The 121,896-nt window shown below is 44.7% G+C and overlaps 1 protein-coding gene across 1 annotated transcript; it reads left to right on the top strand.

The window, feature by feature from the left end:
- The first annotated feature begins 14,443 nt into the window (after window positions 1-14,443).
- LOC146831110 (carbonic anhydrase 13-like) lies at window positions 14,444-113,436 on the top strand. Its single transcript, XM_085605340.1, has 7 exons — window positions 14,444-14,821; window positions 41,855-42,052; window positions 72,543-72,661; window positions 91,275-91,367; window positions 101,955-102,017; window positions 109,971-110,126; window positions 112,914-113,436. The coding sequence occupies exons 1-7, from the start codon at window positions 14,788-14,790 to the stop codon at window positions 113,031-113,033; spliced, it is 783 nt and encodes a 260-aa protein (XP_085461466.1). The 5' UTR covers window positions 14,444-14,787; the 3' UTR covers window positions 113,034-113,436.
- The last annotated feature ends 8,460 nt before the right edge of the window (window positions 113,437-121,896 follow it).

Below are 121,896 nucleotides of genomic sequence, written 5' to 3'. Positions count from 1 at the left end.
ATGTTAATAAAAAGAATTATTTAAAAAAAACAGTACAAAAGCAATGAATTGGACATTTACATTCTGCAGCAGCTGATTTCAATACACAATGACAATTTCCATCTCCGTTCTAGTCCTCTTAAAAACGGCGAATTCATATTTCGCCATAGATAAGTATGAAAAGAGCAGAATTTGTCTAGTAAAAATGTTTTTCTGTAAAACTGGAAGCATTGTATGATAAAAAAGAAATATTTGGGAGTAACTAACAAACGTTTTGTGTGTGCACTTGCTCATCACAAAATGATGTAAAGCCTTGCCTCGATTTTCTTACAAATTAATATATATTTGATTATAATGTTGAAATCTGACCTTGTGTGTATGTGCGCATATATAATTGTATATTTATATTTAGAGGTAGACATATCATACCCGCATGCATACAAAGTCAGTTTCAAACATTTGAAGCCAACAATTCTGCTTTGCAATGGAAGATGCTTGGACAAATTAATGTATGTGGAAAGGTGCAGTGTGTGATTGTGTTTTTTCTGTGTTACCTCCTAGCACATTCAGAAGCTGTGGTGAGCGGCACAAGGCGCTGGGAAGGACAAACAGAGCTGGGGCAGCAGCCCCATCTGGCTCCCCACTAGATACAGCACTGAGTTAAGGCTTCGGATTCGAATAAACGATACCTGCCTCAGATAATGCATATTTTTGGGGCTACAACATCATCTTTTCAAAGATTGACTTTGTAGTATCTTGTGAGTTAGAGATGATGGGACCCTCTTGGTTCCTGACAGGCTCAGTTGAACAGTGACGAAAGTGCATGGGTGTGAGTGATGGAATGCATGATGTAGAATGTTCAGTCAATGGTTACAAACTGAGGACCAAAGGCGTGTACTGCCAAGCTCCATGTGTGGCATAATCATCTGCATGTACCCAGGCTGGGGAGGACACTACAACTGGTGACAAGATAAGGGATTACTTAAACCCCGTGACTTGGAGAACCGAGAGTTCTCTCCCGCAGAGTTTGCTGTGCTTCAGCAAACTACTCGTGAGCGCCACGTGTGCTTCAGTCAAAGTGGAAATCAACAGTTGGCGTATGTGGAGTTAAAGCACCCACTCCAGCCAGTGCCAGGCCTGTGAAGAAAGTGATGGCCTTACAGAAAGTTTGTTTGTCGTTGGCTAGAAATTTACTGTTAAAGTCGAGGCAAGAGGTGCTACACCACAATGTGACACAGAGCAGTCATTCATACAGTACGTCAACACTAAAGGCAGTGACAACCAGGAACGGAAAGTGCAACGATTGGTGACAGCCAGGTGCAGGAGTTCACTGTGAGCAGAAGCAGGTGAACGCAAAGAAACGCTAAAGGCAGTCAAAACCCACTACAATGCAAAGAGGTGAGAAGGGTGAAAGAAACAAAGCTGGTGCTCACTGCTAAAGAAGAAGAGAGCATGTTACAACAAGAGAGTGATTGCGATGACCCAAATGTCAACTCGTGTCTAGTGCATGACAAAGATGTACAAGTGGGCAGTAGACACTGCCAGAACAATCTCCACTCTTGGTAGAAGAAAGTTACACAGGTTATGATACTGCTGCATTCCTAAAACCACAGCTTCCCTTCGATACTCCCAAAAAACGATATAATGGCGACATGGGCTGCCTGGATTGAAACTTTTAATGATTTCATTGATGCGCTCGAAGAAGCAAATGACAAAAAGATCATTAAATATCTCAAGAATATGACAGGTGATGGAGTAGAAGAAGTGAGAAAGAAAATGCCACAAGATGATGAAGTGACGGACCATCTAATCAAAAAGACGTTAAGCACCAAGTTCAATCCAATGTCGCATGTCGACTATGAAAGGCACATCTTCAGCAGGAAAAGCATAGAGCTGGTTGAAATGATTGAGTTTGTAGAAAGACTTGATTTGCTCATAAAGCATTGCAAGTAAAAATTAGTTCAATGATGAAGAGGATAGATGGGTGCCTTTCTGATTCCTTCAGGCGACGAATGCTGAAAGAGACACTCAGCTTGGAGCGAGTATTCATGGCTCCCAGAGTGAAAGAAAGAGCTGGCAGAAAAGCAGCTAACATGGAGACCGGATTGGCACAAAGTGAATCAGCACTGAGTGTGAAAAGTATGTCAAAACACAAGGCTGAAGGCTTTAAACTAATGTTGCAATGGAAAAAGAAGTTGTGTTTATGATGTGGAATTCCCTTTCCACATGAGGGTGGATGTGCCGCCATTGGAGAGATATGTAAAGGCTGCGGGAAAGAGATCCATTTTGTAACAGTTTGCAAAGTGAGGGAAAGATCAAGTGTGTCACATCGAAAAAACAAAATGAAAGCAAGATCAAGTGCATCATGTCGACAAAACAAAATTGATGCCAAAATGTTCCATGTGCGACGTTCTGCACACACCCACAAGGCCATACGGCAATATCAGTTGAGGAAAGTAGAAACTGAATGATGTTGATTTTCATCAAATTCTTCCTCTAAGAGTTCATCACCGTAATTGTCAAGTGACAGTAAAGAAGATGGGTGTGTGGTGTCAATGTTCACTGCTGGACGATGTGCTCATGTAGATTAGCTTCTTGCAAGGAATAGTGCCAATTGAAGCTAGGCCAACAAGTGATAGTGCAAAATTCATTTGCACACTGTTCCAAGATCACACTGAAAGTGAAGAGGTGCTCCATATATTTAATCATAGACAGCGGCACATCAATAAACATTATGCCAATAGAAAAGTGCAATAAACTGTCTTCAGTGCACCATTTAATTCTGTCAAAAAACAAAGTGTACATGTGGCCTGCTTCAATGCCACTGCAAATCCAAGGTTCATTCATAGCAACTGCGAAGCATAACAATACGAAAGTACAAGCACTAATTCATGTCTTGCCAGACACTTCATTGAGCGCATTTGCTAAGTTTCAGCACTGCTGCTGATATAGGGCTGATTTCTGTAAACTACATTGTCAATGCCTATCATGAGACAGGGAATCAGTTTCCATCTTTGTTTCACAGACTAGGAATACTTAAAACCATGTAAGTGAAACTTCACATAAATGATGATATCCATCCTGTTGCTTAACAACATCGTCAAATTGCATTCCATTTACAAGAGGCAGTTTAGAAAGAACTTGATATCCTATTAAATAAAGCACAACATAAGTGAGCGATCCACTGGTCCATAGCCACGGGTATCACCCGTAGTGGCAGTGCCAAAAAAGCAGAGTGGTAGAGCCATGTGCATATGCGTTGATATGTGCCAAGCAAAGAAGACGATCGAATGTGAATGACATCCAGGTCCGCACATTGTTGACACATTTATGTGGCTGAATGGAGCCAAAGTCTTTTCCCGCCTTGATTTGAACAAAGCGCAACAACAGCTCGGACTGGAAGAGAACTGCAGGAACCTTTTTGACTCATGTTGGTTTGTTTCGATATGAAAGGCTACGTTTTGGAGTGTAACCCACTGCTGAACTTTTTCAGGATGTCATTCATTGCATAATACAGCCAGTCACAAATGCTTTAAATTACAGTTAGTACATACTAGTTTTTGGACTCACATGAAAGGAACATGCTAAAGCGCTAACACAAGTCTGTTGTATACTTGCCGATGCAGGTCTCACTTAAAATGCAGCAAAGTGTGAGTTTCATCAAAGTAAGCTAAAGTTCTTTGGTCATATCTTTTCTGTTGGGTAATGACTCCAGAGTCAAATAAAATACAGGCCTTGTCATTCACTTCTACCCCCTCAAGGTGTAACTATGCTGACATCCTTCCTTGGTATGGCCAGTTACTGCTCAAGGTACAAACGTAACTTTGCCACTGTAAGTGCCTCTTTGGAAAACTTAACAAAATGAAATGTCCTGTTTCAATGGTCAAGTGAATGTGAACACAGCTTTAAGAAAATCAAGCATGCAATTAAGAATGCAACTGAAATGGCCTACTTTGATCCAAAATTGCAGATGGAGGCTGTTGTTGATGCAAGCCCTGTGGGGTTGGGTGCTATCATTGCCCAGCACACTGGACATCCCAATGGCCCAAGACACATTGTGGCTTATGCTAGCCAAAGTTTTTCAATGACAGAAAGTGCATATTCACAACCTGAAAAAGAAAGTCTAGCTGTAGTGTGGGCGTGTGAGAATTTTCCTGTGTTCCTGTATGGAAAGCATTCCACAGTTGTCACTGGCCATGAAGTATTGCTTACCACTTGTGGCAATCCTAAAGCCAAGATGCCCCTTCGCATTGAGAGGTGGGGGTCATGATTGTATGAGTATGATTACACGATTGTGCTTCGTCCAGAAAAAGATCAAAACCCTGCTGACTATTTCTCACGTGTGCCAATACAGTGTCAAGGCACTACTTCTAAAGGAGGCTGATGCTAATGTGAACTTCATTGTGAAGTCCAGTTCCCCTGCTGCCATATCAGCAGAACAAATCATTGCCTCCACGAATACTGACAGGGATTTGCTAATACTTAAAGACATTATTACACACCAATTGTGGTGGACACATACTCAACCTCTTCATGATGACCATGAATAGCAGAAATTCAAAAATGTGCAAGAAGAACTTTCAGTAACCCCAAAAGGTATCATCTTACGAGAGTCAGGAATTGTCATAACAGAAAGTCTGAGACAACAAGTTATTGAGCTGGCCATTGATTTCTTTGGATGCCTTGTCAATGGACATCATCTACTAGTAATTGTTGATGAATATTCCTATTTACCCTGGTGGAAGATCTGTTGTCAATTACTCATGAAAGAGGCATTGAGAGACTAGAAAGTATTTTTGCAGTATGGGGTGTTCTTTCAATTTTGAAACCGACACTGGCCTGTCTTTCAATAGTTGAGAATGTAAAGACTTTCTCACTCAATTAAATGTCAAACATCAGAAAAGCACACCTTGCTGGCGACAAGCAAATGGTGTGGTCGAGAGATTTAGGAGTACCCTCAAGAAGACTGTTCAATGTGCTGAGCTTGAAAAGCTTGGACTAAAATCAATTCTTCAGTCTGTGCTTCATGCATACAGGTCAGCTCTAGACCTCTCGTCTTCTTTTGATATGGTCAAACATAACAGCCTCCTAGACTTACTGGTACAGAGGATGGGGCTATCAGGGCCCATACTCAAATGGTTTGCCTCGTTTCTCCACAACAGAGCTCAAAGGATCAAGGTTAATCAGTCCCTGTCCAATCCTGCACTCGTCACACTGGGTATCCCACAGGGGCCTTCGCTATCACCCACTCTCTTCAAACTATTCATGGAACCTCTAACTAAAATTCTAAAATCCTCCAATGCCCACTACCACATGTATGCTGATGACACTCATCTTACTCATCTATACTTTAAAAAAGAAGTGAACATGTTATTGTTTAACAATTCTTTACTCTTGAATCCATAGGACCACAATCCCTTGTTAGACGAGGCATTCTTAGTGTGGTTTTCCCCTGTCTTTTTGTCTCTGCCTCCTATATTTTAGATGTGTGCTGGCTATCACTTTTGCTGGTCTAAATGCTTTGGGCACTTTGCCACTGCTGATCAGTGACAAAGTTCAAGGGCTCCCTATGTAAATTGTGCATATGGATTGGTGTTTCCATGACTAGCTTGTTTGACTTACTACTCTCGTACTGTGCACTGTACGTGCACAGGGCCTGTAAGTCAAATGCTGCTAGTGGGCCTGAAGCACTGCTTGTGCTACTGACACAAGCAGCCTTCCAAAGGGTTCTCAGGCTTGCCATCGTAGTGTCTGCGCTCAGTTTTTACTGCAATGTAGACCTGGCAAGTGCACCCTCTTGCCAGGCCCGAACCTTCTGTTTTATTACATGTGAGTCATCCCTAAGGTAGGCTCAAGGTGCCCCTGTGGGTAGGGTGCAGTGTATGTGAAAGGTAGGACATGCATTGGTGTGTGCAGAATGTCCTGATAGTGAAATGCAGGGTAATTCATTTTCACTATTGAAAGGCTATCTGTCCCATAGGATAGAATGGGAGTTTATTTATAGCATCTTATAAATATAACTTCCCATTGGGACACAATAGAAAGTTGGAGTTTGGTTTGACTGAACTCAGAATACAAAAATGCATCTTTTAGTAAAGATGATTTTTATATTGTGTTTTTGAAAATACCACCTTTTAGAAAGTGGATTTTTCTTGCTTAGCGATCCTGTGTGCCTCTGCTGGCTTGTGGATTTACTGTCTGGCTTTTGAGTCACAAGGGCTGTGTGGTGCATTCTCTTCAGACAGCCACTGAGGGGGTTGAAGTGTGTCCTGCCTTTCCTGGATGAGTCAGGGCTGGGCTGAATAGACCTGGGCTGCATTTACAGTGGGGGGAGGAGATTTCCTTCCACCTGAATGAAGCGTGATGCATCTGCACCCGTTTCTGACGCAACACCGTCGTGCGTGAAGAATTCCCACGCATCGCTATCATGCTGCTGAAGAAACCGATGCAGTGCCTGCCCTTGGATGGAGAAATTGCTGCACACCGATTCTCGTGCACTGATCTCCGAAATCCAAGATCACCACACTGAGTCCAATGCCGGCCCTGCTGTGCGACAGCAAGAAATGAAACATCGTGGGACCGCGGCTGGAGAGATCAACGCAGCGTCACTGCTGCCGCCGCATTGAGAACCAGTGCATCCCCGAATCCCCATGCATCTCACTGGGGTGCCAACTCTACAGCACTTCCAGAGCCGCAGTAAAAAACTGATGCCCCACCTCCTGTCCAGTAAGGAACTGACGCATCACCTACCCTGCTTGGCAGTAAGAAACCAATGCATCACCTCCCCTGGAGCAAGGAACCGACGCATCACCTTCCCTGTGTGTAAGAAACTGATGCATCACCTTCCCTGAGGCTATTTTTGTTTATGATTTTCACGTATTTCAAGGTACTTTGTGTTGAAAGAAGTGCTGCATCTATAGTTTGCTATGGACAGAACAGTTTTTACCTTTCAGAAATCATATCTTGGTAACTGTATGTTGTATTTTTGTCGTTTTGGTCTTGTTTGGTTTAGATAAAGATTACTTATTTTTCACAACTGGTGTGGTGTCCATTTGTAGTGTTTTACTGTATTAATCTATGTGTGCACAAATGCTTTACGCACTGTCTCTGAGATAAGCCTGTCTACTTGTGCCAAGCTACAAAGGGGGTGAGCAGGGGTTGTCTAAGGGTGTAACTCACTCACCCTGAATAGAAACAAGGGTACCTACTTGGACAAAGGTGCAAACCATTGCCAATGAGAGACCCCCCATTTCTAACATTGGTGGTCAGTGGTGAAGATTAGGACTTGCATTTTTGCCTAACATACAGTGATTAGTGTACTCTACCAGTATAGTGCAGACCATTATGCAACCACATACCACCTGGTGAATTTTTTCTTTTTGGACTTTTTTGCAACTTGTGAACTGCCACTTTTCACCATGACTAAACCAGCATCAATTGAATCTGTGGATATTGAGTTTGAAGAGGATTTATTTATTTATTTATAAAGTTTTATATAGCGCGAACGTGACCCACGAGGGTATCAGAGCGCTTTACAGTATTCAGTATAAAAACATAAGAAAAGAGAAGGAAAAAAAAGATGAGGTAGTATACAAGCATTTGATATTTTTCTTTACGTACAGAAGGGGTGTATAGTATACGAATAACATAGATGACCCGTCTCCAGTGGGACATTGATTGCCCTACATACAGTTATTGAGCATTAGGTGGTTGTGATAATAAACATGCATTTGATATTCTCCTTCAATCCTCCATAGGTATGAGGGCTATGGATAATATAGGAGACCCGTGGCCAACAGAGCTTTACACTGACTATAGATAATGAGCATCAAGTGGATGTGGTAATAAACATACATACAATATTCTCCTTCATTCCACCGAAGGTAGGCAGTGACATGAGGATCGAATAGGTGACTCGATGTCAGCATAAAAATGAGTCTTTGGACGTGAATTTGTTCATTAGTAGTATTTTTGCTTCTTTCTTGAATGCTGTGAAGGAAGAGATTCCACGTACCACTGGAGGTAAGGAGTTCCAAATCTTTGGATCAATCCTTGAGAATGCTCTGCAGCCAGTTCTCTTCTTATGGAAGGATTGTGGTTTCAGAAGTAAAGTACTCACACTTCGTAGTTTTCTGCATCCTCCCGACATTTCTAGCTTTAGCGCTAAGTAACTGGGTGTATTGTTCTGTAGTTATGAGGGTATCAGAGCGCTTTACAGTATACAGTATAAAAACATAAGAAAAGAGAAAAAAAAGAGGAGGTAGTATACAAGCATTTGATATTTGTATAAGGTGGAACCCTACACTGTGCCACAATTTAAATCCAATTGCAAGAAATTCAAAATCTCAGTGAGAGGCCTCACCAGAAAGGATGACTACCAAAAGGTTTTGAGGGCCTGGTTGGAATCACGGAAGGCCAGTGGGCATGCTGAGGAGCCAATGGTGAAGGCAGAGAATTTAGATAGGCGGCAGGATGGGTATATTGGTTCTGCCTGGAGGAAGGGTGCTATCCAGGGAGGGCAGCAGTGTGTCTTCAAAGTGGCTGTCTCTGCCTCCAGAGGAGCTGGATGACAGAGAGGGAAGCACAGTACATGAGATGGAGCTAAAGAAGCTCTGGTTGGGGAAAGAGAGTGACATGGAGGATAAGAAATTGGAGTTAAAGAGGCAGAAACGTGCCATGGAGGAAAGGAGGATGCTCTTAGAGCATGAGAGAAATCTGAAGGAGCTGGACATAAAAGCCAAGAGTGTGGAGTCCAGTTCCAATGGTGGCAGCTTGTCTCCAGTGCATGTGGAAGGGAGGGTGGACATTCCTATGGAAGTGATCAAAGATTTTGGGAGAAGTACTGACATTGGTCAGTGGTTCAAGAGGTATGAGGTAGCAATTAGGTCCCACAGAGTCCCTGAAAGAGTCTGGAAAGTGGGTTTGTGGAGCCTCTTCATGGCAGAAGGGAGGGATTCGTTGCTAGCCTTACCAGAGGAGGATACAATGATGCATGCTCCTATGAAGGAGGCCATAATCAGAACATATGGCTTGACCCCAGAACTGCATTGGCAGAAGTTCATCTCCTGTAAGAAACTTGAGTCACAAACCTGGTGTGAGTATGTTGCTTTCTTTTACAGACCACTGGATGGTTGGGTGAAGGGTAGCCAGGTGACTGATTTTCAGGAGCTCTATGATTTGATGGCTTGGGAGCACTTGTCTTCTAATAGTTTTCCAGAGCTACACCAGCACTTGATTGACAGTAAACTGACTGACCCCAGGAAGCTTGCTCTGGAGGTCGTACCGCTGGGTCAGCTCCACGGTCCACAAGGGGTATGTATGACACTCACCCAAAGGTGAGCAGGGTCACCAGCAGAAGAATGGGAGGACTAGGGTAAACAAAAGGAGTTCCAAAAAGGGCCCCAAAATAATTCCCAAGGGAAAGGTTCCCAGTCCCCCGGTGGTAAGAAGCCATGGATCTCTGCAGGGAAGGGTCCCCACAAGTGTTATGCTTGTGATCAGGTGGGTCACTTCATTTTTGAGCCTAAGTGTCCCAAAGCCACCACTGCACCCACTGGTGTGCCGCCCCATGGGTTGACTAGTTGACCACCTGCCCGCAAACACTAAGAGATACGGGCAGTGTGTGACCATTAATGGCCATACGGTGCAGGGTCTGAGAGACACTGGAGCCATTGTGACAGCTGTCAGTTGGCTAGTGTCTGAAGAGCAGGTGGTCCCCAACATACTTCACTTAGTAGTTGAAGCTGACAACTCAGAGTGCCTCTGCAAAGTGCCACAGGTTTCCTTTGAGTGGGGGGTCTCAGATACCTTGAAAATAGTTGTGAGACCAGCAATGCCTGTTGACTGTCTGCTCTGTAACAACCTGGAGAATTCCCCTTGGGAGAAGGGGGAACACAGATCTTATCTGGAGATGTTGGGTCTACCTGAGTAGGCGTGTGTGACTAGTCGGCCAATGGCATACGTTAAGGGCAATCAAGAGGACCTGGAGCCTGAGAAAGTGGTCCAGGTGCCTGCCAGAAAGAGAAGAGGCAGGGGGCGCGGGAAACCAGTCCCTGTAGTTTCCACAGTCCAGGAGGAAGCAGACATTGTGAGAGATGCCATGGAGCCTACAGGGGTGCAAGTGGCCGAACTGGGGAGCTGCCAGTCCTGACCCACTGGGAGCAGGAAGGGGCCCCTCCAGGGAGGAATTCTGCAAGGAGCAGCAAGAATGCCCTTCTCTTGTCGGTTTGTGGCAGCAGGCTGCAAACCAGGCAGGAAGTGATCAGTCCGGGTCACATTGGATTTACTGGGAGAATTATCTCTTGTATAGTGAGCCTAAAGTTGCTCTGCCTGAGTGAGCCCATGTGCTGGTGGTACCCCAGCCCTTCAGAGCCTTCCTACTGGGTCTGGTTCATAATGTGCCTTTGGCAGGGCATTTGGGACAGGACAAGACCTTTGAAAGCGTTGTCACCCACTTCTACTGGCCTCAAATGCGCAAGACCTCAGACATGCATTAGAGGTCTTGCCTGACTTGCCAGGCAAGTGGTAAGAGTGGGATTAAGTGCAAGGCCCCTTTACAAACTTTTCCTATAGTCAGCACCCTCTTTGAGAGGGTGGGTATTGACATAGTGGGGCCACTGGACCCCAAGACAGCCACGGGCAACAGGTTCATCCTGGTTTTGGTGGACCATGCCACCCGATACCCTGAGGCTACTCCTCTCTTGACCACAATTGTCCCCAAGGTGGGCCGGGCATTGATGGGGACCTTTTCCTGTGTGGGGTTCCTCAGAGAGGTTTTAGCCGACCAGGGTACAAACTTCATATCCAAGTATATGAAGTCTTTGTAGCAGGAGTATGGTGTTACCTATAAGTTCACCATTCTTTACCACCCAAAAGGTAATGGGCTGGTTGAGAGACCCTAAAAGGCCTGATGGGTCTTTCAGAACCCATGAGGCATAAGTGGGACATCCTCTTACCATGCCTGCTGTTTACATACAGAGAGGTACCACAGAAGTCCTTAAGATTCAGTCCCTTTGAATTCCTGTATGGGCACCCTGTAAGAGGACCTCTGAGTCTGGTCAAAGAAGACTGGGAGAAAGCTCCCAGGAAACCTCCCCAGTATGTATTTAGCTACATGCAGGTATTCAGGAACCAGACTAAGTGCTTCAGGCAACTCGCTCAGGTGAATCTGACAGCCAGCAAGGAGGAGATGAAATGCTGGTTTGATCAGAATGCCACTTTGATTGAGTTTCACCCTAGACTAAAAGTGTGGGTTATGGCCCCAGTGGAGCCCTGTGCTCTCCAGGACAAGTGGACTGGGCCCTTTGAGGTGATGGAGCACACGAGTGAAGTCACCTATCTGCTGGACTTGCAGTCTTCAAGGAATCCTTTGTGGGTCCTGCATGTGCACCGCCTCAAGCCTCACTTGGGGCCATATGTAGGTAGCCCAATACCGGTCGGTAACGGCCGATTTTCGGTAAATATACCGTTACCGACCGGTATTTAGGCTTTTGAGATGTAGGGGGATCATTTCTGTATTCGGTAATTTACCGAATCGGTAAAATTACCGAATCGGTAATTTTACCGATTCGGTAAATACCGAATACAGAAATGAGATTTAAGGGGAGTGTGTGGTGGGTATGGGGATTCGTTATTTACCACCAACTGAAAGTTGGTGGTAAATGACGAATGTCTCTGTTAATGCATTATTTGGCCCTTAGATGTGTGCAATGTGGCAGACACACATGCCCTCAGGGCATGTATGTGTGCCACATGTGCACACATGCAGGAATCAGGGGTGCAACAGGGTGTCAATGTGACACCCTGCCACCCTTGATTGAGCTCCCCCCATTACCGATTCGGTAGTTACCGATTCGGTAATGGTAACTGGCTTCCCATTGATTCCTATGGGCCTCCTGGCCCATAGGAATCAATGAGATACAGGTTACCATTACCGAATCGGTAAATACCGATTCTAAAATACCGACACTTACCGAATCGGTTTTTTTTAACCTACATTACATTTACCGATTCATAAATACCGAATTGGTAAAATTTGGTATTTAAGAATCGGTAAATGTAATTTACCTACATAAGGCCCTTGGAGAGGTCTGAAGTTGGAATGCTCCTAGCGACAGATGATGAAATGGAAGAGGAGACTCAGCCTCTCCCTGAGCTCCTGTCTGGTAAGGAACATGATGGGTCAGTGGACGGTGTAAACCTCTTCTCTGCCCTGACCCCTGAACAGCAGAGGGACTACCGCCAGCTGTTGGGGCAGTTTGCCGCTCTGTTCTCCCTAACCCCAGGTGTCACTCAGTGGTTTGTCCATGATTTGGACACTGGTGACAGTCCTCCTGTTAAACACAAAATGTACAGGTTGACTGACATGGTCAAAGCTAGCATCAAGGAGTATGTCTCCAAGATGTTGGCATTAGGGGTGATTGAGCCCTCAAACAGCCCTTGGGCCAGCCCAGTGGTCTTTGTCCCAAATGCTGCTGCGCCCGGTGCCACGCCAGAACTCCGGTGCTGTGTGGACTACGGAGTGCTCAATTCCGTCACCAGGACAGACGCACACTACATCCCCAGAGCTGATGAGTTCACAGATCAGTTGGGAGCTGCCAAGTACCTTAGTACGTTTGACTTAATGTTGGGGTACTGGCAGATTGCCTTACTGACGGGACCAAGGAAAGATCTGCATTTTCAACCCCAGAGGGGCACTACCAGTTCCGGGTGATAACTTTTGGGTTAAAGAATGCCTCTGCCACCTTTCAGAGGTTGATCAACCAGGTGTTGGCTGGACTGGAGGATTTCAGTGTTGCCTACCGGGATGACATTGCAGTGTTCAGTGCCACTTGGGAGGAACATCTGCAACACCTCTGGGAAGTGTTGGAGGCCCTGTAGAGGGCAGGCTTCACAATCAAGGCCAGCAAGTGCCAGATTGGGCAGGGATCAGTGGTGTCCTTAGAGCACCAGGTAGGAAGCAGCCAGGTGGCACCCCTACTGCCTAAGATTGACACCATTCTGGCTTGGGAACCCCCCAAGACCCAGACAGAGGTAAGAGTCTTCTTAGGCCTCACCGGTTATTACAGGAGGCTCGTCAAGGGGTATGGTACCATTGTTGCCCCCTTGAATGAGATGAATTCCAGGAAGTGGCCCAGGAAAGTGAACAGGACTGGCACCTGTCAGAAAGCTTTTGATGCCCTGAAATCTGCCATGTTCTCGGCGCCCGTTTAAGCCACCCAACTTCCCAAAAGAATTTGTGGTGCAGACAGATGCTTCAGAGCATGGTGTGGGGATTGTTCCACATGACCATTTGATCTGATCCTCATGGGTCACTTTCATGCTATATGACATTTTTATAAATAGAAAAAATCTCCCCATTCTACCACGGGTGAGAGCCCTACCATCTTAATGTTTGAGAGAGCCATGGGAACCAAATTGCCACAATGGACCACAGAGAGATCTATTGACATTAATAAACTTCCAAACACTGATTCATCACACAGATGCAAAAAGAAGACCTACGCGGATAGATGCCAATGTGCTTAAAACACTGTCTTCAACAGAGGAGACCAAGTAATTGTCAGGCAGAAACAGAAGCGCAAGTCTGATGGTCTTTTTGATGCTGACCCACTGCGGGCTGTGATTAGTAAAGGACACACTGTGACTGCTCACCATCCTGGAAAGTGCATTACTCGAGATTCTTTGTATTTCAAGCACCTGCATAAACCTTCGCCAGAGACTTATCCACCTGAAAATCCAGAGAGTCCAATGACTGTTCTGATGTCTCTGTCACCAGTGCCAGTCATTGACCCTTCTCTGGTATCTCCTCAGCCTCACATGACCAGATCTGGGCGATTGATTTGAGCACCAAAATGACATATGGAAGAGTTGTAATGTATATATGTATTATTGGAACTTTTTATTTAACAAAGGGGGAGATGCAGTGTCTTATGAATGAGAGATGATGAGACCCTTTGGTTCCTGACGGAATCCGTAGAACAGTGACGTCAGTGCGTGGGTGTGGAATTCATGATGTAGAATGTCAGTCAATGGTTACACGCTGAGGAATAAAGACGAGTAAAACCAAGCTTGTGTGTGACGTGATCATTTGCATGTACCCAGGCTGGGGAGGACCCTACAGCCTTCTCACCATTCCCCTTTGGAAAGCAATGAGAGTTCGGTGTTTTAAGAAAACGGAACAACTAACCAAAATGAGCGGTATGACCCACTGAGAAGTAAGAAAGAAGAGTTTTAACTTTGCTCTACTACACTCCCTGCAAGTATCTGTACAACCTCAACCTGCATTACAGAATCCTGCAATCACTTTCACAAACAGAACAGCAGCACTTGAACTACTTAACCGGCTGTGAGCAGGCATTTCACAATTGCAATGGCTATTACAGCACCCCAACGTTTAAAGTTCACTTTTCCACACAAGGGAGCCACATTGCCTTATATATATGTATATGTTCCCTCAAACCTCGACTCGTGAGCGCACACCTAGACCACGGATGCGCGAGGAGCTGCTTGTCAGTGCAGACGAGGCCAGATCCTGGCTGCGCGCTGGGTGAAGGACTGAGGGCTAATGCGGGGAAGTGCTGCTGTCGAACGTGGGAGTGGACTGTCGGATGTGCTGGTCGCCGTCACTGACGAAAGAGCATTATCCGATATCTCTCCGCCCCCGGGTTCTGGGATCCAAGTCCACCTGCTGGTGAGGTAAAGGCGTTGGTGAGAGGGAGATGAGGGAATAAACAACTCTGTTGCCCTCTCAAGGACTGGCCGACTGAAAAGAATCGGAGGGAGGCAGCAGCGCGAGGCAGGAAAGTAATGGCGCTTTCGTGGGGCTACGCCGAGCACAACGGTATGTCACCGCGGAAGTTACCCGGGCTCTTTGGATGGGGTGCAGAGGGTCCCATCTAAGCCAGCTAACCTCCTGTGCCCCTCATCCAGTGCTCTGGAATGCACCCCGTGCCTTCTCTACAGTCACAATCACCCGAGTTGGCATGTCAGAGATTTTTTGCTTTGGTGAATAGTTGAATTCTCCTTCTGAATTCTGAATTATTGCTCGTGAGCCATCTGACACTAGTAAGAAAGACGAGACTAGCGGCCTAGCCCCCGACAGTTCAGCAGCTGCAGCGGTAGATGGGTCTTCGCTTAAAAATCCGATAGAGTGCCGTTTCTATTGCGACACTGAACACACAGAATACATGTCTGGTGTCTGCTTACCTGCACTAAGTAATAAACGTATTGCATAGAAGGTGGCAGGAGTACCGAAGAAATAAGCAAAGTATTGCTAGATTTACTAGTTGTTTTTTCGAGAATGTTGGACTTTTTTTCTCAATTGCATCAAAATTAGCCTCAATGCATTTGGCAGACAGTGGCTCGTCATGGGTGCCCTGAGCTCAAATGCTAGTTTGGAAATGGGACCCGGATGTCACGGATTGGTTGTTATAAACATGTAGCATTGGGGTGCAGTGGGCCCTTCACACCCCGGGATCCCATTGCCACTACACCTGCTGCCCTAGTGACACCTACGCCCTTGGTGGCAGAAAGGCTCATCTGGTAAAGGGGACCCAGAGTGCAATAGTGGGAAAAAGCTGCATTCCCCTGAATGCATCACAGTAGTTGTCATCGCCATGAGACATGCAGACTGACAGTCCACATTGCTGTTCGCTGACTGAAGACGCTGTCACCCTGCCTCCTACCCAACATGACCCTCACTTTACTCACCCTCTCACAGATTCTTTGTCGACTCTCACAGATCAGGATAACATCACTGCCATGTTGACAGTCATAATAGACTACGTTTGTCATTTATTTGGGACAACAGTGGAAATTTACTGTAAAATCTCAGATTTTAAATCGTTTTAAAACACATGAGCAGCATATTTCTGGTGTTGCTGCCTTGCTCAGCACACCAGTTATGGGCCCTCTAAAATATTGCAAAAACACGTCTGAGAATAATTGTGCTCATTCAAAGGTAATGCACATCATATTTAACACAGTGCACAGAACATCACTGGCGGTATTACACTTTTCTTTTTTGAAGGAAAGATATAGTTTGCTTCTTTCCCAAAGCGTAATGCTAAATATGCTTTTGTATGAAGATAGGTCTGTGGGCCGAGCAGAATCTCCTTTCTCTCTCTGCAGCTTATCTTCCAGGTAGGGAGAATGGGTGTTACCCTCGTCCATAGCCATGTGTGTCTCTCCTCTTCTTTTTCTGCAGATTGTCTCCATGTTTGGCCTTCCTTGGCTACATCTCTTTGCCTTGGAGGAGACAGCCTATCTTCCGCTGTTCTGCAGCCTTATTTCCTCAAGGTTGGCCTGGGTGATCAATGCCTTCTCCATCCCATGGTCTCAGGGGCTCCTGTTTGCTTTCCCTCCTTTTTCCTTGATTCCTCGGGTCCTCAGGAAGGTCCGGATGGATCAAGTGGCGCTGCTTCTGGTGATGCCAGAATGGTCTCGGAGGCCCTGTTTTTCTGTCCTTCAGGGTTTTACGATATGTCCCCATTGGCAGTTTCCTCTGTCCCCATCTCCTCTGCTTGCCCCCCTTCTCAGCGAGTCCTCTCTTCTTCGCCTCCGGATAGAGGTTTGGGTCTTGACAGGTTCAATTTGTTGGATCAGGGATGTTCGTTGGAGGTGTCTCAGAGTATTCAGTTGTCTCATGGGCTTTTGACACTGAAGTCTTATGTGCGGCATTGGAAGAACTTTGAATCCTGGTGTAGTAAGCGGGGTTTGTCTTCTTCCTGTGATCCTTCTCGGTCTTTGGATTGTTTGCTGGATGGTTTTATGTTGGTTCTTGCTGTCTCCACTCTCCATGCTCAATGGGCTGCCATTTTTGCCATCTGGGGTTCTGCAGTGGCCTCTGTCTCCCCTTTGGTGTCTTGACTTTTGCAGAGTTTTTTGCTTCAGCGGCCTGTCTCCTGTACTCTGGTTGCCACTTGGGATCTTCCTTTGGTGCTTCAGGTGTTGACTGGTCCCCCGTTTGGGCCCCTACTTTCTGTTGACCTTAAGTTCCTTTCTGCAAAGGTTCTTTTTTTGGTGGGCATTTCTTCGGGTGGGGGGTTGATTAGATTGGGGCTTTGCTGACTTCCCCCCTTTTTTGCATTTTTGTTCAGACAAGGTGATCTTGCGGACTAGTCCGTTTAAGTCTTGTATGCCTTCCACTGTCAGGAGGATATTGTTTTTCATGTGTTCTTTCCTGTTCCTTCCTCCCCTGAGGAGGAGGTTCAGCATTCCCTTGATGTGTTGCAGGCTCCTTGCATCTATCTGGACTATTCTCTTTTTGTCGCCTACGGGATGTCTGGCATAGGTTTGAAGCCTCCTCTGTCCACTTTGAGTCGGTGGTTGAAGTGTGCAGTGGTCCTGTCCCATGAGACTGTGCACTGTCCTCTTCCTTCTTCTGTCCAGGGGCCTTCTTGTGGGGTTTCCTCCTCCTGGGCCATGTTTAAGGGTGCCTCCTTGTGTGATATTTGTAATGCTGCTACTTGGGCCTCTTCCCATACTTTTGTGTCCCACTACTGCCTTCAGTTGGGGATGGTTGCATCTGCTACTTTTGGCTCTCATATTTTGTCTACTGTACATGATTTGTGATCTGTACTGTACCGGTTTCAATTAAATTTGACCTGTTGGTTCTGCTGCATCCATCTGGGCTTTGTGTTTTTGTGTTTGTGCTCACTTTTTCGCTTGTGTATGGGCTCATTTGCTACCACTCTCTACACAACTCTAGCACCTACATTAGGGCTGGTCATTCAGTATATTCTGCAGATGGAAAAGTCCACTGTTAGTCCATTACTAGAACTTGATGATTTTCAAACTAATGCAATACAACCAAACATTGATTTTTATAAAGCTTTAATAATCAGTACTATGGTGTCTGCAATATTGTAATAATCCACAGCTCACTAAAGATTTAAATCACAACTTTTATTTTCAACCTAGCATACATCTCTCAATCCTATGCGTCATTTGCTATCCCTCTCTACACAACTTGGGCACTTATATTAGGAGGTAAATAAGAAGATCCGATTGCCAGCCAAGTGACAGCGTACCCTTCTAACTGCTTTAGGCTCTCATGTTTTGTCTGCTGTACATTATTTGTGATCTGTACTGTTCCTGTTTCAATTAAATTTGACCTGTTGATTCTGCTGCATCCTTCTTGTCTTTGTGTTTTTGATCACCTTTTCGTTTGGGTATGGGCTCACTTGTAAGGAATGGAACAGGAAGATGGGTGAGGAGGCAATGCCCAGTTACTGACTGTAATCTTCATTACTCCGAGTCCTGCTCTTCCCGTTCCATTCCTGGGCTCGTCCCTCCTTCCCTGTTTTCTTTTATTTCAGGTGATTGTTTGTTTTTCTTTGTCTTGGGTTTCTTTGGTATTCTCAGGATGTTGTTGTGTCGTACTTCACACTTTATGCATGCCGGACAGGGTAGGCAGCGCCATATTAGGGGAAGTTGCTATGACAAAAGGTTTCTGCAGGGCAGACAAGCTGCTCACTTGTAAGGAACAGAATGGAAAGACCACAAATCAGAGTGATGAAGATTACCAGTGAGTAACCTGGCAATTCTCTACATCATCTCACATTTAAGTCTTATCTAATATGTGCAATGTGTACTGAATTCAGTCTCTTGTTTTTTATCTGCAGCAGACAGCACAAGTACAGCACTTACACACACACACACACACACACACACACACACACACACACACACACACGCACGCACGCACGCACGCACGCACGCACGCACGCACACACACACACACACACACACACACACACACACACACACACACACACCGCCCCACCAAACAGCTGCCACCAGACGCCAGGCAGTGCAGACTGTGGGTGTTTACATGGACTGGAAGGGTCAAATACACACCTGTCAATTCTGATGCATGATGACTTTTGCCTTTATGGACGACTGCACCTGCACTTCATGCCATCTGCAGAGATCCAACCAGGGCTGGCCACCTTTTAAAAAAAAAACGATTCTTTGACAAAGATCACTAGCAAATAAACAATACATTATCAATTTGAATGCATGCCATAAGAAGTTCTGTTCTTAAAATACTTTTTGTTCTCAACCTCAAAACATCTTGTCTTCATTCAGGGCTAGAGCTATATTCAGTCCATTGTAGGCAGGTGCATACTTGTTGCCAATGCACATTGCCACAAGATGCTGTCAAATTGCAAAAAAGGACCCAAAAAGCTATGTAGTTAGTGTAAAGTTGGTAACCAAATGAGACTATATCATTAGAAAGTTGTCTCTTGTAATAGAAGAGTGTGATATTTGAAATTCTAAATGTTAAATGTTACTGTATGTGTTTTTTTCAAATTTGTTTTAGTTGTATGATTTACAAAGCACAAGGAGTGATTATACCAAGCAAAACAACTGTTAGCCTGTTTTTGTATTATTAGTAGCTAGGCTCTGTACACTATTGCATTATTAGAAATGCATGAATTAATGATCATGCATTTCATAATGCTTCAAATGCAAATTACAGATGTTTTTCTAAGCCACTGGCAATGCAGCGGAAATACTAACAAGCTCAAGTGACAAACTATGGGATGGAATCCGAGCCTGCAGACAGATGGAGAGTGCGATCACTGTTTATTCTAATTGTTACTGCTATTGTCATGTGGCTCTTCTATAGCGTACAATTGGCTATCAATCAATCAAACAGGATTTATAAAGTGCAGCAAGGGTATCCAGGCACTGAGGGCCTTGCTGCTTCAAGCATGTTCAGTTGAACAGCCAAATCTTGAGTCCTTTCCAGAATTCTAGAAGGGAGAATGAGGTCTGGAGGGGAAGGGGGAGGTCATTCCGGGAATTTGCCACGAGGTAGTAGAAGGAGCGTCTTCCACTGTTGCTTCGGTGGACACAATAGGTGTGTGTGCGAGGGAGAGGGAGGTGAAACGCTGAAGTTTGGAGAGTTGGTGGAAGTTCAGGCAGGAATTGATGTAAGCTGGTCCCTGGTTGTGTAGGGCTTTGTAGGTGTGGATGTGCATCTTCAACTGGCACCTCTTCTGATCTATCAACATCTCTTCTGATCTCTCAGCTATCGGCAAATATATGGCATTGCATCTCATTCCAAATGTTTCTAGGGTCCTTGGCAGGCATTGTTGCATGCACAGTGCAAAAGTAATCGGTAAGGTATTGAAAATCTTCATTTATTCTCTAAATTGTGAATATTCTGATCCTGAGACATAGGACATCTACTCTTTTTTCTGACCGTTGACCATATTAAGGGCCCTAAACCATTCAATGAAGAGTCTTGAAATGTAGCACAAACTCCAGAGCAATCTAATGCCTATCTAGAATAAGAGCCAACATTTGCAGAGTGACCATGATGGAAATCCCAAAGGGGTATTAAGTCTGGACACCATCTTGGGATGTAAAACAGGGAAAAAACTGTTTTATTTTTAGAATAGTGCACATGTTTTTTGCTGAACAAACAATAAAGGTCCCACTCCATGGCCCATAATTACTAACACTTTTGTGCTGAGTTTGAATCATAAAAGTGGCACAAAGTTTCGCAAAATGTTGTATTGGGCTTTACTTTATAGCACAAATCTTGTTTTGCATTGAAAAGTAGCCCTAAGGTAACTCAAAGTAGCAGTATGCTCTGTTTTGTACTACTTTGCATGAAGGAGCTGTTCCATGGGTGGTGCATGTGTGTTTCCATCAACCACCCATGAATTTTGATGCAAAGTATTATCCACAAAGAAAGGTAGATATGGCTTTGTACCAAAAACATACACTAAAAATGTACACCTCCTTGAGGCAGGTGTGACATTGGAGAAACGTTTTTTTTTCTCCAAACGTGTCCCACTTTCCATGTGTGGTGTACTACTCTACCCTAGTATTTTGTATTTGAAGGGTACCCCTCCAGTACAAAACCTGTGCTAAACATCAGGCAACACCCACAAGGGAGTGTGCCTTTTGAAACATGGCCTAAAGTGCATGGGCTGGGGAGCGAGGAACTGTAGAATATTTTAGTAGATATGGCACTGTTCTGCTCTCTCCCTTTGATGCAGCTAGTGGCTTTGGTTTCTGTGCTGCATCAGATGTAGGTAAATATGCCCCCATACGTTTTACAGGTCACGGCACTCTTTTTACTGGTACACACATTTTACAGAACACAGCTCATTTCTCACATCCATCTACACTCCATGGGTGCTGCACAATTTTTACAGTTCATTGCACACTGCTTTGGTGGACAATAGCACCTTTTCTGGGTTTTTACCTGCCCACTCTTTGACCCACAGTGTACAGTCCTCTTCTCTCCTATAATACATACTTGTTCACATTTCATGGATTGTAAGTTTGTTCTCCTTGTCACTAAGAAATACCAGGCGTGTCCAGGGCTCTTGCAGGTCTCTCGTAATAGTTTAACCTGTGAGTGTACGAAGTCATGGAAAGGATTCACTGATAGGAACTCCTGAATTCAAGGATGAGATCTGTGTACAGCTGCACTCAAATGGCGGCTGTGCCATTTTAGCCCAACCATTTAAAAATTGGTATCCCATAGTCTGCGCTAAGAGTTGAAAATACTTCAGTCTGCCTGCCTCATATAGATCACCCATCATCCCCTGCCATAGGTGCCTCAGAGTAACAAGCACAGATGCTACCCAGCAGTCAATGTCCTTGTCGGTACCACAGGGCATGAACATTCTTATCCAGTTTCCTGCAAATATATTGGATCCAGCAGTATCTAAACACTTTAAGCAGTCACATGAGCTTCCTCATCTTTCCAGGAGTTTGAATCAGGACCTGTCGCCAACCAACTTAGCTCAGCAGAGGGTAATTCCATAAACCACCTGGTGACCTATTGCAGCTGTGCCAAAATATGATAGAGCTCACAGCCGGGGACTTCCAATCCTCTCTCGAAGCCAAGAAGCTATACTTTGTGCTCTGCTACTCCACGCTTGTCCTTTTTCCAAATTACCAGAAATAACAACAGATCTATCTCTTTAAAGTTCTTCATGGGCAGGTATTTGGACAAAATATTGACTTCTAAATATCAGGAGACAGAAATATCAGGAAAAAATAATATTGTGATACAGGAATATGCCAAGAATATCATTATAATAATAATAATAATTATAATAATAATTATAATAATAAGAATATACTTGCCAAGAATATCATTTTTTCAGGTAAGTAATATCATTGTTAAGAATGTTGTTGTTGTTAATATTGTTTAAAATAATATGGGGCCTCATTAGGATGTTGGCCAGACTGCCACCGACAGGCCGTTGGTGGCGGTCTGACCGACATCCAGCAGAACGGTCTGACCACCGCATTACGATGCAGTCGGTCAGACTACATAGGTTAGAGAGACCAGTTAACACTTCCAATGTCCTCACGGAGCCCGTCGGCCCGTCAGTCAGCTTGTATTCCCTACAATAGGGGCGGTGCCTGCTCAAGCATCAACATAAGGATTATAATGACCCTTTCCGACAGCCTTTCCATGGTGGTCCGACCATCATGCAAAGGCTGTCAAAAAGGAACTTTGGAGGATCCTAGCAAGGCCCCCATCCCATGTGGGTTTCTGCTATGAGGCCTGGGGGCACCTGTGGTGCCCCCCAAACATTCATGCCTTGTGTGCCAGGCACCACATGGTGCCTGGTACACGGTGCATGGATGTTTCAAAACATCCCTTTTTCCATTGCGGCTGGTGCTGAGGCCCTTTTTGGGCCACAGCACAAGCCAAAATGCAAAAACCCTTGATTCCGACCGCCTACACAGTGGTCACATCATAATTTGGTGGGTGGGACCGCCGCCTACAAGTCGATTGGTCGCAATCCTGCTGAGATGGCAGTCGGACGCTTGTCCGGCCGCCATAGTACTCGGGTCCATAGTTATAAAGAATATGTTTTTTTAATAATTTTAATGTGTTTTAGTTCATATATTAATTTTGTGTTACTATTCTTTGTATAATTGTTATTATTTTTTTAATATAGTTTGCAATTTTAAGTGGTTTAGAATTTTCTATTTAATTGCTAATAGTAATTTAGAGTGTCGTAGCAGGTTGTTGGATTTGTAGGGGGATAGGGTGGGAAGTTAATTAAGTAATAATGAATGAATTAATAATTTTTAAGTAAGTATGTGATTGATTTTAATTGTGTATATTATGTAATACTGATGTATTTTACTGATATTTTGGGTGCAGGTTGTTACCTTTGTTGGGGTATTGGGTGGGAAATGAATTAGGTAATAATTAATTAACAACTAACTTATAATTTATTATTAATTATTGAATTGTTTATTAACTATGCAAATTGTGTAAGTAGTTATAGTTTAGGTACAGGCTGCTGGGTTTGTAGGAGTGTAGGGTGGGAAGTTAAAGAAGAAATATAATAATTAACAATGAGTTTTTAATTAATTATTAATTATTATAAATTATATACATTATGTGATACTCATTTGTTTTAGTTATATTTTAGATGCAGATTGCTAGGTTTGTAGGGGTATAGTGCGGGAAGTTAATTAAGCAATAATTGCCAAATAATATTTGTTAATATATCATTAAATATTTAATTAATTAATAACCATGTAAGTTGTGCAATAATTACATATTTTAGTTATATTTTAGGTGTTGGATGCTGGGTTTGTAGGGTTATAGGGTGGAAAGTTAATTAAATAATAATTAATTGTTAATTAATTATGTAATTGGTTATCCATTATGTAAATTGTGTCATATTTTTTTTAGTTATATTTTAGGTGTGGATTTCTAGGTTTGTAGGAGTAGAGGGTGGAAAGTTAATTAAGTAATAATTAAATAACCTTTATTTTTTTAATTAAAAATTATGTATTATATTGTTTATACATTTTCTAAAATATGTTTTTTGTTAAGTGAAATTTATATTTTGAGTTTTATATTTTTACTAAATTATTAGTTATTCAAATAAAAATCTGTTTGAAGTGAAGTAGTTTACCTTCTGTTGCTTAGAGTGGAGTGGGAATAGTAAATGTAACTACTCTATAGCCAACGCATTCCCTACTGTTTCACAGAGTGGAGTCGGAATAGTAAATCTTATGCCACTGAAGTCCAACACTTTCCCTTCTGTTAAACAGACTGGAGTGGGAATAGTTAATTTAACCTCTTCAAAGTCCATCGCTTCCCCTACTGTTACACTGACTGGAGTAGGAATAGTAAATCTTGACACTCAGAAAGTCCAACGTTTTTCCTACTGTTGCACAGATTGGAGTGGGAATAGTAAATCTTACCCCTCTATTAAGTCCAATGTTTTCCCTACTGTTACACACATTGGAGTGGGAATAGTAAAATTAACCCTTCCAAAGTCCTACGCTATTCCTAGTGTTGCACAGACTGGAGTGGCAATAGTAAACATAACCTCTCTCCGAAGTCCAACGCTTTCCCTACTGTTGTGCTGTTTGGAGTTGGAATAATATATTTAACTCCTCGGCAGTCGTACACTTTCTCTACTGTTGCATAAACTGGAGTGGGAATAGTATATCTATTATTGCCAGTCTCCAATAATTTTCCTAATATTGGTAAAATATATTTTTATTAATATTTGTTTATAATTTTATAGTATTTTCTTATATTTTTATTTCTTTTACAATTTGTATAATATTTGTTGTAAATGCCTTTTTAAATTCTTTTTAAATTTTATTTGTTTGGACATTTATTGAAAGATATTTCTCCTTGTTGTGCCTGGGCGTATGCTTTTGGCGCTGCCTCAGATTTACGATTCCTCATAAATCTGGGGCAGTATCAAATAGCCATGGATATTACCGGGAACGCCCCCAGGAACACCCATTGCATGCCCCTCTAACGCAGAAAACTGCGTTAAAGGGAACGATATTTATCAGGCAGTATAAAGCCAAACAAAGTGGCTTAGTGCTGCCTGATAAAGATAGTGCAGGCTCCTGCACTATGGAGCGTCACAAAAAGTGACGTTCTGGTGGCGCAAGGGGCCTCATAAGTGAGGCCTCTAACTTTTTGGGCAATATAACTATATTCAATATTACCACCTTGCCCATAATCATTGTGGGGAGTGTTTTCCAGAAAGTGCTGCAGCTTCTAAGAGACCTGGTGGCATATTTATCATAGGCTTTGTGTCGCCCTGCGCACACAAGGTATATAGTAATGCAGAATGGAGCAAAACCTACAATGCTATTCATGAAGCTACACACACCTGAGCATGTATCGACATCACGTACCACAAGCAGGACACTCCAACACAGAGATAAAAGACAGAAACACAGCACATTCACACACCAATCACTCACCACCATCCCCACAACATCCACTGACATTCACATAAGAACCACACCCACAGTCCCTGCCACATCCACTCCCAAAGACACACACGAACACACTGCAGCCACCAGACCACCAGCACACACACCAGACAATAGACAGCCAGAGACAACACCTACAACACCATCCTCTTCAACAACAGAGAGCACACACCCCGATCCAACAGCCACAACATCAGACACTGCATGCATGACTAAGCCACACACATATTCACCAGCCAAACAGACAGATATTCAGAGACATGGCCATACAAAACACGCATCCACATGTGCCACCTCGCATTCCTCTACCTCCTACACCCAACCCAACCCCTCACCTCATCTACTCTAAAATCACCCAGGACTCTTACCATGATTGCCCTTGACTTCTTCCCTCCCACAGATGCCACTCCCCATCACAAACCAAAGAGGGTTGGTTTCCCAACAATACCCTACCCTACTAATATCAACAACAAAAAGACTTGTCCTGCAACCTACTGCTACAACCACTGCACCACAAGGGGGTAAGGGTAGGAAATCCACCGGCACAGATCCCAAAGTACCTCCTCCCAAAAGAAAAAGGACAGATTCACAACCCCACCCCAAGTCAGCAAAGCAGCAGAACAAATTGTCCACATATGGCTGCACCCCTTCTATACCCCCCAGTACTCCTAGGGGGTACAGGATCCCATGGATAGTGCACCCCAGCCCTCCCAGTCCCAAAGCCGGACCTCCCACAGCCCAAACCAGTCCTCCCAATCCCGAACAAGGCCCTCCCACAGCCCAGATCAGCCCTCCCAAATCTGAGCCAGCCCCTCCCACATCTCAAACCAGCCCGTCCTAATCTGGAGCTCAGTTCTCCCAACAAGTTTCCCAATGGTTGTTAGCTGCATTAGTTGTTGAAGACCCTACTCTGACTTACTTTATTTACTTTTCGTGATGCTGGAGTTCTGACCTGCCAACAGTGGGGATGGACTGTTTTCAGTGTGTTTGTTGTACCATCTGCAGTTGCATAAGGTGTGATTGGTGTGGTGCATATTTGTGTCTTATTCACACCTTCGGTGAGTGTAACATATGTAAGATGAGTTGGGGATATTATTAGCATCTGCTTTGGCGACCACCGGGACTGACGACGGGCATACCCAGAGACACTTCATAACCTTCTATGCAACTCACTGTTTTCTTAAGTGGCCTTTAGACCACCGAGGCTTTGCAGTGGGTAGATTCTACCTGGGAGGGTCTGTGAAAGGGGTGTGCCTTATGTAATTGTGACTGTGTCTTATGACACCTTTGAGGTGCATCTGATATACATTTGAAAGCTTATTTCATTGGTACAAGACATCTGATACAAGTGACCTCACACATGGGCCATTCCAGGAATCTTAGCATTACGATGCGTTGTGAGTTGCATAGGAACAATGCACAACACATATGGCTTTGTTGTGTATTATGGAAGTGCTTATGTTCAGAGCTAATGAGACTGTGAGTGTGTTACGATGAGTCTCTTGGGAGTGACATTACAGGAACTGCAGGGTGGTACTGATGCTTATGTCAGTTGTGTAGTTGTGAATCCAAATGGTGGCTAGAATGGAGACCCCTATGGATATCCATCTAACCAAAAACAAATTCATTTTACTGGTGCGCGACACTGGCATGACTCCACCCTGTGACAGGCTTGAAGCCCCCTCATGTGCAGCTTCACTACATAAATATATTGTCAAGGTGTCCCTGAGTGATGACTGGGACATACATTAGTCACACAACCAAAAACATGCAGACATGAGTGGGGTCCTGCTTTTTGAGGGTGCCTATCGATTTGCTATGGGATCTCATTGGAGGGATTGGTATGTCACCTACCGGGTCTTGTGCCCACAAAATTTCTGTTTTTCTTTGTCATTGAGCAGGTACAGCAGTGGCAGGACTTATAATGCAGGATCCATGTCGACACAGGAAGTATGCAGCTGTGTGGAGGTGATTTTTGCCTATCTGTGCCTCCTTCTCTGCTAGCTCAGGCGATGTGGTTGGACCGCCTCGGCTGCCTTGTCGGAAACACGCATTTTAGTTGGGTGGGCTGTTCAAACACTGTTCTGCTCTCTGATTAGTTCCAATGTGGCTTTCCAACGCCTCTGCGGTCGGAATTTTTGGTTGGAGTCGGCGGGACCGCAGCAGTAGGATTTCAGTGCATTCACATGCATCGTAATACATTGATCGATGCGACTGCTTCTAACGTGGCCGCGGCAGTCCGACCTACGGGACATCGGAAGTAGGTCTGACCGGCATCGTAATCAGCCCCATAGTGATTCAAATCATTGACTAGTTGTTTTAAGTGCTTTTCATCTTATAAAAAACGTATTGTGAGGTAATAATGTGCTCCACAGGATTTTAGCCTCAAAATATTAGTGCTGGGAGACCCCTCATGCAAATTGGTTTTGGCCCATATATGTTTTGATCATTTTCATGTCATTGCAGCAGTTATCCCCTCACTGGTCATTTTTAAGGGCAGCACGAACATGCATACCTCTGCTTTTTGGAGTCCTTGCTTTGTGCAATATCCATGTTGTGTGTCTTGGGTTACATTTAACCCAAATTTTATGAAAACAACTAATTTTATAAAACTGTATAGCTTTCAATGTAGAAATTATCTGATCAGTCTGCATCTGCAAAACCAATTATTGTCACCATACAACACAATTGCCCAATTTGGCCAATCTTCTTATATTTTAGCTTAGTTATTTTAGGTCTTACAGTGCAATTTCGTCGACTTATTCCAGAGAGGGAGAAATGTAGCTCTGCCCCAAATAACATAGAGACACTGCTTGCGGGAATGTGCAGTTATTGTTCTTCTTTTCAGCTTTATCCATATTTCTTATCAATCATTATTTAAAAAAACTCAGGAAAGGTCTTTGTTATAAATGTTGGCTTCCCCTATGGCAGTCCTTATATTTTTTGTTGCCCAACCAAATGGTCCAACATTTTCTCATATGCCATAGTTACTCTGTCACAATGTTTTTACAAAATATATTATAGTAACATTATAGTTTGGTAATTTTAAGCCTGAAGGTCATGCTTTTGAGCTCACTGTTGAGGTCCTAAGATGATCTATTGAATTGAAGGGGGGATCCATGGTCACTCTAACTGGGGATTTAAGTCCTCAGTTGACGAGGGATTCAGGCAGGGGTAGTTGTCTCACTAGACTATTGTTTTTTATATGAATGTATACATATAACATATAGAGGGGCTTTGGGCCAGCAAGCTATATTTATTGGTCTGTTAACTTGTCATTCACAGTTTGCTTCCATCCACCACAGCATACAGCCTGGGTGCAATGGGTTAGTCCATTTCTTTCCAATGGCTCTCTTTATTTAGTATTTTTTGTGGTGTAATTCTTTATTGAAAAACGCACCATTGATGCATAGATACAATGCAGTTCAAGGCAAAGGGCAGCGTACAATAGGAGGAGAAGAAAAAGAGAGCGGGAGAGGCAGGTAGTGAGGGGGAGGGAGGGGAATCGCACATTGTATGCAATACAGATGGTAACTTCAAAATTGTGAATACTGACCGACGAGGAGCAACAAGCCTAGTTGTCCCATTGGGAACAGTACTGTGTGAAAACACCCATCAAGAGAGGATGTAAGTACCCAAGATGGGGAGGGAGAAGGCAAGTGGAGAGCGATGGAAACATGACAAGGACGAGCAATAAGGAGCAAAGAAAACATCCCACGTCAGTGACAAGAAGTGGTCATCAAGAGAGGGGTGGTGCCCAACCGCAAGACAGGGCGGTGCCCATGGCATGGCTAGGCACGTCCAACGGATGGGGGGGTAGAGGAAGGGGGAGACAATAAAGGAAATGAAGACAAAAGTAAAGGAGAAGAAGAAAAGAAAATGAGAAAAAGTAAAAGAAGCGAGAAAAGAAAAGAAAAGAAAAAAAAGAAATGAAAAGAAAAGAAAAGAAAGGGAAAAGGAGGCTCTCTTTACTTTGAGCAACTGCACAAAGCGTTTGCACTTGATTCACATCCACCTAAAAAATAGTACTTTTCTTTTCAGTAGCAAAGGTTTTTCAATTTATTTTTATATTACGTTTAAATACGAGCTATTTATTTTGGCTGCAGTTTGGTGTCCAGTTAGATGGTGATTCATTATCTGTCATTTTTTTAAAGTTGCTGTTACAAAGTCTTTAAGTGACATTGTAACATTATAGCTGTCTAAGATTTGTGTCCGTGGTTAGGTGGGGATTTATTCTTTTCTCCTTCACAACTAGTAATAATAAAATGCCGAAGGAAACTGAAAGACTTGGGGGCATATTACCAAGAACACACGATAAATATCGCAAATCACGCTTAGCGCGTTTTTCATTATCGCTGAATTACATCGCCGTGTTAGCGGCGTATTGGCAACGCTTTGCTAACAGGCAATGTACAATCCAGCGATAGACTCCGATAATCATCATTAGCGTGTGAAATCCAGCAATGATTTCACAGCACTAATGAAAAGCTTGTTAATAGGGGAGTGTGGAATTAACCAGACAATCCAACTCCCATACAAAACATGGTTAAGTCAAGTTTTTACCAGGCGTAAGAATCCGGCAATAACCGCAGTTACCGTGGCTTTTTTTATCATTCTGCGGTTTCGGGGCCGCTTTGTAAATACCGCAATGTCATGTTTGCGACTTTTTTCATGTTTTTCGTAGGAATGCCTATTGTGCATCTCATTAGCGATGTATATCGCTAACATAAGAAGCGTTACATAAACGGCAGCTAACATGCGCTAATGCATGTTAGCGACGCCTTGATGATTGCGCAATAGGAAAATTGCCGATTTTCCGACGATAAGTGCCGGAAATGTGGCGATATAACTGTTGATAATATGCCCCTAGGTATTTACAATATCACTAGTAAAACCACCTCAACAGTATTTTTTTATTTAAAAGTTTAATTGCAAGCATATGGCAGTATGTGTTGCATCTTTTAAATGTTTGTGGAGCATGTTTTTAATAAAAAGATATTATTTTTAAATACTGCACCAGCTTCCAGAGGCCAGACCTATTGGCTTTGCCAAAGCATGTTCTTTCTGCCGTGCGTTTTTCCTCAAATGGACTTTAGCTAAGTTCATTGGGTACGTTTCAATTCTTTGGTGACAAATAGATTCGCTCTGTGCAAACTAGAAGAAAGAGGAGAGTTTTGCAGCATTGAAAGTCTGAGCTTTGACTGAAATGATCTTCCCAGCTTTGTAGCCAACGCATAGTATACAGTGGCCCGTTAAAGCCTGTATTTTTAACACATTTGTGCTGCGGCAAAAGCCTGTGACCCAGCTATGGGCGATGTTTGCTGGGAGCATGACTGCACGTTGCTATTTTTTTCAGTACTAGGTCCATGCCTAGGATCCTAGAAGGAACACTGGCCATGTATGCTGCTAAAAGAAGAGTTTGACACTTAAAAAACTGAACTATAAATGTTTCTTCCATGGTCGGTTATCGTTAAAGGTAGCAATAGATGTTTGTAGTGATTTGGACTGGCATAGTGTGCTGTGATTTTGGATTGGCATAGTGTGCTGTGATTCTGCACTGGCATAGTGTGCTGTGATTTTGGATTGGCATAGTGTGCTGTGATTTTGGATTGTCATAGTGTGCTGTGATTCTGCACTGGCATAGTGTGCTGTGGTTTAGATTGGCATAGTGTGCTGTGATACTGCACTGGCATAGTGTGCTGTGATTTTGGATTGGCATAGTGTGCTGTGATTTTGGATTGTCATAGTGTGCTGTCATTCTGCACTGGCATAGTGTGCTGTGATTTTGGATTGGCATAGTGTGCTGTGATTTTGGATTGTCATAGGGTGCCGCTGCGTGAGGCTTTCTTGCCGGCGCTTTTCCTTTCCTGTCCTGCCTGCAGTGGGGAACCTGTGCTGCCCGTGGACTGAGGGCGTACTTCTGGGGGTCGAAAACGGGAAGAAAAGCCAACCTGTTCCCCGCCACCCTCCGTGTACCTGGAAGAACACGGACTACCACTCCCAGCAGCCCAGCGCTAATCGGTGAGCCAGGAGCACCTGTGGCCAGTTAGCCTCGCAGTACATCACAACTTGCCGCACCCGCTGGCGCGGGTGCCGCTGCGTGAGGCTTTCTTGCCGGCGCTTTTCCTTTCCTGTCCTGCCTGCAGTGGGGAACCTGTGCTGCCCGTGGACTGAGGGCGTACTTCTGGGGGTCGAAAACGGGAAGAAAAGCCAACCTGTTCCCCGCCACCCTCCGTGTACCTGGAAGAACACGGACTACCACTCCCAGCAGCCCAGCGCTAATCGGTGAGCCAGGAGCACCTGTGGCCAGTTAGCCCCTCCTCCTCCTAATAATAAACTCCCAACACTGTGCGCGACGCGGGACGCGCGCGGGCAGCGCCGGGAGAAGCCCGGGACAAGGGCGGGCCCTCTGAGGCCCTCAGAGGCACGAGGAGGACGGGACGGGGCCACCTCCTTTTATTCACCTATTCGTTACAACTTGAAGGTACTGTTTATTGGTCCACTGGCCATTCCTCATTTGGGAACTGTGGGTACTGCTATCATTTCCGGGACTATCTGCCTTATAACTATAATGTTTGCTATGTGTCATTGATACTTGTATCTGTAGTCCTGCGTAACAACCCAAACCGCAGAACAGGGGTTATTATTTGTCAGCATGGCCCCAAGAGGCACCCGCAGCAAAACTGCTGCCGCTGTGACTGGCCCCATTGACCTTTTTATTTCTAAGGCCAATGATGCCATCAACCAGGGCATAAACCTACTAGAACGCAGGGTATCACAAGACTTGGCGCATGCCAAACGTTCTTCGCTTGGCCTCATTGCTACCGCCACTACACCTGCACAAATTATGCCTAATAACATCAGACCCCTACTTGATGTTTGTGCTGACATACACACCATTCCTAGCGAGGTTAACCTCTCAGCCTCAATTCCCCTGTTAGACACAGATACCGACACTAGCACAGACCTGGAAAAAACGCCTGACTTACTAATTAACCCCTCTCCCAAAGTACAATCTGCTGATAACACCAGGCATGCTAGAGGTAGGCGTGAGGGGGCAGTTCAAAAACTGAAGTTACACGTACCCAAGCCCCGGGTAACTACGATCAGGAAATATGGCCGGGCACAAAGGAAACCTGGGAAAAATACCAACTTTGTCCCTGACAATAATCATAACGCGACTAAGGTTACGGTAATACCCCAGAGGGATGATAGTGAAACTGTTCAGCAGGGCAGAACAACGAACACTAACGGAAATATAGACAAGGCATATGACCCCCTGTTGGAAAGACTGGGGGATTTATTAAGCATTTATCTATCCCCAATCGAAAATAGGCTTGCTCGATTAGAAAAACAGCTAGATTAATTGAGCAACCCTCTTAAGATTTTCCTAAAGGGAGGTCCTGCAACCAGTACAAAAAAAAAAAAATAGTAACCCCACCAATATAGTAGGCCCCAAAACAATTATCTTACAAGTACCCCCAGTCGCCCCAAATAATGCAGATAAAGTTGTACCTGTTGCGCTGGCCAATGGCCCAATTACTAAACAAAAAACAGCAACATCACACACTAATAGCAAATCCACAGATAAAAGAAAGGATCCTGGCATCAATACCACCGCGAATACCACACTCTCAACTGCGAGCACCACAGGTCACCCTTCAATTTCTACAAGCAATCCTATCTTGACCCAACCCATCCCAAAACCGCCCAGACAAGTTCCGGCCCGCATCAATCTTCCTCCGGAATGCGGTGCATATGTATTAGTGTTAGTAAACGTTACTAAACTAAGAGAGGATCAGGATGAAAATCCCATATCACTCAAAAATAAAACCCTGCACTGGCTAATTACTAACTGCAATTACCCGATTGATGGTGCAAGGGAGATTATTAACACACAGCGGGTGGGTTGGATTGGACCCCTTAGGAAAAAATTTGAGGGCGACTGTGTCATTATTAGTTTTAGAAAACCACATTGGGCAGAGAAAACACTAGCCAACGCCCCTTTACCATCGCCATGGGAATTTAACACCACGCTCCTTCCCTTAGGATATTTTTATCGACACCTGATACCTCCAGAACAAGCCACGGTTAACCCTCCCAACAATTTCCCCATTAACTCATACCAAGAGATGAATTTTGGTGCAAGGGTCAAATCACCCTTTTTTGCCCAAAACCAGAACCTAAATGCCGCCTTTTCCAACAACCCCAATTGGCATCCACAACCTCTAATGCCAATTCTTACCCCCAACCATCCACAACATTTTCAAGCCCCAACCATGCGTCAGAGCAATCACAGGGATAGGTCTTACCCAATCCCTAACCCATTCCAGTTTGCACAGACGACACAAGTCAGGCCAATGTACAATATCCCAACTTTCAATCGGTTCGACTATCTATCATCATTAGACGAACAGGATTGACTGAGCATACCCCTTAATAATGAATCATGCAAGAATGCAAAAGCCTGTAACCAAGAGGATGCCACAATCATAAATTCACTTGCATCACTCCATGCTAAAACAGTAGTTCCAGAAATCATATTGTCGGATAGCACTCCGGCCATTTCAAACGAATCAACTATCTATGATAATGGGAATACTAGGTGCACATTTATTAACCAGGGGTTCAAACACGGCCTATCAATCCTAAGCTGGAATGTCGCAGGTTTAGAATCCAAGCTCTCTGACCCTGCCTGGACCGAACTAATTAAGGACATAGACATACTCATGTTCCAAGAGACTTGGGCTGTTGATAACCTGTATATCGAAGGCTACCACTGTTTCAGCCTGACATCTCTAAAACCTAGTTTTGGCCGAGCGGTGGGTGGACTCTTTACGGGGATTAGAATTTTGGCAGGCGGTACAATTAATGTTTTGAAGTTAGATAACCTTGCTAATTCCAACATTCAAATTTTGGAATATAAATTGAAATCAAAGACCACAATTTATTTAATCAATTTTTACAATAATGATTTTAATGGTGTACCGAACAAAAATTTTGTTGCTTTATCTAAGGTTTTAAATATAATTGATTGTTCCATGTCAGTAGATATTAAGACTAGTATTCTGATCGGGGGAGATTTTAATGTGAAACTTATAGATAACTATGGATCCACTAACTTTGATCACTGTAATGACCGCAGGGGTTTGGAACTGATTAGCATACTCTCTGATTTTAATCTTGTTGATGTAATGAGTGTAGGGTATGATATGAATTTTCCCTATGCCCCTACGTTTAAGGGCAGGGATAACGGTTCAATTATCGATTACATTTTTGCATCACCTGTGTTAACGGACTGTTTAATCAAATCTTCTGTGGTGCAAACGTCCTTCAGCGATCATAATCCTTTGTTTGCTATTTTTAACCTCGCACCCAGTCCGATTTTTATGAATTTAAATGGAGCTAGGGATATCACACCCTCAATTGATGGCCTTCGCCTTAAATGGAGAGGAATTGATTGTGGGGCCATTATAGATACGATTCAGGAGGCATATCCGGATCTATTGAAATGTCTCTCCTCCCCCAGTACAAATAATGGAGAACTGATTACTGATTTTGAAGCTTTATGCACCAATATAAAAACTCTCCTGTCAGTCCCACTCTCTACTGACCATAAAGAGCCACGGTGGTTTGATACATCTTGCTCCGTGGCCAATAGAGAGTTAAGAAAGGCCCTCTCTGCCAATCCCAGGTGTAAGGACGCTGTTCGAGCCGCCAGGAAAAACTATAAAGATAAAAACATCGAAAAGGAAGGCAAATTTGCTCTCCGATCACTGGGATAAGCTGGTTATCAGCGCCAATCTGGGTGGCAGCGGCCCATTTTGGACGGCAGTTAGGAGAACGAGGGAAATGGGCAAAGAGCTTACTAAAATTAGTTGCAACATAACCAGTACAGCCTGGGAGACCCATTTTTCTAATATTTATGCTGCCCCCTCTGATGAGCAACCTCTCCCTAACCTGAACCAAACAGCAGGCTTAGAGATTTCGGACTTAGAAGTCAGGAAAGCTATCAAAGAGAGCCTAGGCAACAAGGCGCCCGGGCCAGACGGCCTCCCTATAGATATCCTTAAATTTAACGTTGATCTTTGGACACCAATACTTTTAAATATTTTTAATAGTCTTCCACATGTAGCCATGCCTGCCACCTGGGCTACTAGTATTATTGTCCCCATTTACAAAAAGGGAGACAGATCTGATCCAGTAAACTATCGTCCCATCTCCCTCCTGGACAATACTTTAAAAATACTAGGACGAATAATTTATAATAGGGTACTGGTATGGGCGTCTGATTCTGACTTTTTAGACCCCTGCCAGATGGGGTTTAGGAGTGGGGTAGGAACAGTCGAGCAATGCCTAAACTTAAAATTGATAATAGATAAATACTGCATTGCTCGCTCATCCCCCGTTTACCTAGCTTTTATGGATCTTTCATCCGCATTCGATCTTGTGAATAGATCCAAGCTATGGTTATCTCTCCTGTCAAATGGTCTCGATGCCACTCTTGTTAGATTTTTAGCCTATCTCCATACTGACTTGAAAGCTCGGGTACGTATTGGTATGGGCGGAGAGGTATCGGGAGCCATTAAGATAGGGAGGGGGGTGAGACAGGGGTGCGTTTTAGCACCCCTGCTGTTTATCATTTATATTAATGGCCTGTCCAACTGTTTAAAGAAAGCTACCCCCGATGTCCCAATCATTTTAGGAAATCCCTTGCCCGTACTTTTATATGCAGACGACGCTGTCCTTTTGGCACGTACACCAAACGCCTTACGTCTGCTTGTACATAGTTTTGTAAATTTTATGGAGGGACTGGATTTGAAAGTTAATTTTAAAAAGTCTTTTATTATGCCTTGTGGGCCGGGCAAAAGGAAACTCGGCACTATTCAAATTGGAACAGATAAACTCGAATCTGTCCATAAGTTCCCTTATCTGGGGTTGGTTTTCGCTGCGAACGGCTCCTGGAGTGGGCATGTGGCCCACGCCACGAGCAAGTTCTCGAAAGCCAACAACTCCGTCCTGAGTCTCCCACGCCCTAAGAAAATCGGCGCCACTAAAGCTATTGTTCAAATTTTTAAATTACAGTGTTCCCCTGTTGCTACGTATGGAGCCGAAGTTTGGGGATCGGCCAGCAGCATTGGTATTCAAAGAGAGGAAAACCGTTTTTGCAGGAAACTGCTGGGAGCACCAATTTCCTCTTCCAATTTCATCTGTCATAACGAACTTAACCTCCCATTCATAAACGACTTTATTAAAGCAAGACCAGCACTCTTCTGGATCAGAATCTGGAGGAATGAGGCTGCTGCCCTTACGCAAAACATCATTAGGGACTGCCTCAATAGTGATAATGGCATACAGATCCCCTGGTTTAAAGAAGTTTTTAAAATATTTAATGAAATTGGAAGAGGTATTTTGTTTACTGAGCCAACGGCTATTGAACCAAAGGATAAACATGAGGTTCAAAAGGCACTCTATGCACTTTATCGTAATGAACGGCTTGGAATTGAACTACAGAAATCAGGGGTCAAAAAATACATTGGTAATGGTCTTTGTATGCAAATCATGCCACCCTACCTATCACTGCCTATGTCAAATTGGGAACGATCTTTACTGTTTCGTCTAAGGGCAGGAACTGTTAAATTTCTGCTCTCTTTTCCTCTGGGGTATCAACACCATACTGTCCTTACCCCCTGCCCCTGTGACGGTACAAGCACTCAAGATGATTTGCACTTTCTGTTTTTCTGTAAATATTATGTGAGATATACCAAATGGCTTTTAACCCCATATTTTAGAAAGCTCAGACCTCTTACACTTCAGGAATCCTACATGCTGCTGCTCACCCTGGACAATGATGAACTGACATTTCGCACTAGCACTTTTCTAAGACTAGCCATACGTGCACGCAAGACTATGGAAAGTCCTTGTGATCAGATTTAGTCAAAAAATACTACTGCTAAAACCTTATAAGTTAATGGAATTTACTGTCTAACCTCTGTATGAATTGCTTTGTTACTATGAAATGTAAATTATTTAACTGTTTTGTATTATGTGTATGTATATGTTCTTTGATGTGTCGGTACTTTTATGAATTTTAACAAATTCGAATAAAGGTCTTTTGAAACTTGAAACTTGAAACTGTCATTCTGCACTGGCATAGTGTGCTGTGATTTTGGATTGGCATAGTGTGCTTAGTCATGATCCAGTGTTGAGGGCATGAACGCATTATGGGAATTGTAGTTGCTCATTTCTCATTGACGCTTCCTCCAGAGCCTATGCCTGTTTATTTCTACCCATCTGTGCGTGGGTACTGAGAAAGAGACTGCGGATCACCAACTGCCCCAGTCCATTGTGGGCCACTGTACAGTGGCGCAGGGAGCACATGGCGTGCCCCCCCACACACCTCCATGAACGGTATGTCATCCACCACATGGTGCATGGCACCCAGTGCATGGATGTGCACAATGTGCTCATTTACACTGAGGCTTGTGCTGCTGCCCTTTTCCTGAGCCGCAGCACAGGCTGCCATGCAAATGAGCACTTTCCAACAACCAGCCCGGTGGTCACATTGAAATGAGGCGGTCTCCTGTCTGCCGCAATAGCGGTCAGCAGTCTGACCTACCACTTTCCTAATTGGACCGTAAGTTACTGTTTGAAGAAAGAAAGTATCTGACAACCTATCAATAACAAATCACAAACACACAATTCAAACGGATAACTAACTAACAGGTGATGTAGAGCATCTCATAGGTATTGTCTGGTGTATTGTCACTAATTGCATCACCACTGGGTCCTCCTCAAAACATGTCTAAGTGTAAAATCAAGGCCATGGCCTGTGTAGTCAATGCATGCTGGCCACAGGGACCAGTGCTGAGAATGGCTACTGGTTTAGTTTGACCAGAGAGGGAGGATGGCTACTGGTTTAATTTGACCAGAGAGGGAGGATGGCCACTAGTTTAGTTTGACCAGAGAGGGAGGATGGTGATAGAGGGATAGCGAGGCTTGTTTCTATTTGTAGACACCCCAGAGATAGACCAATATACACTAACCTACGCATTCAAACAAAATCAGTTTTTGGTGAAATATAAGTAAATAATTCCACTTCAAATTTAGAAAAGAATTGTAAATGGAAAATCATTTTAGAGCACAGTTTACAGGGCACTCTCACATTGGGGTAAACATTAGGGGCACACATATTAAGCATGCATGAATAAAAACGCTAGGAGCAAAAACTGGTTTAGAAAAAAGCTGGTGTTACCACAGGGCCATCAAAGAGGATGGCGGTGCTGGCACGAAGGAAGAAGGCTGGTAGATGCCTTTGTTGCACTGGGGAAGGTTTAGGTTGGAGAAGAGCTGTAACACAGGCCCCTGCATCCCATGGAAGGTAGGGGGGCACCTTTCAGGGGGCCTCCAAGCAGTCTAATGCCTATGAATTTCTTTGAGTTGTGGAGTTTGAGGGGCCCACATGAGATTCTGCTGGTCCCATTATCTTGCACTACGTCACCGCATTGGAGATGTCTCAACAGCAGCAAAAAAGTAATTTTAGTAATGTTGTAGACAAGGATTTGGTCGTCCAAAAATTGTGCCTCCACAAGCAATAGAACCGTAGCGCGGAGGATACGAGTGATACAGGTTTTCAATCTCTGACTTGAACCTTATCCACAGATCTTTAACAAAACATGCCTTATACCTCGACTGTACTTTGATTTGTTTACTTTTACAGTCTCAATTCCGTGGATAATGTTTGCCAAGTGATAGCATGTCAAGTGGACTAATTCCTGTGCACTGTTGGACGGCGAAGGTGTGGTGTGTTCAAGGGTTGATATTACTCATGGTTGGGGTGTCATTACACAAAGTATACCTGCCTGATGCACACTGGGCAGGTCGGCCTATCCCAGGTGCATAGTGAATTGGGAAATCTATGGGGCATATTCACAAGAGTTTATAGCCACAGGAACATCACTTTTTATGATGTTTCTGTGGCAATAAACCCTTCGCCTTATTTAAAAGGCGGCATTAAGCCATTTAACGTGGCTTAACGCCTCCTTCTGAATAAGGTCCCCTTTCACGCAGCACTTAGTCTGAAAGAGGTGGGCAATGGGTGTTGTTGTGGGCATTCCACTGTAACATTTATTGCTTTTTGATGCTACCCCCTATTTACAAAGGTGGCGTAAATATGGGGCAACGTCAAAATTAGGACCATAAAAAACCCGGTCTCAACATGGCGAAATTAGGATAAATGGTTAATTTCTCCGCGTTTTTGCTGTTTCTGTGTGTGCTGCACTGTGCAAATCGCTGTGAATGATTGTTTATGTGCAGGAAGGTGTCCCTTCCTGCACATTAACAATCATTAAAAAATTATGATTAGCAACTTCTATGTGTGCTGTACAATGCAGCACACATATGAGTTACAATTAGTGATTGTTTACGTGCAGCAAGGGACACCTTCTTACACATAAGCAATAATTCCCTGCAACCAGACACCCTTGCACTATGGTGCAAGGATGCCTGCGTTGGCGATAGCTGAATTTAGCGCCAGCGCTAAGGGAAATGCATGGGTGCCATGTCATTGTAAATATGGCTCATCCCTGCGCTTTCAGAATAGCGGAGCACGGCGTTAGCAATTTTAGCTTACCGCTGCACTCCGCCATTTCTTGTAACTATGCCCCTAAGATTCTATTACTGAGAGATCCATGAAAATGTGTGAAGCTGTACACATGTGTTAGTGTATACATCAGCCGTCAATGAAAGGTTGTTTCTGTAAACCCAGTTATGCTTCTGTTCAGTAAACATTATGGGACCCAATCTACAAAGTGTGTGTAAATTTGCCCACATAATTGTACTCTGCTGTTGTATTACTTTTTCGTACTCACAAAACTCAGCAGTGACATAGCTGAAAAGCTGTGGCAAATGGAGGAAGGCAATTCCCTTGCAATTGCACCTTGTTTCTTTTTCATTTTTTCTGCACGGTTATTACATTTTTCCTCTTTAGAGAGATCGCCTCCCCTCCCCCTCATGAAGTTTAAAGGCGACCTGATCCCTTTCCCACAGTAAAAGAGGCCCTTTGTTGGAACACATTTTTAACCATTTTAATGGCGGGAAAGGTTGGAGATGAGTTTGGAAATGCCCACAAATTCATAAGTTTTTGGGCATTCACAAATTTTCAAAGCATACCCCGTCTGGACCTGCCCACACCTCTGGGTTTGTTAATATGTAATTGTACGCAGATGTGTTAGTAATTTCCGCAGTGGTAAATGCATTTGTGCCTGTTTTAGGTATTGGCTGCAGAATGCTTTAGCTGTTAGTAGAAGTCCTATTGTTTCTATTGTACTCAAAATAGGGCTTCAGGACAGCCCCCTGCTTATGATTGAATGTGTTTCCTATGTATGTCACTTGTGTGGTTCTAATTGTATACTTTTCTTCCCTTTTGTGTTGCCTGGGAGCATCTTGCACTCACAGTGTTCTGATTGGAATCGGTGTGCCCTTCCCTGCACACTCAAGGGGGATTGTGTTAATTGTACTTTAACCACTTCATCGCAGTGCAGGTGTCTCCTTGCTCTCTTCCCCTGTTTTCCAGTCTCCTACCCGGACCCGGGTACTCTTCATTCTCACTGTCCTGCTTCCATATTCTCCCCATACCGTTTCCCATGTTGAATGTACATATTTTTTTAACGAGGATTTGACTTATATTTCTTTTATCCTGTTTTACCTCACCACTGCCAAGCTTTGGAACTCGATGCCCCTCAAACTAAAATGTATAAACAACCTACTTACCTTTCGTAATGCTCTTAAAACATGGTTGTTTAGTAATTAGTACAGCATTCATATCTTTTTTCTTTACCGTCCGCACTTGATGTCTGGTTAATTCACTTTCCCTTCACCGAATTAAGAGTCACAGTGCCTAGACACCCTAGGGTAGTAGTGCGCTTTAGAAATTACAATTTCATTTCATTCTAACATAGCCCTCCTCCATGCCGCATGCGCTTGTATCACGATGCATGCTGGCTCATGCATTATGATGCATGTGTATATATCAGCAGCCATCTTGACCAAGCTGAGAACTATTGACTTTGTCAGTGCTTGTTTAAATAGCTAAAAGATGTAAGAAGAGCCATTTTCAGCTGTAAATGTTTGTTTAGAGCTGAAAATGGCCCATTGTTGTGTAATTAATTAATACTATTATTATTCTAGTAGGGGAGAGGATGTAGCATTACGGCTAGAGCGGTCGACCTCGAAGCTGGGGAACCGGGTTCAAGTCTCGGCAACGACGCTCAACATCCTGTGATTCTGGGCAAATCACTTTAATCTCCCCGTGCCTAACAGCAAAAATGAATGTGTCCTTCTGAAACTGGTGCTCATGTAAAGCGCTCTGATACACGATGCTCGGGTCTGGTTCGCGCTATATAATACTCTTTAAAATACAAATTTTTTTAAAGGACCGGTATACATATAATTGTGATGGCTAGGAAAATATGTTTAGGCGATTTCTATGCGCGGATGTCTTTTATTCTTATTGCTCACTTTAAGATTGTAAACCCTACTTCGGCAATGCTCTGAGTTATTATTTATATTGCTTGAAATGTAATAACCTATGCTCTAAGAAACGTTTTTCTTGCCACAGGGCCCAGCCACTGGCACACGTTGTACCCTGTGGCCGATGGAGATTACCAGTCCCCTGTTGACATCAGAACGAAAGAAGCCACATATGATGCCACGCTCAAGCCCTTAACCATCCACTATGAGCGAGCCAGTGCCCGAAAGCTCCACAACAATGGTCTGTCCTTCAATGTGGAATTTGATGACTCACAAGACAAGTCAGGTGAGTACAGTTCACATATTCATTACTTCAGCAGGTAGTTCTAAAACCAGACCAAATAAGGGAGGTGACGTGAGGGAAACACTCCTACTCCGGGTTTAACTGACTTTAGTGATTCACATGATAATGACACTCATTCTCTGACCAGGTTCTCTGCCAGATTTGAACATTGGAATGTTGGGAGCTCCATTGAAGGCAAAGGAGTGCTCCGGGTTTCTAATAGCTGGTAGAAGCCCGAAGCATCTACGTTCCAATGTTTGTTCACAGCTATTGCTGTGAACAAAAGCCTCATGGAGCATGAGGGGATTTCAACCCCCTCGGGCTCCGTGAGGCCTTTGTTTTACAAATGAGAACATTCTGCTCTCTAGGGGCAGAATATTCTAATAGCCTTAGAGCCCTCTGTAGTGGGTTCCACCAGTCATTAAAGGCCCGCTCCATTGTTAAAGGCACTCGCCTTCGGCTCAGGCCTTTAAAGCTGGAGCAGATCTTTAATGGCCGGTAGAGCCCACTACCTCGGACTCTAACGCTATATTAGCAACTACAGAAATATCGTGCTACATGAAAATCATAGCAAAAAAACTGACAACCAAGATATCATGGAGATCAGTATGTATTGGTAAGTATAGATTTACTACTCTTAAATCCACGTCTAAGTATCTTGAATATATTTATCTTCAAGGTATATAAGTGTCGAGCTATGTATAGTAAAACTATACTCACCTATGCATACTTACGCTGTAGATATTTTGGTCATTAACGTTTTTGCTACAATGTTTTCTGTAGCACTATATTTAAAGCTTCTTATTCGGGTACCAACTCCCCGGATGAGGAATGTGTACAGGCCCGGTCTTGGAAATGCACATGATTGTTTTTGATACCATGCTGTTACGGTTACAGGAAGAATGAGAAAGGTTGTCCATTGTCTCTCTGCTATTGGACAGTATCGCTAGACAAAAACAAAACAGACCAGCAGGTATCAAGGACATTGGTACCCGGTGAACCACTGATCTCAATTGCCAAGTAACACTGCTCCTGGTGCAAAATCCTAAAGAGATGCTGCAACAAACATGTTATTTGCCCAGGTAGAATGCCTGGAAAGTTGCACCAGGCCCAGATTTCCAGGCATACTGCTGGGAATGTCATGTGACATAGTCCGTGGGCTCCCATTTCCCCAATGCGTTATTCTATGATGGCATTCTGTGAAATGCAGCCTGATGTGCAGATGCACAGTTTAAACTTTTTTCCCTTCATGGGTAAAACATATTTCCTCAAGAAGAAACCCCTTCTCATTCCCTCCAAGTTAGAGTGGACTCATTCCCCACTTCGACCCTGGAAGGGAAGCTGCTCCAGTCCGGGAAACAACCGTTACAACGCATGCATTGCAACGCATGCTTTTACCCCACAAGCCATTACAACGAAAATGGCTTGCTGTAGGGTGTTTAAGGTGTTGGATTTAACTCCAACACCTTCTCTACGGTTGCACAGACTGGAGTTGGAATAGTAAATTATACTATTCCAAACTCCAGTGCACCCCGCCAGCAAGTCGGGGTAAAAAATTGCGTTGCAACGGCATGCGGGGTAAAAGCATCCTTTCCTGGAGTAATGCTAGCGGTTATTAGGGTGGAAAAGGTTAGTTCGGAGTTTGGGAATACCCACAAAGGTCAGATTGGTTTTGTGAATAGCCACAAAGGACAGATCAGACTTAGTGAATGGCCACAAAGGTCAGATCTGAGTTTTGGAATGCCCGCAAAGGTCATACCAGAGTTTGTGAAGGGCCACAAAGGTCAGATCTGAGTTTGTGAATGGCCACAAAGGTCAGATCAGAGTTTGGGAATTATTGCGAAGGTCAGATCGGAGTTTGGGAATACCCACAAAGGTCAGATCGGAGTTTGTGAATGGCCACAAAGGTCAGATTGGAGTTTGTGAATGGCAACAAAGGTCAGACTGGAGTTTGTGAATAGCCACAAAGGTCAGATTGGAGTTTGCAAATGCCCGCAAAGGTCAGATCAGAGTTTAGGAATGGCCACCAAGGTGAGATGGAAGTTTGGGAATGCCTGCAAAGGTCAGATTGGAGTTTGTGAATGGCCACAAAGGTCAGATCGGAGTTTGGGAATGGCCACAAAGGTCAGGTGGAAGTTTGGGAATGCCTGCAAAGGTCAGATTGGAGTTTGTGAATGGCATCAAAGGTCAGGTGGAAGTTTGGGAATGCCTGCAAAGGTCAGATTGGAGTTTGTGAATGGCATCAAAGGTCAGATGGAAGTTTGGGAATGCCTGCAAAGGTCAGATTGGAGTTTGTGAATGGCCACATATACATTCACAAGTTTGTGGAGGATCTTAGACTTGCAAGGCAAACCCCTCCTTTATGACTGCATATGACAAAGCCTGCCTAGGATTCCACGTGTTATGGGAACAGATTTTTTGTTTGTTTTGGAGTCACGTTTATATTATCCTATTATTGATTCATGGAGCCTCGTTGGACAAAACGTGTCTTGCTAAATCTGTTTTGAAGTGGCTGTGAAGAAATTTAAGGCAAATCTGCTTTGGACTAGCTATCAAGAAACGTAATCTCCTTTGAATTCGCTGCCAAGCAACACGTCTTCAGTTAAGAAGAAGATTATTTTCACACCTATTTGTTTGTAATTGAAGTGTGACGTGATTTGCAGTTGTATACTGTTCTTTAGGAAATGTGCAAAGGGTTCCCGTAAAGGTAGCTTTGGGGTCACTGCAGTGTGCACCTGGGACTACAGGGTGTGCATAACATTTACACTGCCCTCCTGTTTACATTCAATATCTATGTGCTTGAACTGGGTTATTACTCTGCTATTACTCATTCCGTGGTGTGTGTCTGCTATTCCCTGTCAGGGAACTTTGCACTAATGCAAGACACATGCAGGAATTACATCACCACGCATTTACACCATTCCTTCACATCATCGGTTTTTGCGCGACAACAAAATACCAAACCTAATTAGTGCTATTAGCATTTGCTGGGCCACATAGCTTAACACATGCTGCTGACCATAGGTGCTAAATCTAGGGTCATGTGATACATATCATTCCCACATTAAAGTATTACCCCTGGATTCAGCACAGGACTCTGAATGACCCTGCGGCTGTCGCCTGAATCATATTAAAGATGAGCGCTGCGCGTGGAGGGAAAGAACAGAGTGCCGCGGGCAATGTCAACTTCCCAAGGCAATGTTTCCTTTATACATCAGACGTGCACTGGCTTGTACTCCAGAATTCAGTCGCTTATTTATATACCTGGTCTTTGGTAGCCTGATATTTTGTGAGTATGCATATATGTATGCCTGTAGGGATACCTATATAGCACAAACCGACCTGGGGAGAAACAGAGCTCTGGAGAGCAGACAAGAGAACTGGGATGCAAATTAGGGTCTTTTACAGTGAGGCAGGTAATCATTTAGGGCAGTAGTGGTTAGTGTGTTGGCTAGGTATGTTGGAGGGCTGTTCCTTATAGGAGATCTTCAAGATGATGCAGGCCTGTCAGGGTGATCTATGTAGTTCCCTCAGTGTAGGGGTTTTGTGGCCGAGCTTCTTCGGGCCCTAAATAAAACATAATTCAGTGAGTATGATGCCTTTCAGGCGGGCAGGTGTGGGCCACTGAGTAGAGTATTGCCAACTACAGGTTGTAAAGTGCCAGGCTTGCACTGCTGTTCTGAAGTTCATTCCTTTAAGGCAAAGTCAGGCCAAGGATGAATCCAGGTGCTTGTGCAGTGGGTGCCAACCTGAGGTGAATTCATCTAGTTTCATGCAAGAGAGCCACGTTTGAATATGCAGCTGTTTTTGTGGGACTACCGAACAGAAGTCATTCTATCTAGTTCATAATGAGCTTCAGGTCGGTGCCTGACATCTTTATTATTATTATTATTAACATTTGTATTGCGCAGCGAATCATCCCCAAGGGGATCTCTCGGCGCCCGGGTAGCAGACAACATGTAAAAAGTACTCATTAAAACATCCAGGTCTTAAGCAATTTCTTAAACTGTGCCAGATTGGAGCAGGCTTGAATATCATCTGGTAGTCTGTTCCAGTGGGCAGGGGCTAGATGAGAAAAGGCACGACCGCCCATCTTAGCTTTCCTAATTCTTCGAGTGCAGAGCAGATTTCGACTGCTCGATCTCAATTGACACACGGGAATGTATGGTTCTAATTTCTTCATTAGATAGGCGGGACCCATCCCGAGAAGTGATTTGGACACATCTAGCTCTGGGTTAACTCCAGGCAGGTTTTGAGTCACTGAATGTTGTGAGCTGAAGAGATTCTAAGGTAGAGTTGTGTGTCTTCGGTGTATTGATGGGCTGAATGTTGTAGTCAGTAAGTATGTATCCAACGGGAATCATGTAGAGGTTGAATGTGGTTGAGAAATGGGTGGATCACTGGGGTACTCCACAGGTGATGGAGTACTTATGGGATCTCGAGGTTCCCATTTGGAAGAGCTGCGGATGGTTGGCGTTGTGGGAGTGCAGGACTGCATCAGAGAACCCTAAGTATTTTTTTCACAGTGTATATGATTTCTTGATAGTCATCTGCGCCGAAAGCTTCAGTGAGGTCAAGCATGAGGCAGAATCAATTTTCATCATTGATGAGGAGGACGTTGTTCAATACATGCTGAGTAGCAGTCTCCAAACTGCTGTTTTTTAGAAAAGAGCATAAAACCTGGTTATTCTGCAACTAAAGGGTCGTTGGAAGATGGATGGAGACCATTAGCGCCGAGCCACTCGCTTTGAGTAGTGGTGCGCTCTATAAATGCCTTCATTCATTCATTCATCTGAAAAAGGATCGGTAGTGGTGCAGAATTTCGTTCTTGTTGATGTGATCCTGTAGTTGGGTGGCAGCTGCTTTCTCTCTGCTCTTTCTACTGAAATGCAGGTTGGTCAGATGGCGGTAGTTGGTGAGATCCTGTGTGTATAGGATACGGTTTCTTCAGTAGAGGGAACATTTGTCCTGTTTTGATGTCATCCAGATAGAAAACCCAGGGGCGCTAGACAACTGGCATGTTTTTTCAGTGTTCTTTTGCCATACTCTGACACTACTCACAGACCAGAATTTAAACACCCAAGTAGCATCGGGAGATCTTCATGCTGGAAGGAGAAAAACAAATATCCCTGCCTCACCACTGCCTAAGAACTCAGGAGTATAACAGGGACTCCTTACAGTGCAATAACCATGTTGACTTTATCTGTCGTTTAGATCGAACGATGCAACGTAATCGAGGTGTTCTTATAACATGCAGTGGGTATTTTATACCTGTGACCTCATGCCGTTTTTCCCCAAACGCAAACCCTTCAAACGACAATAGGGATTTAATAAAGCGAGCATCGCATATCAACAATCCCACTAACAACCTGATCCTAAAAAGCTGCGTCACTTGTTAGAAGTGGGACTGAGTTAAACGCACCATCGTGCTTATTTAATAGTTGTGGCTGAGCGATTAGAGATTCTTGCAAGAGACGATGTAGAGAAGAAGCTCAGAATCTTCTATGGTAGGAAGCCGCGGGAGAGCGCGCGCATCCCACCCGGAGCTGGGACACAGCACAGCCAGCACGTGCACAGTGCTGCCGCGTGACAGGTGACAGATGGCCCCTCGATGCCGCGAGCCGATGTAATCTACAGTTCTGCAGGAATCATTTTCATGAACGACTTTCACTAATCCAGCCGCAGGCTCTAGCTGTTGTTCCTGGTTAGGGGCGATGCTTTGTTACATGCACGAGTAAACACAGCAAAAATCAACTTTCGAAGTGAAATTATTTGGAATATTTTTTTCAATTTCGATTTCGAGTACGATTGAATAAGACGTTATTTTACCTGTAGCATGCCTTCCCGTTGTGTTAAGCCTAAATTGATAGACTGTGCCAACATGATTGAGTCATGTGTGTCGCGACGATCTGCCCATGTTTTGTCAAAATGCAACATCTCAGTCAGAATTAGATTGAAGTCTGGCCAAATTCCATTGCAAAGCCTGTCCAGGTGCGACGTCAGTGCGTCTGACTATAATTCTGCCTTCACTGGTCTGTGCTATGACAGTACCCTGGCACTGAATTTACAGTGAGCAGTACATCTTTGAGCTGAGGCTGGACGCTGGCACTACAGTCCTCTCTACCTGTGACCATAGAGGTTCCAACTTTTATTTCCCATATCTCGTATTAACTCGAAATAGCTTTTCAAAGTTAGGACAGCGGTACAGGCAGACATGAGTCCGATACTAGTGACAGTCACATTGTGCCATGCTCTTCCTGTGCCAGCCGTAAATGGACAGTGGCCTGGCATTGACCCGGCCATGCTTGTGCCATACACTCTCTATAACTCAACATCAGTCTGGCCATGGTTCCAAGCTCTCGATGGAATCTGACATGGGCTTGGCTGTGGTTTGATAATGATGTGATACTGCGATGGGAAGTTTGGGATTTTAGCTCGATCCAGGTGAAGCCTAATCATGGCATTCACATTTTCTGCCTGTGGCCTGCCGAGAAGTGATGGTGACAGTAGAGTTGTAAGACTGTGATTTTGTGAAAGGATAAGGTGTGCCTTCAGCCAGCGTATCTTGTCTTTTCTCAGCTCGTAATACCTTCGGTCTTTGTTTGATTGCTTGTCCTCGGTGTTATCTCGGTAGTTATACATTCTAGAGAACTTTGCCCTGTGCGTGTCGGTTCCTGCACCTTGTACACCTATGGGCAGGTTCCAACTGCAGCCGCACTTGCTGTTCTGTCCTTCCTCAGCGCCATCAGGGCTTCCACCACCGCCAACAGTTCATGTGCATCCCTCCACTGCACACTCTCTCACTATCAGCACCGGCACATCATCAAACATTACACCGTGGCGTGGAGCCGAATTCGTAAAAGGCATCGTAAAACATATATTACTGTTTGCATAGGGGCTCTTTTTTTCGATGAAACAATATATTTTTTTTCTAAAAAACTCGAATTTATCTTTAAATTGGCTATCATTTTTGAATATTTTACTTTAGTTCTTTTGTCTCGACAGATACAACCACATTCAAAATAGTAACACTCATTTGCAATGCAAAAGGTCTCGCATTTGCGAGAGTTTAATGTATTGGCATTGCAAATGACAATGCATTTTATTTATGTTTTAAAAACCAACACATAAATAAAATGTATTGTCATTTACAATGCCAATAGCTCAAACTCTCGCAAATACGAGACCTATTGCATTGCAAATGCGTGTTGTTACTGGGTGCCGGTTTTGCAGCGGTGCTGCTGTATCGGACCCCATTACCAAAAGCAGCAGGATGGCTGGTCCATCAGCATTGCCAAGGATGCTTTGGGTTCCCAGTCCAGCCCTGGCCGCCAGGGTGTATAAGAGAACCTTAATTGCCATAGGTTGTCTGCCTGAGGCACACACGGCACACGCCCGCTAGGTAGTGCTGCAATCAGGTGGTGTCGGGCAGAGTGGAGGATTTGATCTCTGCCAGAGGATCAGATGGTTAGCGAACATTTCGGGCGCTGCTCAGGAACTGCCACGCAACCCGCTTGTAAATGCTCCTGCTTATTCCCAGGGCAATACAGCACGTCAGCCTTCAGCGCACTGGCACCCAGCGGGCAGGTAAGCTTGAATTCCAGGATCTGGGACGTTCGTAATGGAGGGGCGCGGTGCAGTGCATCCCACCCGCACCCCCCCCCCCCCCCAAAGTAAGTCTCTCCACTATGACCTATATCAGTGGTCAACTCCAGGGAGATGTTCCTAGCAGGCCCGCATGTGCTTCAGGTGGCATAATGCTTCACTCACTGATGGGCCAGCGTGGTCCAGGAGACAAGCAGTTTCCACTAAGATTCTGCGCAGCCAGGGGGGGGATCTCACAGCATATCACCAGTGGAGGGGAGGATTACGCGGGGCCTCAACCTCTGTTACCATTGGTGGGGGGAGTGGGGCTTCATGGCGATGTTGGGAAAACAATTCAGCCACGGTAGGAGGAAAAAGGCACCTCAGAGGTGCCAACGTTCTATTCTGCCCCGTACACACATCTACAGCAAGTGTGCACAGTGTCCTGTGGGTTCCCCAGGGAACAGTAACCTGATGCAGTATCTTGTGTCTGCGGAAAAAACCCTGCAGGCTAGCGATCATCGCCGGCCGGCTGCCTGTGCAGAAGGAAGGGTCTCCAAGGACCAGGGAAAGAGGCCAGTTCCTACAGAGCCCGGGCCACACGATAAGCCACACTAGAGCAACCCTGGCCCTTCAACGCCGGCCTCTGAGTGTCAATAATGTCGACAGCAGATGTGGCAGCTCAGTGAGGTGCATACGGCAATGAGGGTTATTGGGCGGGCAAAGTGCATATGGGCTGCACTACAGTAAGCCAAACAAGCATTTGTAATGCAATAGGACTCACATTTACGTGAGACCTATTGCATTGCAAACGGGAGTGCGGGCGGGCAGGGGCCGGGGGGTGAAAAGGCATGAACAACGGGAGTGCGGGTGGGGCGAGAAGGCACGGTCTGCAGGAGGGGGCAGAAGGCACAGGAAGAAATTAGTGCTCACAATCTAAATAACACATTCCATGCAACAGTCGAAGTAAAATGGCAAGAAGCCATGGAAGGATACAAATGATGACATGGTCATCATAAGGAGGGACTAACAAGTCTATAAACCAATCGCAAGGCAGCATTTAGAAAGGACAAAGACACAAACCAATGAAAAAGATGGGCGAGGTGGTGGGCGTGGCTTCTCCCCCGTACTCAACTACCACAGATCAACCCCAGAGCAGCTCAGGACTCAACCTAAAAAGAATAGGAATGGAAAACAAGGGAGAGGGATAAAGTAATAGAAGGAAGGGATATCAAGTCAAAACTGTGCCATCAGGCTGCGATATACCATCATCATTCGGTGAAAATTCTGAACTGACCGACAGCAGGAACAAATAGGGTCATTACTGCAAGTAGCACTTTTCAAACTCAAACACAAGTCCAGAATGGTTGCTTGGTGACTGTTAGACCTGGCATCATTGGCATGAGTCTCTCCTCCATTTTTTTTCTGTTTGCCTCCTCTGTTTACGATGTTTTTGCTGGATTATTGCTTTGGGCACTGTGCCACTGCTGATCAGTGCCACAGTGCAAGTGCTCCCTATGTTAAATTGTTACATTGATTGGTGTTACCATGATTGGCTTGGTTGACTTACTGTTCAGACCCTAGTCTAGGGCACTGCGGGTGCCAAGGGCGTGTAAGTTAACTGCTGCTGGTGGGCTTGCAGCACTGGTTGTGCCACCCACGGAAGCAGCGTGTAAAATGTGTCTCAGGCCTGCCACCGCAGCGCCTGCGTGCAGTCCCTGACTGCCATATCGACTTGGTAAGGAAACCTACTTACCAGTCTCTAAACCTTCACTTTGCCACATTTCAGACACCTCTATGGTAGGCCCTAGGGCAGGGTGCATTGTTGGTAAAAGGTAGGTCATGCCCTGATGTGTGTGGCATGACCTAATAGTGAATTACAGCCATTTTCGTTTTTCACTATTGAAGGGCTACCTGCCTCCAATAGGCCAGACTGGGCAGACTGATTATTAACTCCATTATAATCTATCTGACTCAGGGAGCATGGTAGCAAGTCGAGTTTAGTATCCCTGAACTCAGAATTTAATAACACACCCTTTAGGATGGATGGTTTTTAAATTCTATGTTTGAAAATAGCACTTTTAGAAAGTGGCTATTTTCTTGTCCAACTATCTACCGGTCTCTGCTGGTTTGGCGTGTGTGTCAGGGGCTGGGTGGCTCCAGAGGTCTGAGTGAGTCAGTGTGGGGTGAATGGGGCGTTTACACGTAGAGTGAGGGAAGAGTAGCCTGCCCTGCCTGACACAATACTGGCTCCGCCTCCTGCTGGGCGACTGATAGCCCTGCTCCTGCCAGTGACAATACTGGCTCCGCCTCCTGCTGGGCGGCTGAGGACTCTGCCCTGCTCAGTGAATAGGCCAGGTGCCTCTGCCTGGCAACACCCACAACAAACCTGAGATGGTGGGAATCTCCCTGCTTGGACAAAGGGAACAAAGGGAAAAAGGGGTATAAGAGACGGACCCCTGAACCAAGAACTCAGATCACTTCTGACAAGGAAACCTGTACCAAGGACAAGAAGCCTGCTGATCTAAGGACTTGCCTCCCCTTTCTGCCAGAGTGCTGTTTTGCTGTGGAGGAACCTGAAAGCTGCTTCTTTATTTTTGCCAAGGAACAAGGAGAGAGGAACTTGGTGTGTACTCTCTGAACACTTGCTAGAAAATCTCCAAGGACTGGAAGAGTGCCAGTCTCCTGTTGAAGTCACAGGGCCAAAGGACTTCACCATCTACTGAATTGCTGAATTGCTGGAAAGTGTTGTTTCCAGTACACAAGGGAAAATCTGCAGTCTCGACGCCAGCAGCAACGCCAGTGAGCAGTGGGTATCGGCCCCGGCTCCAAGTGACCCCGTCTCGACGCCGGTATCGACGCCAGTGAGGAGTGAGTATCGGCTCTACCTCCAAGCGACCCCGTCCCGACGCCGCTGCTGATCGCATCGACTCGACGCCCTTCTCGACGCCGTGAGCGCTGCTCCGGCCCGACATCCCTCGACGCCGCTGCGGATTGGCCCGACTCCGAGGCACGATCGACGCCGACCTCGACGCCGACATCTCGACGCCGTGGATCATCGTTTTCTTCGTTTCTCAAGGTACTGTACTTGTGGGGTCTGTTGCGACTCCAGGCTTGACGTAGCGCTCCTCGCGGTCGACGCCGAACCTTGGGAATCTTGTAGACTCGACGTCGTGTGACTCCTGTGGGGGTTACATTGTTGCCGAAGAACTGTGCTCAGAAGAATACTTTGCTAAAGAACTATTTGCCAAGAAGAAACCTTATTTGAACTATTATTTTTCCTTCCAAAGAGTATTTATTAAGACTGTGGTATATTTTTGTCGTTATTTGGTCTTGTGCTAAGCCTTATATAAAAATACTATTTTTATAATAACTTCTGTGTCGTGTCCATCTGTAGTGTATTCACTTTATTACTGTATGTGGTCATAAATGCTTAACACACTGCCTCTGAGATAAGCCTGTCTGCTCTGCCAAGCTACCAAGGGGGTAGCAGGGGTTATCTGAGTGTGTAATCCCCTTTCCCTGACTAGAGTTGGTTGGTCCCTATTTGTCAGAAGTGTATACCTCTGCCAACTAGAGACCGCCGGTTCTAACATTGGTGGTCAGCGGTGAGGATTGAACTTTGCATTTGTGACTCATGTGCAGTGATTAGTGTACGCTACATAGTGAAAGCAGACCATAACGGAGCCACAATCTGTTTTTGGTAGGATATTCTATTTTTGTTCTCCGCTTCCCTGGAGCTTATTTTTCTTAAACACTGCCAGTTTTGACCATGGAGAATGCCGGAGCTGCTACACCTGTGGAGAATGTTGTGGGGGAATTCGATAAGGAGAAGATAGATTCCTACACGCTAAAAGATCTGAAAGGATTTTGCAAACAGTTTAAAGTTCCTACCACAGGTGTCTCAAAGAAAGAGGGCTTCCTCAAAGCGCTGAAGGCCTGGTTAGAGGCCAGAAATCCCTCTGATCCGGTGGTGGTACCGGAAGAGGAAGAAGAAGAGGAAGAGGAAGAGCCCACAGGTGGGCCAGTATCATCTCCAGGCAGTAGTGCGTCCTCTAGGAGCCTTTCCCCCGAAGAATTAGAAGACAGGGAGAAGGAGAGGGGGTACAAGTTAGAAATGGCAAAACTTAAATTAGGAGGGCAGTTGGAATTAGAGAATGCGAGAAGCAAGAGAGAAGCTGAAATGGAGAGCAAAAGATTAGATTTTGAGAGAGAGAAATTAGCGTTTGAACGTGAGAAGATGGTGAGGGAGATGGAGCTTAAAGCTAAGAGTTTAGAGTTGAATCCCTCTGGTGGCAGCACTCCATCTGTGCCTGCAGAAAGTCGGTTTTATTTCCCTAAAGATGTGATCAAGGATTACAGTAAGAATGAAGATATTAGCCAATGGTTTAAAGCGTATGAGTTAGCATTGTTGGCCCACCGGGTCCCTGAGAAGGATTGGGGAACGGGGTTGTGGAGCCGCTTTACAAACGAGGGGAGAGATACCTTGTTGAGCCTTCCTGCTGAGGATAGGATGTCTTATACTCATATGAAAGATGCTTTAATGCTGAGATATGGCTTAACTCCAGAAAAGTACAGACAAACCTTTAGAGAATGTAAGAAGTTGCCTGGTACTACGTGGGTTGAATATGTGTCTTTTTTCTGCAGAACCATGGATGGTTGGATAAAGGGTAGCAAGGTTGATAGTTATGATGCTCTTTATGATTTGTTTGCTTGGGAGCACTTGTCTAATAACTGTTTTCCAGAGCTACGCCAGCACCTTGTTGATAGCAAGCTATCTAACCCTAGAAAACTTGCTGAGGAGGCGGACCGCTGGGTCAGTACCAGGGTCCACAAGGGTCCAGTGGGAGACTCAGCCAAAGGTGGGCAGGGTCCCCAGCAGAAGAGTGGGGGGGACAGGGGTAAACAGAGGGAGTTTCAGAAAGGGCCCCAAAGTAGTCCCCAAGGGAACCAAGGGAAGGGTTCCCAGCCTCCCCCTGTAAAGAAGCCAGAGGCCCCGACAGGTAAACCTGTTCACAGGGGCCCCATGACCTGCTATGCCTGTAAGCAGGTGGGACACCGTTATTATGATCCCCAGTGTCCCATGAAGGATTCGAATGCACCGCCGCGTGCACCCCCTCGTCAGGTAGCGAGTGTAGCCCTGGGAGGGGATGAGATGGGTGCCCCCGGTGGGTGGGGTCCCGCAGAAATGTCCCTGGTCTCTTTAGGAGACGTGGAAATGGTCCCTCCAACCCCTCTGCCTAGTAACACTAGGAAATATAGGCAGTGGGTGACCATTAATGGCCATAGGGTGGAAGCTCTCAGAGACACCGGAGCGAGTGTGACAGCTGTCAAGTGTCACTTGGTGTCCAGAGAGCAGGTGGTCCCTCATGCATTCTACCCCGTTGTAGCTGCTGACAACTCACAGAGTCAGTGTGAGGTAGCTCAAGTTCCCTTTGAGTGGGGGGGGGTCTCAGGTACTCTTCAGGTTGCTGTGAGGCCCGCCATGCCTGTTGATTGTCTCTTGGGCAATGATTTGGAGGACTCCCCTTGGGCTAAGGTGGAGAGAAAATCGCATCTGGAAATGTTGGGTCTGCCTGAGTGGGTGTGTGCGACCACCCGGTCCATGTCAGTCAGTAAGGGTGTTGATGGGGCCCTGGAGCCTGAAAGTATGGCCCAGGTCCCAACCGTGAAGAGAAGAGGCAGGGGGCGCGGGAAACCGTCCCCCATCGTTCCCGCGGTCCAGGAGGGAGCAGACCCTGAGGGGGATGCCCTGGAACCGACAGGAGAACAAGTGGCCGAACTGGGAGACCTGCCCGAGCTGACCCATTGGCAGCAGGATGGTGGTCCCTCCAGGGAGGAATTTTGTGCTGAACAGAAAGTGTGCCCTTCTCTTGTGGGTATGAGGCAGCAGGCCTCAGCCCAAACGACAGGTGATCAGTCAGGATCACATTGGGTCTACTGGGAGAACGACCTCCTGTATAGCGAGCCTAAGGCTGCTGAGCCTGGGTCAGCCCGTGTGCTGGTGGTACCCCAGCGCTTCAGAGCCTTCCTACTGGGGTTGGCTCATGACGTTCCGTTAGCTGGACATCTGGGGCAGGACAAGACCTATGACAGGCTTGTCACCCATTTTTATTGGCCTCAGATGAGAAGGGATTCAGATATCCATTGTAGGACCTGTCAAACTTGCCAGGCAAGTGGGAAAAGTGGGCGGAAGCAGAAGGCTCCCCTCCAACCTTTTCCCGTCGTCAGTACCCCCTTTGAGCGAGTGGGAATTGACATTGTGGGGCCCCTGGACCCCAAGACAGCCATGGGCAACAGGTTTATCCTGGTCTTGGTGGACCATGCCACCCGGTACCCGGAAGCCATCCCTCTCCGAACAGTGACGGCCCCCGTGGTGGGACGGGCACTGATGGGTGTTTTCTCCCGCATGGGGTTCCCCAGAGAGGTGGTGTCAGACCGGGGCACCAACTTCATTTCGAATTATATGAAGTCTCTGTGGAAGGAGTGTGGGGTAACCTACAAGTTTACCACTCCTTACCACCCTCAAGGTAATGGGCTGGTTGAGAGATTCAACCGGACCCTAAAAGGCATGATCATGGGTCTTGAAGAACCAATGAGGCGTAAGTGGGACGTCCTCTTGCCATGCCTGCTGTTTGCTTACCGTGAGGTGCCACAGAAGTCTCTAGGGTTCAGCCCCTTTGAGCTTTTGTATGGTCACCCGGTAAGAGGACCTTTGAGTCTGGTCAAAGAAGGCTGGGAGCAATCTCCCAGGAAACCTCCCCAGGATGTATATAGTTACATGCTGGCCTTTAGGAACCAGACTCGGCGCTTCAGAGATCTTGCTCAGGCAAATCTGGAGGCCAGCCAGGAAGAGATGAAGCGGTGGTACGATCAGAATGCCACTCTGGTTGAGCTTCAACCTGGTCAGAAAGTTTGGGTCATGGCCCCTGTGGAACCTTGTGCGCTCAAGGACAGGTGGACTGGACCATTTGAGGTTGTGGAGAAAAAGAGCGATGTCACCTACTTGGTGGACTTGAAGTCTCCCAGGAACCCCTTAAGGGTCCTGCATGTCAACCGGTTAAAGCCCCACTTAGAAAGGTCCGAAGTGGGCATGCTCCTTGCCACAGATGCTGGGATGGAGGAGGAGAGCGAGCCTCTTCCTGACCTCCTGTGTGCAAAAGAAAAAGATGGGTCAGTGGATGGTGTTGTCCTCTCTGACACACTGACCCCTGAGCAGCAGCAAGATTGTCGCCATCTGTTGGTACAATTCCCTGATCTGTTCTCCTTAATCCCTGGTGTCACTCAGTGGTGTGTCCATGATGTGGACACTGGGGACAGCACTCCTGTGAGGCACAAGGCCTACAGGGTGACTGAAAAGGTCAGAGCATATATCAAGGAGGAGGTCTCCAAGATGTTTGCCTTAGGGGTGGTTGAGTCCTCTAGCAGTCCTTGGGCCAGCCCAGTGGTCTTGGTCCCAAAGGCTGCAGCGCCCGGTGCTTCACCAGAACTTCGGTTCTGTGTGGATTACCGAGGACTCAATTCGGTCACCAAGACTGACGCGCACCCCATCCCCAGAGCTGATGAGCTCATCGATCGGTTGGGGGCTGCCCGGTACCTTAGTACGTTTGATCTAACGTCTGGGTACTGGCAGATCGCCTTGACTGATGGGGCAAAAGAGAGGTCTGCATTCTCCACACCAGATGGGCACTACCAGTTCCGTGTGATGCCCTTTGGGATGAAGAATGCCCCTGCCACATTCCAGAGGTTGGTTAACCAGGTACTGGCCGGGCTGGAAGATTTCAGCGCCGCCTACCTGGACGATATAGCAGTGTTCAGCGCCAGCTGGGAGGAACACTTGCGCCACCTCCAGGAAGTGTTGTTGGCCCTGCGCAGAGCAGGCCTCACAATCAAGGCTAGTAAGTGCCAGATTGGGCAGGGTTCAGTGGTGTACTTGGGGCACCAAGTAGGGAGCGGCAAGGTGGCCCCCCTGCAACCCAAGATAGATACCATCCTGGCTTGGGAACCGCCCAAAACCCAGACTCAGGTGAGAGCCTTCTTGGGTCTCACGGGTTACTACAGGAGGTTTGTCAAGGGGTATGGCAACATTGTGCACCCCTTGACCTCGCTGACTTCCAGGAAGCAGCCGAGACTTGTGATCTGGACTGACGCCTGTCAGAACGCCTTTGACACCCTGAAAACTGCAATGTGTACAGCACCGGTCCTCCAGGCACCCGACTTTTCAAAAGAATTCATTGTCCAGACAGACGCTTCAGAGCATGGTGTGGGGGCTGTTCTAGCACAGATGAATGAGGAGGGCCGAGACTTACCTGTAGCCTTCATCAGCCGGAGGTTACTTCCCAGGGAACAAAGGTGGAGTGCGATAGAGCGTGAGGCATTTGCTGTGGTCTGGGCGCTGAAGAAGCTAAGACCCTACCTGTTTGGGACTCACTTCCGGGTTCAGACAGACCACAGGCCCCTCAGATGGTTAATGCAGATGAGGGGTGAGAACCCAAAGCTGTTGAGGTGGTCCATTTCCCTACAGGGGATGGACTTTACGGTGGAACACCGCCCTGGTACAGATCACGCCAATGCTGATGGTCTGTCCAGATTTTTCCGCCTTAGTGATGAGGACTCCCTGGGTGAAGGGTAGTTCTCCCCACATTTCAGCTGGAGGGGACACGTGTTAGACCTGGCATCATTGGCATGAGTCTCTCCTCCATTTTTTTTCTGTTTGCCTCCTCTGTTTACGATGTTTTTGCTGGATTATTGCTTTGGGCACTGTGCCACTGCTGATCAGTGCCACAGTGCAAGTGCTCCCTATGTTAAATTGTTACATTGATTGGTGTTACCATGATTGGCTTGGTTGACTTACTGTTCAGACCCTAGTCTAGGGCACTGCGGGTGCCAAGGGCGTGTAAGTTAACTGCTGCTGGTGGGCTTGCAGCACTGGTTGTGCCACCCACGGAAGCAGCGTGTAAAATGTGTCTCAGGCCTGCCACCGCAGCGCCTGCGTGCAGTCCCTGACTGCCATATCGACTTGGTAAGGAAACCTACTTACCAGTCTCTAAACCTTCACTTTGCCACATTTCAGACACCTCTATGGTAGGCCCTAGGGCAGGGTGCATTGTTGGTAAAAGGTAGGTCATGCCCTGATGTGTGTGGTATGACCTAATAGTGAATTACAGCCATTTTCGTTTTTCACTATTGAAGGGCTACCTGCCTCCAATAGGCCAGACTGGGCAGACTGATTATTAACTCCATTATAATCTATCTGACTCAGGGAGCATGGTAGCAAGTCGAGTTTAGTATCCCTGAACTCAGAATTTAATAACACACCCTTTAGGATGGATGGTTTTTAAATTCTATGTTTGAAAATAGCACTTTTAGAAAGTGGCTATTTTCTTGTCCAACTATCTACCGGTCTCTGCTGGTTTGGCGTGTGTGTCAGGGGCTGGGTGGCTCCAGAGGTCTGAGTGAGTCAGTGTGGGGTGAATGGGGCGTTTACACGTAGAGTGAGGGAAGAGTAGCCTGCCCTGCCTGACACAATACTGGCTCCGCCTCCTGCTGGGCGACTGATAGCCCTGCTCCTGCCAGTGACAATACTGGCTCCGCCTCCTGCTGGGCGGCTGAGGACTCTGCCCTGCTCAGTGAATAGGCCAGGTGCCTCTGCCTGGCAACACCCACAACAAACCTGAGATGGTGGGAATCTCCCTGCTTGGACAAAGGGAACAAAGGGAAAAAGGGGTATAAGAGACGGACCCCTGAACCAAGAACTCAGATCACTTCTGACAAGGAAACCTGTACCAAGGACAAGAAGCCTGCTGATCTAAGGACTTGCCTCCCCTTTCTGCCAGAGTGCTGTTTTGCTGTGGAGGAACCTGAAAGCTGCTTCTTTATTTTTGCCAAGGAACAAGGAGAGAGGAACTTGGTGTGTACTCTCTGAACACTTGCTAGAAAATCTCCAAGGACTGGAAGAGTGCCAGTCTCCTGTTGAAGTCACAGGGCCAAAGGACTTCACCATCTACTGAATTGCTGAATTGCTGGAAAGTGTTGTTTCCAGTACACAAGGGAAAATCTGCAGTCTCGACGCCAGCAGCAACGCCAGTGAGCAGTGGGTATCGGCCCCGGCTCCAAGTGACCCCGTCTCGACGCCGGTATCGACGCCAGTGAGGAGTGAGTATCGGCTCTACCTCCAAGCGACCCCGTCCCGACGCCGCTGCTGATCGCATCGACTCGACGCCCTTCTCGACGCCGTGAGCGCTGCTCCGGCCCGACATCCCTCGACGCCGCTGCGGATTGGCCCGACTCCGAGGCACGATCGACGCCGACCTCGACGCCGACATCTCGACGCCGTGGATCATCGTTTTCTTCGTTTCTCAAGGTACTGTACTTGTGGGGTCTGTTGCGACTCCAGGCTTGACGTAGCGCTCCTCGCGGTCGACGCCGAACCTTGGGAATCTTGTAGACTCGACGTCGTGTGACTCCTGTGGGGGTTACATTGTTGCCGAAGAACTGTGCTCAGAAGAATACTTTGCTAAAGAACTATTTGCCAAGAAGAAACCTTATTTGAACTATTATTTTTCCTTCCAAAGAGTATTTATTAAGACTGTGGTATATTTTTGTCGTTATTTGGTCTTGTGCTAAGCCTTATATAAAAATACTATTTTTATAATAACTTCTGTGTCGTGTCCATCTGTAGTGTATTCACTTTATTACTGTATGTGGTCATAAATGCTTAACACACTGCCTCTGAGATAAGCCTGTCTGCTCTGCCAAGCTACCAAGGGGGTAGCAGGGGTTATCTGAGTGTGTAATCCCCTTTCCCTGACTAGAGTTGGTTGGTCCCTATTTGTCAGAAGTGTATACCTCTGCCAACTAGAGACCGCCGGTTCTAACAGTGACCTCAGTCACGGTTCACTTTTTTTAATGCCTTTTTATGTATCATTCAGCGCTCTGCAATCAGCGACATTTCTGCTGGTTTATATTTCTCATCTCTTATCATACTCATTTGGATTTTCTCAGCTAGCATCCATTCATCCGGGTCATCATGCCCAAGGTTGTACATGTGACCCCTTTCCTGTGGCCCTTTCCTGTACCTAATGAATTGTGATTATCTTTTGGCAAGAAGGCGATCCAAACTCACTACATGGCATTTCACCCGTTTCCTCTTTGAGGAATGAAACCCAGTATGAATCCCCATAGGTCCATTCTATTAATATTGCTCACTGCCAACTGCAGATGTGGCGCTGCTTTGTTAAAAAACTCTTGCTTGCTTCATCCCACATGACAGACTATATGTCCGAAATCTACTGCATGCTCACTACTTCTGGGGCAGCACCCTGTGCCCGTGTGGTATATCTGGTTTAGGATTTTGAGGCCAAGTTGAGTTCTATGTATATATTTAAAGTGAATAAGTTAGAAACCGAAGTTCCTAACAGCTTTTTGAGTATGTTAACATCTAATTCCACTCCCCGTCTTCAAACTGGATGCAACAGTCCCTCTTCCATTTTAGTTTGGTTGCTAGGGTTTGATTGGGCTTAATTCTATATATCTGGCTCAGGGAGGACTCCTCTTATCCCTGTGATACAATTTCTTTTAATGTGTCAGATCCTGGTTTACAGTTAAATCCTTACCCTAGAGAATCTGACATGTAGGAGAAAGTGACCTCGGCACACCACGTGTCGCGCCCTTGCTTCATCAAAAGTGCACAGCTCGTCCTTCTCATTGATGTCTCCCATTAGGATGTAACACTGCTATATCCTAGCAGCACCCCTGATCTCAGTGCTTAGTTTGCAAAACTCTTCCAGATACCATTGGGGTGCCAACTGCAAGAAAGGTGTTAGTTTTGTATGAATTTAGATGTTCGTTCCCATATGTGGGACCAGTTGCTTAACTTAAAATATTGTGGCCTCCCTTGCAGAGTGTGATGAGCGCCCCCATATCTTCACTATGTCACAGATATTTATTGGCCTAGGGCTGAATGGGGGCTCCCTAAAGGAATGGGGGCCCCTAAAAAATTGAGGGCCTCCCTACATCACAGTGACTTCAGGGACCTCAATTACTCCCCTGTGTGTGACATAAAACTCGCAAGTTCTGATATTCCCCTTGTTGCCTCGATTGGGCAAAACATTTTTATCTGAGGTGCTTGTTATCATGGCAGCCCCGCAAAAAAATACTTTCTCTGTTTGATGTGTCAGGAAGTTGTAATTGCAGCACAAAATAGTAGCATTCCAAGACTGGTACAGTCAATCCACCCCTCTCAGAGGGCAATTTCAACGTGCCCAGCTTAATCTTCGGGCAAGTATTGCCCAAAGAAGCAACATAAGCAAGCTATCTATTTCCTGAGCAACCTTTCTGAGCTGGAGAGGCTCTTCAAATTTAGAAAAGCGTGGTAGAAGCACCATCTTTATTAATATCATCCTGCCTGGAATGGAGAGGGGCAGCTTCAAACAGAAATGTATAGCCTCTGCAATGGCAGTGACTCAGAAAGGTCAACAACTATTTTTTGGTTAGGAGGTGGTCTAGTGCCTTCCTTTGTTCATGACTCAGTCCCAGCAGGTCCGCCCTGCAAAATACGATTCATAGCAACATAGGGTCAGTGGGCTCACAAGGTGAGCAAAGTGCTTGCAGGTAGTCTCTAAAGACTGAATTGATCTACCAGCATTGTTTCTTTATTATCAGAGTAGGATGCCTTTGGAGGTTTGTTTTTAAAAACTATGCTAACATGTTTCCTGACCTGTTGCCTTCTTTATAGCATTTCTGCCTGACAAATTTGTCTTCAGGTCTGCTGTAGGTTCTATGCGTTGAAGTATAAACTGAGTAGGCCTGATCTTGGGGTGATAGACTCCCCATAAATCATAGAGGCCTAGCTTGGCCACAGTTTTATGCAGTTGCCTGAACTAGGGGTCCATGAAGCCCTTCTGTGGTGGGCAGCTATGAAAAGCCCATCCCATTGTTGTATTGAAATCTCAAGCTCAGATCATGGGGAGGTCTACCCATGGGGCAGTGTTATCTATCAACCCAGAGAAATGGCTGCATTGGCATGTTTGTGGAATACTCCTTTGTTAGGTATAATTTCCATCAATATAACAGCCCAGGAACCAACATGCATCTACCTTCAGTTCCTGGACCCATGACATGTTTTTAAATGAGACCCTATTCTCTGTGTCCCAGCTCCCCTGCAGTATGTATAATATGAGCAATAGCATAGTTCACCTTTCCACTTTTTTGCAAATTTTGCGTCATCAAAGGTTTTGAGGTGAGTCCATAAGAGAAACGCTATATCCACCCTATCGGTGGGGATGGTAATGCTGAAAGTGTTATAACGGATTGTTTGGTGGTGTTCAGAGCTGTACATTCTTGAAAGAACTGTGTTATGCGTATTATGCGTGGGTTTAAGATGATTTTATGTAAATGATATTGTGACATTTATGCGCGTGAAGACATAAAATTTCCGTTTCCTTAATGGTTCAGCATAGTGAGTATGAAGAAAAAGATTGCTGGACTGGTGACTTTCTTAGAGTTTTAGTGTCCTAGTGAATGTGAAAAGGAGGACAACTGGTAAGGTTATCAGAGCTGCTTTATTATTACCAGTGGCTCCAGGCAGCAACTGCGCCCTGGAAACTCAGCCCTGTTCATTCTACTCGTCCCCATAATTCCACCGCAACATTCCAACTATGACATGGGCCACACACCAATAGCTAAACTCAACATATTCCCCCTCCCTACAAAAGGATCAACTATACTATAGAAATACAATAAAAAGGGTGAAGATTTCTACATTTGGACTTTGTCTCTGAAATGGAAGTCGAAAATCTCCAGAGAGTCGAGTCAGAGAGCTATGGCCGAAGACAGTTTTATGAGGTCAGATATCTCTTTGGCAAATGACTGTTGAAAAGTATTTGCTGCTGTGGAGAAGAACGTAGAGGGAGAAGCCCCAAAGTCATTCCAACCGAAGATGTACCTTAGGCATATAGGCGTGCAAGTTAGCCCCGGTATCCTTCTGTTTCTCAGAGCACTTTCTGACCAAATTATTTTTTAAGTCTTCAGATTTGCGATTTGTCCATCTGGGCACCACAATTAAGGGTCCAAGACTGATGGGACAACACTTGGGGGTTCAGGGCTCACTCACTCTGGGTCAAGGTGCAGGCTCAAGAAGGTGGGAGTCTTTTGTGTCCTTGTGGCGCAGAACATGAGGTCAGCAAACTAACCCATAGAGTCACTCTGGTTGTTCTGGGTTCAGGTGAAAATGCAGGGCTGAACACCTGAGATATAATAACTAATCCTTGGAGACACTCTGGTAGTTCTGGGTTCAGGTACAAATGCTGGGATCAACACCTGGGATGGAATATGAGGGTTCAAGGCAGGCTCCAGGCAGCAAAGCAGCTCTTCCAGGTACAGCAGCAGCCTTGTAGAGGGTACTGCAGGTCACTGCAGTAGGCAGTCCATAAGAGACCTTCCGCAGGTCCAGTCATGAACTAAAGAGTGGGTCTGAGGGACCAACATTTTTACCCTTGTGCCCTTCTTCTGGATGGTGGGAGAAGCTTCTGGAAAGGTTCTTTGAAGTACATGGATTTTCCTTGACTCCCCTACCCTGGTTCTTAGCTGACTGCAGTGACAATATGGGGTTGTTAGGTCCTTTGTGTGAAGGCAGAGTGTAGTGTACCCTATTCAGTTGCAAGTGGGGATTGGCTCAGCTTTGCCCCTACATACATGGCTCATTCAGGAACACCTAAACCCTCTATTGTGTGACTGTCTGGGAGTAATTCCCAAAGTCTAACTGTCAGCCAAGCACAGTCATGTGACCCGAGACAGACTGCATGCGCAAAGGGCTAAGGGCAGGAAAACCTCAACTTTCTAAAAGTGGGATTTTCAAAATTGTAATGAAAAATCCAACTTTACCATTAAAGAGGGCTTATCATCACAATTTTATAGATACCAAACATGAGATAGCCACCTACTCTCAATTGGTAATTATAACCTATTAAATGTAATAAGGACTCTCTAGTGTTATCCTATGGTCGGGGGTAGGCCTCTCAGTAGTGAAAAAAAACCATTTAGGAGTTTGTCACTACCAGGACATGTAAAACTTAAAGGTACATGTCCAACCTTTTAATTACACACCACCCTTCTCTATGGGCTACCTCGGCTTACCTTAGGAGTGACTTATATGTAAGAAAAGGGGAGCTTAAGGCTTGGCAGGGGGGTTATTTTGTCAAGTCGAATTGGCAGTTTGACATTGCATTCTCAGGCTGCAATGGCAGGCATGGGAAATGTTTTAAGGTGCTACTTAAGTGGGTGGCACTTAAAGTCCGGCAGGCCCACTAGTAGCATTTCAATTACAGGCTCTGGGTATATAGTATACCACTATACAAGGGACTTACAAGGAAATTAAATATGCCAATTCAGCATAAGCCAATTAAACCATGTTTAAGAGAGTGAGCACAAGCACATTAGCACTGGTTTAAAGTCTTAAGGGCAACAAAGCCAAATTTTAGCAGATAAATGGATGCAAGTATGCAAAAAGTTTGGGGGAAGGCCACCCTAAGGCTGGCAGGTCTAACAGCTCCTATACCAGGCTGTATTAATATATTCACATCAGTGTTCTTCAAAATACTGCACCTGCTGCATACCACACCCCCTCTACTCTTCTGCTGAATGAGAGTTGCTCATTTGCAACATTTCTTCTTTTATATGCTTAGATTTTTAAAAATCCTTATGACTTCTGTGATGTAACACTGATGGCAGCACATCCCTCTGAAAATTGTTCCTTCCAGAACCATCGGTTGGAAGTGTTGTCAGGCACCAGTGCCTGAGGACACAGATCTTTGCCACCATAAAGACCGTCGATATCCATCTCTCCAAATAAATGGTACTGTTGTTCACCTCTAGAACATCATGTAAGATGACAAGTTTGGCCAAAGCAATATGAGGAACAGTGCTAGTATTTCTTAATGTGTTCATATCTGTCCAGTAGTAGGATCATTTCATATAGGACCACAGTATATGGAGGTTCCTGGCACCTCCAGCAATTGTCATGAGGAAGTATGCGTACCAGTACCAGTCATGCAAAATTTTAAATTAGGGAATATTTAATTGTCCCTCTCTTAGGTTGCTATCATGATTATCAAGGAAATCCAACAGTCTTTATTGGTATATTTAACACCTAAGCAGGTCTGCCAATGCCGCTAATATTACGAGAATATAGTCAGTCAATGATTATCTGGCAGTAGTTGGAGATGGCACCACAGGAGCTGCCCCACATAACCAAGTACTTCATAATAGGCGACTCTGAGAGGGCCACTGAACCAGCACTGAGTACACTGCAAAGCAATGGTGTACTGGCTTTAGGTTAAAGTCTCTACATAGGGCTTCAAAGGTTTTCATCACATTGGTGGTGGTATCATAAACCTCCTCTTTCACCATAATCCCTCTCTAAGCCCATTGTGGATTGTAGAAAGTTTCATGGACTATCTTAAGAACCGTGTTAGACCAGAGTGGTGCTCCATGGTAAAGCTGACCATTTTTGCTCTGGCTTCTAAGTGCATATCTCTAGACTGTCCACATTGCCGTCATCCTGGGAAGGTACACAATTAATGGGAGAGGTTAAGCACAATGTAGTGTACCTAGGCATGGTGTCGTGTGCACCAGAGATGTTTCTATAGAGACCTTGAAGGACTGCACCATGGCAGGGAACATAGAGCATCCTAGCTGCAAGAGGTGGTGAGCAAGGTAGTTGACATACATATCCAGTAGACGAAGACCCCCCCACTCTTGTGCCTGCATGAGGTTTTGCAAGTTTAAGCCTAGACTTTCTGCCCGCCCAGATAAACGCTTTAACACACCTGTTAGAAATTGGGTTTCTGGTTGGCAGAGGCATGCACCCAGTCCAAGCAGGCATCACAATCCTAGTCAGGGCAAGTCACAACCACACCCTGAATTAACCTGTGCTCACCCTTGGTAACTTGCTACATAGCAGTCAGGCTTACCTTAAGAGACAATCTGTAAAGTATTTGTGCAACACTTCAAACAGTAACACAGTGAAAACATCACAAAATACTCCACACCAGGTTAGAAACAAAACAAGACCAAAACAACAAAAGTCAAATATTTAGAACATGAGATATAATTTAGAATTAATTAAAGAATAAACAGTAAAATAGTGATTATTTGTGATATCTGGTCACGCTGGACTGGGACAAAGTCAAAAGTTCTGAACAAAAGTACCTTAATCCTGGTTGTGTTGATAAAGATGCAGGGTGCATGCGAGCGATGCGTGAGTGTTCCCCACTCATAAGAGGTGATGCATCAATTTTTGCAACTCAGCAGCGGCGATGCATCGGTTCCCAGATGTGAGAATTCCGAAGGCAATGTGGAGGGTTTCTCCACGCAGTAGACGTAACGTTTCGATCTTCTCCAAGCAGAAGTGGCAATTAATAGGTTCCACAGCAGCAGTGCCAAAGCTGATTTGCTGGTTCTGGGGGCAATGAACCACACCTGTTCACGCAACATTGTTGATGAGCTGATTCTGCTCACGCAGTAGAGGATATGCCCGTTCTGATGGAGCAAACACTTTAGGCCCAATTCCAAGGGTCCAGGACTGGGGTGGCATGAGATGACAGGGAAGACTCACAGATTACAGAGTCCAGGTGCAGGAGTTGGGAGGATGGAAATCTTTAGTGCCCCGAGACATCAAATCAAATCAGGAGGCAAGCCAGCAAGCCCTTGGAGTCACTCTGGTTTCAAGCGATGCAGGTCCAGTCCTTTTCACTAAGTCAGGGGAACAGCAGGCAGCAGGGTAGCACAGCAAGGCAGGAGTCCAACAAAACAGCAGTCCCTCAGAGTGGAAGTTCTTCATCGCCCAGCCATCCTTCTTCCTGGCAGTCTTCACAGGTCCATAAGTGTACCGGAGTCATAGCAACAGAGGTCCAGTACTTATACCCAGTTGGGCCTTTGAAGTGGGGGAGACTTCAAAGAAGCCTTTGAAGTGCACAGTGGTCCCTCTTCCAGCCCTGGTTCCATACTCACTACGGGGGGGGGGTATCCAACCCTTTGTGTGTGGACAGGACACAGTTTGTTTTCATGTGTAAGTGTAAGGAGGTATCCAGCACCTCCCTACCATCTTCCAGAATGGCCCATCAGTCACACCTAAGCTGCCTTTGTGTGTGGCTATCTAGAGGAAATACTCCACTCCCAGCTGTACCCCAACTCAGACTGAACAGGGACAGTCAACAGGCACCAAATGGCTAAAGTAAGAAGTTGCAACTTTTTAAAAATGGCATCCTCAGAATTACAATTTAAAATTCAACTTCACTATAAGTTGAATTGTAAATTGGGATTCCAGAGACACCAGCCTTGGAGGTCTTATCTCTTTCAAATTGGAAATTACACTTTTAAAATATAATAAGGTAATCCCAATGTTATCCTATGAGAGAGATAGACCTTGCAGTAGTGAACAATGAATGTAAGAGTTTTTCACTACCAGGACATGTAAAACTCAAAAGTACATTTCCTACTTTTTAAATACGCTGCACCCTGCCCTTGGGCTGTCCAGGGCCTACTTTTGGGGTGACTTATATGTATTAAAAAGGAAGGTTTGGGCCTGGCAAGAGGTTTGGGGTAACCCTGCAGAGGGGGCCATTTTTCAACACAACCCAGTGCAGCCTACAGCAGGGTAGACTAATCAATACCTTGATGTACTTCCCTGCCTAGGGCAAAAGAATATGGACAATGACCTATTACTGCAAGGTCAATTATCTGGTCTATTTCTTTCTGAATGTAGGTGGATCCCTCTGTCTATTATCTCTGAGACCACTGAACCGGCCCACAGGGAACCCTCCTTCTCACTTGTGGACCCCACCTGTGCAGCAACCAACTTTAACTTGCTCACAGGCACATCCCAGTAAGCAGACAGTACCGCCATGGCCAAAAAAGGGATGTGGCCCATTCTACCCCTTAGCCCAGACTTCTGGTGCCAACCCAAGGACAATTCTCTCCATAAGGACAAAAACCAACATAGGCCACTGACACCTGTCAGTGTCAAGAGCCAGACCATAGGCCATCCACTGCCAGGTTGGGTAAGCCTCTCTACCAAACTCGGGTCTGGCAAGGGGTTCCCTATGGGCTCCTGAGGGTTATCTGACCTCTGAGGTTTCTTTAAGGGGGGGCAGTAGCCCCAGGTGTTTGGCACCCTTTTTTCACTCTTCCTCCCACCAGTTCAGTAGTGATATTCTGAAACTAGTCTTTCAACCCAGGGTCTGTACTCTTAGGCTGAACAAGTGCCTGGTGAGCCAGGACTTCCAGGGAGTTACAGCCACCCCCCATGAGTGTGACAGACTGTGTTTCTGTCATGTAACAGTCTACCTGGCACAGGTCCCCTGCCCTCAGTCCCTATGAAGCCCCTGGTCAGAAGTGGTATCCCAAGGGACAGTCTTGGGGTACTCTGTTCTCATAGATGAAACCCCTGTCCCACTGGCCTCTCACTGGACTCTTTTCTCCTCCTGCCTCTCCATCTGTACCTTTTTACCCTCGCTGTGGAGTGGTACGCCCAGAAAATAGAACTGGTAAGGCGCCTGCGGAATGCCTGGAAGTTCGGGCTGGACTGTTCCCATGGGGAGCAGGGTCAAGACTGATTTTCATGTGGCTGGCTCCAATTTGGAATGGCGTGGCATGCAAAAAAATCAATGGGTTTAACCCAGATCTGTGACTGAGAGTGAATGTTTGATTTGCTCAGCATTCTGTCCATCATCTGTTCTCTTTGCATTTGTCGCCCTAAGTTGGAAGGGCATGCCCAGACGTGGGTCCTGTGCTCACTATGCAACCAGATTCAAGCTAGCTTGGCCTTTGAGGGGTGATACCCTGAAACCGGTCTCAGATTGCTTGTTTCTGGTCCTGGGAGGACCTGGCCTGGCAGTTCTGGCTGGACTGCTCCCATGGGGAGCAGGTCAAGACTGATTTGCATATGGCTGGGTCTAAACTGGAATGACTTGGCGTGCAAAAAAATGATGGCTTTAACCCAGATCTGTGACTGAGGATTAATGTTTTATTTGTTTAGTATTCTGTCTATCATCTGTTCTTTTCACATTTGTCACCCAAAAGTGTAATGGCATGCCCAGGCGTAGGTCTCGTACTCGCTATGCCACCAGATTCAAGCTAGCTTGGCTGATGAGGGGTGATACCCCGAAACTGGTCTCAGGATGCTTGTTTCTGGCCCTGGGAGGACCTGGCCTGTCAGTTTTGGCTCGACTGTTCCCATGAGCAGCAGGAGCAAGGCTGATTTGCAAATGGCTGGGTCTAAACTGGAATGGCGTGGTGTGCAACAAAACAATGCATTTAACTCAGATATGTGACTGAGGGTGTATGTTTGGTTTGTTCAGCATTACGTCCATCATCTTTTCTTTTATCTCTTTCCTTAAAGGCAGCTGTCACTGCTGCCTGAATCATCTGCTGGATAGCCAATAAGGAAGGAACCACCTCAGGAACCCCTTGTTCCGCCACATGGTGCATCTTCTCCACTAATTTTCCACCAATGTTCGTCGTGCAATTCAGAAAATCAATGCCAAGGACAGGAAAATATTTCCGCTTAAGTAGTTGCCTTGCAAAATCACCCATGACACTCTGAAAGAAACACTGTTGCCAAGCAATCGCCCCAGAATACCTTGCAGCTACCCCCATAAATCCAAAGGGTCCCAGAGAACCGTGTATATTCAGGATGTCCAATAAAAAAGACCCTGCTGCCCACCACACCTCCAGAATTGCTGATAGACCACCTGACTGCACTCGATCAAGCAGAGCGCAGCGCCGGCACCTGACACACCTTACCCCCAGCCGCTCAATGTAGACCCAAGGAACATCAAAAACGCGCTCCCCAAAGCCTCGCTGAAGCTCAGGTAATGGAGAGCGCATTATGGGGGATATTGGAAAGCCTTTAAAAGAAAACAAAAAGGAGGTTGCACAATTATTAACTGCCCCCAAAATAAATCCAGGCCCAAGTATGCTTTAGCAATACCTCTACCATGTGGAATGTATGAGTTTTTTACAGCACGACCTCTATCCCTTTTGCCTGCAATAACTTGAAATTCACTCGAAGGTGTCACTGCAGAAACAAAAAGCAGGTGGAGCTCTGGGTGCACTTCCTTTTTATAGTGTATGGAAGAAGAGGAAATGGCTATATATATTGGAGGGATGGTAAACTAGTGTGCTAACGTTTTAGTGGAAGTTTCTGTAGGGAGACTAAAGCTCATCATGTTATTACTGCGGCGAGGGAGACGGATGAGGAGGTAATGAGTGGTGGTGCTTCTTGTAGCATAACCAACTGCAGAGCCTATATAAGTTGAGGCGGGGGACTATCTGTGTCATCTCACAGATTAATGGCATAGTGCATTTTAAGGCTTTTCCTTTGATGCCCTTTTGGGTTAGTCTGTTAAAGTAAGTGGTGTGATTGATGAGGTGGAAAGCCCCAAGCGGGTTCGGAAGTATAACTACAGCTCGGTTTCTGTCGATAGTTGTCTCCAGCTCGTCCCAGACATCAACCATTGAGCACTGAGGTCACACATTCATGTTGTTTTAATCAATAGATTGGGGTAGTTGTTTTCAATCTGAATCGCCAAGTGTCTGCCTTAGCATTTGTTCTGAAGATTCCTGAGACAGAGCGGTCCAGCATCATGTTTTGTAAAGAGCTTTTTTATGTAGGCTGTTATTCATATCTATTTAGGTGAATAATGATCCCCAATCTAATTTCTATTTATTTGCACCTTGGACTTACAAAGGCATAAGTAGTCGTAGCTCCAGAAATGTGCACTTTTAAATGCAATTCAGGCCCCCAGTACTCCGAAACAGTGCTTTCTGATTTAATGTAATGTGTTTAACCCCTTCTAGGAACATAGACATTCACTATATTTGTATGACCTTTGAGAAGTATGTCCTTAGTAGAACAGTTTTTTAACAAGTAAATGTAATTACTGAGTGTTAAGAGAGGATAAAGTGTGAGTGGAAGAAGAGAGTAGAGATACTGGATGACTTAAGCGTCATGTGGGAACAATTGTGAAAACAGTTTTGGTATAGGATAATTAACATGTGGACGATGGCTGCTCCTTTCCTCATGATGATCCTTCTATACCAAATGGTTGGTGATGCTATATGTAATCAAGATACGATCATTTTACTTATGTAACTACAGTTTAAAGAAGAATTTTGGAGTCCTTGCAGGGATGTGACGTGTTTCATACTGATTGACTTGTACACATTTCCTATGATGCCCTGAAGAAGCCCTCGAGGATGGGGGAAACGCGTTAGTTGCGTTTGCTTGTCTGACAAAGGAGAATATAGAATTTGAAAAGGAAATAAAGAATTATCTTGTTCAAACCGGAAACCATGGACTTAAATTGTTGAAACTCAGACTTGTTACTGACTACGATCGTATTACCTCTCATCATTTTGTTATAATTGTTTCTGATTTATGCCCATGTGGCAGCTGGTCATTTGAGGTATGCAATAAAAATATTTATTACGTGTGTGTGCCTATACTGTATGGTGCCGTAATTTTCACCTAGCTGCCATTCTTTGTTCTAGAGATACCCCAAGACCTCCCGCTGAAGAGGCAAGTGTTACCTCATGGTTTGAGCATGGGGCAGCAGCTTGTTGACAGACTCTCATCAACACAACTGTCATGTCGCTGAGATATTACTATGAGTAACAACATTATTGACTTTCTCGGTCCATTGATGAGCTGCTGAGCTGTTGCCTATGGTATTTTACAACTTGAAAAAAGGACTTTGATTTTATGGACATTTAAAATGTACAAGTGTTCTGGCATTAATTGGCATAATATAAAGCATGCCATTTGAATGAAGAAATCTTGATCAAAGCAGTAGAACAAAGCTATTAAACTGTATGGCACTAAGTGGATGTCATGGTGTTTGGGTTGCAGTGCTGAGTGGTGGACCACTCCCAGGAGTCTTACAGCTGAAACAAATGCACATACACTGGGGATCATCTGATGGCCACGGCTCGGAGCACACTGTGGACGGACGGACATACTCAGCAGAGGTAACGCCCAGTTTTACAATAAGGAGTCGGTGCAGAACTCAGGGTGGTGCAGTGTGTATATTTGTCTTTTCTTGTGACAAACAGCAGATATTCGGCAGAATAGTACCTCAAGGGTATACATTTCTGAATACATCATTTTAGGAGGATTCTGAGTAAACAAAAACAAGACAATTTACTAGACTCTATTTCTAACAATATTGGGCCTATCGGGTTGCATCAGTTTGTCTAGTGTGAAATGTTTCTCATGTGTAGTTACGATTGATTCTGCAGCAATAAAAGTAGAAATCACCACTAGAAGCATGCATGTTCTCAGCAACATTCTCATCACAGTAATAACCACGTTTTAAGTGGCAGTGAAAAAACTGGGCCAAAGAAAAACACTGGGGGAAATATTGCATTTCATGAGGGTTTATTTAATGCGATTTTTTATAGTACAAACTTTACCCGAAGGTGTCAGCGGACTTTACAAAAGGACCAGTTACATTACATAAGGACTTCAGTGTGCATGAGTTACATAAAACATTCAAACAGGAAAACTCTAAATTTACATAGGAATGGGACTAAGTACAAAAGTCTACCACAGATACTAGTGGTTAGAGTTACATTTATAAAAGTTGCAGATTCACTTGAGGAAAGATACAAACAGATAAGCTCTTAAGCACATAAGAATGGTAGTGAGTACATAAGTCTACTACAAATATGAGTGGTTTGAGTTACATATAGACAAGTTACAGATTTGCTTGAGGTCACATTTTAATATTAGTTGAAGTGGTAAGGGTTGGACAAATAAAAAATACAAATTTACAAAGCACGAACTTCTCACCAATGCTGGGATGGGGACCTCCTCACTGTTCTTGTATCTGGCAAGTCACGAGACAAACATGAGGTGGCATTCCTTGAGTCAACAGTCTGGAAGTAATGGAGGACTCCTCATCAGTCCTGATTGATGGACAACATGGAGGAAAGGTATTTGCGACTGATTTTACCATACAGTATTCCACATAGCACACTGGTGTGGCCATGATATTATCCACAGGAATATGCATGGCTAAAAACCCTGGACTAAGCACTATTACAGCAGAACGTGTTATTTCAAATCTGCGTGGCGCTATTGTGAACTTACTGTAGCCCTCAGTATGCACTGAGGACAAGGGGGTCAGAAGAGGGTTTTGCCATTTCCCAGCTTGCTGGGAAATTTGAAGTGAATGTGAGTCTGACAAGATCCAGTACTGGTACTGAGTGGGAACAGCCTGATTTCAGTGCTGGCCGCAATTCGTGGGCTGGAACGAAGTTCCCAAGCGGCACCAGCAAATTCTCCCTACTATGTCCAGTTGCAGTGTGCCAACATCAAGATTCATGTAACAGCATCCTCCCACAACAAGACCATATTTACCCAGAGGTGAATTTGTGATCCTTTAAATTTAATTAATTTAACCCTATAATGTTTGCCCACCAGCAGTTTAAACCTGCAGAGGTTTATTGGGGGATACTGTTTAGAAGGCCTCGCCCACTTAAAGCAAAGCTATGGAGGAACAGAACAAAGTATGCTGCTCCCTTTCTTACAGAGACATTCAATACTTTCTTCATGTTTTCTTCTGAAAACAGACAAAATAATAATTCACAAATTACTTCTCTACCTCACAGACGTTTTTTGCACTGTGTGTGAAACAACCCCAACTCTATTCAAAATGCAAAAAATGTGTCACAGGTCTTCTATTTCGATCAAAATACTGTTCATTTCATATTCTTATTAATAAATTAATTTCATGTGACACAAAGGAGCAAACATGTGTTTCATTTCTCGATAACACATCAGCTCACTCTGACATATCCATGCTTCCCTTTTATACATCTTAAATATATATTGTCCTCTAAATTAGACAACTAGATAGTACCAAAATAAATTAGTTATCTAGTATCTATAGTCTAATGGGGAGCTAGTTCTAAAAATCCTTGATGCTGCTTTTCCATGATGTCGTATTCCTTGCATTCATCTTCTTCAGGAGATTCGCAGATAACAAAATTTAAAATGCAACCAAAGTGCTGTTACAGAGTGGATTTATAATAGAAATATCGAACAATAATCAAATATTTTCTGTACTTCAAAATGTATATTAATTCAAATTCTTGCATTTAAAATGTTTACATTTTGTATTACATATTTCATTTGAAGCAACTGTGCAAAGATCATTTTCACCATACCACCAGTACAAAACACCCTCTTAACACCCAAACTAAACTGTTGTTAAGTGCCTCTTAAACGGATTCATTAGATTCTTATAATCTAGTATCTGTTAGTGAGTCACACATTTATTATGTGCTCACCCTAACTCAATGTAAAGGAGACAGAACAAACAATTTCTTGTAATCTCTCTGAATGACCACCCTTTACTTGCAAGAAGGAGAATCAGTATTTCAACTAATCATTGTAAGGAGTAACTCTGTGTGTAACAAGCCATCAACCAGTCTTATAATTTAAAACATGGACGAACCATACAATTGCACCTTTTTCGACACGAATGCCTTATATCTTTCCTGAAGCGCTTCAGTTATGTCACTTTATGACATAATATTTACAATTAGTCTCGATATGCAATGGCAGCATGACCACAAAATGATAACTTTGGGCCTCATTCACAAAAGTAAACTTACACTTTTCTGTAAGTTTACGATTGTTTGCTATTCACAAAGGTATTTTATTAGTAGTATCTTTAGGACAGTCCTATCTTTTTATGTGCATAGACTCCACAGCCATAACAATACTGCTAATAGCAAATAATCATGAATGCACAGAAAAGTGTAAATTTACCTTTGTAAATCGGTCCCGCAGTCTTGATTATGGAGTGTTTTACATTGTTAGAGAGCGTAATGCAGCTTCTAAGGTCACTTCACAAAGCAGCTGAAAGTTGGCTGGCTGTGTCCCTTGAAGATGCTGACCTCTGCATGCATGGTGAATACCTCACAAAAATCCGTAGCTATTACTAGCTGCTCCTGATGAACTTCTTTATGTTGCTTTACTCAAAATCTCCCAATCCTCATTAGGTAATTCCTTCAACATTACATATTCTTTTGCAATCCGAGATAGAGGCGCCTTTACATCTTTGTACTTCAAATCCAATTAGCAAACTGCAATCATTCTTAAGTTATATAGGCACTACATCTCATTTGTAGCTTCAGAAAGGCCAGGCACTGTCTTTTAATGGTTCCTCATACAAATCCCCATCCGGCCATATTCCATAGTGTCGAGTCACAATATTTAAGTAAAGAATTTTGCCTATACTACGATAAGTAATATTTACAAAAGGTGGGAAGGGTTATCCTTAGTACTAGGCTTTCATCCCTAATTTTATGAACTTCAGGCTATTCTGAAAGATAATTGCAAAAACAACAAGTGATGGACAGAATGCAGAAGAATGTCATACATTCACCCCAGTACAGAGATCTGGGCCTAAGTCCATCGTTTTTTTGCTCACCATGACATTCCAGTTTGGACCCAGCCATCTGCAAATCAGTCTTGACCCTGCGCCCAATGGGAACAGTTCAGCCCGAACTGCCAGGCCAGGCCCTCTCTGGACTGGAAACAAGCATCCTAGGACCGGTTTCGGGCTTTCAGCCCTCATCAGCCAGGATAGCTTGACTCCAGTGGCACGGAGAGCACAGGAGCCACGTCTGGGTATACCCGTCAATTGTTTCTTTTGCATATGTCGCCCTAAGTGGGAAGGGTATGCCCAGACGTGGGTCCCGTGCTCACTACCCCACTGGATTCAAGCTAGCCTGGCTGATGAAGGGTGATGCTCTGAAACCGGTCCCAGGAAGCTTGTTTCCGGTCCAGGGAAGACCTGGCTTGGCAGTTCGCGTCGGACTGTTCCCATAAGGAACAGGGTCAAGAGTGATTTGCATATGGCTGGGTCCAAACTGGGGTGGGTTGTTGAGCAAAAGAATGATGGATTTAACCCAGATCCTTGTGACTGGGGGTGAATGTTTGCATTGTCCAGCATTCAGTCCATCAATTGTTTCTTTTGCATATGTCTCCCTAAATGGGAAGGGTATGCCCAGACGTGGGTCCCGTGCTCACTACACCACTGGATTCAAGCTAGCCTGGATGATGAAGGGTGATGCCCTGAAACTGGTCCCAGGGTGCTTGTTTCCGGTCCAGGGAGTTCCTGGCTTGGCAGTTCGTGCTGAACTGTTCCTATAAGGAACAGGGTCAAGACTGATTTGCATATGGCTGGGTCCAAACTGGGGTGGTGTGGTGAACAAAAGAATGATGAATTAAACCAAGATCCTTGTGACTGGGGGTGAATGTTTGCATTGTCCAGCATTCCGTCCATCAATTGTTTCTTTTGCATATGTCGCCCTAAAGGGAAGGGTATGCCCAGACGTGGTTACCATGCTCACTACACCATTGGATTCAAGCTAGCCTGGCTGATGAAGGGTGATGCCCTGAAACCGGTCCCTGGATGCTTGTTTCCGGTCAAGGGAGGACCTGGCTTGGCAGTTCGGGCTGGACTGTTCCAATGGGTAGCAGGCTCAAGACTGATTTTCATATGGCTTGGTCCAAACTAGAGTGATGTGGCCAGCAAAATAACAATGGATTAAACTGAGATCTGGGACTGGGGGTGAGTGTTTCAAAAGTTTCAACACTTTATCCATAATTTTATTTTGTGATGTTGCTAGGAACAGCCCTGCTCAGCAGGCTGGAGTTGGCCCTCCTTTCCAAGAACCGAACTCTCCAAGTGAGTGTCTGTGTTATTTGCACTCTAGACTAGGCAAACTTTTGAGAGACAGGAATGCAACATGGTGAAGGTGAGCTGGTAGGCTTTTCATATTGGGTGATGTGTGGGTTCAGATGGCAGTTCAGTTGGCATGCAGGACTGATGCACCACCAGGACTATAGTTTTGGGCCCAAGCTTTGGGGTAGGCAGTGAACTTTCAGCGTGTGTTTGCATGATGGTGCAGGCTTTGCACATCTGGGCATATATGCTGGACCTTAGAAAAGCCCATAGTTCCCCCTTTTGGATTGACTTTTTGCACATCTGCAGCAACTTCATATTCACTCTTCTTTTCTTCTCCAGCTAGTAGGCTATAGACAAGCAAGGTCAAAACAGGTATCTGCTGTGGGAGCGGGTCCTGGTGGTTACCGACCCTGCAAGAATTAAGTAAGCAGGGGCACTCGTAATCAGATCAGAAGTCTTGCAATCTGTGTTCACTCTTCATTTCCTGTATGTGAGAGGGTTATAGAACTAAGAGCCTAATATATGAATACCTGTTTGCCAGACAGTAGGTGAAAATTGTATACTGACTGGTTTGTGCCTACATTTTTGACTGGTGTATTAATTAGTAACATTGCAAAAATAACTTTCAAAGGAGATCAAAAAACCATATACCTGATGAATAATTATGAAACAAGAGGCATTTTATGACAGCCTATGACTGCCTGTGAATGCAGGGATGGATTCCTGCAAGCAGACTTCCATAGCTATGTTCACGTTTCTTCTATCTGAATATTTTTGAAGCACTTAATGTCCCTTAAAAGTCAGTATTAAATAAGCTTTTTTAAGACACCCCATCCACAGATCACCCACAGATCCCCACTTCCCAGCTAATTAGAGGCAGACTCTAGAACTTTAAATAGTAACATTCCAAGTGAAATGACAACAGTATCACATTGATGCCACATAGCTTCCTTTCTGAAAAACAAAACAAAACCCACAACAAAAATCAGACACAAAATAGAAATGAGAACTTGACTAAAACGACAGAATTGAAGAAGATAAGGGTAAAATATTATGGGACCTTTAGACAAACTTCATTTTGTAGTATGTTTAGTTGTACAACAGCAGTACTACTCAGGAATAACAAAATGCTATTCACTAACCTGTACACTGATGTCTCCTCCTCTTTAGATCTTTTTTGTGCGGAGGTCTATGTTACGAATGCAGAGATCTCCGCACACATATGTATTTGATGGGGAATATTTTTGGACTAAATGGGAGAGCTCTAGGGAGGGTTAAGGAGTGGTTTAGGAAGTGACATGCACTCACCCACAAAAGAGTAAGCCAATTACAATTCACAAACTGCAATACTAAAGTTACTCAAAACAGCAGTAAATGTACTCCAGCTCACACATGGAGTAAGTCCAGTACCACACGTAGGAAACCACTAGTAACTCCACACACTCCAGTAGAAAATAATGGAGGCAGGGACTTAAAATAGAACCCCACAGGAAATAATGTTAAAATAAATTAATTAACTACTTTATTTAGACACTAAAATTATATATGCATTTAATTTAATGTAAAAAAAATACTAAAATAAATAACACCTATCACTTTATTTAAATTCACATTTTAATAACCTTTTTTACATTTATAAATAAATATAACTTTTTTTTTCAAAACAATTGTTAAACTAATGTATTTATTTGTTTTTACATTCCTTTCTCTAATTTGTATTACATAAGAAATAAATATGAAAACATTTCTTGAGATGGAAATTTGAATTTCCATAAAACTTTAAAAAATAATTGTAATTTAATTTTAATAAAATCAAGTTAATAGTTTGGTAACATTTCATTTGCTCTACATTTAAAATAAATATTTAAAGATAATTTACATTAATATACCACATAAAAGTACATTATCACAGGGTGATCTCAGCCCTGACGGAGAGGAGCTCTGCCTATGCAGTACCTTTACACTCATAGATTTGGTTCCACGCCCTGTTTCAAGAGGTGGAGACATGTAAGTCTACACTGTGTAGTAACTTAACACCCGGAAATGGTCAATAGCCAAAAGTAATAAATGTACTACTGAATGTAAGAGTTCATTTACAGGTCCAGATGAATAGTCACCAATGTGAAAAAGCAATCGAATAGTAACGTGTAACAATGAAATATGATATGGCTAACGTATGAAGAATAATACCATCCTGACATGCTCCAACGCGAGAATAAAATGTAAACAATACAATGGAGTATGCATACATTACTGTGCTAAAATGTAAAATAGTTTTTCGAATAACCAGTACTTTTTAGACTCCTTCCAATTCTTAATACTGAACATTGACCCCAACTATCCCCTGATGCCTCACTATTCACACATTCATCTCCTCCTGACTGCTCACTGCAGTCCTCCAACCATCCACTCTTCTTTCCATGTACACAGATGTGACTTGTTCTAAATTCTTGAGTCCCATGTCTTCAAAATATTGTTAAAAAATTAAACAACTGTAATTATCTTGATAAACTTGGACCAGGTAACCCAGCTGGTGAGTGCTTTCACCCACACCCAATCACCAATTCTCACAGAACAATCCTTGGTAGCTTGTCTAATGTCAAAATGCTTACTACTGAACTTTTATTTCTCTTTCTCCCTACAACTCCAGTTCTCTTCCACCAACACATTCACCTAATCCTTGTTCCAACCTGTCCAACCCTGGGCAAGGTTTGTATTGCATGTTCTTCCTTTGAACAGCTTTAATAGTATTTTGCCCATAGTGTCATGAAGAGCTCAAATATAATTAAGAAGTTCTTCCTTTTTCCAGCAGATGCCATTGATCCTGGCCAACCGTATTTGTTCCTCAATCATTCTATTGAATTGCTCCATCCCCGCCATTGTTTTGGGGATGGTACAATGCACTTTTGAGTGTTTAATGCCATGCTTTTCTAACAACACTGCAACTTTTCTTGAGCTCCGCTCTCTGCCAATAGTTGTCAAAGTACTCCTGTGAAGACCCTCATGATGAAACACATCCTTCAGAAACTTTGCCAGCCTACTAGAGAAAATATCACCCACACGCTCCTTCTCAGGACTTTTAGAAAGCATATCCACTTCCACCAGGAGTTAGGGAGTGGCACAGTCCTCTATAATTGTTCTAGTAAAATCTCCTCCCAGGGCCCTTATTGTGATTCTGTGTACTATATTGGTGTAACCCAAGCCTTAATAACTCAGTCACTGCATTTGCATTTACAACATTCTCTTAAGTATCTCTCTATATTTACATCTCAGACAGGTCACCAAATGTCTAGGCACATACATTCTTTAATCTTGACAATGTCTATTTGTCTCTCACAAGGCAGAGCTGTTAGACTCCCTCTGAAACCTCTAATACTAATCTTGTACCCCTAAAGAGTAGCTCATCATTCTCAACCAGTGAACTTATACAAGATTTGACCTCATCTGATAAACTTCTCTTATTTGACCACCCGGAACTCAGATTCCACATGATTCCATGGAAACCTCAATTCCACTTAGCTCTCCCTTCCAATCATCCTCAGTGACAACCCCTGCTGTAATAACACACACTTTCTATTCAGACCAGTTATCCCCTACTGCTCACCTCTACCACAAGCCTTGACAAACAGCAGAGACGTTGGTACATCTTGGGATGTACTCAGTCTCAAGTGTAATTACCTGGAATCCACCAACCCCCTAATGTATTGTTCCAAACACTGTATCCAAGCACATTTTGTAAAAATTACGCTTAAAGGCTTGTGGTCTGTATGGACGGTGAATATCTCATTCCATGCAATACTTTTAAATATTTTCACTGCCCAGCTTACAGCAAGCCCCTCTCAAAGACCTTTGAACCAAAAGCTGTCACCCTCTCATCTCCATAAATTACATGCAAAAGTATGACCCCAACACATTTTCAATTTTCAACTGTGACAATCATCGCTCTCTGATTGAGTATGTAGGCTGGCAGACTTGGCACCATCAACAAATATTTCTTGATTATCTAAAACTCATCTTGACATTCTTTGTCCTATTTTTCTCAAGCAGACTTCTCAGAGACCATTTATGTTATGTTACCAGATGCCTGTCCACTATGACCTCATTATTTAGCTCCTTCAGATCAAGTCAAAAGTGTATCTCTCCACTAGCCTTCTTTGCCATGAGTATCAGGGCTAACCACTCTGTGTCTGCTACAAGCTTCATCACACCTTCACTGAAAAAATGCTATAACTCTGTTGTCATCATGTTCTGTAGCAAGTTCGGCAACCTCCTCACTTTGAACGCCACAGGCCAGCCTAAACCAGTGAACATAACCATTAACACATTTTTATTTCAAATTGGCTTCTGACTAAATAACTACTGTTGCTTTTAAGTAAAAACGTTTTAGGATACAACAAGGGTCCTTAATCACAGGATTCCATTCTCCTAGTTAACTCTAACCATTTAAAAGGGAGTCCACATTCTTCTACTTAACTCAACTTCTACCAGATATCTTTCACAACTTTAATTTGATTAGATAGTTAAATGTGCCATTAAATATAGCAAACTTGTGGGATATGCCTGAAGAACATTATTATTTATTGAATAAGAATCTAATAATAATACAATTTGGGTAAATGCATTTTTATATAATGAAGGAATCGTTTTTTCAATGTGAGCCTTGACCACTGTAAAGGATAAATTTTGTTACTCAATATAAAAATACAAACCTCTATGTAGGGGCAGATTTTGATCGACGGGTAGAAAAAGAAAAGAGTAGTGAGGGAGGAATGTTCTTTTTAGAGTGTAAAATCCATTTAAAAATCCAAATCCCAAAGGAAGTTAATAAAGTCAAGAAAGGTAAAATCGATAACATTCTTTCAGGTGCCCGACTGAAAGATATAGGCTGTGGGTCAAATACACCAATATTTATCACTCAGGGTACCCATACCATGCATGGACTTATGATAAATTATGAGTGTGAACTTTCGCCTTCTTTGATATTTTAACTTGACATAGATAGACTAGTGTGTGACTAATACTAAGGTTTTTAAATTAGTATTATTTAAGGAATGGCATGTTGTTTCCTTTACTTGGTGAATATTTTATGATCGAGTCCACTTAGGGCCTTATTATGATTTTGGTGGTCCATTAGACCGCTGAACCCATGGTGGTGGTCCGTAGACCATCAGACTGGCGGTCTGTCTGCTATATTTTGACTATGGCGGTCGGATTGCCATGGGCCCGCTGCTGCCGCCAGAATGCGCAAGGGATCCTTGATCCCTTGTGGTGCTGCAGCAGTCTGAGGCCCCAAATATGCTGGAGGTGTCACTTTGGCACTGCCGAGCATATTAGGAATTTCCTCACCAACACACTTTTCATGGCGGTGCGACTGCCATGAAAAGTATGGCAGTGAGGAAACAAAGTGGGCCCTGCAGGACCCACTTGTGCCTCTGCCTGATGGGGAGCATGCAGGGGGGCATATGTAGTGCCCTCCTGTCTGCATGCATCCCCAGAACCTGCAGGGCATGGACTTCATTGTCCATGCCCTGCAGGAACTGTCTTTGACGCTCCCAGTGCGATGCCTTTCTCAAAGGCACCGCCATGGGACTGACAAAAAACTGCCCGCCAGAGTAAAAAAGAAGTCGTACTCTGGCCGGTGGTTTTAATAAATTTGGCGGTCTCTGAGTTGGACGGCAGCGTGGCTGCCCTGCTCAGAGACAGCCAAAGTCATAATAAGACTCATAGCATTTTTGTTGTTTGAGTGTTCCCTTTCAATTTAATATCCTAGTGATATTTGCTGGAAAATTGGAGATGAATATTATTATTAAACTCACCACTCATCACTCAGCTTGTAACTAATGTCTCAAGATTAACAACACTAAAGTTAATATTAAAGGATACTCAATCAAGTTTTTCCCAGAAAATCATGTGCTACTGGACTGTCATATACACTTATGTGTTTCTCTTCTCAAAGGCCATCTAGCTAGTTTGCTGGCCCATTCCAACTCATGATAAGAGTGCCACATCCAATGAGAACGTTCGCATTAAATGCTATTTTTTGGAAACTCGACCCTAATCTGTGGAGACTGGAGACTGGTATAATAAAGTACCATAGACTCTCACTAAACAGAATGTTGTATTACCGTGGATTATTCATTGTAGAAACTTGCATTAATTCATGCTCAAATTCAAAAGCTGTTAGAGTAGACATTAGGCAAATTTACAGTCATCTTAGATACGTACTAAACACATGGAGGGGATCACGTGAAAATCTCAGGTTAATAGTGTTGAGAATTTGATATTCTTCTTGTAGGGCAGGGTGGTATATTCCTGTTAGATGTGATCATTAAATCATGTCGTAAGATGTTCATCATGATACGAAATATTTGATGAGATGTTCAACCTTTCACATTTTCTAATCAAAGCTTTAATGGTAGTCAACAAATGCTTACTTTTACTATGGAAGTCAAAAACTGAATCAAGTGTGCATGTCTAAATGCAAGAGCTGTTGAGCCTTTCTTAGAAAAAGAGATGGACCATGGTTGTGGATTTTTATATAAATATAATCACGTATGTATTTGCTTTGATGAACTTTATGCTTGTTCTGCAATATTAATTAATGGTTCTTTCTTCACTCAACTATCCTCCCTTTATTTTTTAATACGTTTTAATTATTTTTGTTCTGTTTGGCCTTTTGCCTTGTGTATGAGAGAGAGTTGGGGGTAGGTGGAAGTGAGAGTATTGCATATTCTAGAAATCTCTTAGATGTCCCACTTCTTCCAATGTCTACTATAGCCTGTATAAGTAATTGTTGTTCGGTGTCTATTATAAATAAAGCATTTACAAATTAAAATATAATCACCTACCAATATAGGCACATTATATTTAAAAAATGAGCCAAGTATAAATAACTTTTTGGACTGTAATCTCCTGAATCCTCAAGCCCACTCTGAGACTTGTTTAAAATATTTTAAAAACATAGAGCTAGAACAGTTCACTTTACTAAGGCAAAGCTTCTAGTCTGAGTCTTGGAATATGTGCCTTGTGGGTGGCATGATGTGTCAGAACCTCTGACCTTCTGGCTAGAGTCCTTGCTCTCTGCCCCTGTAGCTCTGCGGTCGTGCTGCTGCCACCTACTCAGTGTTGGTAGGGGTTCGAGCCTGGTATTGGTATTATTCTCTGTCTTGTGATTCCTCTGAATCATCATGTTTTTTGAGCCTGTGCCCTTTGTTGGTGTCACTCCTGTGACTGACTAGTACTTGTGCCCTATATTTCATTTGTTGCCTATGACCTTCGTTGGTGTCTTTCCTGTGATTACTTGTGCCTTTATTTCTTTTTCGTTTTTGTGCCTGTGCCCTTTCATTGTTGTCCTCCTTACCCGCTTTCCTCCGCCCTTTCCAGCCGCTGCTGGCCCTGCGGTCCCGCCCCCTGCCGTTCCTGCTTCCCAGCTCTGCTTTCCCTCCCCCTCCCCTATTTAATGGCAGCCGCTGTGTGGACGCACCACTGGTCTGCCAAAGGCAAGCCATAGGAAATCCCGTCTGCACCCGTCCAAGACCCGACCGCGACCAGCACCAGGAACCCTGTATCTGTGACCTTCCACCACAACAACTTCGCTGCCCTCCCCACACTAGGAACAACAACTGCCAGTGGGCAACACTGAACACCACCCATAGCCAGTTCTTCTGCCTCCACTGCCGCCAAACCTTCACCTCCAACCACACCGCCAAGGCCACCACCCCTGCACAGAACTCAAATGCCTCAGAAGCCCTCAGGTGCATCCTTCTCAACGTGTGCTCCCTGCACAGACACGCCATAGAGATCTGGGACCTTCTCTACACCCTCTCACCAGACATCACCTTCTTTACAGAAACCTAAACTAACGCCTCCTCCGCACCCGACATCGCCACTGCCATCCCTGATGGATACAAGATCCAAAGGAAGGAACGCCCCAACCGCCCAGGAGGAGGACTCGCCATCGTGAACAAGAGCTCCCTCCGACTCTCCACCTCCCCCACGAGGGAGCGCCCCGCCACCACCGAACACCTCCACTCCCAGATCCAACTCAGCCCTAGAACCACACTCCACAGAACCCTCGCATACAGACCCCCCAGATTCGACACTCCATTCACCACTACCTTCGCCGACCTCATTGCACCCCACGCCATCGCCTCCACGGACTACATACTCGTCGGAGACCTGAACTTCCACCTCGACAACCTCAGCGACCCCAACTCAGCTGCCCTCCTGGACAACCTCCCCAACATCGGACTGAAACAGCTCATCACTACGACCACCCACAAAGCAGGACAAACCCTCGACCCCATTTTCGCAGGAGGGAACAACATCCACTTCAGCCACACCATGCAACCCCCTTAGACGGACCACCACTGCGCACACTTCCATGTTGACAAACCCACGCCGTCAAAACCTGCACCGCGCCCTCCACAAAGGAACTGGAGCAAAGTCACTGAGGAGCAGCTCACCTCCAACCTCAAGTGCGGCGCCCCCACCACCTCGACCGACACCAAACTCTCAGCCAAAGAACTCCACAGACGGATCTCCAAATGCGCCAATGAGCTTGCACCCCTACGTAACCATGACAGACAGTGCCCCAGGAAGGCCACCTCGTTCACCGCCAACCTCCAGGAATCAAGACGCACCTGCAGACAGCTCGAGGAGAACTGGAGAAACAGCAAAATATCCGAAGATCACACCACCTCCAAGAACGCCACGACGGAATACCACCAACGCATCAGATCCACAAAAAGGACCTTCATGCAAAACAAGATCATGGCCAACTCCAGCAACTCCAAGCAACTATTCAGCCTCATCCAGGAATTCACCAAGCCCCCCAGCGAGACCACAGATATCTCCCTGTCCCTGGGCCTCTGCAACAAGCTTGGATCCTCCTTCCATCTGAAAATCAAGGGCCTCGATGGCAACTTCAACGACCAGACACCCGTCTCCGAAACGGCTTCCTTCTCCACCGAAGACACCACATCGACCATGAAAGGCATCCACTTAGGAGCCCCCACGGACCAATGCCCTCCACACATCTTCCACAGAAACCCCGATCTACGATGCACCATCAACGCCACCTTCAAGACAGGCATGTTTCCCGACAACTGGAAATGCGCAGAAGTCAGACCCCTGCTCAAGAAGCACTCAGTGGATCCCACAGACCTCAAGAACTACTGACCCATCTCCCTCCTCCCCTATGCGACCAAAGTCACAGAGAAGACTGTTAATACACAACTAATCAAATTCATTGAGGAAAACTCCATCCTTGACCCCTCCCAATCCGGATTCCGCAGCAACCACAGCACCAAGACTGCTTCACTCGCCGCCACAGACAACATCTGCACCCTCCTCGACCAAGGACACACCACAGCCCTCATCCTACTCAACCTCTCTGCAGCGTTCGACACATTCTCCCACCGCACACTCACAGCCAGGCTTCACGACGCTGGCATACAAGGAACAGCCCTCGAATGGATCAGCTCGTTCCTTACCTGCAGAACCCAAAGAATCAGACTGCCACCCTTCCTCACTGAACCCACAGAAATCAACTGCGGAGTAGCCCAATGATCGTCGCTCAGCCCCATGCTTTTCAACATCTACATGACCCCCCTCGTCGCCATCGTCAGACAGCACAGACTCAGCATAGTATCCTATGCCAACAATACCCAGCTCATCCTCTCCCTCACAAAGGACCCTATCACCACCAGACTCAACTTCCAAGAAGAAATGAAGGACGTCGCATCCTGTATGAGCAGCAGCTGCCTAAAGCTCAACACAGAGAAGACAGAAGTCCTCGGCCCTCCCCCTCCGCATGGGACAACACCTGGTGGCCTACTGCCCTCGCAGGCCTCCCCTCCCACAGACCACACCCGAAACCTCGGCATCGTACTCGACTCCTCCCTCTCCATGACCCGACAGGTCAACGCCGTCGCCTCCAGCTGGTTCAACACCCTCTGCATCCTCCGAAAGACCTTCAAATGGATCCCACTCGAATCAAGGAAGGCAGTTACCCATGCACTCATAACCAGCAGACTAGACTACGGAAACACCCTCTACGCCCGGATCAACAAGTCTCTGCTCTGCAAGCTCCAGACCATACAGAACACCGCAGCCAGACTTATCCTCTTCATCCCTCGACACGAACACATCACCCAACATCTGCGGAACCTACACTGGCTCCCCGTTGAGAAGAGAATTACTTTCAAGATACTCACCCACGCCTATAAATGCCTCTACAACACCGGATCCCAATACCTCAATGAGAGAATCTCATTCCACTTACCTAAGAGAAACCTCCGATCCACTGACCTCGCTGAAACCCCTCGCATCTGCAGAACCAGAACAGGCGTAAGAGCCTTCTCCTACATCGCGGCCAAGACCTGGAGCGAGCTCCCGAACAACATCAGGCACGCCCCCTCCCTGATCATCTTCAGGAAGACACTCAAGATCTGGCTCTTCGACTGAAGACAGCTGCACAACACCCCCCCTACAGCGCTTTGAGACCCTCATGGGTGAGTAGAGCGCTTACAATTCCCAAACAGACAGCAAAGCCCTCTTTTCTAAGCGATGCAGGTAAGTGGAAAGAACCATGGAGGGAAGGCTGGGAAAACAAAAAAAGGTACAGGGAACGCAAACAGGATGAGCAAATTGAGTGTACAGGAACCCTACAACTAAGTATTTGCTAGGCAGCTTGTTCTCAACATACTGCTGCATAAACTGCCTTGGATGCAGTCATCCTTTTTTCTGTTTGGCCTTTCTTCTCTGTCAGACCTGGAAGACTTAGTTCCTGATTTACAGCCCTAGCTACCACTGTCCAGACTCTCAGGGGCATATACTCAAGCCCCTATCTCCAAGGGAACGTCACTTTTTGTGACGTTCCTGTGGCAATAGGGTCAGCTCCTTATTCTCAAGGCAGCGTTAACCCACTTAACGTGGCTTTAAGCCATGTTAAGTGGCTTAACGCTGTCGTGAGAATAAGGCCCCTTTCACGCTAAATTTTGTGGGTGTTGGAGCGCAGAACCCCTAGTAACGGGGAAAGCAAACCCGTACCGATATCCTCCCTTCATCACAGACCCGGCGTCACACTAACTCATCCACACATGCATTCATTGGTGGGGCCCATAACACCAACACTCACACTAACCATTCACCGGTCTGCACACAGTTGGAGGGATGGGCGGTTCAAGCGCTCGACATGTGGGGGAAATACCTTTTATCCTATAGGGAAAGATAGGTTATTTTACAGAATATTTATCAATATCCTTTCCACCTACAGATCTCAATCCTAAACATCAAGGCACTCCTCCCACGTGGCCAATGGACCAAATAGTTGGATTGGTTGATGGTGATCTAGAACCAGCTAAAACACATTTAAGATTTAGATCTTACCCTTCTCAATAAATCACAAACTCATTCTTTGTCAATCAATATCTGTTTATCTAAAATTTCTTAGCAAAGTTAAGGTTGCATTCGGAGAGTTTTATATCAAATTTCAATTAAATCGCAGAACATCATATTTACCAATTCTGGCTATCTTTAGTCCTCTAAGTCTGTCGTCATTCGTCAAAGCAGATTAATGTTCAAGTTCTGTGCTCAGCACGCCACAGTCTCAAAGATCGGCCAAGACCAGAGACGTGCAAGCATCCGGCAATGCCCATAGAATTAGAAAAAGTTCGTAGTCATCAGACATTTGGGCAGCATCCGGACCATTTAGGATTCAGGAACGCAGCAGTCACCCTAAGTAGTAGAGTTCGCGTAGCATCACCGTCGTCGTCGTGGTCATCGATTAGCAGGGTAGGAAGATTGGAAGAAAAGTAAGGGGGTTTTCTCCTCTCTGTTCTACCATGTACTTTTATAAAAAAATCACAGTAAAAGTTACATTTTGATAATTTCGTACAGTCGTGATTGGTCGGTTGAGATCGTCCGACGGGGTTTAGCACAGTTTGAGGGATAAGGTCGCAGTTCAGTCCATTCCAGTTTCTTTTGTAAACGTCCTTTGTTTTGTCACTTGGCTGTTGTACCACCGTGGCCTTGCCTTAGTACAGTGGGTTACGGGTCATGCAGAGACTGCAGTCATCTTTGTTGCGCATGCGCTGTTCGCTCTGCGCCTCGTGGGACAGTGGCCACATCGTCAGGTCGCATCAGAGGCCATTTTTATTTAGGCCCAAATGCCAACTTAAGCGAAACAAACACAAAAGAGTAATTAATGCATAGAAATAATAAATCTAGTGATAACCCCTTACTAATCCTTCTATGTGCTTGTATTTATCTAGCGTATAGCAACATTTAAAGCGTTTATATTCACCCTTTACGTTGTCTTCTCGGGCAACATTACAGAGACATCACGAAAGCAACATATACCATAGAATATTCTATTTATTACATATATTACTGTTAGTATGCGTACGAATTTTAGCCATAAAAGTTATTTAGCCATGCAAAATGCAAATCCCATGTATATTTTGTATATTAATAATGTTGATTAATAGAACATGCAAATTCATTTAAAATATTATAGTTAATAGATTATTCAATTAGTGATTTCATGCAAAATGGGGGGGTATAAAAGACTTTGTACTACCCGCTCCATCACGGGAAAGGAGCGTGCAGTGGGTGTTGCAGTGGGCGTTTCACCACAACACCCATTGTGATCGACGCTACCACCTATTATCAAGGGAGGCGATAATAGGTGGCAGCGCCGAACTTAAGACCAGAAAAATCCTGGTCTTAAGTAGGCGAAATGCGGAGAAATGCTTTGTTTCTCCTCTTTTTTGATTTTTCCATGTGTGCTGCCCTGTGCCACACACATGGAAAAAGCAAAATGCCATGGTTTGATCATGTACAGGAAGGTGTCCCTTCCTGGACATAAACAAACCTTTTCAAAAATGCCATTTTGTAACTTTGAAGTGTGCTGCTTCGTGCAGCACACATGAAATGTACAAAATGGTATTTTAAGATTGTTTATGTACAGGAAGGGGCCCCTTCCTGTACATAAACAACCCTCCCCTGCACACAGACACCCTTGCACTCTGGTGCAGGGATGTCTGCGTTGGCGCTAAGTCGTGAAACTTAGTGCCATCGCAGGGGGAAACGTCAGGCTGCTCCACATTCTTGAGAATAGGGTGCAGCCTCGCGATTCCGAAGTGGCGATGAGAGGTGTTAAGCCAAGGAGGCTAACGCCTCTCACCACCACTTCCTTGAGAATATCCCCCTCAGTTTTCTTGTATATCCACGTTGTTCTTATTTCTTGTCTGGTCTGGTTTTGTGCTACCTTTGTTGAGTAATGATAGTGGATTGGTGCTTCTTTTTAGCTTTCTTCCTTCCCTACTTTGGCTCTTCCCCATGGCATAGTTTAAGGTCCACTAACCGTCTGCCCACAACCTGAGATGGTATGATGGCCTGTCATCTTGCTCTCTGGTACTCCACACCACAACACGGTACTCTAGAGGTCCACCTACCACATCATACCTGGTGACCAAAGGAAGGTCAAGGCCTTTTTGATCTCTGATGGTCTTTTGTTTCAAGATGTCAGACCCCTAGGCATCCCAGACCAGGAAATCGACAGAGGGAGCCAGTGCCTTTTTACAATGCCATGCACGAACTAAGTGAAATTGGGAATCTTTGGGTGACGTCAAGAATGCTGAGAGCTTCTGATTTTGCCCGACTAACAGTGTGTATTAAAAAACACACCCACCTCTATTTTGAGACTAGCTATGTTGATCTGTCAACCGGGAACAAAGTCAGACAGCCTCCTATTACCTAATTAATGGGTTGGAGGTTCTCTTAAATTGCTCAAAGGAACACAGTTATATTTCTCCACCCTTTAATTGACTGCAAAAGAAGATGAAAAATCACTATTTCTGTTTTTTTTTTAGCTTCATTTGGTTCACTGGAATGCAAAATATTGTTCTTTCAATGAAGCTTCAAAGCACAAAGATGGGTTTGGTGTTATCGCTCTTTTTTTGGAGGTTAGTGAATTGTGTTCTGGTTGTCATTTTCATGTGTATGCTGCTTCTTTACTGCTCATCTCCACAATGTACGCTGATTTACACTCTAATCTGCAGAGGATTTACAGTGGCATATGCATGTTTATATTTGTATAACATTAAGACCCCTTGTTTCACTTTTCCTGATTTTTAATTACACATAGAAAACAATCTGTTCACCTGCATTTTTAAAAGATAAATAAAACACGAATAAGGTTTTCTTTTTAAGTCTTTTATGCAATTAATCAACGACTGCTAGGTTAATGGCTGCGTATATTGATAATTAAAAATAAAGAAGAGAATTCCTATTTCAGATTAAATAGTTAAGACAGAGCTAATGTTCTCACATGATTTTGTTTGACTGTTTATGGTTACTTAATGCACCAAAATGCAACATACAACAAAGTGTACAATGTACTAGTTGCAACTTCATTTTTTTCAGACCCTAAAATAAATATAGATTATCATTATTAAGGTGAGAAAAACAAAAATATGGACTCAAACTGCTGAAAATGTAAACATAGGTATACATTTTTTTTTTGCAGGAATCTCACCAAGAAATGCTGTATATTATATGGGCATTTGCTACAAAAGAGATTCTCACACCTTAGAAAGTAAACTCGATTTTGTGGAGCATGAGGACAAGCACAAAAACAACCGATTTTACAAGTACAGTCGCCCATGTTGTCAAAACTCTACTGTTAACAGGGTTGCCGAGCTGGGCACCATTATATGAGTTTGTGTTGTGAGTGATAAGTGTAATTTCCCTATGGGAAGAGGTAACCAGGTCATGTTTGGAGTCTCTGTAATTACAATTTTAAACCCTAACTTTTAGTCAAGTGAGAAGTTTAAATTGTAATTCTGAAAAGGATACTTTTAGAAAATTGGCATTTTCCTATCTAAGCAATTTAGTGCCTGTACTTGGGTCATATGACTGGGTTTAGTTGACATGTGAGATTTGTGTATTCCTCCTAGACTACTACACACAATAGGGAGCTTAGGTGTGCCTGAATGGACCATCCCTGGCAGGATGGGATGGAGAAGCTGGGCACTGCTCACTTACACTTGAATAGGCTTAGTCCTGTCACCACAGGGAAAGCTTTTTCAGAAAATAATAACCCTACATATGCCATCATGACCACAGTGCTATACTGCACATGCAGAAGCAACTGCAATAGCTGATGCAGATGGAAAGCATCACTGCATTTACCTCAGACAGTGCAACCATTTCCAAAATACAAAATGAACTGCCCAAAACCCCAGGTTGAGATGTAGACAACCATCAAAAATTATAAAGTTACAGGTATAACTGAACGTCAGAATTTCTAACAGCCTTAGAATCACAACAGTTTGAGAAAAGCACCCAATAAGGTGGTAAGCCCATGGTTTAAATTTTTATACAGCTCTTTAATGCTGATTGATAGCTCACTGTGCTATATTAGAAGGATTGCAATGTATAAACTTCAAGTAAAGAATGGATCTCTGTGTCAAAAGCAGTAACCAGGTAGCTACATAAAATACAGATCTGTGATCTGCATGTTGTATGTTGTGCTTTGCAGGAGAAACATCAAACCTCTCCACTATTTTATGAGTTTAAACTGTTACTAAACAAAAGACCGATCTCGTCAGTAAGTGCATTAACCATCAGAGTTATCGTATCATTATTATTATCCCCTGAAGTTTGCAAGGCACACAAAGATATCTGAAGCAGATGTGTTACTCTCATAATATATTTTTTAAGCAGCCTCTTTATTATGAATTAAGTAAGCAAAAACTATTAAACAAGCATCTGCAATGCAATAGGTCTTGCGTTTGCAAGAGTTTGAGCTATTGGCATTGGAAATGGCAAGCCTTTTATTTATGTGTTGGTTTTTAAAACATATGAATGAAAGGCATTGTCATTTGACATCAATATCAAGCAGTTTCCACAATGGTTACAACAAACTGACTTTATCAAGTATGTAAAGCATCTATAATCTTTCATTTGTGTCAATGGTGTCAGTTATCTAAGAGGGCTCATCTTTGCAGCCTACAGGGCATACAGACCATGCTAATTTGTTCCAGTGATACATGGCGGTTGCACGGACAGTGCCTGCAGTTCAATGACACGGTGTGCAGAAGTAATAGCAATGAGAGCTGTCAAGGAAATCCCCTAATGGTCAAACTAGTGCCACAGTCTCAGTGTCTCCTGGAACAGCACACTTGGCCCCATACCGCCCTGTTTTCTGGCAGTACCACCAGGTGGTTGCATTGTCTGTCAAAACTTGCACAGGTCTGATGGAAAGTAGAAAGGCCTTGAGAGGCAGCTGGATGACATGCAGTTTCAGAAGATTGATGTGGTGCCTCTACTCGAATGGAGACAGATGCCTCTCCTCTCCACCTCATTCATGTGGCCTTCCAGCCCAGTGCCGATGCATTCCTCACCACACAGATTTTGTTTGAGAGGCACCCCCAATGATGAGTCCATTGAAGGCTGAGATTCAAATTCAGAGTCTGTATGCACCAATGGGCATGAGGCACAAACAAGATACATGAGGCCAGGAGACTAAGAAGCCTCACTCCTGTCCTGGACGGAAGACTGGACCGAGCCCGGAACATCGGATCATATCCTGAAAGTCCCAGGTTCGCTGTGGGGGTAGAAAAGCACTTAATGGCCACGATGTACAAAACAGCCCCGATAAAGGGAATCATCTGCACAGGCCAAAGGCGGGATTTTAGCTTGTTGATGGGGAACCCCAGGTAAGGTAGGAGCAATGTGGTTACCTGCAGATAGTCCTTGACTAACTGTGACGAGCCCATGTTGAACGGCCAGTCTTCAACGTATAGCAGTACATTAGCCCAGACCTGCAAAGATAGGCCATGACCATCAGCTGTGTAAATATCAGGGCCCCCTCGCAGTCTTTCATCAAAGATTCAGACACCCTGGAAACTAGAAGTCTGCATTGGGACTAGTCTCTGTGGTCCCCTTAAATCTCATCATTATGTGACTGGGAATACCAATTCCCGGTTAGGTTATGTTTTTGGTGTGAATGGAGCATTTTTATGCATTGTGACATTTTTGCAGATTCTCAGCTATCTTGACTCAAACCCAGTAAGTTGTCCCCTTCATGTATGCCTGGTCGCTGTGAAACCAGTTCAAAGGGCAAATGTATCAAAGTGCACTTAAATATTGTAGCATTGTGTCTAGAACATTATGAGAAGGGACTGAGCCCAAACGTTTCAGAGGACAGCTTAGCAACTGTAACATGTTTACACTGTCTACAGATGGGCATTTGTTATGACTGCAGAGACTTGCTGATTGGCGCTATGAACAGTTTTGCTGGTACCTCGGCACCAGAAGGTGCTATGACAGTTTTTTTACTGTTGCTCTTTCTTTTACCTGTCCTACATTTCCAATATGTTAATAATGACATATTCTTGTCATCATTGTGTCCTATAGTACCTCTTGTAGTGAGCCCTGATGATCTAGCGAGCCATGGTTCGAGAGGCAAGTGAACAAATGCAGCAAGTTCATCATTCACTTGGAGAGCAATACTAGCTGAGTCCCTGGGACACCTGAGTTTATATATAAAACTAAACGTGCCATCAAGAACCAAGAAGTCAGTTTGTTGTAGCAGCATTCATCACTGAAGAGGAGATGATCACCGACGACATTTGGCTATGCATGTAAAGAGGACAACTGTCTTGCATTTGTAACTCGGAATTACTGCAAAGTTTACAGCGGCATGATCGATGCCTGAGCTCCAAGGGATGATAGATGAATGTTCTATAGTTCGATCACCCTGGCAATTTCCTGTGAGGATCCTTTCCACACACATAGTAGTCAGTCTCTAGGAGGTGATGACCACCTCCACTGAGATGCGGGGTGTGCAATGTTTTTATGATGAAAGCGCACTCGCTTAGTTGTTGATTGGTGAGCATTTCCCTTTGCCCTCTGATACATTATCCCAGGTAATGCTAGTTGGTGCTGAAACCAGATGCGCACATTTCCTGAAAGTGACACCAGCATTCCCTGGTACCTTGCAAGCATTTTACACACAAGTTCTACCTTGAAAAGAAATATAAGAAGGTTCTGAGCAAAAAACTCTTCACATTAGCACAATTTAGTGATCCAAAAACAGGATCAGTTTGGGTTCGCAAAACCCCCAAAAGGAGAAGCTAGAAACAATTGCCACTGAAGAGATGATAAACAAAGTGTAACCTGGACAATCAGACAACAGACAATAGTCTTTGAAATATGATACTGACCAGAAAAAAAGCAGAACAAATCTTCAGTGTGCGTGTTAAATCTATGGCAACAAATTAATTAAACCATTGTTTCCCTTGCTGACTTATTGCCCTCTGTGCCTGTAAGAGTTTTTAGTTTAATTTCTTTTTTGGGGGGATTTAGGGAATCCTTATTTTAGCAAGCTGCTACCCCGGGAAAGCAAGGACTGGGATTTGGCAGAGCAAGTGATGACTATATCCCTGAGGCAAAATATGCTGCGAACCAATCAAAATAGAGTTCAAGTAAGCATGCGTCGGAAGCGCACAAGAAAGTGGAATTATGGCAATAGAAACTAGCGCTCATCGACTGCACTCCCACATCAGCAGTGCACGTAGGGACTGTGTGCGCATTGCTGCTAGTACCCGCAGCAATACTCCATGGGATTGAACTTTTCAAAAAAGTTGGAACATGCACCCACCATTAGCAATTTGCAGGCTATGATTTTTAAATGACACAGACAATAGCCAATCCAAAGCAAGGGAGAAGTCAGACTCCACAAAGTACAGACAGCAGATCGCCTAACAGCGCAAGCACTGTATAGGCTCGACCTAAAAATAAATGTATTAAGTTGAATGTCAGACTCTGCTTCAAGACTCTGCCACTCATGACTCCACTCCTTTTACGTACTTTGATATCCCAGACTATTTTTTTCAAATTCTAGCACTGTAGCAATCACACTTATATCCTGCTACATTATGGAGAACACAATATTCAGAACAAGAAGGTTTATTTTAATAAAATTAAAATATATAACTATATGGAAATTGCTTGCCCATATATCACTTTCTCTCAGTACTGGCATTCAAACAGGTAGAAAACAACATTCATGATTTGAAGTGAAAGTTGGAGGTCCGAGGACACTGTTTACACAAATCAGCGATTAATAGTTTTTATTAACTTAATTTAATTTAATTGTGGGTTTATATAGCGCAAGAATCAACTCCCGGAGGAGTATCTCCGCGCTTCGACCGCTGGGGAACCCGTCCTGGCTCACCCTGAGAGATGGTCCCTAATGGGTATCTCTAAGGTGCGACCAAGCATCCCCGGCGGTCTGGGGGGGCCGTTGTGAAGATAAGGCAAGCTAATGCCCAGAGTTGCCGAGTGTGGTCCCTGACTGGAGTAGGCACCGAGGCAAGAATTATCGAGCCCGCTGACCCTGGTCCACGACCCTGCCGCGTCGGGAATCGAACCCTGGTCCCAGGCCGTCCTCTGCTTACGGGTCTGCTGCCTCTAACCAGTGAGCCACACCTCTCCACAACTTCTACACTGAAACAAGGCAAACACTGCTGGAATGTTTTGTCATAGTTTTCTCCTAATATTATTTCAATTGCTTTTTTGCCCTTACCACTGGTGTATACAGCTTTCAATATTTTAGTTTTCTCCTTTTTGAATCATCTTGCATTTGCATTGTGTCTCTTATTGAAGTACTCAATTCAAAGACAAATCCATGTAAAAAGGCCACAACTTATTACCAATATTCAACAAGCAAGCAGCCCGAAGAAGGGTTAACGTGTGTCAGAAGTCGTAGGCCTGGATACGAGCTGGCTGTAAAACTCAGACTCCTATACAAACTCCTGTTTGAGTAGAGGTTGGAAGTGTGAATTGTAGGTTATTAATGGTACCCGGTACTAGTGAGTGCAGTAGAGTTTATAACTCTGGGTTAGCGACATACTTACAATCCCCTTGTGACACCGTTCCATCACTTTTTGTGGCACAAACCCGCAAACCATATATATGAAGCCACCTTGTCTGGCTTTAAACTGTCTCATAGATATGGAGGATAGGCAGGTCGCTTCCCTCACCGCCGCACAGCCCCTCGGAGACTCGCGCTCCGCTGCTCCAGCCGCTTGCCAGGTGATCACTGTGCCCTGCACTGGTGTGTCCCTGACTGTGTGTCCCTGACTGCTGTTCGATTGTACTTTGTGCCTTCTCCATTTTTTCATTCTGTATCCCCTCCTTACCGCCCTTACTTGTACCCCTGTGTCCTTCATTTTTGCCTTCTGTACCCTGTGTGTCCCTAACTGCTGTTCGATTGTACCTTGTGCCTTCTCCCTTTTTTTCCTTCTGTACCCCTCCTCATCGCCCTTGCCCGTACCCCTGTGTCCTTCATTTTTCATTTTTGCCTTCTGTACCTTTGTGCCACCCCCCCCCCCCCACCTCTGTTTTTCCCGCCATTTTTTTTCACCTCCGTTGGCCCGCGACCCCGCCCCCCTCGTCCCCATTGGCCACCCCGCTCCCACCTCACAGCGCCTCCTCCCTCCCTCTGCCCTCTTATGGAGGCCGCGCAGCGGCCGCGCCGCTGGCGCGCCGAAGGCGCGCCTAAGGCAAGCCCGTCTGCGCCTGGACCGCGCCCAGTACCAGGACCCCTGGCCCCCGCCAACGCCAGCCCACATGACGGACCTACGACGCCGCAACCCTCAACGCACTCAACACCGGCCATAACCCCACCTGCTGCCGGGCCGCCCCGAAACGCTTCCACGGACCCTTCACCTGCACAACCTGCAAGTTCACCTGCCTCCGAACATACACCGCGCCAGCCAAGCCAAACTCCAGCAACAACCACCTCAAGTGCATCCTGCTCAACACCCGCTCCGTCCACAGACACGCCGTCGAACTCTGGAACCTCCTGGACACAACCTCACCAGACATCGCCTTCCTCACTGAAACATGGATGAACGCCTCCTCAGCCCCCGACATCGCCATCCCGGATGGATACAAGATCATCAGGAGGGACCGCGTCAACCAGACCGGAGGAGGCATCGCCATCGTCCACAAGAACACCATCCGCATCACAACCGACGCTGACGACAACTACGCCACCGCCGAACACCTTCACTTCCAGATACACACCGACCCAAAGACGACCCTCAGAGGCACCCTCGTCTACAGACCCCCGGGACCACGCACACAATTTAGCGAAGACTTCACGGACTTCATCAGCCCACACGCCCTCCCCTCCACCGACTACATCCTCCTAGGGGACCTCAACTTCCACTTGGAGAACAACAAGGACCGCGACACCGTCACCCTGCTGGACAACCTCGCCAACCTCGGACTCAGGCAACTGGTCAATACCCCCACCCACTACGCCAGCCACACGCTTGACCCCGTCTTCTCATCCAGCAAGCACGTCACCTTCAACCACTCCACCGGACTTCACTGGACCGACCACAGATGCGTCCACTTCAGCTTCAGAAAAGCCACAACCCACCACCACCCGCAACAGGCCCCTCACAGAAGCTGGAGCAAGATCACCACCGACCAGCTCACCACCGCCCTCAGCCAGAACCCCCCTGCCAGCACACCGGACCCCAACGTTGCAACCCGCAACTTCACGCAGTGGCTGACCGCCTGCGCCGAAGACCTCGCACCACTCAAGAACCCTCCCAGCAAACCCAGAAGCAAGAAGGCCCCCTGGTTCACCAGCGAACTCAAGGACTCCAAGAAGACCTGCCGCACCCTCGAGAAAGCCTGGCTCCTCGACCAGACCACCGACAACATGACCACCCTCAAACACGCCACCCGCAAGCACCACCAGCTCATCCGCACCACCAAGAAGAAATCTCTGAAGGATCGACTGGACAACAACGCCCACGACAGCAAGGAACTCTTCAGCATCGTCAAGGAGTTCTCCAACCCCAGCACTGGCAACAACGACATCACCCCCTCACAAGATCTCTGCGACTCCCTCGCCTCGTTTTTCCACCGCAAGATTGCCGACATCCACAACAGCTTCGGCACACCACCCTCGCACCCAAGCGCCGAACCAACGCCCCCCACCGCCACTCTCCGCACCTGGACCACAGTGACCACCGAAGACACAGCCCACACGATGAATACCATCCACTCCGGATCTCCGACTGCCCCCTGCCCCCACCACGTCTTCAACAAAGCCGCCTCCACCATCGCACCCCATCTCCGAGACGTCATCAACACCTCCTTCAACACCGCCACCTACCCGGAGAGCTGGAAGCATGCCGAGCTCAACGCCCTACTGAAGAAACCAACAGCAGACCCCACGGATCTCAAGAACTTCCGGCCCATCTCGCTCCTCACTTTTCCGGCCAAAGTCATCGAGAAGATCGCCAACAGACAGCTTGCTGCCTTCCTCGAGACTAATGGATCCCTCGACCCCTCGCAGTCCGGTTTCAGAGCCAACCACAGCACCGAGACCGCCCTCATCGCAGCCACCGACGACATCCGAGCCCTGCTCGACAACGGGGAAACTGCGGCACTCATCCTCCTGGACCTCTCCGCAGCGTTCGACACTGTCTGCCACCACACCCTTGTCCAACGCCTCAGCAACACCGGCATCCAGGAGAAGGCACTGAAGTGGATCACCTCGTTCCTCGCCGGAAGAACACAGAGAGTCCGCCTTCCCCCATTTCGATCAGAGGCCACCGAAGTCATCTGCGGCGTCCCGCAAGGATCATCACTCAGCCCCACCCTCTTCAACGTCTACATGAGACCCCTCGCTATCATCGCTCGCCAACACAACCTCAACATCATCTCCTACGCCGACGACACCCAGCTGATCCTCTCCCTCACCAGAGACCCCGACACTGCCAGAACCAACCTCCACGAAGGGATGAAAGACGTCGCCGAGTGGATGAAGAACAGCCGCCTGAAACTGAACTCAGACAAGACGGAAGTCCTCATCCTGGGACCATCACCCTCCGCCTGGGACGACTCCTGGTGGCCCCCAGCCCTGGGCACCGCCCCCAAGCCAACAGACCACGCACACAACCTGGGCTTCATCCTGGACTCCTCCCTCTCGATGACCAGACAAGTCAACGCCGTCTCCTCTTCATGCTTCCACTCCCTCCGCATGCTCCGCAAGATCTTCCGATGGATCCCGACCGAAACCAGGAAGACGGTCACCCAGGCCCTCGTCACTAGCCGACTGGACTACGGTAACACCCTCTACGCTGGAACAACAGCCAAGCTACAGAAAAGACTCCAACACATCCAGAACGCCTCCGCCCGACTCATCCTGGACATCCCCCGACGCAGCCACATCTCCAGCCACCTGAAGGACCTGCACTGGCTCCCCGTCAACAAGAGGATCACCTTCAGGCTCCTCACCCACGCACACAAGGCTCTTCACGACCTGGGTCCCAAGTACCTCAACGACCGCCTGACCTTCCACACGCCCACCCGCCAGCTACGGTCTGCCAGCCTCGCCCTCGCCGCCGTACCACGCATCCGAAGGGCCACCGCCGGAGGCAGATCCTTCTCCTACCTGGCGGCCAAGACATGGAACTCCCTCCCCATCCACCTTCGGTTGACCCAAGACCACCTCGCCTTCAGGAGACAACTCAAGACCTGGCTGTCCAAGCAGTAGCAGTCCCCTCCCCTTAGCGCCTTGAGACCCTTCCGGGTGAGTAGTGCGCTTTACAAATGTTTTGATTGATTGGTTTTTTGATTGAGTAAGGCAAAGCAAGGCAGTGCAAATCACAGTGTTTCCCGTACTGGGAGGCGCTCCATGGACGTTGCAGTGGGTGTTTCCACGCAGCCCCATGGATTTTGACTGATCCTGAAATTTACAAGACCATGTAAACTTGGGGATGAACTAAAACCTTAGCACTCCCCAGGGGAGGCGCAACGAGGAGAAATAACTTTATTTCTCCTCGCTTTTTCCTCTTTCTATGTATGCTAGATTCTGCAGCACCCATGGAAAGAGAAAAAGACCTCTCAGGATTGTTTTTGTGTAGGAAGGTGCGCCTTCCTCTACAAAAACAATTCTGCATTCAATGCAGGCACCCTTGGTGCAAGGGTGCCTGCATTGGCACTAGGTTGTCGAAACTGCACCAGTGCAGTGGAAAATGACAGGAGTGCGCCATATGCCAAAGATACACCGCATTTCTGCCCCTGAGCCAAACCCCAGAAATATGCCCCTAAATTTCAATAAGGCAGACCTGCCAATATTTACTGGGGGAAAATGCCCGATAAGGAACGGGACATGTGAAGAGCACTAAGATCCATATGTTATTCACCATTGCTGAGGACACCTCTTGGAACAGGCGATAATTATCCTGCCCCAAAAATCCGACCATTTGCATGCCTGATTTTATTGGGTGGGATAATTATCACATCCAACACTGCAGCATAGTAATTGAGGCCCCTGTGTTCAGGTCTTAGATTGCACTCCAAATTTCATCCTTCTGAAGATGATAAAATGAGTACTGGCCATTCAGAACATTTCAAAGCAAGATTCAGACCTTGTGTAAGGTGTCTTGTTCACTCTTTAAAACTAATAGTAAAGCTGAGACAACTCTGTTTACCTGTTTTCTGTGTTTCAGGTCGGAGAGGCAAATCCTGGCTTACAGAAAGTGATTGACGCCCTGAGCCTAATTCCAAACAAGGTAACGTGACAGTGTGAAGGACCCAGTGAAGAGCAGAAGTAATACACAGTGCAAGTGATGAAATGACACCAGAGAATGGTTGTGAGGTCATTCACCTCATTTTCCTATTGCATACACCAGTGTGCTATTCCAGGTTGCAGACAACACACTGAAGCCATAATTACACAAATAGTCCTAGTGAAAAAGACTCTGATTCTACAGAATTATCCATTAAATTACAATTATTTTTTGTACATAAAATTATTTTTGTAATAAAACAGTTGTTTATTCCAACAATTATTTTTTAACCATAAATGTGTCTTAGTAGTCAATTGGTGTTTTTCAGGTATGAAATCGTTATTCTGCTGTTTTCTTTTGGCATACTGATTAGGGTAATATGCTATTTTCACTGAAGTGGGCAAAAATCTTCTTAAAATTGCCACTGAGAGGAGTAAATGTACCCGTCCTCAACAGAGAACACAGGTCATCATGGTGACTGCATGTTGACATGTGCTAGATTTACTAGGAACTTCCTTACAGCCTTATTGCATCTGTGTATTTTGATATTTTATACTTCCTCATAGTATGCTGCTTGTATAGCCCTGGAAAAAATGCTCAAACCAGCCACGCTCCCTTCTACTCTTTTCACAATTTCTCTGGTTCCATCTATCCATTCTTTCTTTCTCTCTCCTCTCTTCTCTCTCTTCCATCTCTCCGACAACTTTCTCTCTATATTCTCCCTCTCTCTTAAAGCCTCCATTTTAATTCCATGTTTATGGAGCCTGCAAATAACCTCGGTGGACTGGGGGAAAGTGACAGACGAACCAGGAGTGGCTCTGGACCTTCAAACCCAGCCATCAAGAGCTCCAACCCACCCTGAAAATGCCCGGTGGAAGAAATGCCCTGTCCGGCCCTGAGTAGTTGCTTGCCTTACTCACACCATCCGAATTCCACACCTCATGATTTGATTCTTTTGTGGTGCGCTTTGTCCCTAATGCTCTGCTTTCAGATCTACATGACTTCTTAAGAATATCTTTCCGTTTTCCCTCCTCTTTCCTAATCCACCAACACCAGTTCTTCTGATTTGTCGTGAAATTTTTGAAATAGCACGGTGTTGTTGCAGCAGCTCTAGAGCCACTCCCTGTTGCTCAGAGCCTCAAATAGCACTCACCTGGGCCAGGAAGAGCAACTTTGTGCTGGTGCAAATGCTTGATCACTTCTATGATTGTTCATGCGCACTATTCGGGTCCCTCAGATTGGTATTCTCAGGGATCTCTGCCCCTCTCCTTAGCTTTCGAGAGATTACATTAGATTTCACGGATAATCTCAGAACCACAAAGCCATTTAAAAATCGCATTTGTAATGGATGTTTTATGGCTGGATTTGATGTGTATCCATCTTAAATTTAAATACGTGTATTAGACAAATGTCCATACAAAGAATGCCATAAAACAATAATCAACACTTGTTTAAGATACTATAGAACATAAAATAGCACATATATTTTCCAAAAAGTGCCCAAAATTCAATATGCAAGAATATTTATATTAATATAGAGGGCCAATGTAAAGAAAGTAGTTCTCAGTTAGCAACAATGTACTTTCTACATGCTGTAGTGCAGTGGCAGCTCCTCCGCTAAGGCGTAGGAGTGTCCCCCACTGCTTGAAGCAGTTAAAGAAAGGAAAAATTAAATGATAATAACTCGAGGTTATTATAATTTTATGTTTTCCTGCTGCAGCAGGTTTGCTGTCAGGGCGCGGCTGCTCCGATGACAGAGGAGCAGGGGGAGGAGTGATTTGCCCACTCCAAGTGCTCATGAAGCCTCTTGGGTTAGCCAAACATTCATGCAGACTTTGCATGTTCTCCACGCAGGCTGCATTACAGCCTGTGTGGCGAACATGCCCAGGCTCCCATTCCCTGGATCAGCACCGAACCGCGGCGTTCAGACCAATCATAATGATGCATTTCAGCGTTGTGATTGGCTCACGGAAGCCTGCGTGCTGACCAATCACAACGCTGTATTGCAGCATTGTGATTGGCTCAGGGAGCCTCGGTGCTTCCTGTTCCGGCCCCAGAGGAGAGACAGTGACGGAGACACTGAGGAGAGATGCGCCATCAGATAAGTGTTTTTTAAATTCTTTTTTAAACCCCCTATCCCCTTTCCTGCCTTCCACCCTCAATCCGTGCCTGCCGCCACTGCTGTAGTGTCTTGTGGTGTTTCAGAAAATCCATTGCAAACTATGTAAACCCATTCGCAGGCCAATCGCAACACCATAAATTACACTAAGACCGCAATTACGAGTACCCGAGGTTCAGATGTGATAATTGTTGCACATGTTGAAATCCGAAACACTGTGGAACGAAATTTTATAGGTGTGATATTCAATACCCGTTCTGATTTCAGCCCTTCAAAAGGGGTTAAAAGATTAATATTTTGGTGCTTTCTGTACCACAATCTGCATATCCCTTTATTTGAATGAATGAATGAATACTGAATGAATGAATGAATGAAAGTGAGTTTATATAGTGGTTAAACCCAAGGGTACCTAAGCACTAAGCCGAAAAACAGAGCTCATTAACCACAACAGTGCCCAAATAGCTTAGTGTAAGAAAAGCCAGGATTTTAGAGATTTTTTGAAAAGGACAAAAGAGTCAAGTCTAGAGATGTGGGCTGGCATTCCATAAGCTGGTCACAGCCCCGGAAATGGACCCTCTGTCTCATCGAGTTTCTGAAACTTGGGAATGATGATTTTCCTACCTGAAGTAGATCTGAGTGACCTGCATGGAATATACCAGTTGACAATGGCAGAGAGATTTTTAGAGCCTTTGTGATGGAGAGCTAGGAAGACCAGGGAGATAGCCTAAAGGAGATATGCTTCTTAACTGTCGACCCAATGCAGGGTGCTAAACCCCTCTCTGACAGACACTCATTTGGGGGTATTAAAAATAAGGCGAGCAGCCGCGTTTTGCACCACTTGAGTTGAGGAGGCATTTATGTTCCGGTAAAGGCAGCCGCGGTCCGTGGAGGGAGTTCCGTGGGGCAGAAAGGCGGGGTGGGGGAGCGGCAGGGTGGGGGGTACTAGACACCGGAATATGGATAATTGGAGGTAAGTAAACAATTAAATAAATAAAACGAATTTTGTAGGCTTGCGCTGCATCGCATTTTGTGATGCAGCGCGCGCTACGAAATTCGTTTTATTTATTTAATTGTTTACTTACCTCCAATTATCCATATTCCGGTGTTTAGTACCCCCCGCCTCACCTTTCCGCCCCACGGAACTCCCTCCACGGACCGCGGTTGGGTAAAGGGTATTGCAATAGTTGAGTCTGGAGGAGACTAAAACAATGACCACCGAGTGATGCAGTTCAACTGCGATAAATAGATTTTTCTATGAGTCCTAATTATGTGGAAGCAAGTACTTGTGGCGCAATCAACTTGTGACTCAAAATTCAGAGAGGTATCAAAGATAACCCCAAGATTCTTGCCCCCTTTAACAGGAGTTGGTAGAGGGCCACATTCCTCTGGCCACCAACTGTTGGACCAAATGGATTCTTGTACACCAAAGTTTTAGAAATGAAATCAGGAGCTACCTGAAAAATTTTGGGTAGACCAGGGCCCACAAGTGCATTTCCCTGTGGTAAATATTGGCAGGTTTGATCTGCAGACGTCTACCTGTGAAAAAAAGGGAACTGCGTGTTTTATTGCACCTGGCAATTGTCAGCTGCAGGGAACACAATATTAGCGTGACACGTGCACAAGCTGGTATTACAAAACACTCAAAATCGAGGCCTTAGACTTCAGCTCCATGTTTGCTCTCTGCATAAAATAATATATAAATAAACACAGAGAGGACTAGATGGTGAAGGCAGATGAAGACCTACAGGCGTGTTTGTTACCTCTGTGGCCATGGATTGTACCACACCAATACCCAACTTTGTCTCAAGGTCTGTCGCTGCTCACAACCATGGCCATGTTTCATATATAAACATAGAGACACATAAATGTATAAGAGTTAGAAGGTAGATAAGTACCATCAGCCCTGCTTAGTTTTCTAATTTCTTTTCCTAGTGCAACACTTTAATTATGATTAGTCTACGGGATTGTCTTTACTCTTAGAGAGAAAGTCTTGGATAAATAGACATTGAAGACAGACTGGAAATACAGCCTCATTTAATGTGCCATTTCCCAGCCTGCTGCGACCCCAGACTTCGGCCCAATCTCTGCCCTCACACTCCTATTAGTCTCAAAACATGTCTGCACTTTGTGACTCACTCTGCATTTTATATATAATTACAGAGTAGCACAAATAAATAGAACACCCACCTGGCAATTACAACCAGAACAAGTACACAATGCATCTGTTTACATCAAGTCTTACTAAAACTTAACACCAAGCACACCCAAGCCAAGCCAATAAATTAGGCTTGTAGCAAACAGTACGATCGTTTAGTATGCTAATTGTAAGGTTCTGTTTGTTCTTTATTTGATGTTTTGTGTGACCACTTAGCCCTTTCTTTTCCCTCTAGGCTGTGCCACCATTGACTCTGTCATTGAAGCCAGGCACATACCTTTGACTCTTTAAATTTGCAATGTGCAAATCAACATACTACTTACTCTAGCGGTGTCTCAATGCTTTCACAGCATGATTGTATGCCATATATAAGTAGGGAGAGAGCAAAGCAGGAACAGAAGCCAAGTAAGAACCTCCTGTCCTCCTTAGTTTGTCATTTCCACTGCTTCCTGCCAAGAGAATTGGGTGTAATATATAGCTCACTTATATGTCAGCAGAGCAGACAGTGTTGATAAGTAGCCAGTAGGACCTCATAGTGGCCTTTTGCAGTCAGTATTGGACTTAATAATGAGGTCAAAGAGTGGGAGTGTGCTGGGCCCCTGTGGTATTCCTGTGGAATTACATTAGGCTGACTCCAGCTATTAGGCCTAATTGCTGACAATTCTATATAATTATTATTTATCAATCCATTAGGGCTTCGGTGTACCCCCACTTAACCAATACTGGAATTTCGGGGAGCCCCACTGAATAATAATTGGAAACCAGGGACCCCAACTTAGTAATTACTGGAAGTCAGGGACTCCTGCCTAAAGCGATTTGGATGATTTCAATCTATCAATCAATCAATCAGTGTCTTTTAGAGCGAGGCTACTCACCCGTAAGGGTCTCACGGCGATATTTTGAACCACAAAGCAGTACACAAATGATGAAATAATATAATTATTTCACAAAGTTTCAGCTTGCCTGTTAACTGATAAAAAACAGGCTCCAGCATGCTCAGGCTCACTTTTCAAAGGATTATATTGTAGCTACTGGTGACGCGTTTCGACAGCCTCCGCAGTCTTTCTCAAAGCCACGTCAGTTGCCATATTGCTTTCTTGTTATACCAACAGCGAGGTTTTAGGAAAACATTAAAGTGACAATGCATACTCCATTTTTTAAAGTGACATGGTGCCATACTACCCACCCGACGTAAACTTTTAAGTTGCATGATTACTTTCACCATATAAACCAACCCTAATAACTGGCAGTTTAAAATTAGGTGACAATACCCAATTATAAAGTGTATGATGTGAAAAAGTGCGGTGCTGTCCATTTTTTCTCTTTTCCACTTCATAGACCAGGATGTGCAAATTTGGACATAAAACCTTTAAAAAAAATGTTTTTCCTTTAAAGGGGTTAAAACACTCCTTAATAAAAAATTCTCAGCAAAATGTACAAGCAATTCATGTTTTCCCTAACATCGATGCATCATAATACATTATTTTCGTGTTTTATTAAGAAAGAGCAAACATAGACATGCTCTACATTAGCTTCTTTATTTATATACATGTTATTCACCCCTGAGTAGGCTTCGCGGACCCCCAGAGGTCCCAGGACCACAGGTTATGAATCCCTGCATCCCATGCTGCCCGGTGCAGTTCACTACTTCACCCTGTTTTGACAAAGAGCGGCGCTTGTTTGGCTTTAAAGTAGTGTCTAAGAGAATGTCTCGATGTAGTGGTGAAGATGGCTGTCCAGTTAGCATGAAAAGATCCAGACGAATATTCAAAGGGCATGAAACTGATTCCACATACTCAGATTGGGATTTGACACCATTTTGGAATGATCATCAATATTACGGCTATGTGTTCTTTGTTCAGCAAAGCAGTACATGCAAGTGGGATGTCCTCAGCGGCGGCCGGCATAGGTAAGCGCGGTGGGCCAGGACAAGGCGCAGCGGGGCAGGGCAAGGCATGGCAGGGGGGAAGTCGACAGGCGACGGAAGAGGTCTTATGTATTTATTTAATCATACCTCTTCCGTCGCCTGCCGGCTTCCCCCCTCCTACTCCGCCCCGCTCACCACGTTTACCTGTGCCTGCCGCCACTGGCTGTCCTTTTGTTTGTTTCGTGCGTTAGGAGGGTGCATTTAATGGGGTGGCTAGGGCATTACTATGGGCATAAATGGTAGGGTCAGGGATCCCATGCTCACACGTATCTGTAATTAACGGCTCGCGTCTGAGAACAATTCGGTTCAAATGACTCCATCTCAAGTAAACTCCACACAAACCAAGAGCTAAAACATGGGTTCGTGATGGCTCCCCTGTCATGCAATAATAACCAGAAGATACAGATGTGCGCTTGGTAAAACGTGCTAACGTATGGCCAAGATAACAGGGTGCCACCTGGCAGCGCTTTTGGGTGTATCTCTGTCATCTTGCAACCAGCCCAGGATAAAAACGGTGAAGCAAATAAATTATTTGTGAACGCTGTCAAATCAAAAGTGCCAGTATTTACACGCAAAGAGTGCAATCAAATGGTAACTGGGTAAACTAGACATTGAACGGACAGATAGTTATAACTACTTGTGAGTGTGGCTGGAGACTAGAGACTGCAATGACCCTCCAATCATATCTGAAAGGAAAGTTAGAGACATAGAAGTTGTTTTAAATATGGTCCATGATGTAGCAGGCATGTATCCTACCCCCTGGCGTGAGAGCAGGTGAAATCTCCCTCTGAAACACCACAGACCTGCAGTTGTATTGCAAAACTTGAAATTCCGATGGGGCCCCCTTAATGGTCAATCAACAATACTGAGAAAACTTTATAGCTTTTAATGAACAGTGTCTTCTCAAGCCCCCAAAAGTTAAGTGACAGTCTTCAACACTTTTACATACCTCAAAGCAGTGGTTTTTAACCCAGTTCGACTCACAAGTTTTTCGTGTCGGTGCTGCCCGGTGAGTGGTCCCTATTGATGGCCTGCAGGGCCCTGCAGCGTGGTTTAAATGTACATGGATTTCTCAGCATTCATGTTTAATGTGCTGAAATGTTTTTTAATAAATTATCATTTTTTTTTTACATTATAATTCTAAAGATACATCGAAAATTGAAACTGAAGGCAATAAGGCCCACCTTATGCAGGTAGCCTGCTCAGCACAATTCCGACTGTGACCCTGTAGATACGCTTGGAAGGCCCATCGCCATTATGCTCACATTGCCTTTACACTATGAGTAGAGAGACATTAGATGCTGACGGTGGATTTGACATCCAGACCCTTTTAGTATGCTTGATTTCTTGCCTGTGCAACTCTGTATAGAATACCCTCGGTCACCAGGCCTGCCTTTGCTCTCACATTGCTAATCATATTATACACACATATAGCAATTGAAATAGTCCCATGCCAATACCACCTGATTACCAAACTAAGAACAAATACAGTTGCCCCTCCAGCTACACTGAATTCCACAACAGCTAAGCAGCAACCAAACGCTAATTCTTTTCACTATAAGTGAAACTCATTGCCTTTGCCAGTGCTTGTTAATATTTGCTTCTTCGTATTTCATTGGTTTATGCTTCAATTCCTAGTTTCGATTTTGCCATGTTAATCATGGAAAAGGCTCTTCTAAAGGAGAAAGCTTTTCTTTTCGATGTTTCTCTTTTTTGCTCTGTTCTCTTTTTGCTATATATCTTTTCTTTTCACAGGGTAAAGAAATCCATTTTACCGATTACGATCCCTCAGTTCTACTTCCCAAATCCCTGGATTACTGGACCTACCAGGGCTCTTTCACCACGCCTCCACTCCTCGAGAGCATCATATGGGTTGTTCTACGAGAGCCAATAACTCTCAGTCCAGAGCAGGTACTGTCTTCATTAATATTTTCCTCAGAAAGGAAACATTTTCATTTCACTTAATGGTGGTCCTACTACGTTGCAGATGGTGCATGCCTTGTATGATTCTGCATCCAGCTGCTCACCTGCATCTGTTTGTCCTGACTACTTTTGAAGTCTTCAGATCATTTTAAATACAACTCCATAAAAGGACTTGTGGTGTTTAAGGAAACGACAAGATGGCGGCCCACTTTTCGACAATGTTGTGGTTGACGCTTTGCTCTAGGAGCTAATGAGATATTATATCAAATTCTGGATTCTTCACATTGCCTAATAGTGGTATACCAAGCAATAATTGATCATCCAAATCCCTGAATCTCCTGATCTGCCACAACTGGAAAAATGTTGAATCGGGCTATGCCTTTTATAATACACACACTCACGCACTAGGGACAGCATGCATATATGTTTAACTTTTGGATATGATTACCTTGTTTTAGACACTATTATTTTTTACACAATATTTTGGTAGTGTATAACAAGAGTATGCAAACTTGATATTTTTATAGACTATATTTTTGAGTGTCAAGATATTGTTACTCTTGATATTCTGTCCTCAATCTCCTATCTATATCTATGAATGGTTTAGGACCGAAGTAGCCAGTTACTGAGCACCAAGTTGGGATGATAACCTATTTGGCAAAGGGAAGTTGTGACTTTAGTAAAGTAAAAATAAATAAATAAATGGATTTTGAGGAGGAGGTAGTAGTCCGGGGCGGTGGGGGAGTGGGGGGGAACCTTGACAAATCTCAAAAACTTTAAAAAAGTTGAAAAATGTATTTTTTAAAGACGGACTTGTTTTCTTTAAGGAAAAAGGAAGCAAGTAAAGAAAAATGTTTTAAAAGCCACCCAAGTCATGGTGGTCTACTGACCCCAGCAGGCGACCATCACTGTGATGGTATCCAATTTTAATTAATCGCAATTTGCGATCTACTAGATGAATATCGAAGAGGCAGGTTGGATTACGACTCACTACGATTCAGAAGTTTGTGAACCAGCTTATTCTTGCTTCGGATGGTTCACAAAACTCCACACTGACCGCTAAAATACATGTTGCATTATTTTGCCACCAGTGTTTTGTACCTTTGGCCCTAATAATGCTACTGACCGACTCTATTGGAATAACTTTGAGGATTGGTTGAAAACCTAATATCAGCACAAAGCAGATTTTTGGGGAAGTTAAAACTCCCAATATACACATTTTGGTACAAACTCTTCATTAGCTATTTTAAGTGCAAAACTGTCAGAAGTCTCCCTGTGTTAGATTTAGATTGACAGCTTGCTGCTGTCAGAGATACAACAATATCAATACAACGCAAATGTGGCATTGCACCAGTCCACCTGAGCTATTAACCTGCTTGGGTTGGGCTCCGTCTGCCAAAGGCTAGTTTACGGAGTTCTTTACATTTTGGACCAGCCTAAGGCATTTTGTGGATGGTCACATTTTTCACTAGTTACAGTGCATTAATGATTGGCATGAAAAGAGTCTTGTGTCAAGATTGTGGCAACAAAGATCATCACTGTACATGAAGATGCTCCAGAATTAATGTACTCTTTTAAATCTGCACCAAACACTGCTGCTGTGTGGTTTACATTGTGGCTGTCTGAAAAGCATACCCATGATAGCTGCATCCCCTCATGAACAACCATTGGCAATATCAATAGGACTGGCTTTAAAATATCGTTGTATGGTAATGTGAAGGACTACAAGTAAATAGCATGGGAATGGATGTTCATTTGTGTGGAATCAAAGAACTGTAGAATAATATTGGTGTAGGTTAAAAGATCAGGTGGCAGTTGCACTAACAAGCCAGACCTAAACATCTATGTAGATTAAGGACTGCTCTCCTCCCATCTATGCTTCTAGCAAAGAAAAACTGTATACATTATTTTGTTATCTAAGCCACTTTACTAGCATTACAATGTCATGTATGTTCCCCTGAAAGTTCAAGCTCAGTCGGCTCGATAAATAAACAAAATTATCACACCTGTAAGGAAGGCAATCACTTTTTCATGGATGCATACAATGTCTGCCGAATCAAAACATGTATTCCTGGCTCCCACCATGTGGGATGAGTCAAAGCCCCTTTCTTTTGATGCTTCCATAATTGTCTGGCATCAGCTGTGCCGTCAACTCATATCATGGACTTTCAAGCACGTGTTTCAAGGTCTGCTGGGTGATGGACTGCAGGAGCCAGCAGAGATGTTGGCTCTCACTCACATTATCCGTACTCCCTCCCCATCTAAACTGGTCGCAAGAATCTATAGCATCACGGATGAAAAGAAAAGGTCGCTATACTCAAAAGCGCGGCAAGAATGGCAAAAAAGGCTTAGCTCATGTGATCGATGACGGCAGCTGGCGCTACTGCTGTGAGATGACCAGACGAATCTCACTAAATGGCAGGCATCGCCTTATCCACTTTAAATATATAAATAGGATATACTATACACCATTAAGTAATGAAATACACAATATCATAATTAATCCAAAGTTAGATTTAAAATTCAAGATTCAGTGTTACGGCACATCCATAAATGGACATTTAGTTTTCAACCTATATTCTTACATTATAATGTGCTTTGCTGTGATTTTATTTGGATATATATATACATATATTTATATGTATGTTTATGTATGTATGTATCCAGTACACTCCAAAGTCTGGATAACATTTGAGATTTAAATAGTGGTTGCTCTCATTATCCAATGCAATGGAACCCATGTGAAAAGTAACAATGGTGTTTTCTGTTTTTCAGATGGCCAAGCTGCGTGCTCTTTACTTTACCACAGAGAAAGAGACCCAGTGTCATATGGTGAACAATTACCGCCCACCACAACCTCTGAAGGGTCGGAAAGTAAGAGCATCCTTTCAGTAAAGCACGGCTGGTAGAAAACAAACTTCACCTTAACCATACATCTACTGTGGCTACAAAAATTCCATTGGATTTTACTTGTCAGTCGTCCCACTTACCACTGAGGTGGCACCTTGTGCAAGGAAGATCATACATAAGCTGTCCCCTAAAGTAGACAAAAGAAGACACATGGTCACTTGCTCTTCTGAGTCGACAAGTTATTTATTCCAGTTGTCAAAAGTATAACATTTCAAAAAGATGAATTTGAAATTATTCTAAATAACATTATATTTGGCAAACTGGAAAATTGTCTTTGCATGGCCATTACTACACTATGCAATAGTTGTATGTGTCTCCTTAACTAAAATACAACAATAAAGTGACATTTTTTACCATATGTTTCTCAATAAAATAATAATAATCAACAGTCTTATGCTCTTCTGTTGTTTTTATGGAAAGTGGTATGTGTTGGAAGATTTATGGGGGAGGGTTTCATTTCTATGGCTGTCGTGGGTGTTAAAAAAGGTTTCTGATGGATTGACACAGCATTCGTCAAACATCAAGGGTGAACTTACTTTTAGGTCACTTCCTTGTGATACAAATAACTTGGCTGTAAAAGAAGGAATGGACACTATGAAGGTTTCTGAGGATTCTTCCTTGATTTCCCGAAGAAAGGGGGACTCCTCCAAGCAGCCAAGGTGGCATCATGCCCTTAGTATGTATGTGAGTCAAGGGTCATCCTTAGAGGGTCCCAGGTTGGAGGAAAAAGTCACAAGTGTGAAAAACCTCCTTGGCAATATCAGTAGATCTCAATTGTAGATAATGGAAGATTTTCAAGTTTGTAAGTAAGGAAGGTACCAAACCCATCCTCATTTAGTGTTCAGAAAAAGCCCAAGATAAGATCTTCCAGAACTAGGAAATCCAAAGTAGAATCCAGCTGCAACAAACTGGAGCAAAAAAGGTAGAACATTGGATGATGAATGTGACGAAAACTAAGGTAACAAAAGCATTGTGATGCATTTAGCTCAGAGCAAGACTTTTATAATATATAGTCTGGAAATAACATCACAGAAAAATAGATTAATACCATCTTGGATTGAGAACTTCAAATAATATACACTGAAAAAGCAACCATCTTCGGTAGGAATAGATTTAAGGGTAACCATTCCTATGTCTTTAAGTTATGAGAAAGAAATTGCCCTGTTTGACAAACTCCCTCTCCATAATACTCCTGAACTTTGCCCATCGCCGTATGAGAACGCATCTCCGAATCACATTCACAATAGCCCTCCCAGCAGCATGGAAATTCCAACAGTGACAGAGCAGCACAGGAGGAGAGTCTTCATCACCCAGAAATCCTGAGGACCAAAGATGCACTGCCTTCTACTCCAGGTTCATTAGGCCAAGTGGTATGCCGCTGCCTCTGGTGAGCTCTGCGGCCAAACGTAACATGTGAATTAAAAATACAAAAACATTGGAAATAAATAAATGGGTGGGTACTAGTTAATATTAGAGATTAATATGTGCAAAGGTAGTTTTTGATTAGTATTTATTAAGGGGTAATAAAACATTGGTTTAATGGCAAATGGTTATGTTAAAGGGACGGAAATTGTAGGGATTTTCCTGAAAGAGGTAATCATGATAGTAACCTCAGCATTCCCGATCAAAAAATAGCCGGACAGTTTTATTGAAATAATGAACATAAATACAAGTCTGATTTTAATTGCTCCACGACTAATCACACAAAATTAACCTTTTAGTGCCTACTGACCCTGAAAGTAACACATGGAACCTCAATATCTAAGGGCGATAAAGCCAACAATAGAAAAATACTGAAAATTAAAAAAAAGCACACAGTCAGAGTACAAGTGCATATTTGTGGATATCTGTAAATATGACTATCAAATAGTTACTCATATGGGGTAAGGTACAATAGATTATGGGTAAAGTGTAATGTTTAAAGATGGGAGGAGCATGCATGAAGGTCTCTCTCAGAAATTCATTTAAGAAAAAGGAAATTATCAGTTTAAGCCTAGAATCCTCTCAATAATTGGTCAGATTGTTTGAGTTAATATAAAACTAGGAGTCCGACATTAATTGTTCTGTCAGATGTATCTAGGAGTGATTAATGTTCTAAAAAAAACACGTGGATGTATCATTATAAGGGGCCTTATCACTAAGGCATTTTCAGCCATGAATATAGGTTTATGGCATAAATACCTCTTTTATTGATGATGGGAATTCACAAAGGGCCCCATGGCAGGTGTCCATACAATTACAATTGCACATTTTTTTTAACAATGAATGCACTGAAAGTGTTAGTAGTAAATCCCACTCAAGCGTTTAGAAGTATGTATGCCAAAGCATGTTATCCTGGGAAGTTTAAAAAGAACCACATGAAGACTGAAGAAACAATGGAGGTATCAGATAGGTCTGTTTATGTGTAACCCTGGGCGTAGTGGACGTAGTGGGACTATGTGGAGCATCGCGTAGTGTGGCCAAATCCACGCACACTCGCGCGCACCGCGTAGCCCCACTACGCGCCGCCCGCCTCCCGCCCGCCCTCATTTTAAAATAATTTTCACTATTTTAAAGTATGAAAATTCCTTACCTGAGGTCGGCGTCCCGGGGCTCCCTCTTCCTGGTGCAACCGCAACTTCTTCCTCACAAATGCGCATGCGCGGACGCCCGCGCATGCGTATTTCTCACGAGAAATGTGCATGCGCGGGCGTCCGCGAATGCGCATTTGCGAGGAAGAAGTTGCGGTTGCACCAGGAAGAGGGAGCCCCGGGACGCCGCCCTCAGGTAAGGAATTTTCATACTTTAAAATAGTTAAAATTATTTTAAAATGAGGGCGGGCGGGAGGCGGGTGGCGGGTGGCGGGCAGCTCTGCTCTGCCGCGCCATGTGCGTTGTGCTGCCTGCTACGCCTACTTCGTGGAGCACGAGGCAGGCAGCACTACGTACACTCCGTGGGTGGAGCGGAGCACTCCGCCCACCCTTATTTATGTGTAGAGACTCCGAACTCATAAGGACACTACTTGTAAAACCCTTTGTAAATAGCAAACAATCGTAAAGTTACATAAAAGTGTACGTTTACCTTTGTGAATCGGGCCTCCCTTGTTCTGACAAGTACATGCATGCAAAACTCAAAAATATACATATTTGTGCACTACCAATAGTGCATATCTATCTATCTATCTATCTATCTATCTATCTATCTATCTATCTATCTATCTATCTATCTATCTATCTATCTATCTATCCTTGTATATTTGTAGTAAAGATTAGAAAAAAAGCATTGGTAAAGGCAAGTGCCCAGTAGCCATTGCCAGTCACACTTATTGGCATTCTTGGACTTAATTCTCAGAACTAAGTCATTTAATTTATAAGCTTGCGTTTATTGTGATGTAGAAAAAGCACACTAAAAGCAAACTTTGTGAAATTGCGTCATTCCAGTCACCAACACTTATGGTGCCAACAAACACTCTCTTTAGATTCCCTTCCTGCTGACGACATGCTATTGCTTAAATTTACAGCCAATCAATTCAAAACCAACGCTAATTAATGTAATATTCGGAAAACTGCAGTGAAGTTCTCATTAGTTCTCACTTTGTTGGCATTTAATGCTTGCTGACATGAGAATGGTGTGGACTTTAAACATAAACATAGCCTGTCTTATCTCATTCGAAGTAGCCATTTTTATGTAAAAAACGAGTGAGTAGTTTTACAAAGTAACTTTCTGACAGCTGGCAGAGGTTTCACTTCTTTGCACTTTAATTGTCATCAAGTATACAAAACATTATTTACCTGTACAATAAAATAATAGGCCTTTTATCAACCTATCGTCCAGCAAAAATATTTATATCATGTGGATGGTCTCAGTACCAGTGTTAGTGCGAGTGGTTCTTTTACAAAAATGCACCTAAATCTAGTAAATGCCGTTTGTATTTCATCACGGGCTGAAACATGTCTTCAGTGTGCACTTATGTTTACATTTCTGTTAGTATTTTTTTCTCATTTTACTGCTGCCGTTCCTAGTTCAGCATAGAGGGGCATTTTTACCAGCTGAAACACCCATTTCTCTTTTTATTTTTACTTGGCTAAATAATGCTGCTGCTGCCATTCAATTGCTTTACTTCCTGAAAGTAGGGCGGCACAGTGGCATATGTTAAAAACTTGGGGGCAGATTTACAAGCCCCTTGCGTCACTTTTCCCATGTTAAAAGTGACGCAAAAGTGGCGCAGGGGGCTTGTAAATATGCCTCTTGGTCAGGAGGCTCAGATGACTTATGTACTGAGTTCAGGAACCTGTTTTTGACCTTGTGGTCATATGTCCCATCTCCTGAGGGTCTACTTGGTCTTTCATCCTTCTGAGGTGGGTAATATGAGACCCACTGAGTTGTATAACAATAAATTGTTAGCTATCGTCATTTTATGGTTTGTGAAGTACGCTAGCAAAGCCAATGGTCTGGCTTTAGTGTGCTAATGTAGGCAAACCAAGGCATCAGCACTGCTAGTTACATGCGTTACCAACCATAAGAAGAGAACGATGACGCTGCAGCACACACATTCTATCAGCGTTGTATCATAATTTGTATTTATCATCCAAATGTTCACCACTTGGGGCATCTTGGGGCTACATAACCAATATTCATTGATATGCAGCTCATTTTATTGACATCAGAAGTATAAAATACTAAGTAGACGCACCAGGATTGTCAAAAATCCTCCTAAAACAGCTGCCCAAGAGCGTGCGCGGGTGGGCATGCTCCGGCGGCCATCTTGAAATGGTTTTGCCTAAGTGTAAAAATACCTTAAATGTTTAAAATGTATTGTTTCCAGAGAAAGATAATGTTATGAACATACTTTTATACTGTCCCTAAGGGAGATAAACATAGGACACAACTTCTGTGATATTGTTATGATAAAAGAAATGTATGGAGATATAGGGAAACTCAAAAGGACAGAAGCTGAACTTCTTTTGAATATTTTTTTGTTTGAATAAAATGAAAATGAAAACAAGTAGGAGAATATGTTGGTGAGTTGGTGCAACAGCATCGAGAAACACACAACCTAGATCTAAACCTCGATTCGACCTATTTCCTTAATCGTCATGACACTAGGTCTGATGGTGTTTTCAAGGATTAGATGAAAAGCCAGCACACTGGCAATTAATTTACTGGCAGCCAGGACAAACGTAAAATGGCAGGCAGTTATAGAAAACTGAAAATATTGGGGCATTACAATTAAGTAAAAACAATAACATAATGCGAATATAAATTATTATGCTGACAATTTTGGGCCTTAAGGAATAGTGGGGAAACTAGACCATATGGTGAACGAGTTGCACTTACTCTGAAAAGCAGGCCTACTTGCCAAACAAAGGTGACAACAAACTACCGAGATTGTGGCAAGAATGCTATTATGTCTCGTTTAATTAGGGGAGAAAGTACCCATTTTCGTTTGCTGAGAAAATGTAAAGTGTTTTTGTGAGGTGAACAGATGACAGGTCTAATCAAGCAAGCACATGAACCATTCAAGACTGCGCCAAAGAATGAAATAAAAGGAAAATGGATATTATGACAAATATCAATAGTTGGTAACAGAGCACCCAAGGGAAAGGAAAGTCAGATCATCGATGTTAATCAATAGTAATCTCACCACAATTAAAGCATATTGAAAGTTATTCGGATCAGGAACCTGATCTGGCCCCTACATCATGTATCCAACCTATGATGCGACCACCTTTACAGACTCAAAAGAGTATGTGGGCATGGGAGCAAAAGCGTCAAACCTTTCATACTGCAAGCACACTTATCAAACTGCTCACCATCATGCTCAAGCAACATGGCACTTGCCTTTGTATTTACAAAGTTACCACTGTCCAGTGCAGATGCCTTTACAGAATTTAAAGATACAATTCAGAATGTCCAAAGGAGCACTGCGGTTTGCATTTGTCACTCTGAGTGGCAGTGAACACATCGGGGACCCTGCAATCTTCAAGGAGACGGTGTGGGAAAGGGTTGTCCCCCTTTCTTGCACTCACAAGGCATTGCACACTTTGTGAATGTTCCTATAGTTGTCAAACATCGAATAATTATTCATTGAAGATCGGAAATCAGCAAATACATATGGAAACTTAGGCCCCCATTAGGATCGTGGGCAGACTACAGTCCGCCTGCCGCCCTAGCGGTGCTGGGACCGGCCGCCAGTAGTGGGGGGGTCCTGCACTGCCAATTAGGATGCGACCGCCACCCTGGCGGTCGCATCCCACATATTCAACATTGTAGCGGGCGGTGCTGTAAGCAGCACCCGCCACAATGTTGAAAATGCATGTTGTGCATTGGCATGCACAACGTGACAGGCACCACGCGGTGCCTGCCACCTTTGTGAATGCCAATGTAGGTACCCCCCAAGTGCAACCCCCCACCGCCCCACCCCCCTGGGGGCCCTCATTGGGCCCCCAAAGTAAATACTGCATGCCTTTCCATGGCAGAGTCTCTGCCATGGAAAGGCATTCCACCGCACACATCATAATATGGTTGGCGGTGCCTGCAAGGCACCATCACCATATTATGGTCCTTTTCCGCCCGGCAGGCAATCGTGACGATTGCCTGCCGGCGGAAAAGTGGCAGACGGTCTTTCCGTCCGCCGCAGTACCCCCCGCCATGCTAATTTGGTGGGGGGTAAATGGCCGTCTGGCGGGGCGTTTTGGCAGGTGGATCGCCACCACCGGTCGGTCGGTGGCGATCCGCCCACCATGCTAATAGGCCCCTTAGTGCGGCACCACCAGATGGCCAGTTAAAACATTTGGATTAAGCCAAATATGAAATCTGTGTACTAGACAGAGGCAGCTGGCTATCATTCACACATGCCATAACACTGAAAGAATTGCGCTCAAATATGTAAACCTGTGTCTTGTGGCTCAAGTGGGTCAAATGGATGCTCTGCGTTTGGCAAGGCCAAGTAGCTTGTTTAAGTTACTGACAGAACAAATGGGTCCCAAAATAGAAGGACATAGTGAACCTCTGGATGGAAGACACTTGAGCTCAGCCAAACAAAGAAAGGGATTAACATCCAAACCCTGGGTTAGAGGAGGACAGTAGCTTCACGTGCACACCAATGCTCCGATTGTCCAATAAAACCCCTACTCTGGGTGCCGTGTAATTCCCAGGGGGATACCAAAGCCCTGTTAAGCCCCAGAGAGCTAACCAGCTAGAATCTGATGACATTTCATTGGGTAACCAGTGAAAATGGGGAACTACAGCAGTAATCGTCAGAAGTAACATTGATTCCAGTAATTCTCCTTTTCTATAGGACTGCCTTGGGTGCCACTCAGAACACCATGGTAATCCCACATCCAGGAATTACCACTGTCAGTGGTATCAGTACTTTGATACCTAACTAATGGTACAGTATTCCCGGCCTCCTATGGGTGTCCAAGTGATGTATTTAAAGGGCAGGTGAATGGAGACTTAGCAGAAGAGAAGTCACCCAAGGACACCCACTGAAGGCAGCAGCAGTAGCTCTGGGACACATCCATGCAGGATGTTGGATGCAATGGCAGGGACAGCAATAAAAAGCACTGCATTCACAGAGTTACAGGTTACCAGAACTAGCCATGCAAGATGCTCTTCCAATGGGCATTGTTGACAATAGAAAACAACGTGCAATTCCTACACAGTTCAGTCATTGCAAATACATTTTCCCCCAGCAGCAGTGAACCTGCAATGCCGACAGTGCAGCAGAACAAGCTGTGCCATCCACATGTAATAGTACATGAGACAGGATCTGGTCACAAAATGACTGATTTTACCATTACTAAGGTTAGAATGGTGACACCAAATATGACATCTAACTTCGTCTGTCAAACACTTTACTACCCTAGCAATACAAATATACTGGATGAGGGCATTTAAACCCTATTCAAGCAGCAACCACAATTCTTGTCAGGGAGAAACACAAGCAAATCCCAAAATTAACCTCTGCTTAACCCTCTAGCCGCTTGCCACAAAGCAGTCAGGCAATGTGAAAAGTATTAATACAGCACTTCAAACAGTAATAAAGTAAAAGCACAACACAAGGCAAATACCACACTAATTTAGATAAAGTAAAATGTAATACATTTTTGACATCAAAACAAAATAAATCCAAACAGTAGAACTGGAGATACTCAGTTTTAAAGATTTAGATAAAGACCAGAGCTGCGCCAACCAGTGGCGTAACACAGGCCCCTGCAACCCCTGCAGTGCAGGGGGGCAAAGCTCCAAGGGGCCCCCTCAGCACAGTACTCTGTCCGCAGATCTCCTGATTGAGTCCGGAGGGGCCCTCTGCATGACTTGCAGGGGGGCCCCCCTCATGTTTTGCTACACAAGTGGCGTTAACACCTGGTTGATAGCAAGCTTACTGACTCCAGGAAGCTTTGGGGAGACTCCCAAAGGGTGGTCAGGGTTCCCACCAGAAGAAAGAGGGGGTGATAAAACAACTCACAAGGGAAAGGGTCTGGTTCACATTCCCAATTGGCCACCCGAAGAAAAACTACCCTGACAAAAGTCAGCAGCCCAGAACCCCCAAGTGCTAGGAGTGCAATGAGTATGGGGGATGCAAGTGTCCAAAAAGAGCACACCCTCTCATTAGAGGAAAGATTCCAGGGGTGATTAGTGTAGTGCTGGTGAAAGAGTTTTAACCAGTTAATGGAGGGGAGTTTAGTGGGGTTACCCTAGTGTACCAGAGTGATGGTAAGATGGTTCCTAAGATCCATGAGCCCTCAAATTCTACAAAGTATAGACAATGGGTCACCATCAATGAGTGAGGGGTTGAGGCTCTGAGGGAATGAGGAGCCAGTATGACTATGGTATGGAGTTAGCTGCTTTCTCCAGAGCAGGT

Source organism: Triturus cristatus, chromosome 5_1 (genome assembly GCF_964204655.1).
Source record: "Triturus cristatus chromosome 5_1, aTriCri1.1, whole genome shotgun sequence".
NCBI classification, from domain to species: domain Eukaryota; kingdom Metazoa; phylum Chordata; class Amphibia; order Caudata; family Salamandridae; genus Triturus; species Triturus cristatus.
Note: the sequence above shows the minus strand (reverse complement) of the source record. Positions and strands in the feature narration are given on the sequence as shown.

Coding starts and splice junctions, on each gene's coding strand:
- LOC146831110 (XM_085605340.1), top strand. CDS start 14,788: ATGGCGCTTTCGTGGGGCTACGCCGAGCACAACG. Junction 14,822..41,854: donor GGGCTACGCCGAGCACAACG/GTATGTCACCGC, acceptor TTCTTGCCACAG/GGCCCAGCCACTGGCACACG. Junction 102,018..109,970: donor TGAGCCTAATTCCAAACAAG/GTAACGTGACAG, acceptor TTCTTTTCACAG/GGTAAAGAAATCCATTTTAC.